Raw genomic sequence first — 144,179 nt, 5'->3', positions numbered from 1 at the left:
TGCACATGTTCCGAATTCTGTTCCTGTACATTTCAAAAGTGCTGAAAAATTGATATATTGACCACGTCCGTCCTAGCTCGCTCATTAATGTCTTAATCAAAATTACTGATTGCCTCTTATCTGCTTGTCGTCCCCTTGTGCCATAGTTTGTACATCTCAATTGACAGTAGAAACCACATTTGTTTAAACAAGTCAGCCATATCAGCTATGTTTTTTTTAAAGGCAGTAAATGTGGCTGAACGAACTGTTTCACTGCCAGACAAGGCTCCGCTGATAGCCAGGAGTATCAGTGGTAAGGTGTTGTGACTGCTGGTGGGACTCTGTTGTTGGGACAGCTTTATGTAGGCCCTAACATTTTGTGGTCACCGGTGCCCACAAAATTAATATATTGTTTAGTGTTTTGTTTTGTTGGCATGTATCTAACAAAAAAAAAGATGTTTTCCCCACCAATATTTACATGCTAAAATCGCTACTGGGTGGGTCAAATTGAGATTTACTTTATAATTTAAATCTAGACTCGATGATGTTGCCATGAGCAGCACCACATACAGTGCATTTGGAAAGCATTCAGACCCCTTCACTTTTCCACATTTTGTTACGTTAGAGCCTTATTCTAAAATTGACTATTTTTTTCTCAATCAATCTACACACAATACCCCATAATAACAAAGTGAAAACAGGTGTAGACATTTTTGCAAATGTATCGAAAATAAAAAAACAACTTATTTACGTAAGTATTCGAACCCTTTGATATGAGACTCGAAATTGAGGTGCATCCTGTTTCCATTGATCATCCTTGAGATCTTGATTGGAGTCCACCTGTTGTAAATTCAATTGATTGGACATGATTTGGAATAGGAAAAAAAAAAAAAAAATCACAGTGCCTCTTTGCTTAACATCATGGGAAAATCAAAAGAAATCAGCCAAGACCTCAGAATAAAATTACAGACCTCCACAAGTCTGGTTCATCCTTGGGAGCAATTTCCAAACACCTGAAGGGACCACGTTCATCTGTACAAACAATAGTACGCAAGTATAAACACCATTGGACCACGCAGCCGTCATACCGCTCAGGAAGGAGACGCGTTCTGTCTCCGAGAGATGAACGTACTTTGTTGTGAAAAGTGCAAATCAATCCCAGAACAACAGCAAAGGACCTTGTGAAGATGCTGGAAGAAACAGGTACAAAAGTATCTATAGCCACAGTAAAACGAGTCCTACGTCGACATAACCTGAAAGGCCGTTCAGCAAGGAAGACGCCAGTGCTCCAAAACCACCATTAAAAAAAGCCAGACTACGGTTTGCAACTGCACATGGGGACAAAGATCTTACTTTTTGGAGAAATGTCCTCTGGTCTGATGAAACAAAAATAGAACTGTTTGGCCATAATGACCATCGTTATGTTTGGAGGAAAAAGGGGGAGGCTTGCAAGCCGAGGAACACCGTCCCAACCGTGAAGCATGGGGGTGGCAGCATCATGTTGTGGGGGTTCTTTGCTGCAGGAGGGACTGGTGCACTTCACAAAATAGATGGCATCATGAGGTAGGAAAATGATGTGGATATATTGAAGCAACATCTCAAGACATCAGTCAGGAAGTTAAAGTTTGGTCGCAAATGAGTCTTCCAAATGAACAATGACCCTAAGCATACTTCCAAAGTTGTGGCAAAATGGCTTAAGGACAACCAAGTCAAGGTATTGGAGTGGCCATCACAAAGTCCTGACCTCAATCCTATAGAACATTTGTGGGCAGAACTGAAAAGCGTGTGCGAGCAAGGAAGCCTACAAACCTGACTCAGTTACACCAGCTCTGTCAGGAGGAATGGGCCAAAATTCACCCAACTTATTGTGGGAAGCTTGTGGAAGGCTACCCGAAATGTTTGACCCAAGTTAAACAATTTAAAGTCAATGCTACCGAATACTAATTGACTTCTGACACACTGGGAAAGTGATGAAAGAAATTAAAGCTGAAATAAATCATCCTCTTGTAACGGATTGGCAGTCGTGGTGAAGGAATGAGGCACAGGAAGCAGCAAGCACAGGGTAGTGGCGTATTTGATGTACACTCACTCATCAAACAAAATACTCCCAAACACAAGGGGAGAAAATACACACGGCGTAAAATAGCGCCAACATGAGCCGTCACAATAGAAATAATCCCGCACAACACGGAAGCGGACCAGCTAACATAAATAGCCCCGCTAATTAACCAAACTAAACACAGGTGCACAAAACCAAAAGGAAGGGGAAACCAAAAAGGGAATCAGTGGTAGCTAATAGGCCGGTGACGACGACCGCCGAGCGCCACCCGAGCAGGAGGGGGCGCCACCGTCGGTGGGAATCGTGACACCTCTCTACTATTATTCTGACATTTCACATTCTTAAAATAAAGTGGTGATCCTAACTGACCTAAAACAGGGAATTTTTACTAGGATTAAATTGTGAAAAACTGAGTTTAAATGTATTTGGCTAAGGCGTATGTAAACTTCCGACTTCAACTGTGTGTGTGTGGGATATATATATATATATATATATATATATATATTTACTGTGTACACTACTGGTCAAAAGTTTTAGAACACCTTTTTATTTGTACTATTTTCTACATTGTAGAATGATAGTGAAGACATCAAAACTATGAAATAACACATGGAATCACGTAGAAACCAAAAAAGTGTTAAACAAATCAAAATATGAACGAGTAGGTGTTATAAAACTTTTGACCGGTAGTGTGTGTATGTATGTATGTGTGTGAACAACAATAACGCGTAAAAATAACATGGCTACATACAGGGAGTTGATGTGCAGGGGCACGAGGCAATTGATCTAGCTATATACATATAGGATGTACAACAGGATAGATAATAGACTGAGCTGTAGCAGCAGCGTATGTGTAGCAGCAGCTTGTGTGTGTGTGTGGGATGTCAGTGTATGTAAGTACTGTGTGTGTAGAGTCCAGTGGATGTGCATAGAGTCAGTGCAAGGGAGTTTGTTCACAAAAGGGGTTTGTCCAATGCAGGTAGTCCGGGTAGCTTGTTTAGCAGTCGTATGGCTTGAGGGTAGAGGCTGTTCAGGGTTGGTTCCAAACTTAGTGCACTGGTACAGCTTGATGTGCGATAGCAGAGAGAACAGTCTATGGCTTGGGTGGCTGGAGTCTTTGAAAAGTTTTTTGGCCTTCCACTGACACCGCCTGGTATAGAGGTCCTGGGTGGCAGGGGGCTTGGCCCCAGTGATGTACTAGGCCATACTCACCACCCTCTGTAGTGCCTTGCAGTTGCCGTTCCAAGCAGTGATGCATCCAGTCAAGATGCTCCCAATGGTGCAGCTGTAGAACTTTTTGAGGATCTGAGGGCCCATGCAAAATCTTTTCAGCCTCCTGAGGGGGAAGAGGTGCTGCTGTGCCCTCTTCACAACTGTTTGGGCATGTGTGGACCATGTTAATTTCTTGGTGATGTGGACAGAGAAGAACTTGAAGCTTTCAACCCGCTCCACTACAGCTCCATCGATGTTTCCTGTAGCCACGATCAGCTCCTTTGTCTTGCTGACGTTGGGCGAGAGGTTGATGTCCTGGCACCACACTGCCAGATTTCTGACCTGTAGTCAACGAACAGCATTCTTACATAGGCATTCCTTTTGTCCAGCTGGGTCAATGGGAAAGGGGATATCTACTCAGAGACAAATGAATGCATTCAATCGAAATGTGTCTTCCGCATTTAACCTAACCCCTCTGAATCAGAGAGGTGCGGGAAGCTGCCTTAATTGACATTCACATCATTGGTGCCTAGGGAACAGTTGTTGTTGGGGGTTAAACTACCTTGCTCAAGTGCAGAACAGCTGATTTTCCCACTTTGCCGGCTCTGGGATTAAACCAGGGTGTCTTCACTGGCCCAACTCTCTTAACCGCTAGCCTACGTGCCACCCCGCTATGGGAGGGCAGTGTGGAGTGCAATAGAGATTGTCATCTGTTGGGGCGGTATGCGAATTGGAGTGGATCCAAGGTCTGGGATGATGGCGTTGATGTGAGCCATGACCAACCTTTCAAAGCATTTCATGGCTATAGATGTGAGTGCTACGGGGTGATAGTCCTTTAGGTAGGTTACCTTAGTGTTCTTGGGCACAGGGACTATGGTGGTCTGCTTGAAATGTCAGTGAAGATGCTTGCCAGCTGGTCAGCGCATGCTCTGTGTATGTGTCCTGGTATTCCGTCTGGCCCCGTGGCCTTGCAAATGTTAACCTGTTTAAAGGTCTTGCTTACAACGCTACGGAGAGCGTGATCACAGAAGTCGTCTGGAACAGCTCGTGCTCTCATACATGGTTCAGTGTTGCTTGCCTCAAAGCGAGCATAGAAGGCATTTAGCACATCTGGTAATCTCGCCTTGCTGGGCAGCTCGCAGCTGGGTTTCCCTTTGCAATCTGTGAAGGTTTGCAAGTCCTGCCACATCCGTTGAGTGTCAGAGCCAGCGTAGTAGGATTCGATCTTAGTCCTGTATTGAAACTTTGCCTGTTTGATGGCTCGTCGGCGCGATTTCCTATAAGCATCTCGATTTAGTGATCCGCTCCTTGAAAGCGGCAGCTCTAACCTTTAGCTCAGTGCGGATGTTGCCTGTAATCCATGGCTTCTGGTTGGGGTATCTACGTACAGTCACTGTGCGGACAACATCGTTGATGCACTTATTAATGAAGCCGGTGACTGATGTGGTAAACTCCTCAACGTTATCGGACGAATCCCGGAACATATTCCAATCTGTGCTAGTGAAACAGTCCTGTAGCTTAGCATCCACTTCAACGGACAACTTCCATATTGAGCGCATCACTGGTACTTCCTGTTTGAGCTTTTGCTTGTAAGCCGGAAGCAGGAGGATAGACGTATGGTTTGATTTGCCAAAGGGAGGGTGAGGGAGGGCCTTGTATGTGGAATAAAGATGATCTAGAGTTTTAGCACCTCTAGTTGCACAGTTGACATGCTGATAAAAATGTGGTTTAAAACCTCTTAAGGATCCGGACCCTTTTTTAATTTTCTTTGCCTAAAATGACATAACAATATCTAACTGCCTGTAGCTCAGGACTGAAGCAAGGACATGCATATTCTTGATACCATTTGAAAGGAAACACTTTGAAGTTTGTGAAAATGTGAAATGAATGTAGTAGAATATAACACATTAGATCTGGTAAAAGACAATACAAAGAAAAAAACATGCATTTTTTGTATTTATTTTTACCATCATCTTTGAAATGCAAGAGAAAGGCCATAATGTATTATTCCAGCCCAAGCGCAATTTAAAATTTGGCCACTAGATGCAACGTGTTAAACTGATCCAATGAACCATTGCATTTCTGTTAAAAATGTTGTATCAAGACTGCCTAAATATGCCCAATTGGTTTATTAATAACTTTTCAAGTTCATAACTGTGCACTCTCCTCAAACAATAGCATGGTATTATTTCACTGTAATAGCTACTGTAATTTCGACAGTGCAGTTAGATTAACAATAATTTAAGCTTTCTGCCAATATCAGATATTTCTGTGTCCTGAGAAATGTTCTTGTTACTTACAACCTCATGGTAATCGCATTAGCCTACGTTAGCTCAACCATCCCACATGGGACCCACCAATCCTGTAGAGGATAACGGATTTCAGTTTCCTTGCATTAAAGTCACCAGCCACGACAAACGCTGCCTCTGAATGTGCCAGGGGCGAAAATCTGATATCAACTTTGGAGGGGACAATTACATGAAATTTTCTCAAGAGCAATTCCTGAGGGGGACACCAAAAGTTGTGCTGTAACACATAGCCTACATTGTAATATGGTAAATGTATATTGAGGAACCAAAGAAATAAGGTGTTTGCCGTACTCCTAACTACCGGTACCCAAAACTACACAACTAATCACAACAGCAATAACATTGCCTTTAACAAATCTTAGTTCAGTCACCAGTTTAAGTTGAGAGTGGGGGTATCCATGGCATTTTCCAATTATGTTCCTATTTTACAAGTCAAAAAAATTGAGAACCTTTCATAATGTTGCCAAACAAAGACTCAACAAACTTACCTGAGACTCCCTGTCTTTGCCAGTCTGTCCCTGCATATCTGTCCCCAACTCTGCTGTCTGTGTGCCATCTGTTGCCTGCTCTGCCTAATGACATCATTCTGAAACATTTCCATTAGAATTTCATTTCTTTGTTATGAACATTTTATCAACTAGTCTTTGAGATATTAGACTACTAGGGTTCTTACTTTGCGTTTTGGTGTACTGAAAAATACTCTGATGTCCGTCTTTTACATTTTTTTCTGCCATTTTTCTACCTGGCTGGCTACACACACACACAGTGTGTAGGTTATTTACAGTAGGAGATGGGCTTCTATCATCTGATCTTCTATCATTCTATTTGGGCTTCGATCTAAAAGGTAGCTAGCAAATGTGAACCGGATTGCAGTGACAAGAGTTGACAGCTGTATGAGTTCACCATTAACACGACATATGCTGCAACCTTTTGTAATTTTAATAGTTTGTTTCATATTGGCTGGCTTCCAACAATGGCTGAATTTGCAAAGCTATCGAGCACCAATTCCATTTCAGTGGTGTTTGCTATAATCTTTGCTACCCGGGTTAAATAAAGGTGAAGTAAAATAAATAAATAAAGTTCCCTTGCGACAATTTAGCTTTTGCAACGAGACCATTAAATATATTTAAGACAATGGTAGAAGAGAGTGTAGTTCTGTTCAGTTTGGACTTCAGTTTATTGCTAACCTTATCACAGAGACTTTGAAGCACTAACTTACATCATCTGCATGCTGATCTTGGAATAAATTGACGATAGCAAAGATTCCATCTTTGACGACGCCACATAAATGGAATAGGTACTAGCTAGCTTAATAGTTAATAGTTGCGCGCTAGCTCTGCAAATTCAGCTAGTGTGTGTGTGGGGGGAACCCTGCCAACATAAAACAAAACATTGCTATGGCGCGATTGACTGGATTAACCTCATGTCAGTTACGTGCATTGAGTGCCTTTCAGACAGTAGATACGAACCCTCTGTTACCTTGCCAAATAAGGAACTGGCAGTGGATCAAACCATTGTGAGGCAAAGGGTGGGGGGTCACAATCTTTTGAAACTTAAAAATGCGCTATTAAGTGTCTATAATCACCACAATTGCTTTCATTGCGTATTATTAATATTATTTAAATTACCTAGTTATGTTTACAGTGATATATTGGGGGGGGGACAAATCATATTTTTCCCAGGATGGGGGGGGGTCGTGTGTCCCCCCCCCCCCCCCCCCGTCCCCCCTGGGATTTCCGCCCCTGGAATGTGCATTTTCTTGTTTGACTCTTTTCAAAGTCCACAAAGAAGTTGGTTTGGCTGACCCATGCTGAGTTGCTCCATTCCACAGCTAAAATAATCACTCATTCAGTGTGGCGATGTGATGTTAATATCCCGAGGACTTCTCAACAATACCTTCTTTCTATTTTGTAATCTCTTCAGGACAGTAATCCCTTCTCCCTTGCAGAGAGGGGGAGGCTGGTGGGGTGGTGTAGGCACAATACCTATGAGCCAAGTGTCAGTGAAGAGAGGTTTGTTCGTCCTGCAGTTTTTATCTCTGGTCAGGTTTCTCTCATAACTGCAGTCTTGTCTCAGCTCCCAACTCTCCCCACTCCATGCCCAATACACACACACACGGTGAGCACAATTCCCCCTCCCTTTCTTTTGTGACCTGCAAGCTGTCACTTCCATTAGCAAGTTCCGGTCTGCGGACTGAAGAGATGTACCCTTACTCACTCTGCTGCAAACCACCTGCACACACACTTTCTCACTGCCATTCAGAGAAGCAGTGAACTCTTCACTGGCCCATGGCCAGCATTTAGATTGCATTCAGTGTTCACCTCAATTACTGCTATGGATTACAATTTGTGTGTGTGTGTGTGTGTGTGTGTGTGTGTGTGTGTGTGTGTGTGTGTGTGTGTGTGTGTGTGTGTGTGTAAAAAAAAAAAAAAAAAAAAAAAAAAAGAGGGGGGTATAGCAGTTCAATGTCTTCTGTATTGTCCACATATAGGAATGTGATAATATGATCCAGAACATCAAGTCTTTCATATCTTGTAGGACTACTTTATTACGCGCAATGCTGGATACTGTTCCATTCCACTCCACATTCTATCCAGATCCAAATGACACTATATTTTAAATGGAGATACACTGAGTGATAAAATATTCTAACGATTGTGTCCACAGTCAGTTTAGAAAAAACATGTTTGCAGGTGGGGAAAACCCTCAAACCTATATCATGTTATCCAAGTACTGTAACATCAAACTGAGAGATACAGGGTCATCACTAAGCTGGGATAATGCTGCCATCTATTGGTCAGCAGTAAAAAACACAATTTTACCCCCCAAACAAATAAAAACATGGATGTTTCCCTCTGAAGAAATACTGTGGTTCACTTACTCCTTTGACCCACTAAAAGGCTCATTGTTGTTTAAAGGGGAATGGAAACACTTTAGGAAGTAAAGCTAAGCAAAGATGTGCATTCAATCCACCAATATTAAACATGAGCTATAGTCAATGAACAGCATTCTTACATAGGTATCCCTCTTGTCCAGATGTGATAGGGCAGTGTGCAGTGTGCATCTATGCAAATCTCTCAGACATCCACAAGGGATACCAACCTTTGTCACAGCTGTTAATGAATCGATTGCAGCTGAGAAGAAGCGAAACAATAAATTGGTGAATTTAGTGGAAACATGCCCATTTGTAACAAGCATTCATTGTTACACATCTGTAATTACAGAGCGCAATTACTACCAGGTACATGTTGTCATTACACTGTAACTACTTGTTACACAACTTCAATACTTGTTACAGAGTAATTACACTGTAATAAGGACAGCTTAATTAAAAGGTAGTGTTACCAAATGGATGGTTTTGACAACTTAAAACTTTTGGAAATGACGCTTCTCCTCCCGCCCGTGCCATTTTCTTACTAAAATGATTACTAACTTTATCCTCATTATGTAAACAATGAAATGATGATTGGGTAAACTATATCTACTTCAAAATGAAGTGGAATCCGCACCCTCCTAAAATGAATTTTTTGAAAGATATGACGATTATTGTTTTAGTTTATGGTTATTGTCCATAATTGTATGTTAAATGATTATTGTGCCAGCCCTTGCACAAATTCACGCTCAATGTTCGAGTAAGGCTGTGCCTCCAAGAACACATTTGTGTAATGAAAAGACTTGACATCAATCTGCTCTTTTTCATCTTATCATGTGCCTTTGGAAAGATATGATGATCATCATGTGATTCTTCTCTATGACAAGCTGAGACCTACATGACCTTTACATCTACAGTTCAGTGTGCTGCATCTGCTATTTTTTTTTACACTGTGATATGGTCTGAGCTGTTTAAATGTAGCCTATTTACATGATTACCACTGTATATGACACAGAATATTTAATTGTATTGTGACCTTAATTGTGACCTTGTTTGAGGTCACATGACCAAGGAGGTATTGAAATTAGAAACATTGAAAACATTGAAAATTCATGTAAAATGCGTGAGATGAAAATGGACAAAAGAAAGGGTGTGCAATGTGTAGGGCCACTGAGTGTATATTCTGAACCTTGTTTGAAGTCAGTAGGTCACATGACCAAGGAGCTGTTGAAATTCTAAAATGTAAATAAAGAATTTAAAATGGTGTGAGATGTAAATCAACAAATAAAAAAATGTGTGCAATGTGTGTCTAAGCCATCGGGTTAGCTAGAACGGTTGGTTTTTTTATTTGTATTTTATTTGTATTATCTTTTACCAGGTATAATGTGATATATTCTCCTACATTCCTTTCACTTTTCCACAAACTTCAAAGTGTTTCCTTTCAAATGGTACCAAGAAAATGCATATCCTTGCTTCAGGGCCTGAGCTACAGGCAGTCCGATTTTGGTATGTCATTTTAGGCGAAAATTGAAAAAAAGGGTCCGATCCTTCAGAGGTTTTAAAGAGCTATTGAAATTTGACATTTGATTTGTCACTATGTTGACGGTCCCTAATTGCTGTTGGTGGACGTAAGGAAAACTACAGGCGAATATCCGTCGAATATCTAATCTGAATCTGTCTTTACATCGTTGCCCAAAACCCTTTGGCTTTTGATGACAGCTCAGCTCATTTTCCAGTTTAAACTTGATAGAGATTTGCCCCAATGAAATTAATGTATTATATTCTATGCACCTGGATCGGAAGTGAGTAAGAGATTACTGTTTAGTCTATACCGGGGGTCGGCAACCCGCGGCTCTAGAGCCGCATGCGGCTCTTTAGCGCCGCCCTAGTGGCTCCCTGGAGCTTCTTCAAAATATGAAAATGGAAAAAGATGGTGTGAATATATTTTTGGTTTTAATATAATTTATTATCCAATGCTGTAAAAATGTGTATAATAAATATTTAATTTCAACATTTCTGTCAACGAAGATTTACGTCATAGCCTGCGACACACGTTTCTTTCAGCTCGGCGTAGTGCCAGACAGGTGGCTGTTGCAAACAAACCGGCGGGTGTGTCATGGGCCATGGATCCCAAAGGGAAAAAGAGAAAGATAGCTGAGGAGAACAGAGGATTCCACAGTTCTTGGACCGAATCATTTGCTTTCATTGCCAATGCGGAAGGATTGCCTGCATGTTTGCTTTGTAATGAGAAGTTGTCAAATAACAAAAAGAGTAACGTGGAAAGACATTTCCATTCTTCCTGACAGTTATAGGAACATGAAGAAATATGCATTTGGAGTATTATCCATCTTTGGATCAACATACCTGTGCGAGCAGATATTCTCAAACATGAACTACATAAAATCCAAATACCGCACCCGCCTCACAGATGAAAGCTTGCAGTCCTGCGTGATTAAAGTTACATCTTACATGCCCGATGTTGAGCAGCTGTCCAGTGATGTCCGAAAACAGAAGTCACATTAAACGGGTAAGAACACAATCCTGTCATAGGCACATATTTAGTAACAAAGTGGCTGTTTTCATAAAGTGATTTCTGATTTTTGTCAGTATATATTTGGAATGACACATAGGGATATTATTGTGTTTTGTTGCTCAGGTCCGAGGATGGCTGCATTGTATTGTGCGTGTCAAAAGAGAAGAGGGTGCTGCTGCATTTTACCCTTGCACATTTGCAGAAAACTAAAGAGAAGAGGATAATGCACCGAAATCGAACTTAAACTGTATTAGTTTAATTTTATATACTTTACCTTTTCAAAAGGCTGCTGTTTTATTGCACTCTGTCTGTTGCCCAGATAATGGGGAAAAGAGAAGAGGATTGTATGGTATTATTGAGGATTGAAAAGCATTTTATTTCCATGGGGAGGTCTGAAATTACAGGAGGCCTATTATGCACGTTGCACATTTTGTTGTTTTTTCGAATCCTAAAATGACATCAAATCTGATTTCTGTATTGTATTTCTATAATTTCATCAATGCAACGAAACATAATACTGTAATGACCCGGCTGGGTCATAAAGGAAAAAGAGACGGACTCTAGGTGTGCAGGTCAGAACACAGGTTTATTCCTAAACTGGGCTATTGTTCAGGCCACAGCCCACGCCGCTAAATGCCGAACGTACACAATTATACCATGTCGAATTAAGGGTTACTCCCATAGGAACAGATCAAGGCCCCGAACAGAAAGAGAGAGAAGATGAGACAGTAATCCCTATTTATGCATTTCCAAATCCCGCGGGATTACCCATCATACCCCCCCAACCTTTCCCTCTGTCCTGACATATTTAACCCCTGCTAGTAGCCATGAGAACCATAACACACCCACAAACACAGAACACAATACCGGGTCGTTACAATACATTAATATTATAATGGAAGTTAAATTTAAAGCACCATCGTACAGCAGAGTAGTCACGTGGTGCGTTATTCTCTCCAGGATGCGCTGCAGGTAAAATAAACGTTTAATCATGAATGCTCATTATGTATTTGTAGCCTACTTATCATTTTGATAGTAGGCTAATATAGACACTTAACAGCATGTTGCCTTCTTTATAAGGCTTGTAATTTTTTTGCGGCTCAGACAGATTTGTTTTTTTGGTCCAATATGGCTCTTTCAACATTTTGGGTTGCCGACCCCTGGTCTAGACCAGCCTTTCTTAAAGTATGGGTCGCGACGACCTGTTTGTTAATGGTGGGTCGCGACGTGTCAGTGTAAATGTATAATTATTTCATTAATTACTGGAATTAATTTGGTGCATCTGCGCTCTCTGTTCAGTGAGCTCTCTGCTTAGCAGCGGTCTCTGCACAGTTTGGCAGCTGCTCGAGTGGGAGATTCCCGTGTGCTTCGCGGTTTACCGGTTATTTTTTTCTGCAGTTTTCTTGAAGATCACTCAGCGACACATGTGATGCAACGCTGTCGTTCAGCAGCAGATGATGCGCTATCTGCCACTGACTTGTCATTTCCACTCGCATTCACTCATCGCTGTAATCAAGTGGACTCATGCTAGCCGCAAATTCTGACTGAGCTCAACTGTTATGAAACGCATATACAGCGATTAGGTTCTCACTCTTTCATACAGACTTATAACGAGGAGCGCCTACAATGTGTTTTGTGCTTAGTAATGAGTCTCTCATAACGAACAAATTAATAAAACGACACGCCCTGACCAAACATCCACAGCATGATGGTAAACGGGGCATAATGCTTCAGGAACAGTGCTTCGACAGTGGGGAAGTAAGTCCTGCTAGCAAGGCATTGTTGTCATATAACCGTTTTTTATAACAGGTCAAGCAGAAAGCAGAAATAAGGGAGTACTAACTAACTCTCATTGTAGTAGATGTGAGTTCCTCTTTCAAACAATCCCCTGGCCTTGAACCCAGCTAATCGCTAACATTCTCCAAAACTAGCTAGATACTGACCCTAGTAACAGTACAGATGAAGATGAATGATCAGGCCTACTGCACATTTTACTGTAGAAATTATTGTTGAAAACTAGTCTAGGTTGGAACTGTTGCTGCTAAAATACAATAATAATTGTTATTCTTAACTAGAATAAACTTGATTGAAGCAAGATGCTTTTTGAGGCAAACACACTCACACAGTTCTGGGTTGTTCATTTTATTCCTGTTCAGAATAAAAAAATATGTATTGTATTTTACCAGCAACAGTTCCAACCTAGACTTTCTTTTAACAATCATTTCTACAGTAAGATGTACAGTAGGCCTGATCATTTTTCATCTGTACTGTTACTTAGGGTTGCGCTATCAAAAAGCCTGTGTGTGTGTTCTGTTACTCATCTGTGTGATGTGATCAATCTGTTTATTCCAATTCAGAATGAAAATGATTTATTGTATTTTAACAGCAACAGTTCCAACCTAGACAGATATGTAAGTGTTTTTAATGGGGGAAAATAAACATTAATAGATATTTAATTTCATTGTTATTTATTTTTGTCTATATTGCATTTGTTTAAGACATAAGGGCAATGAAATGTACTGATATGTATGTATAGCTGCATATATTCCTAAGCTTGGGTCCCAGGAAAACACAGAATTTCTCATTTGGGTCCCAAGCTGAAAAAGTTTAAGAACCCCTGGTCTAGACTAGTCTAGCCTTCTCTGAAAATAGGCTAATATGCGTAGTCTATCAAAAATATGACCGAGTGGAGTCTGTTTCACTACAGAACAATTCAGCTACTTTGAGGCTACTGTACTTGATTGGTCTTTCATCTAGTCTTGTCTTCAATTTTCAGACTGTAGACCCCACCCCTGTGTAGTATGCTAAATCTACGTGCCTACCGTTTTAAGTAATTCATTGCCGAGAGCCTAGACTCTGAAAAGTATGTGTCCGTTCGCGCTCTATGCCGTCTTTTTAGGACAATTCATTTTTTCGGTGAAAGCTTCGACCCTTACCGACAAACCGAGAGTGACATTGACAGACAAAGGTAAAGTAAGCTTTTTCTTTTAAATCAATAGTACAAGTATTGAATGACGACAGCAGGGGTTGAATGATTATGCCTATTAGGAGTCGATTTATATTCAATAGCTACTAAAAGTGTATTGAGTCCACAATAGCCAAAAGGACTCGACTCTCTTTGAGTTCTCTTTCTCTCTCTTGATTTGGAACTGCGTATTCAAAGACCAGACTGTTCTCATAGACTAGATGTAACATAGTAAAAGTAAATCCGGGACACTCAAATTAGTACGTTATATATGTTATGTTTGGTATGATTACACAAGACCAATGGCGATTTTTGCAGTGATGTAAAAATACTTTAAAGTACTACTAGTACTTTTGGGTATCTGTACTTTACTTTACTATTTATATTTTTGACAAATTTAACTTCACTACATTCATAAAGAAAATTATGTACTTTTTACTCCATACATTTTCCCTGACACCCAAAAGCACTCGTTACATTTTGAATGCTTTGCAGGACAGAAAATAGTCAAATTCACACACTTATCAAGAGAACATCCCTGGCCATCCCTACTGCCTCTGATCTGGCGGACTCACTAAACATAAATAAAAATACATATAAAAATTGTGCCGTCTGGTTTGATTAATATAAGGAATTTTTTATTATTCAAACTTTTCCCTTTCCTTTTGATAGTTAAGTATATTTTAGCAACTACATTTACTTTTGATACTTAAGTACAGTACCAGTTAAAAGTTTGGATACACCTACTCATTCCAGGGTTTTTCTTTATTTTTACTTATTTCTACATTATAGAATAATAGTGAAGACATCAAAACTATGAAATAACACATATGGAATCATGTAGTAACCAAAAAAGTGTTAAACAAATCAAAATATATTTTATATTTGAGATTCTTCCAAGTAGCCACCCTTTGCCTTGATGACAGCTTTGCACACTCTTGACATTCTCTCAACCAGCTTCATGAGGAATGCTTTTCCAATAGTCTTGAAGGAGTTCCCACATATGCTGAGCACTTGTTGGCTGCTTTTAAAGTTATCACAAACGGCCGTGTTTGGGAGTCCCATAGGGCGGCGCACAATTGGCCCAGTGTCGTCCGTAGGCATCTTTGTAAATAAGAATGTGTTCTTAACTGACTTGCCTAGTTAAATAAAGGTTACATTTGAGAAAAAAAATACAAAACTTAGTCCACTCTGTTCGTAACATATTGTAGTTTTGGGAACAGAAAATTATATTGAGATCAAATGTTTCATCGATGAGAAAATTAACAGAATGTCGGCCAAAATCCATCTCGTTCCATCTTCTCACACTGCAGGCAACTGGGCTTCGGTAGTGAGTTGAAACGCCAAGCGGAAGCATCACATTTATACATCCAGTGAAATATCTGTCTCATTATTCTATCTGTGATAGTACTGTCTGAAGATAGGCAGGAACTGCTTCTCCAATAGAAATCCCATATCAAACTTGTAGGCGACGTCATGGCGATGTTGGCTAACTAAGCTCATGCAGGGCATCAAATCAAAGGCACTCCTTCGATATAAAGTTGTTTTTGACTGAAATTAAAATGTGTCATTTTGTCACTTTCACAAGGTTGAAATAATAACCTATTCAAATACTTAAAGACATTTCACTTCTCTCATTGACTTCTCAAACACCAAACCCCGGCCTGGTCTGCTTGGTCTGTTTCGCAAACGTTCCCGGAAGTCTCGCAATGTTGGGTCTCTGGGTATAGAAACTCTGTGGTGCTATGCCAGAATGTGAAAACATACCTCAATCCAGGGATGGAATATGTCGTTTTACTCATAATCATCCCGAATCGAGAAGATTTAAATACTGCTTGTTTTTAATTAAACTGACGTTTTCACTAGCATGATAGGCTAGCTAATGCAATAGCAGTCCATTGGATTCCATGAAAGTGCAACGCCTAGAGTTGGGGTGAGTAGCTACCGGAAGTGTTGTTGAATCCAATGGGTTGCTTTAGCATTAGCTTGCCTAGCATGCTAGCGAAAATGGCAGTTTAATAAAAAAATGAACAAGTCTTCTCCATTCACCTTTCATCATTTCGTGATAATTAGAAGTAGAACAATTATATTCCATCCCTGGATTGAGGTATACTGTGACGGGCTCTGGCTGTCCACAGGCTGTCCACATTCTGACATAGTACCATTCCGACTCAAGGGAGAGAAATGAAAGAGAGTAGGATCCTTTTTGCGCTTCTCCAAAAGTACTAGAACATGAACCATATTTCATACCTTTGTCATTAGCCAACTCTGGTAAGGAACACAAACTATTCATACTCATACAAGCCTACATTAATACCGAGCTTGAACATATTTAATGAGGAATGTCCATGAGATATCATACAGCCCTTTACAGTGGTGAGATAAAAGGACAGTAGGCCTATCCTTAATATAATATGGAAATATGCTATGCTACGGTAAAGTTAGAAGGATAAACTCATCTGGAACAATGTGAATCACTAACCCTATTCAAATTCGGTCACTGGGTACCTTCTTTTATTTCACTCTGGTAATACCAGTATACACTCTGTGTACAAAACATTGGGAATGCCTGCTCTTTCCATGACGTAGCTTTCACCTGGTCAGTCAATGATCCCTTATTGATGGGATCAATCATGGTTTCCAAGAAGTTATCCTAGTTCCAGAGTGTAATCTCAATGAGCACAGTTTTTGCATGAACACATATCCAGTCCAGTCATATGTTTGCTTAATGATTTATATCTCTGTGTTCTCAGATGTGAGCTTCCAAAGAATCCACCTGTCTGGGAATAACAGCCATATAGAGCTCCTGCAGGGCCCTCAGGACAACATGGTGTATGCTACAGGCCACATAAACCTGTTCCAGACAAACTTCCACAGTTCTAAGACCTCTAGAATGGTAGTATGACTGAGTTACATACCCTTACTGCAAACCTTACTTGTGTATTGTGTTGCTTTATATTGATTTAGCTCTATTCAAGTTGTTCTCTAAGTAGGATTGTCCAATACAGTTGCTGTAATGTAAATTATGGTAATAACAGAGGGAGCGTTATTGATATTTTTACATTAAATATTTAGCTAAACAGTTCATCCCCTCTTACATGCTGTGGACTAGATTATGTTGAAATGGATGTATTGAACATTTTACTCTACATGTACAGATGTAGGATCTTACTTTGTGTTATGAGAATTTTGTTCCCAAGGTTCATAAACTGAACTTCAATTAAACTACTCAGTCTGCACCCCAGAGTTTGTAAGGTTCTGGTTAAATGACACAGACGGAGGCCCAGCCTACAATAGTAAACCAAGTTTATTCACGAGAGCTCTGAATATCATACAATGTACACAGCCTTTTATACCTAACGTTTGGTCATATCATCAAATCAAATTTATTTATATAGCCCTTCTTACATCAGCTGATATCTCAAAGTGCTGTACAGAAACCCAGCCTAAAACCCCAAACAGCAAGCAATGCAGGTGTAGAAGTACGGTGGCTAGGAAAAACTCCCTAGAAAGGCCAAAACATAGGAAGAAACCTAGAGGGGAACCAGGCTATGAGGGGTGGCCAGTCCTCTCTCTGGCTGTGCCGGGTGGAGATTATAACAGCACATGGCCTAGATGTTCAAATGTTCATAAATGACCAGCATTGTCAAATAATAATAATCATAGTAGTTGTCGAGGGTGCAACAAGTCAGTAACACAAGAGTAAGTGTCAGTTGGCTTTTTCATAGCCGATCTTTGAGAGTATCTCTACCGCTCCTGCTGTCTCTAGAGTTGAAAACAGCAGGTCTGGGACAGGTAGCACATCCAGTGAATAGGTCAGGGTTCCAGCAGGTCTGGGACAACAGGTCTGGGACAGGTAGCACGTCCGGTGAACAGGTCAGGGTTCCATAGCTGCAGGCAGAACAGTTGGAACTGGAGCAGCAGCACGGCCAGGTGAACTGGGGATAGCAAGGAGTCATCAAGCCAGGTAGTCCTGAGGCATGGTCCTAGGGCTCAGGTCCTCCGAGAGAGAAAGAAAGAGAGAGAATTAGAGAGAGCATATTTAAATTCACACAGGACACCGGAAAAGACGAGAAATACTCCAGATGTGACAGACTGACCCTAGCCCCCCGACACATAAACTACTGCAGCATAAATGCTGAGACAGGAGGGGTCAGGAGACACTGTGGCCCCATCCGATGAAACCCCCGGACAGGGCCAAACAGGTAGGATATAACCCCACCCACTTTGCCAAAGCACAGCCTCCACACCACTGGAGGGATATCTCCAACCACCAACATACCATTCCGGGACAAGGCCGAGTATAGCCCACAAAGATCTCCGCCACGGCACAGCCCAAGGGGGGGCGCCAACCCAGACAGGAAGACCACGTCAGTGACACAACCCACTCAAGTGACGCACCCCTCCCAGGGACGGCATGGAAGAACACCAGTAAGCCAGTGACTCAGCCCCCGTAATAGGGGTAGAGGCAGAGAATCCCAGTGGAAAGAGGGGAAACCGGCCAGGCAGAGACAGCAAGGGCGGTTCGTTGCTCCAGCCTTTCCGTTCACCTTCACACCCCTGGGCCAGACTACACTTAATCATAGGACCTACTGAAGAGATGTGTCTTCAGTAAAGACTTAAAGGTTGAGACTGAGTCTGCGTCTCTCACATGGGTAGGCAGACTATTCCATAAAAATGGAGCACTATAGGAGAAAGCCCTGCCTCCAGCTGTTTGCTTAGAAATTCTAGGAACAATTAGGAGGCCCGCGTCTTGTGACCGTAGCGTACGTGTAGGTATGTACGGCAGGACCAAATCGGAAAGATAGGTAGGCGCAAGCCCATGTAATGCTTTGTAGGTTAGCAGTAAAACCTTGAAATCAGCCCTTGCCTTAACAGGAAGCCAGTGTAGGGAGGCTAGCACTGGAGTAATATGACCACATTTTTTTGGTTCTAGTCAGGATTCTAGCAGCCGTATTTAGCACTAACTGAAGTTTATTTAGTGCTTTATCCGGGTAGCCGGAAAGTAGAGCATTGCAGTAGTCCAACCTAGAAGTAACAAAGGCATGGATTAATTTTTCTGCGTGATTTTTGGACAGAAAGTTTCTGATTTTTGCAATGTTACGTAGATGGAAAAAAGCTGTCCTTGAAACAGTCTTGATATGTTCTTCAAAAGAGAGATCAGGGTCCAGAGTAACGCCGAGGTCCTTCAGTTTTATTTGAGACGACTGTACAACCATCCAGATTAATTGTCAGATTCAACAGAAGATCTCTTTGTTTCTTGGGACCTAGAACAAGCATCTCTGTTTTGTCCGAGTTTAAGAGTAGAAAGTTTGCAGCCATCCACTTCCTTATGTCTGAGACACAGGCTTCTAGCGAGGGCAATTTTGGGGCTACACCATGTTTCTTTGAAATGTACAGCTGTGTGTCATCCGCATAGCAGTGAAATTTAACATTATGTTTTCGAATGACATCCCCAAGAGGTAAAATATATAGTGAAAACAATAGTGGTCCTAAAACAGAACCTTGAGGAACACCGAAATTAACAGTTGATTTGTCAGAGGACAAACCATTCACAGAGACAAACTGATATCTTTCCAACAGATAAGACCTAAACCAGGCCAGAACTTGTCCATGTAGACCAATTTGGGTTTCCAATCTCTCCAAAAGAATGTGGTGATCGATGGTATCAAAAGCAGCACTAAGATCTAGGAGCACGAGGACAGACGCAGAACCTCGGTCTGACGTCATTAAAAGGTCATTTACCACCTTCACAAGTGCAGTCTCAGTGCTATGATGGGGTCTAAAACCAGACTGAAGCATTTCGTGTACATTGTTTGTCTTCAGGAAGGCAGTGAGTTGCTGCGCAACAGCTTTTTCTAAAAATGTTGAGAGGAATGAAAGATTCAATATAGGCCGATAGTTTTTTATAATTTCTGGGTCAAGATTTGGCTTTTTCAAGAGATGCTTTATTACTGCCACTTTTAGTGAGTTTGGTACACATCCGGTGGATAGAGAGACGTTTATTATGTTCAACATAGGAGGGCCAAGCACAGAAAGCAGCTCTTTCAGTAGTTTAGTTGGAATAGGGTCCAGTATGCAGCTTGACGGTTTAGAGGCCATGATTATTTTCATCATTGTGTCAAGAGATATAGTACTAAAACACTTTAGTGTCTCCCTTGATCCTAGGTCCTGGCAGGGTTGTGCAGACTCAGGACAACGGAGCTTTGGAGGAATACGCAGATTTAAAGAGGAGTCCGTAATTTGCTTTCTAATGATCATGATCTTTTCCTCAAAGAAGTTCATGAATTCATCACTGCTGAAGTGAGAGCCATCCTCTCTTGGGGAATGCTGCTTTTTAGTTAGCTTTATGACAGTATCAAAAAGGAATTTTGGATTGTTCTTATTTTCCTCAATTAAGTTGGAAAAATAGGATGATCGAGCAGCAGTGAGGGCTCTTCGATACTGCACGGTACTGTCTTTCCAAGCTAGTCGGAAGACTTCCAGTTTGGTGTGGCGCCATTTCCGTTCCAATTTTCTGGAAGCTTGCTTCAGAGCTCGTATTTTCTGAATACCAGGGAGCTAGTTTCTTATGACAAATGTTTTTAGTTTTTAAGGGTGCAACTGCATCTAGGGTATTGCGCAAGGTTAAATTGAGTTCCTCGGTTAGGTGGTTAACTGATTTTTGTCCTCTGACGTCCCTGGGTAGGCAGAGGGAGTCTGGAAGGGCATCAAGGAATCTTTGGGTTGTCTGAGAATTTATAGCACGACTTTTAATGCTTCTTGGTTGGGGTCTGAGCAGATTATTTGTTGCGATTGCGAACGTAATAAAATGGTGGTCCGATAGTCCAGGATTATGAGGAAAAACATTAAGATCCACAACATTTATTCCATGGGACAAAACTAGGTCCAGAGTATGACTGTGGCAGTGAGTAGGTCCAGAGACATGTTGGACAAAACCCACTGAGTCGATGATGGCTCCGAAAGCCTTTTGGAGTGGGTCTGTGGACTTTTCCATGTGAATATTAAAGTCACCAAAAATTTGAATATTATGTGCGATGACTACAAGGTCCGATAGGAATTCAGGGAACTCGGTGAGGAACGCTGCATATGGCCCAGGAGGCCTGTAAACAGTAGCTATAAAAAGTGATTGAGTAGGCTGCATAGATTTCATGACTAGAAGCTCAAAAGACGAAAACGTCTTTGTTGTTTTTTTGGGGGTAAATTTAAATTTGCTAACATAAATGTTAGCAACACCTCCGCCTTTACGGGATGCGCGGGGGATATGATCACTAGTGTAACCAGGGGGTGAGGCCTCATTTAACACAGTAAATTCATCAGGCTTAAGCCATGTTTCAGTCAGGCCAATCACATCAAGATTATGATCAGTGATTAGTTCATTGACTATAACTGCCTTTGAAGTGAGGGATCTAACATTAAGTAGTCCTATTTTGAGATGTATCACAATCTCTTTCAATAATGGCAGGGATGGAGGAGGTCTTTATACTAGTGAGATTGCTAAAGCGAACACCGCCATCTTTAATTTTGCCCAACCTAGATCGAGGCACAGACACGGTCTCAGACACATATGTCATACCCCTTACAAATGCCCCTCTTCTTTAACACTGTCAATGCTTTTTTACAAGTCTTCTCCATCACATACATTGCTTATCATATCCTGCCCCATGTTACATAATCTACTGTAAGCCTAAAGGTTTCTCCCCTCCCTGGGTGGGGAGACCTTCTTCCTGTTATCAATTTTACAGTGGTTACAAGTTGTCTGTTAACAGTTCCCCTTTTTCCTTGAATGTCTCGCTTACATTGCTAAATCCTTAAGCTTAAACTTTTCCTACACACACACATTAGTACCTTCATCTTATAATCACTCGGTTATACATTTTCAGGGTGAAATCATTTAGTCAAACCTTTAATCATAAAATTTTCATTACACTTTGATCACTATTTTGTTGCTGCACAGCAAGAAACGCAAACTTGTAGTATATTCAATGTTTAAAAAGGCTTTTAAAGTTTGTAATATCCACTTTAAAATGTCACTTGATTTACCCTAATGAAAAATGTATCAACGCCGACAAAAAATGTCCATTAATTATAATCCACATGTCCTGTTGTATTAAACTGGCTCAAATGAAGATCCTACATCTGTACCTGTACAATCTTTTTAATGATTGCCTTTGCAGAGTCCTGTGTTTCGAGAGGGATGTAGAAGTAATGATTCCACATCACCAGTGAGTATCTGAAAAGATGAGAGGATGTTGGTTTTATAGCATAGTTCATTACTAAAGCTGCACATATTTTGCATACAACCATGTAACACAGTTCTGTTTTGTCCTTCAGGACTGTCACTATAACATCACTGTTTTACACAAGACTAAAGACCCAAACCAACTGTTCTTGTGTGGAACCAATGGAAAACTCACATTGTGCTGTTACATGGTATGGGAAATACTTTTCATTATATAAGTATACATGACTTTTCATGGTACCATTTTGCCATTGGCGTGTTAACACAAAACGATTCCACTGTAGAACCCATCAGACGACCCGTTAATCTGCACTCAATCCAAGGCCATCGAAGACATTAAACAATACATAAATGAAAGAGAGCCGTCGCTCCTCATTGGTGAGGAAAATGTCTAATTGGAAAACATTACTCTATAATATGACCTAAAGTTCATGAGTGGTTATTGAGCTAATGTGTTGTGTCTCCAGGTTCTTCTGAAGTAGAGGAGTTCTACACCACTCACTCAGGCACAGAGGGTTCCGTGGGGATCAACAGGTTTGGGAAGAACAGACTATGGACACAAAACAGTGGAACAGGTATTGAACAGGGCGAGAGAACAAGACATGGCCTGACATTGTTTTGCGTAGTACTGTGTATCTGATCAGACTGTCCATGGACTGTCATTATTTCTCCTGTTCTTTTCCTTAGAACAGAGATATGTGAGTTTGGTGGCTAGCGGGCAGAGAGAGGATCGTCTGCAGGACAGATTATATGCTTTCTACATAGAGAAGAACCGAGACCTGCATTTGGACTCTGATCTCTGGGTTCCCCGGGTTGCTCAAATCTGCATGGTAAGCGCCACAGGAGGTTGGTGGCACCTTAATTGGGGAGGACAGGCTCGTGGTAATGACTGCAGCGGAATCAGTGGAATGGTATTAAATGCATCAAACACATGGTTTCCAGGTGTTTTAATGCCATTCCATTTGCTCCGTTCCGGCCGTTATTATGAGCCGTTCTCCCCAGCAGCCTCCACTGGTAAGCACTACATACTGTAGAACATGAATCATGTCTGCACTGTATGTAATCACCAGTGTTGCAGTTTAGTTCAGAACATTTTTATAGATCTTTCATATGCAGTACCACTCCATTTCTGCCCATTTAAGCCCTTAATTAAGACTAATTCCATCGGGGGCTCCTTGAGTGGTGTGTGCACTGCCCACTGTGATTATCTTAGCATGTCTGTGGTTGCATGTGTGTTTCAGGCCGATCGTGGAGGACCTAAGGGCTATCTGCAGTTCAGGTGGACCTCCAAGCTGAGTGCCAGGCTCTTCTGTGGAGACTATGACAGCAGGCTGTACTTCACCCAGCTAGTGGATGTGAACACTGTTCTGGCAGAGAGGTGGCAGGATACCAGGGTCTATGCACTCTTCAGGAATGGCTGGTAGGACGACATACTGTAGATAGATCATAATGGACCTTAGTAACATACACAAATCATCAATAACAACACAACAGGCGCTGGTAGCAGGGACCCATAGTACAGTTTATGACATGAAGTTGCAGTGCCGTTAAGAAAATAAATCAAATTTGAAAGAGAAAAAACATAACTGAAAGTGACACAACGATTAAGAAATTAAGAAACCAAAATGTCGTAGTCTTTGTTTTGTTCTTATCACCGTGGAAGTTTGGGTTGGGCTTCCCCTCTCCCCTTTTCTTATCTCGAGAGTCAGCTGTTCCTCTGACCACTGAAAGCAGATGTCGTAAAACATTGTGAAAGAGATCTTTAGTAAGGGGGTCGTTTAAACTTGCTGAGCTCTGTATCTACCCCTAGGGGTATGAGTGCTGTATGTGTCTACCCCTAGGGGTATGAGTGCTGTATGTGTCTACCCCTAGGGGTATGAGTGCTGTATGTGTCTACCCCTAGGGGTATGAGTGCTGTATGTGTCTACCCCTAGCGGTATGAGTGCTGTATGTGTCTACCCCTAGCGGTATGAGTGCTGTATGTGTCTACCCCTAGCGGTATGAGTGCTGTATGTGTCTACCCCTAGCGGTATGAGTGCTGTATGTGTCTACCCCTAGCGGTACGAGTGCTGTATGTGTCTACCCCTAGCGGTACGAGTGCTGTATGTGTCTACCCCTAGGGGTACGAGTGCTGTATGTGTCTACCCCTAGGGGTACGAGTGCTGTATGTGTCTACCCCTAGGGGTACGAGTGCTGTATGTGTCTACCCCTAGGGGTACGAGTGCTGTATGTGTCTACCCCTAGGGGTACGAGTGCTGTATGTGTCTACCCCTAGGGGTACGAGTGCTGTATGTGTCTATCCCCTAGGGGTACGAGTGCTATATGTGTCTATCCCCTAGGGGTACGAGTGCTATATGTGTCTATCCCTAGGGGTATGAGTGCTGTATGTGTCTACACCGTAGAAGATATTGACCACATCTTTAAAACCTCCAACTTCAAGGGACACATGGAGTCCGTTCCAAGCCCACGACCTGGGGAGGTATGCTCAACAATATGACTTTCTAGTCAGCTCTACTCCTTTACTCTGTATGTCTCCTATATTGGACTGTATTCTGTGTATGTCTTCGTATGTTGAAGTATACATAAAAGTGTACATCCTCTTGTAGTGTGTTAAAGACAGTACTAAACTCCCCATGGAAGTCCTGAAGATGGTGGACAAGACTTCAGAGATGGAGAAGTGGGTCACCAGTAGGCCTCTCCTGGTCACTCACCGCTATTACCACCACATCCGCGTGGACAGAGTCCAAGGCAAAGGGAATGTCCTGTTTCTGTCTCTAGGTGAGACGTTTTGATCTCTAGACGACGAATCAGAAATGATCAGTCTGAAAGGAATGACGGGAAACCTTACGCTTGGAGACCTTTAACATAGACCTCGGATGACCCTGGAGCAAGTGATGATAGGGTATACGTACAGTATATTTATAGGAATGTAGATGAGAACGTTTCCATCTTATACTCACACCAGTTTTAAGAGACAGAGGCTTTCAGAAGGTTGAAATACTATTGACCGTACATGGGTGTAAAGTGATACTTTTTTTCATGCTGACTCTCTGACACTGATCTAAGGTGTAAAAAAGGCCTGTATGAACGGTTTATTTTGAAGTCTAAAAAGAGAACTAAGCGGAAGTATACTCTTATCACACTGTGCTGGGAAACCAGAGATACAGTTCATTTCCTGTCATTGGCACACATACTTATTCAAACAACCCTAACTTGAGATTCATGTTTGCACAACAGTTTGTAGGGTGTGCTTAGTGTCAGAGAAGTACAATCCAAACATGAGACTGATGAATGTAATTGAAGTACAGAATCAGAAGCATTACTGTAGCAATAGTCATAGATACTCATAGATATGTGTCCTTAGGGTGAGTCTATGCCCCACCATGCATCAGTACTGTGAGTGTTGTAATGACTGGAGAATGTCTCAACATTATGATGAAACATGAACTATTGTGTGTGTGTTCTGCTTAAATTACTGTGTTGACATTTCTTACACATACCTTTTTTTTGTAATGTTTGACTCTCACTCATATCCTCAATGATCGATAACTGGTGTGTGTGTGTGTGTGTGTGTGTGTGTGTGTGTGTGTGTGTGTGTGTGTGTGTGTGTGTGTGTGTGTGTGTGTGTGTGTGGTGTGTGTGTGTGTGTGTGTGTGTGTGTGTGTGTGTGTGTGTGTGTGTGTGTGTGTGTGTGTGTGTGTGTGTGTGTGTGTGTGTGTCTACACTAGGGAATGGAGGGATTCATAAGGTTCTGGAGAGGGATGGTCATGCCTTCATCATCGCTGAGTTACAACCTTTTAATTACAGAGCTCACATCCTCAGTATGATGTTGCACTCCTCCACGGTAAGTCAAGGAACACAGCCCACACGGAAATCTCCCCACAGATCCAACAGTGGTATTAATGAAACATGGAGTGGAATAGACAATAGTCAAAGAGATCCCTTTCAAACCATGTTTTAACACGTTGATCAGTTATTTGATCATGGCTGAACGTTTGATGATTCAACCACAGATGTTCTTGTCCTTGAAAGGCATTCTATATGCATATCATTTGATGGCATTGTGGATTTAGTTGAATAATAAGTATTGGCCACAGGTTTGAAATCGCATGCCTTATTCAAATACACAGAATGTTGTAGGCTGTTGCTAACGTTATATCCATCTCCAATGCGCCCACATTGGAAGGTGGTTTACAAAATCCGACGACAATATGTCCCAGAGGTCTGAACGGGATGAGAGGGACAATAGACAGGAAGAAATTCAACCATAACTATATTTATATCTCTATAATAATATTGTAAAAGGAGTGGTGTTCTTATTGTAAATCAGTAACTTTCTTCTGCAGTCAACAGTCATTGTTTGAAGTATTTCCTACAATATTAGAAAAAAGGGTTCCAAAATGGTTATTTGGCTGTCCCCATAGGAGAACCCTTTTTGGTTCCATCTAGAACTCTCTGTGTAAAGGAACTCAAAAAGGTTCTACTTGGAACCGAAAATAACCTTTTAGGTTCTAGATAGCACCTTTTTTTCAAAGAGGTGAACTAATGTTCTTGTGGTGTTGTGTTCCAGGGGAAGCTGTATGTGAGCTCCAGCAGAGAGCTGGTTCAGATTGACCTGGGCAGCTGTGAGCAGTATGGAGCCCAGTGTGAAGACTGTGTCCTGGCCAGAGACCCTTACTGTGGCTGGGACGGCCATCACTGCACCACAGCTACAAAGTAAGACCAAACACAGTCTGCTTTCAGCTTATAGCATCCGCTGTACAGATATTTAATAGTAGTGATTCAAAAATAGATTTTTCATTAATGGTTTCCTCTCTGTGGTGTCCTGTCAGCCTTACACGGAACCCAAACCGGCTGTGAGCGTGCGCCATCGTGCATACATTTATTTTGTCCCCCCACACCAAATGTGATCACGACACGCAGGTTAAAATATCAAAACAAACTCTGAACCAATGACATTAATTTGGGGACAGGTCAAAAAGCATTAAACGTGTATGGCAATTTAGCTAGTTAGTTCGCACTTGCTAGCTAATTTATCCTATTTAGCTAGCTTGTTGTTGCTAGCTAATTTTTCCTGGGATATAAACATTGAGTTGTTATTTTACCTGAAATGCACAAGGTCTTCTACTCCGACAATTAATCCACACATAAAACGGCCAACCGAATCGTTTCTAGTCATCTCTCCTCCTTCCAGGCTTTTTCATCTTTGAACTTATATGGTGATTGGCATCTACACTTTCATATTACCACCACAACCGGCAAAACAGTTTGTCTTTCAATCACCCACGTGGGTATAACCAATGAGGAGATGGCACGTGGGTACCTGCTTCTATAAACTAATGAGGAGATGGGAGAGGCAGGACTTGCAGTACGATCTGCGTCAGAAATAGAAAGGAGTTCTATTTTAGCCCTTGGCATCGCAGACGCTCGTTAACGCGTGTGAGCAGTGTGGGTGCAATAATTGAATAACATGGATTTCTACATTTATTTTGCAACACTTGCGCACGCGACATTTCCGGTCTGGTCAGCATGTTATACAGTTAATTTGGAACACTTCATGGTGTTTGTCAAAAATGCTAATATAGAGTGGTGCATTCTTTTGGCCAGACCTTATTTTCCATCAGTACAGCTCAACATGGCCAGAGACAGTTTTTCCAGAATTATTTAAACACACATGGCCCTTGTTCAAACAAATGTGGTGTCAGATGAGACCATGGAATAAACAAAATATACTTAAAACAAATGTGGTGTCAGATAGAGGCCATAAAAGCAAACAAAATATACTTCATTTGATTAAACGTAACATACAAGTCTGTCTGCAGTGTGTGTCAGTGGAAAATGTTAGTTCTCACTTCCTCACTCTGATCCCTACCTGCTGCTAAAAGTATACTACACTTCCTCACTCTGATCCCTACCTGCTGTTAAAAGTATACTACACTTCCTCCTCTACACTCCCCCAGCACATGCACACATGCTACACACACACACACACACACACACGGTACTACACACTACCTGTTGTGTAGTCAAATGCTCTATGCTCTGTTGGTGTGATACCATGTGTTTTCAGTTCCTCTTTGCAGTTTCAAATAACTATCACTGCCAACCACAAGGTAGACAACCTACTGTCCCATAGACAGGAATGAGCAACCTCTGAGAGAAAAGAGACATTCACTATTTGCTGGTTGAGTTGCTGGTTGAGACTCCTTAACTTGTATGTGCTTGTCTTTATACAGTAATACAATTCAGGATGTGGAGAACGGGAACCATCAGGTATGCAGCAACATATCCAGAGGAGTTACTGCAAGTAAAGGTGTGTAGTGTTACAGCCATCCTTGTATAAATAAAAAAACATTTATTTTGACCATGTACTATAGTAAAGGATGGAAACCATCCACAATGGTTGGCTATGGAAGTCTAAAAAGCTATGTTTTGCTCTTAGTTTACTTTCTAAGGTCATCAGGTGGCGCTGCAGATGGAATCAGAGTTTCTCAATCTTCAAAGTACTTCCTCAATTGCCCAACCTTGTCCAGCCATGCTGAGTACAGCTGGAGGCACCATGGCAACACCACAGCAACACCGTGCATCTCCACAGAGTCAGAGAACCAGTGTTTCCTGCTAATAGAGAGCATGGGCCCTGAGCAGCAGGGAACATACAGCTGTGTGTCTGAGGAGAGGGGCTACTACAGGACTCTGGTGCAGTACCAGTTACAGCTGGACAGTGGGGCCACAGGCCTGGCCTCTTACCGCCTGCCCTGTCCTGTTCTGGGTCTGGTACTAACACTGGTCCTGACTTGGCTCTGCTAGCATCAGCTCTATGGACTCTCCCCGCCCTATGACCAAGCTGACTTGACTTGGACATCCCTGCACTTGTACTTTGGTCTTCCTTACACCCACGGTACCTCAAGAATAGTTCATGACAGTCAAGTGACCGAGCCATTTCACTGAGCCGTTTCCTTTGTTACTTTCACAATCAATTGGTAAAAAAAAAAAAACCGCTCTAGAAGTTAAAGCTACTGCACTTGTGCTGAGTTAAGGATGTATTGGCCTTATGTGTTTTATAATCATGCTACGTTATCCAATATGGAACTTTTCAGGGGTTTAAAATATTTTATGTGAAAATCTGAATGTACAGTATATATAGCAAAAACAGACTAAGTTTGTTACATTTTAGAAATCTATTTTTTACTTCTAACTTTCTTGCTAACAGCATGATAGTTGTAAATATATACAGTACCAGTCAAAAGTTAGGACACACCTATTCATTCAAGGGTTTTTCTTTATTTTTACTATTTTCTACATTGTAGAATAATAGTGAAGACATCAAAACTATGAAATAACACATATGGAATCATGTAGTAACCAAAAAAGCGTTAAACAAATAAACTCAACAAAAAAAGAAACGTCCTCTCACTGTCAACTGCATTTATTTTCAGCAAACTTAACATGTGTAAATATTTGTATGAACATAACAAGATTCAACAAGGAAGACATAAACTGAACAAGTTCCACAGACATGTGACTAACAGAAATGGAATAATATGTCCCTGAACAAAGGGGGGGTTAAAATCAAAAGTAACAGTCAGTATCTGGTGTGGCCACCAGCTGCATTAAGTACTGCAGTGCATTTCCTCCTCATGGACTGCACCAGATTTGCCAGTTCTTGCTGTGAGATGTTACCCCACTCTTCCACCAAGGCACCTGCAAGTTCCTGGACATTTCTGGGGGGAATGGCCCTAGCCCTCACCCTCCGATCCAACAGGTCTCAGATGTGCTCAATGGGATTGAGATCCGGGCTCTTCGCTGGCCATGGCAGAACACTGACATTCCTGTCTTGCAGGAAATCACGCAAAGAACGAGCAGTATGGCTGGTGGCATTGTCATGCTGGAGGGTCATGTCAGGATGAGCCTGCAGGAAGGGTACCACATGAGGGAGGAGGATGTCTTCCCTGAAACGCACAGCGTTGAGATTGCTTGCAATGATAACAAGCTCAGTCCGATGGTGCTGTGACACACCGCCCCAGACCATGACGGTCCCTCCACCTCCAAATCGATCCCGCTCCAGAGTACAGGCCTCGGTGTAACGCTCATTCCTTTTGCCTTGATGACAGCTTTGCAAACTCTTGGCATTCTCTCAACCGGCTTCATGAGGTAGTCACCTGGAATGCATTTCAATTAACAGGTGTGTCTTGTTAAAAGTTCATTTGTGGAATTTCTTTCCTTCATAATCAGTTGTGTTGTGACAAGGTATACAGAAGATAGCCCTATTTGGTAAAAGACCAAGTCCATACTATGGTAAGAACAGCTCAAATAAGCAAAGAGAAATGACAGTCCATCATTACTTTAAGACACGAAGGTCAGTCAATCTGGAAAATTTCAATCTTGAAAGTTTCTTCAAATGAAGTTGCAAAAACCATCAAGTGCTATGATGAAACTGGCTCTCATGAGGACCGCCACAGGAAAGGAAGACCCAGAATTACCTCTGCTGCAGAGGATAAGTTCATTAGAGTTACCAGCCTCAGAAATTGCAGCCCAATTAAATGCTTCACAGAGTTCAAGTAACAGACACAACTCAACATCAACTGTTCAGAGGAGACTGCATGAATCAGGCCTTCATTGTCAAATTGCTGCAAAGAAACCACTACTAAAGGACACCAATAAGAAGAAGTGACTTGCTTGGGCCAACAAACACGAACAACGGACATTAGACCGGTGGAAATCTGTCCTTTGGTCTGATGAGTCCAAATTTGAGATTTTGGTTCCAACCTCTGTCTTTCTGAGACACAGAGTAGGTGAACAGATGATCTCTGCATGTGTGGTTCCCACTGTGAAGCATGGGAGGAGGAGGTGTGATGGTGTGGGGGTGCTTTGCTGGTGACACTGTCTGTGATTTATTTAGAATTCAAGGCACACTTAATCAGCATGGCTATCACAGCATTCTGCAGCGATACTCCATCCCATCTGATTTGTGCTTACTGGGACTATCATTTTGTTTTTCAATAGGACAATTACCCAACATATCTCCAGGCTGTGTAAGGGCTATATGATCGAGAAGGAGAGTGATGGAGTGCTGCATCAGATGACCTGCCCTCCACAATCACCCGACCTCAACCCAATTGAGATGGTTTGGGACGAGTTGGACCGCAGAGTTAAGGAAAAGCAGCCAACAAGTGCTCAGCATATGTGGGAACTCCTTCAAGAATGTTGGAAAATCATTCCAGGAGAAGCTGGTTGAGAGTGCCATGGGTGTGCAAAGCTGTCATCAAGGCAAAGAGTGGCTACTTTGAAGAATCTCAAATATAAAATATATTTTGATTTTTAACACTTTTTTGGTTACTACATAATTCCATATGTGTTATTTCATAGTTTTGATGTCTTCACTATTATTCTACATTGTATAATGTAGTACAAATAAAGAAAAACCCTTGAATGATTCAGATTGACGTGTGTCCAAACTTTTGACTGGTACTGTATATTTCTTTATCGATTACCTATTTATATGTACAGTATTATTAAACTCTTGCACTCCTTTCTTATGTCATGATAATTATACATTATTTTCCTTGACCTAAAGTAAGTCTTTATTTCAAATGTTTCAAGTTAAGCCATATTGAAAATGTAGCAAGTTCTAGGATAATTATGTGAAAGCGAAGGGACTTTGTGAAATGTTCTTACTGTTGAAACCCCAGGCTTGCATTACAGTAATGTCAGTGTTGAAAGAGAAAAGTCAAGCTGTAATGATAGTGTTTTAAAAAAAATGTGTGCTATCCCTGCTGCTGACTTAGGGACCGATTCTGACTTAGGAAATTGGGCTCCAGAGTGCCGCAGCGGTCTAAGGCACTGCATCTCAGTGTAAGAGGTGTCACTACAGTCCCTGGTTCGATTCCAGGCTGTATCACATCCGGCTGTGATTGGGAGTCCCATAAGGCGGCACACAATTGGCTCAGCATTGGTCGGGGTAGGCTGTCATTGTAAATAAGAATTTGTTCTTAACTTACTTTTTTTTCTTTTTATAATTTTTTTTATTAGGGGGTGGATCAGCTTTAATATTGCAGATAGATTTTTGCTTCCGTCAATGTAATCGTCTGCATCATTTCCAACCTCCCATATATTTTTTTTATAAATAAAATATATGTAATCGTCTGCATCATTTCCAACCTCCCATATATATTTTTTAATAAATATATATATATATATATTTATTTATTTATTAAAAAGTATATATGGGAGGTTGGAATATATATATATATATACACACACACACACACTGCTCAAAAAATAAAGGGAACACTTAAACAACACAATGTAACTCCAAGTCAATCACACTTCTGTGAAATCAAACTGTCCACTTAGGAAGCAACACTGATTGACAATAAATGTCACATGCTGTTGTGCAAATGGAATAGACAACAGGTGGAAATTATAGGCAATTAGCAAGACACCCCCAATAAAGGAGTGCTTCTGCAGGTGGGGACCACAGACCACTTCTCAGTTCCTATGCTTCCTGGCTGATGTTTGGTCACTTTTGAATGCTGGCGGTGCTTTCACTCTAGTGGTAGCATGAGACGGAGTCTACAACCCACACAAGTGGCTGAGGTAGTGCAGCTCATCCAGGATGGCACATCAATGCGAGCTGTGGCAAGAAGGTTTGCTGTGTCTGTCAGCGTAGTGTCCAGAGCATGGAGGCGCTACCAGGAGACAGGCCAGTACATCAGGAGACGTGGAGGAGGCCGTAGGAGGGCAACAACCCAGCAGCAGGACCGCTACCTCCGCCTTTGTGCAAGGAGGAGCAGGAGAAGCACTGCCAGAGCCCTGCAAAAGGACCTCCAGCAGGCCACAAATGTGCATGTGTCTGTTCAAACGGTCAGAAACAGACTCCATGAGGGTGGTATGAGGGCCCGACGTCCACAGGTGGAGGTTGTGCTTACAGCCCAACACCGTGCAGGACGTTTGGCATTTGCCAGAGAACACCAAGATTGGCAAATTCGCCACTGGCGCCCTGTGCTCTTCACAGATGAAAGCAGGTTCACACTGAGCACGTGACAGAGTCTGGAGACACCGTGGAGAACATTCTGCTGCCTGCAACATCCTCCAGCATGACCGGTTTGGCGGTGGGTCAGTCATGGTGTGGGGTGGCATTTCTTTTAGTCCAGGTCTGGGAGGAGATCCCTCAGGAGACCATCCGCCACCTCATCAGGAGCATGCCCAGGCGTTGTAGGAAGGTCATACAGGCACGTGGAGGCCACACACACTACTGAGCCTCATTTTGACTTGTTTTAAGGACATTACATCAAAGTTGGATCAGCCTGTAGTGTGGTTTTCCACTTTAATTTTGAGTGTGACTCCAAATCCAGACCTCCATGGGTTGATAAATTGGATTTCCATTGATTATTTTTGTGTGATTTTGTTGTCAGCACATTCAACTATGTAAAGAAAAAAGTATTTAATAACATTATTTCTTTCATTCAGATCTAGGATGTGTTGTTTAAGTGTTCCCTTTATTTTTTTGAGCAGTATATATATATATACACACACACACACACACACACAGTTGTGGCCAAAAGTTTTGAGAATGACACAAATATTACTTTTCACAAAGTCTGCTGCCTCAGTTTGTATGATGGCAATTTGCATATACTCCAGAATGTTATGAAGAGTGATTAATTGCAAATGAACTGAATCCCCAAAAAACATTTCCACTGCATTTCAGCCCTGCCTTAAAAGGACCAGCTGACATCATGTCAGAGATTCTCTCGTTAACACAGGTGTGAGTGTTGACGAGGACAAGGCTGGAGATCACTCCGTCATGCTGATTGAGTTTGAATAACAGACTGGAAGCTTCAAATGGAGGGTGGTGCTTGGAATCATTGTTCTTCCTCTGTCAACCATGGTTACCTGGAAGGAAACACGTGCCATCATCATTGCTTTGCACAAAAAGGGCTTCACAGGCAAGGATATTGCTGCCAGTAAGATTGCACCTAAATCAACCATTTGTCGGATCATCAAGAACTTCAAGGAGAGCGGTTCAATTGTTGTGAAGAAGGCTTCAGGGCGCCCAAGAAAGTCCATCAAGCGCCAGGACCGTCTTCTAAAGTTGATTCAGCTGTGGGATCGGGCCACCACCAGTACAAAGCTTGCTCAGGAATGGCAGCAGGCAGGTGTGAGTGCATCTGCACGCACAGTGAGGTGAAGACTTTTGGAGGATGGCCTCGTGTCAAGAAGGGCAGCAAAGAAGCCACTTCTCTCCAGGAAAAACATCAGGGACAGACTGATTTTCTGCAAAAGGTACAATGATTGGACTGCTGAGGACTGGGGTAAAGTCATTTTCTCTGATGAATCTCCTTTCCTATTGTTTGGTGCATCCGGAAAAAAGCTTGTCCGGAGAAGACAAGGTGAGCGCTACCATCAGGCCTGTGTCATGCCAACAGTAAAGCATCCTGAGACCATTCATTTGTGGGGTTTCTTCTCAGCCAAGGGAGTGCGCTCACTCACAATTTTGCCTAAGAACACAGCAATGAATAAAGAATGGTACCAACACATCCTCCGAGAGCAACTTCTCCCAACCATCCAGGAACAGTTTGGTGACAAACAATGCCTTTTCCAGCATGATGACCATGCCATGATGACCATGATGATGGCTTGCCATAAGGAAAAAGTGATAACTAAGTGGATCGGGGAACAAAACATCAATATTTTAGGTCCATGGCCAGGAAACTCCCCAGACCTTAATCTCATTGAGAACTTGTGGTAAATCCTCAAGAGGCGGGTGGACAAATAAAAACCCACAAATTCTGACAAACTCCAAGCATTGATTATGCAAGAATGGGCTGCCATCAGTCAGGATGTCGCCCAGAAGTTAATTGACAGCATGCCAGGGCGGATTGCAGAGGTCTTGAAAAAGAAGGGTCAACACTGCAAATAGACACTTTGCATCAACTTCATGTAATTGTCAATAAAAGCCTTTGACACTTATGAAATGCTTGTAATTATACTTCAGCATTCCATTGTAACATCTGACAAAAATATCTATTGACACTGAAGCAGCAAACTTTGTGAAAATTAATATTTGTGTCATTCTCAAAACCTTTGGCCACGACTGTATATAAACATTCATACATATAAACATGAATTACTTGTTACTTGTATTTCTTATTCTTTTCCGTATTTTTAAATAAAACTGCATTGTTGCTTAGGGGCTCGTAAGTAACGCATTGTGCAGGGGCTCGTAAGGCTCCTGAGGCACACTGTTGTATTCGGAGCATGTGACTAATACAATTTGATTTGATATACATACATACATACATACATATACACATAGGCACTTTTTTTTAATATACCTTCCTCTATTATTCCAAGCAAACCCTACCACCCCTCCCCCAATTGGAGTAAACTAATAAACAATAACACTTAGGCTTCTACTTCCAGCTTATACATACTATACACATTTTACAGACACAATCTATTTTACAATAGTTATATTTTATTTGTTTTTAGTCCTGGCCTTCCTCTATTTCCGATGTCCATCCAGTTTGATTTCTATTTGCCATATATTTGTAACTGTGCTATTTCACAAAAGTTATGAACCTATATACATTTTATAGACCCTGTATGTTTTACATTTGTTATCTTGTTGTTATTAGTCCCACCCTTCGGCTCCATTCAACCCCTCCCATCTATCTCTTAGCACCATCCATATTGGATTTCTATTTGCCATATATATTTCAACTGTGCTGGGCTTCACAAATGCACTGAACCTTTCTATTCTCATAGTTTCTACAGATTGTAAATTAAAGATAAACATTTTTGCTAAAATAATTATTATATTATTGATCAATTGACTATGACTTTTCAAATCACCGAGTATTGCTATCTGCAGCGTTAGTTCCAGGTAAATGTTGCAATTCTTCAGCCATTCCTGGACCTGTGACCAAAAACAAGCTACATATGGACAGTACCAAATAAATGATCTAATGACTCTGCCTCCTCGCAGCAAAATCTGCAGAGCTGGGAAGATTGTATCCCCCATATATATAACATTCTATTGGTTTAAATAATTTTGTATTATAATTTAAATAAAGAAATTCAAAGTTTTGAATCCAGCGTTGTTTTGTGTGTCAATTCATAAACCATATACCATGGAATCGGAACATTGAAAATCTCTTCCCAACTATTTTACAATTTATATGGCACAGCTGTCAATTTTTTGGTCCCTAAATTAAACTGGGATATATTTTTATTCATCACTATTTTCTTTAACCAATTTTGGTCTTTAATGCAGGGCCGACAGACAAGTTCCTTACTTTTTCCCCCTTCCACTTGCCTCTTCCATTTTTGTGGTAATGCTGCAATTAGTTGATTGTAATTTTGGGTAGAACAAACATTTCCATATGTCTGTGTTAGCTGCATGTGTGACATAACTCCACCAGTCCTATTTATGATATAATTTACAAAGATTATACCTTTTTTTCTATCATTTTTTTTTATCAATTAGTATATTTGAGTTTAACCACAATATTTGTTCTGTCTTTTCAGGTGGATTAAACTGAAATTGCAACCAACTTTCTATGGCTTGTATAAAAAATGATATTTTTCAAACTTTTGTATGACTGATGCCTTTAGTGAGAGGTCTAATGCTTTAATATTTAATCATTTCTGCCCTCTGAATTCATATTCATTATATAAATAGGCCCTTTTAATTTTGTCTGGCTTTCCATTCCAAATAAAATTGAATCTTTTTTGGTTATATCATTTAAAAAGCAGGTTGCTAGGTGTAGGCAAAATCATAAGCAAATAGGTAAACTGAGATATGACTAAAGAGTTCATCAGGGTGATTTTTTTCCCACAAATAGACAGGTATTTTAATTTCCATGGTAGCAAGATCTTATCTATTTTTGCTAACTTTCAATTAAAATGTATTTCTTTCTTTTGGGATATGTATACCGAGTATGGCCACATCCCCGTCAGACCATTTTATTGGTAAACTACACGGTAATGTAAAAGTTGCATTTTTTTGTGATCCAATACGTAATATTGGATCACTTATCATAATTTGGTTTCCAGAGAGGTTATAAAAATGATCTAGATCCTCTGAGGCTGTGGAGGGATTCTAATTGTGGATTTAAAAGAAAACATGAATCATCAGCGTACAATGACACCTTTGTTTTTAAACCCTGGATTTCTAATCCATTAATATTATTGTTGGATCTAATTTTAACAATTAACATTTCGATGGTAATAATAAATAGATATGCTGATAGTGGACAACCTTGTTTTACTCCTCTTGACAGTTTAAAACTTTCTGAGATGTAGCCATTATTTACTATTTTACACCTAGGGTTACTATACATAACTTTAATCCATTTTATAAGAGATTCTCCAAAATGTAAATATTCCAAGCATTTATATATAAACTCCAGTCGTACTTTATCAAAAGCCTTTTCAAAATCAGCTATGAAAACCAGGCCTGGTTTCCCCGATATTTCATAGTGTTCTATTGTTTCCAGTACTTGTCTTATATTATCTCCAATGTATCGTCCATGTAAAAAAAACCTGTCTGATTAGGATGAGTAATATCTGACAAGACCTGACTGTCTAATTAAATAAAGGTTAAATAAAAAAAATATATAAAATGTATATTCGTCTCCGTTTCAGCACCAATTGGTAGATTTAAACATACTCTGATCTTGTAGATTATTAAGGGTTAGGAAAGTATTATGGATAATAAAAAACTGGTTTGGAGAGCCTTTATGCACAAAATAAATAAAACAGTGATTTTAGTCTTTCAGAAAATGGTCACATTCAATCCTTTAACCCATGGTAATGTTGGAAGATTAGTGTACATAGAATTATAATAAGGAGAATAGTGTACATTAGTAGGCTATACCCTCCTCTATTGCCTGTAGTGCTGAGGATTAACCAAAAATGTTTAAACAACTAATTGACCAATGTCAGTTCAATTATTTTAATTCAATTTCGTATTTTTTTTTCCTGTGAGCTCGATGTGCAGTTTCTGTAGAGATAAATCAGATCAAGCTTGAACTGTGCAATGTAGTAGGGAGTTGTGGTTTCCAACAGGCCAATATGCTGCATAGTTTAGCGCAGAAAATATGATAATTAACTACAATGACCATAATCAATTGCGCCCGCTTGCCTACTTGTTGGATCTCTGTGTGGCCCAAGACACGGGCGATGTTTCAAAGTCATAAAAGACACACCTTCGTCCACTTACCCTCGCCTTATGCCCTTGAGGGAATCCCCGTGGCCATATTCGTCATCGGTCCAAATGATTAGCTAAACAAGGAAAGTTTGCAACATAAGCCCCTCAGCCTTCGTTTTTAATGGAGTTTGCGAGTGTACAATTATGTTCACTTCGGGGTCTGAAACGCCCCATGATTCAATTCGCGATGATTGTACATCCGCTAAGAAAAGTCTGCCAAAACTTAAAACCTCAACGTCAGTATGGAGTCAACATACAAATGTAAGTAAAAACGAATGTAAATAAGTTAGAAATTGTGCTACTAATGCACAAACACGACTCATAAAAGTCATTATGTTTTTGTTTGGTTAGCTTTTAGAAATTGTAGAAATAAAATATTTGCCTCTTCTGAAGTAGCTAGGCAGGCTAACTATCATACAGTATGCGGATATTAATAATTATATAGTTAATATAAGTAGACATGCAATCATAATTGACTGTAGCGCATATAAAGCACCCACAAGCTTCTGGTGGCTGAAAACACAATCATCGCGGGATGAACGAGTGACGAATTTCCGGACAAGGGCGGTCCATTTAAAAATCATTCCTTCCTCCCTTGCCCCTTGCCCTGCAAGTGTATACCTGTCAGACGTCATGAAACGTCATCAGAAGTGTCCACTTAATTTGAGGGCTGAGGGGATAGGGTGTGTCTTTTAAGTGTTTGGAATGCAGCCTTTGTTTGTTCTGACACCTATTTGCCCAGATCCGGTACCTCTCGCGGCATGATTTATTAATTATTTCACTCTTCGCACTGTAGACATTCTAATAAAAGCGCTCAGCATTAATAAATCAGGTTGTCTTCTCGTTATTTCTCCCACCCCCAGAAAGACCATCATGTAAAAGCGCCGTGATCCTTCTATGTAATCATCCTATCTTGCCACACTGATTCCAGACCTGCTCTCTTATTTGTACATAGAGATTATGGGGAGGGCAATGCTTGGAGTAGGTGCAATTTGCAGTTCAAGAACAAGTAAACGTATAACCCCTGGCATTTCAAGCAGAATTCAAAGTTGGGCTGAACAACATGCAAAAAGGTAGGGAGCTTCGGTCTAGAAATGACTGGAGGGATAAAACTAGCAAAAGAGTGGGTGGAATGTACAGTACATGAACATCCTATGCATCAGATGTAAAAAAACAACAACAACAAAGAGCTCTCAGAAAAAAGGTTTGTGAACGTGGGGTGGCAGATAGTCTAGTGGTTAGAGTGTTGGACTAGTTAACGGAAGGTTGCAAGATCGAATCCCTGAGCTGACAAGGTAAAAATCTGTCGTTCTGAACAAAGCAGTTCCTAGGCTGTCATTGAAAATAAGAATTTGTTCTTAACTGACTTGCCTAGTTAAAAAAAAAAAATGCCTGAACCAAGGTGCATTTGGTGGCAGCAAGACTTGTAGAGGACACCCAGGTTAACACTCAAAAATCTAATAACAAATAGACACTACTGCAAGAGGAGGCTAAACATCACAGCCACATGCCTGCTCATGGCTATGAGCAAGAAGTTAACTGAGTTAAATGGACTTGACGTGGGGAGAGTCATTGTGGGATGTTTTGAAAATAAAGGGAGGAAAAGAAATTCCCTTTACCTTCACAGAACAAGTTTGTAATCTGAATATGAGCTTCATATTATCACATATATATTCTGAAATGTGTGTTCTGCTGTTGCCTAAATTTATTTAAAGTTATATTACGATATTTTGATATTTGTTTTACTTCTACAATGTCTTGAATTTTTTTATGAAATTCGGGTCTTGAAAGGCCCACAGCTGAGTATGTGTGCATATGGCTGGTGTTCTACAGTGTCGTCTAAAAATGTTACTGTACATTGATTAGGCTATAAGAAATTCAGACTTGTGTAAGCCCCACATCTACACTTAAGTATGTGTGCATACTTCAGTGAATTCTAAAATGCTTTGAATTAATTAGCACCTTGGAGAGTGCTGTCCGTTTCACCTCCATAGATAGTAGGCTAGTTGGCTGCTACGTTGTGTTTGACACTTTTTTCTCTATGTGTTCCAGTACCTCAGAGCCCCCCATGATAATGTAGGCTATACCATAGAAATACTATTTTTTATTTAACAGGAAGCAGAGAAAGTCAAGGTTGCCTAGAATTAAGACATTCAAGAGCGCCCATCCCTGCAAGTTAAAAGACTACAATTTAAATTCTGCATAACGGCACAGCATTTCGTCAACTTCACTGTGGGAAACCTTATACTGTGTGGACCAGTTTGCTGCCATATGACTGGTTTCACGTTTGTCTCTAAGGTAAAATATATATTTTTAAATGTAATTTATATTTACAATTCCCTTATCCAAATGGATTTCTTATTTACCTCTCTCTTATTAATAGCTCTTATCATGTTGTAAATTACAGTGCATGGAGAACAGTGTTAATTCTATCGGGAAAAAATGTAATGCTTTATACTCCTGGAACCGGTAGGTTCACTAGACTTTATTTATGGTTTCCTCACAAGTAAAGGTGGTAAAATTAGGAAATTAAGTCGAGATCACACCTTCATTTATTCGGTCTCCACTCCAAACAAATAGTGGATGAATAGCATGCTATTATCATGCTTAACAGAATACTCAGAGAAAAGTGTTTTAACTCGGGTCAGAATTGGGCCCTAATGCTTCGACCTGTAGTGTATCAGATGGAAAGGTTTGTGTGGAGTTTGAGTAAGTGTGAACATGAGTCAATGAGTGAAAAGTGAGTGGTCGGGAGGTGTAGGTAGCTAACAGGAACCCCACACAATGGAAAGTCAGCTCTTCTGGAGGTGGGGGGCTTTTGCATGCTGAATCATTTCCAAAACCTACATTGTGAAAAAATACCACAAAATGTTTTAGGGTTATCCACGATACAAAAAATCTGACACCTCTCATTGTGAGAGCCCCTTATTAGCATGCCTAATCCATGCTTGAGTAACAGGAGGCTTAGGCCACTGTAGCAAAATAGGCCTCAACTTCCCATAAAGACCGTGTGAAAGCTGTCAATATGAAGAGGAAGCGGGGGAAGCGGTTTGTAATCATGAACTTTTTAAAAACTGTGACGAAATGTTATCAACTATTTTCATGCCTCATTACTGCACCTGAGCCACGTTCCCACTCTAATCTCTATGGTGCAGCTGCTGAGACATGGCTCCAAGTCCTGTAATTTCCATGTGCCAATGAAAATCGTGTTAAATGGCTTTCTCGGGAACAGGCCCAGATCCCCATGATTTACGTGAAGAGGAGGCGGGGAAAAAGGGGCCTGAGGGCGGGCTGCCTTCTGAGAATTTGTAGGCGATCGAATAAACCCCCAAGTCCTTCCATTCTGCTAGCAAACTTGCAATCTTTGGAGAATAAAATAGATGACCTACACGGAAGATTAAACTACCAAAGGGACATTCAAAACTGTAATATCTTATGCTTCACAGAGTCGTGGCTGAACAATGACACTATCAACATACAGCCGGCTGGTTATACGCAGCACAGGCAGGATAGAACAGCAGCATCTGGTAAAACAAGGGGCGGCGGACTATGTATTTTTGTAAATAACAGCTGGTGCACGATATCTAAGGAAGTCTCGAGCTATTGCTCGCCTAAGGTAGAGTATCTGCATACAGAGCTTTCCCTCGCCCTCCATTTGGCAAATCTGACAATAATTATATCCTCCTGAAAAATGTAAGCAGGAAGCACCAGTGACTAGATCAATAAAAAAGTAGTCAGATGAAGCAGATGCTAAGCTACAGGACTGTTTTGCTAGGACAGACTGGAATATGTTCCGGGATTCCTCCAACGGCATTGGAGTACACCACATCAGTCATTGGCTTCATCAATAAGTGCATCGATGATGTCGTCCACACAGTGACCGTACATTTAAAAAAAAAAATGTTTAAACCTTTATTTATATTGGTTTTTCTCATTGAGATAACATCTCTTTTCCAAGAGAGACCTGGTCCAATAGCAGCAGGGGGAACAATGTTTCAGACAAAACAACTTACATACACTAACACAGCATTAAACAAAACCATAAACACACATACAGTACAACAAAAACATTTTAGGTAAAAAACACGAAAGAATTTACTAAAAACAGCTGTCCTAAAGACAATTACACTCTTCTATGATATATACATCGATCAAGTGTTTAAACTCCACCAATGAAACTAGATCATCAAATTTTAAAATGTTCAGGAGAGAATTCCAGGACCACGGAGCTAAGTAACTAAAACTATTTCTACCATGACCTGTTCTACTTTTTGGTACTGTTAAAAGGCAAATGATAATGGGACCGTAATTGATATTTATTTACCAACCTGACTAAAAAAAGAACAGAGATAAAATGGCATTTTACGCAATATGGCCTTATAAATCAGTGTATACCAGTGTTTAAGCCCACGCAAGGTCAATGACGACCAGCCAACAGCTCTGTAGAGATCACAATGATGTGCTAGATGTTATTGATCTGTAATGAACCTGAGGGCTGCATGATACACTGAATCAAGTGCTCTCAGGGTAGTGGTTGAGGCCTGCATATATATATATATATATATAACATCACTAAAATCTAAAACCGTCAGTAATGTACATCGTACCAGCTCCTTCCTGGCCTCAAAAGAAGAACAAGCCTTATGCCGGTAATAAAAACCTATTCTCAACTTGAGCTTCCTTATCAAGTTCTCTACATGCATAGGGAAGCTCAGTTTATCATCAAACCATACACCCAAATATTTGTACACTTTAACTTACTCTAGTATGTCCAGCCAATGTAGCAATGACATGATTAGTAACATGCCTGACATTTGAAAATACCATGCATTTTGTTTTACACGAATTTAGAACCAGCTTTAAATCATACAGATTATGTGGTATGATGTTAAATGCTCTTTGGGCATTTTCAAAAGCTAAAGATAAACTACTGCCACTTGAATAAAGAAGAGTACCATTTGCATAAAAATGAACATCTGCTGTTTCAATAAGATCCCTAATGTTGTTGATATACAAAATGAACAACAGTGGGCCCAAAATAGAACCTTGCGGAACACCTGAACACACGTCTATAGACTCAGATTTACAACCATCCGCCATTACACATTGTGTACGATTTGATAGGTAATTTATAAACCAATCTAGAGCATGACCAGTAACTCCACAACATTTTAACCTTTGCACTAACACAGCATGATCCACGGTATCAAAAGCCTTCGACAAATCAATAAAGACAGACACACAATGTAACTTCTTATCAAGAGCACAGTGGATGTAATTTAAAACCTTCAATGTTGCTGAAACAGTGCTGTGTCCAGACCTAAAACCTGATTGCATTCCATTTAAGATGTTGTTTTCTTGGAAGTAGGCCTTTAGCTGCCTACTAACTAAGGACTCCAGTACCTTAGACAGTACAGACAATTTTGATGAGTCGATAGTTGTCCAGTAGCGAAGGATCTCCACCTTTCAGGAGGCAGTACAAAAGCAAATTTCCATAACTTGGGGATTTCCTTAACATCAAGCGTGAGGTTAAAAATACATGTTAAGGGGGGAGCAATGATGTCTGCAGCTAGGTGCAGGAAGCGGGGGTCTAGTTCATCAGGGCCAAGGGATTTTTTTCCATCAATTTCTTTCAGGGCTTGACACACTTCTGAAAGAGAAGGATGAAAAGGAGAACCAGGTGAAGGAGTGCACAGGGGTGTCAGGTAAATTCATAGGGGGCTCAATTATACCTTTGACCTTTTCAAATAAACTGCCTGCATCTAAAAACTGCTGATTCAAGGCTTTCAGAATGGAGGTTCTCTCAGTTACAATCTGTGTGTCTACCAAGAATTGTTTGGAAAGCTGTGTATCTTTTTTGCACTCCAAACCTTTCACTACTTGCCAGAATTTGGATGGATTAAATTATGTGAAGTAGATTTCAGGTAGTGGTCTGCTTTCAATTTACGGATCATAGCCACACCCATATTTCAAAGACGTTTAAAAGCCATCCAATCATCTGCCAAACCAGTCCCTCTTGCTTTAGCCCACATAGCATTTCGTTCCCTTATGATTTTTGCAAATTCCTTAGTAAACCAAGGGTTCTCTCTGCCATTAATCCTGCATTTTTTTTAAAGGGGCATGCCTATTGCATACATCCTGGAATGCGTTGTGGAAGTAAGAAAAGGCTAGTTCAACATCAGGGATTCATTCCATTCAATGCTAGATACATGTAAAAAACCTTGAATATCAAACCGCTTCCAGTTTCTTTTCGTAATGACACGTGGAGATTTCTTAGGAATTTTACCATCTCTCACACAGCCAATAGCACAGTACATACATACCCCAACCAGAAGACATGGATTACAGGCAACATCCGCATTGAGCTAAAGGCTAGAGCTGCCTCTTTCAAGGAGCGGGTCTCTAACCCGGAAGCTTATAAGAAATCCCGCTATGCCCTCCGACGAACCATCAAACAGGCAAAGCGTCAATACAGGACTAAGATTGAATCTAAGACCTACTCTGACGCTCGTCGAATGTGGCAGGACTTACAAACCATTACAGACTACAAAGGGAAGCACAGCCGAGAGCTGCTGAGTGACACGAGCCTACCAGACGAGCTAAACTACTTCTATGCTCGCTTCGAAGAAAATAACACTGAAACATGCATGAGAGTACCAGCTGTTCCAGAAGACTGTGTGATCACACTCTCCGCAGCCGATGTGAGTAAGACCTTTAAACAGATCAACATTCACAAGGCCAGACGGATTACCAGGACGTGTACTGCGAGCATGCGCTGACCAACTGGCAAGTGGAAGGAAATTCAAGCCACTCTTCACAAAAACCACACACACAGATAAGATATAAAGTAAAACTTTATCATGACATACACGTTTAAAGCCCTGAGAACCATATCTTTATATTACTAATGTGAACAAAACTGAATGACAAAATCACTTTGGAAAAGTGCTCCTCTTTTAAATACAATCAGCACAAACCAGTTTTACAAGCATTTACGTTGTCCCAATTTTGTTTTAATCAAAAGAGAAAACTATAATATCATTATCATGTCCATAATAATAATAATAATAATAATAACAGTACAAAAATATGCACAAACCTCACAGATTTATATACGGAGCATTGTACAAGCCAAAAACAACAGAATTGATTAATGAGGTATTCAATAACCACTTGCATATGCACTTGTATTACACAGATCAGGTTAGATTTAAATAATTAAAAATCTAATAAAATCCAAACCATCCAGGGACAAGGTTCTGCAGACTTTCAACTTCACAGTTTCTTGAGTGATGTGACCTTGCCTGTAACTGACGACAAAAATCAAAAAGCGACAAAAACCGAACCAGTCTAAAATAGCATTTAGCAAGTCAGTAGATAGCTTTTGGGTCATCCAAGATTTGCATTTGGATGTGTCCCTCAGTATACATGCCAATTGCATAACTTCAATATCAAATGCAACAATGACTGCAGCCCAATGCCCTGAGGTAGGGGGTCTTCAAGAGCTCTCTCTCTCTCACACACACACACACACACACACACACACACCAACAATTGTAACCCACATAAGCCCGAGCTGTAAACTGAATTCCCAGTAAATGTGGTTCTAACTTGTTGCCCACCCTTGTCATGGTGAGGTCTTAGAGGACAGCACCACCTGCAGTCTCCTACATGGCATTACATGGTTGTTACACACCCTCCTCCAGCATATTCTGAACTTGCTCTCACACTCATACACACGCTCCCTCTCTCATGCAAAGGCTGTAAGGATACACTGGCAGACAGTCATTGACTAGACTGATTGGAAAAAACAGAAATGTCCGTTCCTAAAACAACGAGAGAAACGAAAAAGGGGTTTTGTGACACCACCTAAGTGATCCAGCTAACTCGGTCCATCAGAAGAAAAAAAATCGACACAAATAAATAGCATACCTTGGTTTTGAAACCAATAACATGATTGATGAATGCCTTAATGTCTGATTGAATTCATAAAGATAATGGAAATAGTTTACTCTTCAAAGGATTAAGCTTGAAGATAAAACAGTCATTCCTAGCAGAGAGCTCCTGAAAGGTTCACTGTTCTCTCACAGATGATTTTAAGGCAGCAACTACATCTTTCACCTTTATTAAATGTGGACATAATATTTCATCACGAGGGATTGCAGGTGTCTCTTTAGTCATTGTATATATGTTGTGGTGGTCCTGTAATCCTGGCCTGTGGTCTGCACTGCAAAAAGTCCACAAAAGCCAACAAATAACAGCTAAAACACAGCTTACTAAAAGCAACAAGGCTGCCCACCTCAGAGATTACAGGAGATCAGGGGTGAAAGGTTTAGAAACAGTTAAATGCCTCACAGATAATGGTAGAAATTCATTTCATTCAAATCATGTTCTATTAAAAATGCAGAGTAATTACTTGAACAGTTTGAGAATGGAAATACTGTAACTGTGGATGTGTCTGAGAAATTTGGGAGGCCTGGACTTTGAATTTAGACAGAGAAACCAGCTGTCAAAACAGCTACCCTTTCTGTCTTATTCAATGTAGAGGTCATGCCAAAGGGCCTTGTGTGTCATGCACTGTTCACTGCAGCATAACTCACTGAGGTATATCCCTGGTATGTCAGGCGATGGGTGCCATGCCAGGCAGAACCATACCGGGCCCAAGACTCAATCACAGGTAGGCAAAGGTCTGATTAAGAAGCTAATAAAGCAACATGACCAGAGCTGACAACTTTAACAGCAGGGACTATAGAAGATGGGCTAACATGGAACCCATTCTTTACTCCACTGTATCCTACCTAGTGGTTCAGCTAGCCTATTCAGCTAACCCACAGCAGCTAGCCCATAACAGCCTGGGCAGGGGACAGGGCTAGTCTTTGGTATTCAGCTGTGCAACGGCCAGAGGCTACCACACATGTAGATGATTACGGTGTAAAATACTGGCCACCTGATTGTACACATGCAGAGCAATACTCTTAAATAGATTTCATCTCATAAAACGCAGTATGAAGTAAACCAAACAAATACAGAGAAAACCGGGGGAGAGCAAGCCCATCCCTGTTCAGCTTGGTATAATAATGTGTCCCCAAGAAAACCCAGTAGTCAAGTCTACGTATGTAGTCCAGCATTCCGGAGGAGTCCACTCCTGTGGACCGTTGCTCGTCACAGGGACTCGAACCACCAGGTCAAGTCACGCTGGCTTTGCAGCTATGAGGTATGTAGTGTACGTCTCCTTCTAGAGAGTCTGAGGTATTCTTTGAAGACAGTCTGTTAGACTTGCGCATTCTTTCGGTGGAATCCTTTTTTAAATGACAAAGCGAGTCCATAATAAGAGACTTCACTATGCTTCCTGAGAAAGGGCCCTCTCCCACACGGAGAGGTGAATATGAGGTTTGAAAAGGTATGTGGTTAAAACACTTCAGGTCTGGTCTGCCAGTGTTGGAGGAAAACCATTGATGGATGATTTGTCTCTCCTCTCTGTTGAATTGAACTAGGGACACACACTGATCCCAGAGCAGGGACTAGAACACCTTCACTACCTTTCTGATTATTAGATAGATGAGGGGTGGTGAGCTTGGGGCTTGCTAGTCCTAAATAGATTGGCGGATCAGTCAGTTCTTATAACCTCATACCGTGTGTGAAAAAAATATCTAAAGCTAATTCTGATCCTCAAAGCCCTTTAGACACATTGCCCATCAGTTTCTTGAGTTAGATTGAAGATTAAGTACATCATTCCAAATAGGCTGAATGAGGGGGTGACTCCCTGGTATTGATTGTGGGAGTGACTACTGTATATGAGGTATTACATGGCGATCTGTAGGATCAATAAAGTAGTGCACTCAGAAGTAAAAAGGCTACGGCCCGTCGTCATGGCAACTCGAGCGTTGTGATAGGATTACTGTATGAATGCGTGGGAGGTGTGCTGAGGTGAGTGAGGTTCCGTTGTGAAATTCCCAGAAATTCCCCTGATTTCAACAAGATCAAAAAGGATACAAAAATAAAGTTAATTCAGGTGAAGTATACTACAGCTCCTGAGGTAAAGATACCACTGCAGGTTACTTGATTTGAGGTATGTAAAAAGATAACTAAAAAAATAGTATTAATAATAATAATATTAATTCGAAAAAACAAAAAGCCAACAAACAAACAAAATAAAACTCTTCAAGTTCAGTTGTGAACACCTGTCAGTGGGTTTTGGCTGAGCTCTTTGATTGTGTTTAGCATGTGTTTGGGATAAGGGTGTCTGTGCTGGGTGTCTGAAATGCATGTGTGTATGTGTACATGTGTGTAAAATGCATAGGTGTGTGTGTGTGTTCATGTTCTCTTGAGATGTAATTGGGTGTGTGAATTGTGTATTCATAAATGGGTAGCCAAGGTTGACAGGAGCGATGAGGTATTTGTTGTGCACCAGTTTCTTTTTTTCTTATCGATTTATCAATGTACTGTATTCATGCTAGGCCTCGGTGTTGAGGAAAAGCCTGGAGAGTGGGTGGTAGGGCGGCCTGAGCTAAGGGGAGCCACTGGTGGAGGGCTCGGCTGAGCAAGGCCCCTTGGAAGAAGAGGAGGAGCTGGGACTGTGGGCAGAGGTGGCGAACCCAAACCCAGTGCTGGGTCCAGCAGGGGGCACTGTTGCCGCAGTGGACACGCTAGTCCCTGGTGCGCCTGACTTCTGCGCAAACAGGGTTCCTACAGGACAGAAGGACAAACAGAATATTACTGCAAGATAAACAACACAACCAAATCAGTTTATTTCTTACACGCACGCGCACACACACCTGAATAGAGTGTGCCGTTGACCTCCACAGACACACTGATGCTAGCAGATCCATTGGTGGAGATGCTCAGAGCCATGTCCTGCTGCTTCTCATCTGGAAAGAAAGAGAAAGAGGAAGTGTAAACCACTGTGGGCAGAAAGCAGAATCCGGTACTGTACAATAGCATGCAGTGTGTGAGAATTGGGTGTCACGAACATTTCCTTGTGGGTGTCTTGCAGCATACATCTGCATAACCCACTGAGGAGAGAGAAACACAATCATGTCACAGTGACCCCAGGAAAACCCAGGAAAACATTCTGCACTTCGCCTCTCAAAGCTTTTCTTGTGTAGCAGTCATAATGCGTTGATTGTTGTACTCTCACACACACATTCAACACCCATACAGGCTGAACCTCTACTGCGTGTGTGAGTGAGTGAGTGAGTGAGTGAGTGAGTGAGTGAGTGAGTGAGTGAGTGAGTGAGTGAGTGAGTGAGTGAGTGAGTGAGTGAGTGAGTGAGTGAGTGAGTGAGTGAGAGAGTGAGAGAGTGAGAGAGTGAGAGAGTGAGAGATGGGGAATAACCAGCATGTGATAACATTAAGGCACCAAACAAAGCATGTGTTATGACGTATATACAAACAGCCAGAGGCTGTGCTGAAGAGACACAGGTCAGTGAGTCAGCTAGCAGTGGGCTGAAAGCCTTTATCTCTGTTGTGCAGTGACCGCTGCGTTGCCTTTAGAATGGCTTCTAAATGTCATCCTCCTCTATCTCACGGGAGAGCGGAGGGAATCTGGTGTAGGCTGTGCGTTGTTTCATGGTGCTCAGAGAGTCAGGCATCGAGGGAGCTTCAGTGTACATCACTAGTGTACTTAAATGTATGCGTTTCATTGAGAAAATGATTACTAATGTACTGCATGTGTTGGATACAAACTGACTATAATATGTAACTGTATAGAGTGCCCAGGGGGAGTCAGCCTGGGCACGTACCTCTAGCGGTGGTGCTGTTGCCCAGGCGCAGGTTCATGGGAACCTGGGAGGCCATGGCAAGCAGGTTGTGTTGGAAGGCCTGCTGCATCAGACGCTGCTGCTGCTCCTCTGCCAGGCGTGCCATCTTCCTCTCAGGGCCCTCACCAGTCTCCAGCTTCTCCCTCAGCTGCTCCAGTGTGGCAGCCCGCGCCAGCCCTGCCACCTGCTGCTGCTGCCCCAGCGCCAGGGACATGGAGGAACCACGAGCCGCTGCCATCAAGGAGGGGGTGATCTCTTCTAAAGAGAGGCAGGGTAGGAGAGGTAGAATATGTCACTTTCATGGAAACAAAAATAAGATTAATTTCAGTATTGTAAAATATGAAGAAAAAATTTGATGAAATGACAATTTAACGTAGTAAAATGAGGCCAAAGAAAGGGAGGGAGATCTGTTGAAACAATAACTACCTCTTTTAGAGAAAGAAAAAAAACACAGCAATTATGTGGGCCATTATACATTATTTTCTGTAACTGAGCAGCATTCCAATAACATCAAAGGCAAGATCAGATAAGAAAAACAGGTAATGGTAGTGATCAAGCCAGATCCTATTGATGAGGACAGACAGCTGTAATCCAGGCTGGCCGTAAAGTGTCCTGCTGTCTGTGGGAAACATGTTATTAATCAGTAGTAAATGGTTAAGAGACAGTGAACAGCCCAGGGTCAAACCCTCAGTCACACTCAGAAGCTTTGATCACAAAGGGAGTGCATAGCACATTGACCGTCACACAATCTACAGTACAATACACACTGGAGAACAGTGGAGGCTGTTGAGGGGAGGACGGCTCATAATAATGGCTAGAATTAATGGAATGGCATCAAACACATGGAAACCACATGTTTTGTACTTCTAGCCCTTTTTCTCCCCAATATCGTTCTATCCAATTGGTAGCTACAGTCTGGTCCCATCGCTGCAACTCCCGTACGGACTCGGGAGAGGCGAAGGTCGAGAGCCATGCGTCCTCCGAAACACAACCCTGCCAAGCCGCACTGCTCCTTGACACCTTGCTCGCTTGACCTGGAAGCCAGGCGCACCAATATGTCGGAGGAAACACTTGACCTGGAAGCCAGGCGCACCAATATGTCGGAGGAAACACTTGACCTGGAAGCCAGGCGCACCAATATGTCGGAGGAAACACTTGACCTGGAAGCCAGGCGCACCAATATGTCGGAGGAAACACTTGACCTGGAAGCCAGGCGCACCAATATGTCGGAGGAAACACTTGACCTGGAAGCCAGGCACACCAATATGTCGGAGGAAACACTGTACAACTGGCAACCGTAGTTAGTGTTGAAGCACCCGGCCCGCCACAAGGAGTCGCTAGAGCGCGATGGGACGAGGACATCCCGGCCGGCCAAACCCTCCCCTAACCCGGACGACTCGAGGCCAATAGCGTGCCGGCTCATGGGTCTCCCAGTCACTGCCGGCTGTGACACAGCCTGGGATCGAACCCAGGTCTGTAGTGACTGCAATGCAGTGCCTTAGGCTGCTGCGCCACTCGGGTGGTGGAAACCATGTGTTTGATGTATTTGATACCATTCCACTTATTGCGCTCCAGCCATTTCCACGAGCCTGTCCTCCCCAATTAAGGGGTCACCAACCTCCTGTGCTACAGAGATTACATAACACAAGGCCTGCCAATGAATGTAAAGTACAAAATACTTCTGTAAAGGGCCATTAAGAAATCAGAGCATTTCTTCTTGTAATACTTGTACTGTACATAATGTCTGACTCTCTACAGTCTGTAGGCTGTGGTGTCTAATCCTATCCAGACAATTTAAGAAAATTCTCCTGTAGTTCCTAACCATTGCGACAGAGAGCGCTACGGCACTATGGATATTTGTTGAGGGTTGCGCTCCGATCAGTCCGATGCGCAAACCCGGAGCACAACTCTCACTTCTATCTTATTTGAACCCAATAGAGAGCATGGTCTTTTTCCTTTTGCCAAGATGCCTACTGTGTGTTTAGGCTATATCGTAATTCCAGTATTTATTTGAATTAATACATTTATAATGATTTATTTTCCAATCTTAATCTTTTATTTCCAGTTTTTTATTGAGAAGTTGATGATCCTTTAATACTCACCTTTTTTGAGAGAGTGGACGGGTGAGGCCAGGAGGCCGTTGAGGCTCCCAGCGGACCCGGCCCCCAGTGCAGACAGGTGCATCTTGGGAGGGGAGAGGATGTGAGGGGCTGTGCTGGGGGAGAAGCGGAAGAGGCTGCTGCTGTAGCTGGGGCGACGGCCCTCCCGGCGGTTACTGTCGATGGCCGCCTGAAGCTCGCCTGGCGAACTTAGACCTTTCCTCTCACACTCAAAGGGATACAGGTACTTCATGTACCTGAATGAGACAAACATTGAGATATAAGATAAGATATGCAATTTAGCAGACCAAAGCGACTTACAGTCATGCGTGCATCCATGGGTCTTCAGATCAGAGTACACACACATATTATATATGCAAACGTATGTGGGGACCCCTTCAAGTTAGTGGATTTGGCTATTTCAGCGACACCCGTTGCTGACAGGTCTATAAAATCTAGAACACAGCCATGCAATCTCTATAGACAAACATTGGCAGTAGAATGGCCTTACTGAAGAGCTCAGTGACTTTCAACGTTGCACCGTCATAGGATGCCACCTATCCAACAAGTCAGTTCGTCAAATTTTTGCCCTGCTAGAGCTGCCCCGGTCAACTGAAAGTGCTGTTATTGTGAAGTGGAAACGTCTAGGAGCAACAACGGCTCAGCCGCGAAGTGGTAGGCCGCACAAGCTCACAGAAAGGGTCCGCTAAGTGCTGTAGGGCGTAGTGGGGTTGCAACACTCACTGCCAAGTTCCAAAATGCCTTTGGAAGCAACTTCAGCACAAGAACGTTGGGAGCTTCATTAAACCGATTTCCATAGCCAAGCAGCCGCACACAAGCCTAAGATCACCATGAGCAAAGCAAAGCCTCGGCTGGAGGGGTGTAAAGCTCGCCGCCAATGGACTCTTGAGCACTAGAAACGTGTTCTCTGGAGTGATGAATCACGCTTCACCATCTGGCAGTCTGAAATCTTAATGCTACAGCATACAATAACATTCTAGACGATTCTGTGCTTTCAACTTTGTGGCAACAGATGGGGAAGGCCCTTTCCTGTTCCAGCATGACAATGCCCCTGTGCACAAAACATAAATGGTTTGTCGAGATCAGTGTGGAAGATCTTGACTGGCCTGCACAGAGCCCTGACCTCAACTCCATCGAATACCTCTGGGATGAATTCGAACGCCGACTGCAAGCCAGGCCTAATCATCCGACATCAGTGCCCGAACTCACTAATGCTCGTGGCTGAATGGAAGCAAGTCCCCGCAGCAATGTTCCAACATCTACTGGAAAGCCTTCCCAGAAGAGTGGTGGGGGGGGACCAACTCCATATTAATGCTCATGACTTTGGAATGAGATGTTCGACGAGCAGGTGTCCACATACTTTTGTTCATGTAGTGTAGATGCAGTGGCAGAGAGGTCAAAGTGCTACCTAACAGAGACCATGGTATGTAACAGCCCATGAGCGTGCAATAGCATCAGCAGCATTGCTATTTTTCCACCCCATAAAAATGTATAAAAGCGAAGTGCATAATAGAGAGGGAGAGAACACTGAGGATCAATACGGAGTGAAGAGCACTATCCATTAGATAAGACCAGTGGACCGTTGCTGCTGGAGAGAACAGGCAGGCTGAGTAGGCTAGCATTAAAAATACATAAAAGGTTCATTAAGGCTCTCTGGTATACAGGCAGCAGTGTAGAGAGCTAAAGCCCTACACAAGGGCTTACAGAACGCAGAGCGCTCGCCCCTCAGTGAAAGCCCACCTCAATTGTTGTGAACTCTGATCCAAATCACATCACAAAATCTACTGGATCAATGGGCTCCTCACACGTGTGATGTAATGGCTGGAGGATGAAATGTGGCGAGGGAGAAGGTGAGTAGTTAAAAGAGAGGGATGTACACACACACACACACACACACACACACACACACACACACACACACACACACACACACACACACACACACACACACACACACACACACCTAGGGTCAGGATGAATGGACACATGCAGACAGACACAGACATCACAGAAAGAGACACACATCATAGGGACACAGGATTAAGCAGAATGGGGTAGAGAGAGAGAGAGAGTGAGAGAGAGACACTTACTGTGTGCGGAGGGTGAAGGCAGCAGAGGTGATGGAGGTGGGCAGGCTGAGGCCCTTGGTGATCTCTCTCCAGATCTTCTTGTTGATGACCTCCACCAGGCCACCCTTCTCTGTCACCAGCTTGTAAAGCATGTACAGGTCCAGAACCTGCTTGGCCATGATGGGGATGCGGTTCACTGGAGTCCCTGAAGGCAGAACCACACGCATCAATATGGACCCAAATATCCTGTTGAAGTTACATTGCTGAAGGAGCTGGAATGGTGTGAGTGAGGAGGCTTGTTGCACGTTTTAACAACCTAAAAAAAAATGTTTTTTTTTTACTCAATATGTTCATAGCACTGTAACATGCTTTGAACAGTTAATGGTAACAGAAATGGTCTCTGATCTCTAGAGACAATGAACAGACTCTGAAACAGAAGGTACTTTTGCCAAAATAGCCACTTTCTCATCTATAGTACACTAGTAGTAGTAGTAGTAGTAGTAGTAGTAGTAGTAGTCGTCGTATTAGTAGTCGTCGTCATAGTAGTAGTAATAAATAAAACAAATCTGAAAGGAGAAAGACATTTCACAAAACTAGGGTACAATATACACATAACATAAAATGAACTATAGATTGTACATGGCCACTATGACATAACATCAGTTTCCTGTAAGATTAAGGAAGTGCCAACAGCCCAGTAATGTGTCCGGAGTCCTGTCTCTCTGTGTGGTGGATGAGATGACATCAGGCAGGATGTTTGATTAGCACAGAGAGCAAAGTGTCACTACCACCAGCCACCACACAGCCCAGCACAAAGAGAGAACAGAGAGAGAGAGACAGAGAGAGGGCGAGAGAGAGGCCGGGTAGAGGGGAGATAGATCAGGAGCCAGTAGCCCTGCGCTTCCAGAACATACAGCCTATCAAAAGCAGCAGGAATGTGGTGTAAAAAGGCCTGCCTGAGCCCTGGTCAGGCCACAGTTATTTAATGCAGCGCTGTAAGGACATCAATACTGCATCAAACAATTAGTACAACTGCAGGGGTCAAAGGTTGGCCAGGGGTTATTGATGTCTGAATTAAAGTGCAGGTCAGCAGGAAGCCGTTTTCATACACAGCCAGCCGTATGCCCCCCTGGACAATGAGGCCAGAACAGATAAGCACAATAGACCTGACCTGCACTGACAACCCGGCATTTAGGCTTTAATTCACACCAATGCCTCTATTCCATTCCAGGAGACTAATATCAATGTCAGGAATAGGACCATCAGGAAGCGATGTATAGAAGCGACTCAGTATTTTAAATTTAGACAATAGATTTTTACTCTGAAGTAGATATTCTACCTGCGTAAACAAAATACAAACACTACAATAAACCTAACGCTACAGAATCAAATGAACACGTTTCAACAGGATCTGCTGAAATGTGAGCAAACTGCAACAACCCATTAATGAAAATGATTAAATGATGTAATTAACCAAAGCCCCTTTAGCTGGACTGGGGGAGATAGAGAAACATTAGTGAGAAGTCTTTGGTGAGAAACATCTGTCCTAGCTCTTTTAGGCCTGTGGGCACAATCCCTTTAAACACCTCATGTTTTAATCTGGGAAACCCAACCCCTGAGTCAGTCGATGTAGAAATGAGTAGCAGAGCAGAGTAGCCATGATAGCAGGGCACATATTGAACAGCTGAAGCATTAGCTCATGCTAGCGTTAATGTAGGCCACTATTGGCTGCTTTCCCTCAAAGGGCAGCAGGGATTTGTCCACAGCAGCACCGAAACAATTTGTAATTGGCTACAGGCTTCACCTCCCATCGTCCTTTGCCCTGGACTGATTTTCCCCCTGGGACAGGGCCATCAGGAGGCAAGTGATTAATGGCTGTGGAGGTCAGGGGTCACGGTGGTGGGAAGTGCTGTGGTGGTGAAGGCCCCCTGAGCCACTCCCTAACTCCTTCCTCCATTCGCGGTACTTCCAGTGTTCAGACAGGGCCAGAGCCCAACAGAGAAAGGCCCCCAGGAGGCACCCCACTGGGAGGGATTTACAGTACAGTAATTTAAGTATTATTTTCAGTAGTGAACACAGTCCAGCTTAGAAGACACTGTGCTGGATAGAGAACAAGACCGAAAGAGAGTGAGACCAGCCTACTGCAGTCTGAACCAGTCAAATCAGTGAGTCACAGTTCCAGGATTGAAAAAAAAAACACCAATGAGACTGGTGTTGAAGCATCCCCTTGTCACATGATAGGGTTAACCCCCTGCACCATCCACACTGCTCCCTACAGTTCCAAGGATGCGTTCCATCTCCATGTGATAAAAAACAAGGTCATTACATGATGATCCCTGACCAATTCTTTTGTAAAACAGCTGTCTGCATTAAAGAGTTCTATAATAAATAAATGATATATAGATGGTTACACATTACTGGCACTCCAGCTGACAGGGGCTGGGGAGAAGAGACAGGAAATGCATTTCCCACACAATGTGTTGCCACGAGGTGTGGGGTTTCACTACCATCCTGCTCCACCTCTTCGGAAGTGAGGGAGGAGGAAAAGAGGAAGGAAAAAGAGGATGGAGAGAGATGAGAGACAAGGACAGGCAGGAGCACATTTATAAGCCCATCATTATCTAAAGGATGTATCGCTTTCTGTGGACCCACCCCCCCCCACATGCTCTGAGAGAGGGAAGGAGCGGATGAGGTGGATGGGATAGCCAGCTGGATAAAGCCTGGATTACTGCTATAAAAAAGGTGTCAGCCAAAACACAAATGGCCTCTGCCTCATGTCAGTGTCTGAGTCCTTTCAGAAGATCCCCCCTCCCCCCAAACCCCTTTGGAGCCCCCCCTTCCCAACCCACCACCAGCAATACCCAAGATTAGACCAAACAAGGGCCTGCAGCTTCCCACCACTGTTTTGTTCTGCCTCAAACCCACTACAGTCCACTAGCAGCACTGACTGCTCCTGCTGGATGTTTAGTTTACCCAGGGACCCAGGCCATTTGGTTTACATGTTCATATGTTGAGCCTGGTATTGTCAGGGCCTGCTATGCTGCTGCTGGAGCAGCGTTTGTTTTATTTGTAATGCCGGGCCGAGGGACATAGAAGGTAAAGTCCAACGACGGTATGGAATTCTTCAGCTATCTTTAGTCTGGGGAGAGCCATTCATATGCATCACATGACTGACCAATTCAGATCAAGTGGTACGGAATACGTATGTGGACACACAGCAGCCAAACAGCCCTCCTATCTAGAGAGAGTTAAGATCACCCCCTATATACGTAGGAGGCCAATAACACCAGGCAGGCGGGGATATAAAAGCACAGCTGGTGCCTGCCAGGCCGGGAGGTGGGGGGGGGGGTTAGTGTCTCATGACAAACCATGAAAAATAAACCCCACAACAAGCTTTTGAAGAGTAAATTACAAAGAGACCGTCCATTATATGTTAAACTCAATACACAACATGTAAATCACTAGATTGAGGCCTGGGAACGAGAGCCCTTTTTATTTATAGGACAAATCTTTTGATACGTCAAGTCTCGTCAATGATAAAAGGAACAACAGTAACAACTCACGGAGTAGACCGTGATCTGGCTGCAGTCCAAAATGGGGACAGTAATCTCTATCTCCTTGGGAACAATTAGCTCAGTAAGAAGATCAGCGATAGAGGGGTGAGAGAAGGAGCAAGAGAGAGGGAGAGAGAAAGATTAAAAAGAGAGGGAGAGAGAGGGAAACATGACTCCCTCCTCTCGGGTCATAAAGATGGGTCACAAAGATGGGTCACCTGGTGAATTGGGGGAGGGGGATTGAAAGGGCGGAATGTGGATAGCGTGAAAAGTGAGCCTGTAACCCAGTCCCTCGAGGCCAAGCGGGGTCTGGCTTGGACTACTGGCTGACTGGACTCTAATCAACAGTGCATCAGATAAAGAGGTGATGGGGGGGAAGATTCACCCCCCCCCCCCCATCTCCCCTGAAGGTAAACATGGCCCGGAAGACGGAAGAGATCTAGCCCTGATCTCAAATCCCTCAATCTCAACCAGAGATCAAACCATATCCTACACTTTTACATTTGTATTCAGTTACAGTTTCAGTAGTCTAATGTAACCAAATTGCACTGGCGGCTAAATCTCCATCAAAATTTTAATTTGACATGATGAGCACATTACTAGACGGCTTTTTGATCTCCACTGTGCTTCTAAGTTTACTCTCCCCGACAAAATATGAAACGACATCATTCTCGTCTGAGGTAATAGAGAGAGACACGTCTGAAATCAGCTGCTCCTCAAATAACAAAAGAGCAGTGACCACAGAGGTGGTCAACTAGAACAGGGCTGGTTTAGAGGGCAGGTAGGGGACAGAAACCTCTCCACCGGCAGGTGGACCACTGACAGGGTCTCAGTGGACCGCTGCCCCCCCCCCCCCCTCTCTTTATTTCATAGATAACTGCTCCAATCAATGGACACCCAGATTGACAGATAAAGCCATCAGCTGGCGAGCCTCATTTGGAGCCCAGCAAGAGGTGATCAATACAGGAGCATCAGCTGCTGAGGACTGGGGATAGCATGGGGTCTGGAGGAGAGCAAACCAGGTACCCCTCACAACTCAATACAAAACCTTCTATGGTAACTGCTGATTGGAACCTTGCCCTGGAATGGAACAGCCTATATACGTGGACCATAGTAGCGTGGGCTGACATTGTAACCTAGAGAAAGCAATAAAAAGTAGAAGGTGTAGGATCGATACTGTACCACTGACTGTGTGCGTAAATGAGTACAAAACGCACTAAGGCTCTTTTGAGACATCCTTTATCCCCCGACAGTACAGACATCTGTCATTCCTTGTTTCTCTTGAAAATCCAACGTGTACCAGTACATACTGAGTTGTATGTAACGGTACTATATACACCATACTGTATGTCAGTGCAGGGCTATTGTGCTGGTGAAGATCTCCTTCAGGGGCCGTTAACTACTTCAGTCCATCCATCACTGGATTGCGATGGAGAGGAATCCCAACTCCAGTGCACACAGAACAGGACACATATGGAGAAATGGACAAAGAGAGAACTATAGAGAGAGAGAGAAATACACAGAGAGAAATTAAGATGTTACATTAACTTTACAACGGTCAGGTTGAAACCTTGTCAAATAGAGTAGGGAATCGTCACAGCTCTATTCATTCTGTTTCTGTCTGCAACGTTTACATCACTGAATACACCCCACAACCAAGTAGATTGATTCAGGAAAAGACAGGACGAGGTGGGGGGTGGGGAGAGGAAGAAAGAAAGACACTAAAACATAAAAGAAGGGCGGGCCCCTGATGGTACCGAAACTAAAAACAAATAAGATGGAGTTGATTCCAATCGAGCTGACATCAGGAAAACCCCAATTTCCTTTGGTTTTGAAGTGGGGAAAAACAGAGGACAGATGGGTCTGCCTGTGGATGAGCCTGCATCTAAATACAGCTTTGTAATTTGGGCGGGCGGGGTTTTAAAATTACCCAAGACAATCTCAGACCTCTAACATATAAGCACGCTGACCACATCTTTGATCAAAGAGAGAGAAATGTCTGCAGCTAAGAATACTTGTCCTTTTTGGCATCTGTCTAGATTCTATAAGGCATTTATTATAAAGCAGTGGCTCTGACAGCGCTGGGCTGGGGTTGGCCCTGCGGTTCCCACCCTTTCCTCCCTCAGGGGCCCACTCTACTCTGCCAGCCCATCCCAGCCTGTCTGGACCAGCCCCAGACCCAAATTGCGTCTCAAATAGCACCATATTCCCCATATATTGCACAACTTTTAACCAGGGCACAGGTCAAAAGTAGTGCTCATAGGGCTCGGGTCAAAAGTAGTAAACTATAAGGGAATAGGGTGCTGTTTGGGACGCACCCCCAGTGTCTGCCCCAGTGATGGATCGCCCATTTCCAGGGGAAATGAAAGACTGTGGCCTTGTTTCCACACACGCAGGCCTGATGCCTCCCTTCACTCCACTTCCCCTCTGATGCCTCTGTAGTTGTGGCACCCTCTACCCTCTCTCCTTTCCCTGTTCCTCCTCTGTCTGTCGGTTACCTTTATCCCTCATGCCCTCCTCCCTTGCAGTCCAGACACGTGGCGGTCTTTCCCTAGTCTGCTGTCCGTCAGTGTTCCCCCTATCAAAAAGGCGGGGCATCCCAGTTTTAGGGGCTCATTAATCATTCTCTTCAGGACAGGAGGCCCCTTAATCCAGCTCCTCCCTCCACCGCCTGCCCTGCGCACTACCCTCGGCCCCTATCCCCCACGGTCTTATCAAGTTTCAGTGGCTGTAACTGTAGCACAATAAACAGAGGGAAAAGGGGGTGAGGGGAGAAGAGAGGAGCGGGGGAGGGAGGAGGACAGAGGAGAGATTTTCCAGTACCATTACATTTCTATTCTGGCCCCAGTCACTGTTCTTTACAGCCATGTTTCACACATTTCTCATAAGGAACTGAATCTGTGAGCTAGTCATCTATATAACGTGTTGCTACACTCATGGTTTTGAGTTAGTAGTGTAGTGAAACCAGAATGAAATTCAAATAAATGGTTTCTAAATCAATGCACCATATGAGTAGCCTGACATTTTACCACCTTTCAGACCAGCGGGGGAGGTTAGATTCAACAGGTTTGGATTCAGTTGGAAACCATTTTGCTCGCACAACACTTACTATAATAGTATGGACAGATGTGCTCATATGAAAGAGCTGGTAAAACTCTCAGGCAAGTCATTTCCAGAAACTGTTAAATGAAAATAAAGCCCTATTAAACAGGCCTCAGAATGTTCCCATTGTAGCTCTGCTAAAGTGTGTGTGAGTGTGTACAGCACAGCGAGCCTCCCTGTCCTGTATGGGGGGGTGGGAGCTCTGTAGCGTGAGTGTTAGCCCTGCGCAGAGTGGTAATGTAATGCATACATGGATCCCCTGGAGCCCATTCGTGGTGTAATTGGTGTGGACAGAGCACTCCGTCTCTGGGTTACGGTTAGGGACTTCCTCACGTCCACTGTTCCCACGCCGCTACACTACGCAGCCCTGGCCGCCGACACGTCGCCAAGCCAACGTGGCCGGCCCTCAGTAAACACAGCTGACTGACCGACAGCCTGGTAACATTAAGACGATTAGGGCACAACTACTGTCAGCCTCGAGATTCAGTCACTAGCTAATAGGCCTGGCTGTGCTGAGTCGGCTGGTGGAGCTACTGTAGTTCAAAGAGAAGCCTGCCTTCAACAAATCCAAATCAATTCAGAGTTTATTAGTCACATGCACAGGGTCGCAGATGTAATTTTAGATTTTATTTTATTTCACCTTTATTTAACCAGGTAGGCTAGTTGAGAACAAGTTCTCATTTACAATTGCGACCTGGCCAAGATAAAGCAAGCAGTTTGACACATACAACAACACAGAGTTACACATGGAGTAAAACAAACATACAGTCAATAATATAGTAGAAAAATAAGTCTATATACAATGTGAGCAAATGAGGTGAGATGAGGGAGGTAAAGGCCAAAAAGGCCATGGTGGCAAAGTAAATACAATATAGCAAGTAAAACACTGGAATGGTAGATTTGCAGTGGAAGAAAGTGCAAAGTAGAAATAGAAATAATGGGGTGCAAAGGAGCAAAATAAATAAATAAATACAGTAAGGGAAGCGGTAGTTGTTTGGGCTAAATTATAGATGGGCTATGTACAGGTGCAGTGATCTGTGAGCTGCTCTGACAGCTGGTGCTTAAAGCTAGTGAGGGAGATAAGTGTTTCCATTTTCAGCGATTTTTGTAGTTCGTTCCAGTCATTGGCAGCAGAGAACTGGAAGGAGAAGCGGCCGAAGGAGGAATTGGCTTTGGGGGTGACCAGAGAGATACTTAAGCTCAGAGTTCCAACAATACAGGTTAAAAAGAAGTGAATGAAACAATAAAATAATACTAAGTAAAATAATAGAATAGAAAAAGATCACAAGACGGCATATATACACTGACCGTACAAAACATTTCCATGACAGACTGACCAGCTGAATCTAGGTGAAAGCTATGATCCCTTATTGATGTCACTTCTTAAATCCACTTCAATTCAGTGTAGATGAAAGGGAGGAAACAGGTTAAAGAAGGATTTTTAAGTCTTGAGACAATTAAGACATGTATTGTGTATGTGTGTCATACAGAGCTCTTACTCCAATAGCCAAACAAACCCCCAGCATCTGTTTTTTTGACGCATCAACTTACTACAGTACACTTGACACTAAACCATGTTTGGGTGATATACAGTCGTGGCCAAAAATATTAGCACCCTCACACTTTTTTCAAGTAACTCACAATTTTCCCTAAAAATAAGTTGAAATTGAACAAAGTATTTGGTCTCCACATTTCTTTATTTCACTGTTAATATTGCAGAACCTTTGTTTTTGATTCAGAACCTAATATATCCATCAACAGAAATGACATGGACAAAATTATTGACACTAGACTTAATATTTGGTAGCACAGCCTTTGGTCAAAATAACTGCAATCATGCGCTTCCTATAACCATCGATGAGCTTCCTGCACATCTGTACTGGCACTCCTCTTGTGCAAACTGCTCCTGTTCTCCCAGATTAGCGTTTTGGCAAATTGCAGTCAGGCTAGGCTTTCTTATGTCTTTCTCTCAGCAGTGGGGTCCCCCTGGCTCTACCTATCATATATCCCCCTTTCATTGAGTTGGCGATGGATGGCGCGAGTTGAAACTGTCGTACCTTGTGTCTGAAGGTCAGCTTGAATCTGTGTGGCAGTTGACCGAGGTGCTTTTTCCACCATTCGAATAATCCTTCGCTGCAATCTACCATCAAGTTCTCTCTTGCGGCCACGTCCAGTGAGGTTGGCTACAGTGGCATGGGCCTTAAACGTCTTGATAACATTACGCACGGTGGAAACAGGAACATCAAGGTCTCTGGAGATGGACATGTAGCCTTGAGATTGTCCATGCTTGGCTACAATTGTGCATCTGATCTCCTCAGATAATGATCTGGTTTTCTTTCTTTTGTCCATGCTCATTGCGGTACATACAATGACACAAAACAGGAGAATGAGTCCTTTTCTCTATTCAAACTGGTTGAACACGGGATATTTATACTGCAGCCACCTTCAACTCACCACAGGTGAGTTCAATTCCAAAGTAAATGAGAATCACCTGCTTGACATCTAGTTATTTCTAACTAATTCTAGAAGGTGCCAATAATATTGTGCGGGCCATTTTAGGATTTATTTGTGGAATTAGTTAAGATTTAGTAACTTAATCAGATTTTTTTTTTTGTTCAACTGCACACCGAAGACATACATATGTGGATACCAAAATATGTTTTAATTTCAACAGGTTTCTGGAAGAAATTGTGCATTATTTCAAAAAAGTGCAAGGGTGCCAATATTTTTGGCCAAGACTACCATTTACACTGTATCAAATCAAATCACACGCACCGAATACAACCGGGAAATGCTTACTTACAAGCCCTTGACCATCAATGCAGTTAAGAAAATTGAGTTAAGAAAATATTTACTAAATAAACTAAAGTAAAAAACAAAAACTAAATTGTAACAAAAAAATAACAATGAGGCTATATACAGGGGCTACCGAGTCAATGTGCAGGGGTACAGGTTAGTTGAGGTAATTTATACATGTTGGTAGGGGTAAAGTGACTATGCATAGAAAATAAACTGAGTTGCAGCAGTGTAAAAACAAGAGGGGGGCAGGGGTGGGTCTATGCAAATAGTCTGGGTGGCGGCCATTTGATTAATTGTTCAGCAGTCTTATGGCTTGGAAGTAGAAGCTGTTAAGGAGCCTTTTGGACCTAGATGTGGCTCTCCAGTACCGTTTGCCATAAGGTAGCAGAGAGAACAGTTTATGACTTGAGTGACAGGTGTCGTTGACAATTTTTGGGGACTTCCTCTGACACCGCCACCGTATACTAAGGTATTTAATAATACCAACGGTATGATTTTCAATACAATTTTAGGGAGTTAGGGGCCCAGCTGCAAGGGTGCACGCTACACCACTGATTATAAATATAAGAAATCTAAGATGTGTCAAATGAATGATATCCTGCTCTGGGCTCCAACTATTCATTTGGTTTGCTAGCTAAGTGGCTAGATGTCAAGATCAAGCTTCTTGGTTACAGCAAAGACATTAAATCACCTCACGGATCAAGATTCTTGTTGTCAAAACTGTTTTGTGTGTATTTAAAAAGATATTCATATATATTACATTTCTGGTGTTGTTTTTTTCACCACATTCGGTAATAGCGTATACCCACCCCGGTGTGGTACAGAAACAGTAGGAAAGTCTGGATACCGCCCAACCCTACACTACACTAGAAGCTCTACTACACAAGCTTCCCAATTACTAAACTTTGTTGTTAAAGTATAAAAACATGAGATCCCAAACCCGTTAACACGGTTGCTTAACTCTTGACGTTCCTCGGGTCTCCTCCGAACAAGGTAAATCCGCTTTTAGTTTTAACGCTCCACATTTTTTGGAATCACTTACAAAATGCATTACATTTGGATTCCCTGGTGCCCCTAGCGCAGTTTAAACCCCTGATGATAAATGAGTTGACCAAGGTATGCAACTGTTTTGATATATTGACTTTAATAACTTATTTATAATGGCTGTGATGTTTGTAATGTTCTAATGTAATGCACTTGTTATTCTATCTTGTAGTTTATCTTTTATGTCATCAGGGCACCATTGAAAATGAGATCCTGGTCTCAATTGGTCTCCCCTGAATAAATAAAAGTAAATTATAAAAAAATAAAAATAACTACACGACAAGACAGGACACTGCTTCACAGACAGCAGAGACAACTGGGATGGATCAAACCACTCACTAGTTCGGAGGGGTCTATCTTTTTTGTTGGAGAAGTGGGGGGTGTTAAACACTTGTCTTAACCCCACTCTCTCTCCGTCCCGTGATTCCCTAAACAGAAGTCTCTCACACTCGCTCTGTCCATCAGACCTAGGCACCATTAATCATTTCAAGTGGACAGCGGTGACAGGCATGTGGCTGCTTTGCACTGGGGTTTTTTTTCTTCATAAAGTGCCCGTTTCTCCTACAGTCTCCCTCCCTGCCCCCTCCACCTCCCTTACCCCCTCCCTCCCTCCCAGCCCCCATCCCATCTCAGAGCAAGAGGTGAGGGGGGGAGTGTCAAACAAAAAACAAACAATCACCCATCTGCTTAAATCGAAGCCTTTAAGACAGTTAATAGCAACACGACAGTGTCAAAGTTTTTCTCCACGTTCCCAACGAGAGAGAACGCAGGAAGTGAAACGGATATGATAAACAATAAGGCTACAGGAAAACATGGCAGCTAAACACTCCTGAGTCCTCAGCCACCAATTGAAGAGGAAATGCTGCTGCTGTTGCTGCTACTCTGATGTGGGGCGCGTCAATGGGCCCCTTCACAGGCTCATTGGGTGTATGACAGCTGGTGAAATTCCTCAACAATGAACACAAACACGCCTGTTTTTAGGCACACAAGGCCAAATGGGATTCTCTCGTAAGCTTCCTTTCAGTTATTTCCCACTTCCCAAGGACTTGGTGGGGGCATGAAGTGGGTAATTGCTCCTCCCTTTGGGCCTCTCAACCTTCCCATTTCCTCCTTTCACTCCTCAGAAACTCACACTCTCTTCTCCAACTAACATCTTTGATCAGCTGTCAGCTGTCCAAATATATTCAATATCATTAGCTTAGAGTGTTTTCTCCTACTTCAAAACCTGGTAATATAATGAGAAAAATGTTTGACACTCAAAGAACAAAGAACAACTGAAAATGAAATGCAGTATCCAAGTATAAATCTGTATTTTCATTTGATGGTGCAGCAGAAGCCACAAAAACAAACCAAAAATGGAGTACAGTGCCTCATAACAGGGCCAGACATAATTTTGTCAGAGAGATCACCGGCCTGGTCTGCGAGGCAAGCGGCTGAGGGCTGCATCTCACGGTAGTCCTGGGGAATGTGTGCTGTGGCCCTGTTCTCACAGCCGAGTGGGAAGACAGCCAAGCAATTTGTTCTCCATGATTAAGGCCCCGATTTAGGAGACAGCGGAGGTCAGCCAAGTGCCGCTTATTGAAGTAGAAAAGAGGAGAGGGGGGTTCTTTCTTTCTCAGGCCAGAAAGAGGTATTGACAGGGTAGCCACGTAGGTGAAATTCTTTGCTGCACCATGGTAATGACGGGATAGAGAACATCTCAGCTAAAAGCATTGACCTTCTGGTTCTAGAATGATCCTGTGATATCATCAATAAAGAAGCCTGGGGGTTATCACTCTCTCAGTGAATCTTATTGGAAACGCAACACAGCTATAAATCAGGACTCACCCATCACCACTCACAATTATCTTGAATTACTTTTTAATAACTTCTTTGACTCATCACTGCTGCTACTGTTTACCATCTGTCACTTTATTCCTAGTTATACGTACAGTAACAGTCAAAAGTTTGGACACACCTACTCATTCAAGGGTTTTTCTTTAATCTTACTATTTTCTACATTGTAGAATAATAGTGAAGAAATCAAAAACTATGGAATCATGTAGTAACCCCATTAAAAGAGTTAAATCAAAATAGCTTTTGTATTTGAGACTCTTCAACGTAGCCACCCTTTGCCTTGATGACAGCTTTGCACACTCTTGGCATTCTCTCAACCAGCTTCATGAGGAATGCTTTTCCAATAGTCTTGAAGGAGTTCCCACATATGCTGAGCACTTGTTGGCTGCTTTTCCTTCACTCTGCGGTCCAACTTATCCCAAACCATCTCAAAATGGGTTGAGGTCGGTGATTGTGGAGGCCATGTAATCCAATGCAGCACTCCACCACTCTCCTTGGTTAAATAGCTAATACACAGCCTGGAGGTGTGTTTAAGGTCATTGTCCTGTTGAAAAATAAATGAAAGTGGGACTAAGCGCAAACCAGATGGGATGGCGTATCGCTGCAGAATGCTGTGGTAGCCATGCCGGTTAAGTTTGTCTTGAATTCTAAATAAATCACTGACAGTGTCACCAGCAAAGCACCCCCACACCATCACACCTCCTCCTCCATGCTTCACGGTGGGAACCACATGCTGAGATCATCCGTTCACTTACGCTGCATCTCACAAAGACACAGCGGTTGGAACCAAAAATCTCAAATTTGGACTCATCAGACCAAAGGACAGATTTCCACCAGTCCAATGTCCATTGCTCGTGTTTCTTGGACAAAGCAAGCCACTTCTTCTTATTGGTGTCCTTTAGTAGTGGTTTCTTTGCAGCAATTCGACCATGAAGGCCTGATTCATGCAGTCTCCTCTGAAAAGTTGATGTTGAGATGTGTTACTTGAACTCTGTGAAGCATTTATTTGGGCTGCAATCTGAGGTTCAGTTAACTCTAATGAACGTATCCTCTGCAGCAGAGGTAACTCTAGGTCTTCCTTTCCTGTGGCGGTCCTCATGAGAGCCAGTTTCATCATAGCGCTTGATGGTTTTTGCAACTGCACTTGAAGAAACTTTCACATTTCTTGAAATTTTCCAGATTGACTGACCTTCATCTCTTAAAGTAATGATATACTGTCGTTTCTCTTTGCTCATTTAAGCTGTTCTTGCCATAGTATAGACTTGGTCTTTTACCAAAATAGGGCTATCTTCTGTATACCACCCCTACCTTGTCACAACAAAACTGATTGGCTAAAACGCATTAAGAAAAGAAATTCCACAAATGAACTTTTAACAAGGCACACCTATTAATCGAAATGCATTCCAGGTGACTACCTCATGAAGCTGGTTGAGAAAATACCAAGAATGTGCAAAGCTGTCATCAAGGCAAAGTGGGGCTACTTTGAAGAATCTAAAATCTAAAATATATTCTGATTTATTTAACACTTTTTTGGTTACTACATGATTCCATATGTGTTATTTCATAGTACTGATGTCTTCACTATTATTTTACAATGTAGAAAATAGTAAAAAATAAAAAACCCTTGAATGAGTAGGTGTGTCCAAAATATTGACTGGTACTGTACACCTTTAGCTACCTCAATTACCTTGTACCACTGCATATCGAATTGGTACTGGTACCACTTGTATATAGCCAAGTTATTTACTCATTGTGTATATATTATTACATGTTTAACTTTTCTATTATTTCTCCATTTCTTTCTCGCTGCAGGGCCTTGTAAGTAAGTATTTCACTACTGGTCTACACCTGTAGTTTACGAAGCATGTGACAACAAATTTGATTTTGAAACTCATCCTGGCACCATGTTCTGAACAAAATTAGGCATCATGAATGAAACCAGATTGAACTTGACTGGTTGTGAAAACAACACAGTTGCAGTATGAGTGGATAAAAAAGGAAACCACAAAAAACAACTGATTAAATCATCATCTATCCAGTTTTAGTCGGCTTGATGAAGATTCCCATCTGACCAACATAGTACAAGGGTCAGCCCACCACTCCCCACTGTCAGAGCAGTGACATGCTAATTGACCAATGACAGATCCTCTCCCTCTCTAACTAATACATTATCTCCCAACAAGACATCTAAAACACACGTGCCAGGCCAGGCCAGCCAGGCCAGCCAGGCCCAGGGTGGGGAGTCACTAGCTACCGCTGGTTTCACTGGCCGTGTGAGGACACACATAAGGCTCTCTCTACAGGGACTCAGTCATTTGCCTGTCTTAGGATCGGAGTCGATGGCATCCGCCGTGACAATGTTTTGACAGGATCTTAGTTCACACACACAGTGAAGCTAACATTTTACATTTGGCTCTATACTCCAGCATTTTGGATTTGAGATCAAAATGTTTCATATGAGGTGACAGTACAGAATGTCAACTTTTATTTTAGGGTATTTTCATACATATCTGTTTTACTGTTTAGAAATGCAAGTACTTTATGTATCTAGTCCGCCCATTTGAGGAAGTGAAGTATTTGGACAAAATTCACTTAGTGTATTAAAGTTGTCAAAAGTTTAGTATTTCGGCCCATATTCCTAGTACACAATGACTACATCAAGCATTTGACTCTACAAACTCGGATTTATTTGCAGTTTGTTTTGGTTGTGTTAGGTTTTGCTAAGTGCATAACTTTGTGTTGCATATTATGAGTGGTCAGGGTCAATGGGTTCCGGGTTCAACACCCTTCTTGGGGCAGGATAATAAAACAAGAAGAAATAGCCTTGAAATGTTTCTGGTGTATTTTTAAGGGAAAATACATCCAAAAATGTCCTGATAATTTGGTCAATATATCCCAACCATTTCTGTATTACTTTAAACTGTTGGTCTAACTCTAACAATTAAGAAAGAAACCATGCTTGACAATTTCCTGGTAGAACGACTGAGAAAGTCAGTTCTGGGGTTTGATTGAATGTTTGCTACGTTGCGTAACGGCTTGTACTGAATGACGCTTCCCCAAAACGTTCTTCAACTTTCTTGAACAGACTTTAAGGTAGCCTACATTTGCTCCGTTTGGTAGGTGTGCTGAGGTGTGACTTGAAGCAATGAGTGACATATTTGAAGGGAAGCGGTGCATTTTGAACCCACAACAGAATCCCTCACCGTTTTCAACCGGTCATTCTGAACACCCACGTTTCCATTTAATTTTATGTTGTATTACGGGTTTTTTTGTACTGAATGCAGCCCTGGTGACTTTTCTACTACAAAATGAATGAAAGTAAAATGGTGACACCTTTAAAATATAATTTCTCCTTGAAAAAATGTGCCTAACAAAATATTGGTCCGTACTCAGATTATTATCAGGCTGGTGTGTTATTTAGCAATACGCATTATCACCTGTAGCCCAAATGATGCAGCATAGTGGCTATAAATAAATAGACTGAAACATGGTATTTGTACTAATCATTAGCTAGATCAGGGCTTCACAAACCTTTTCAGTCATGGCTCCCTTTCATCTTGGGTGAACATCATTTTGGCCTTCAAAATTGTTTTCTAAACATAAATAAGGAGGATAGGTTGCTGCTGCTGGTCAGAGTCTATGAGACAAGCAGGCTGCCTTTGACTGGGGAGAGAAACAGGCTTGTTTGAGTCTACTGCCTGAGGTACAGAGAAACAACGTTTCTCTAATTCTGTAGCCTACTACAAACCAGTTGTTTCAAAGTTATAATACTACCAAAGTTGTCTTTGAACTCTCAAAAATGAGCTCAATATAACCATTACCAATTATCACTGGCTTTGAAAAATAACACTCACATGCGAGATGCTCATCTCGTCAATTTGCAATATAAACTTTTCCATTTGAAAAATTGAATTTTATATACAATTCTTATTCGTGTTTATATATTTGTTTTATTTATTTAAATAATTTCCAATTCATTAAATTCATCATGGTACAGTGCCTTGAGAAAGTATTCACCCAGTCACTACAAAGATACAGGCTCCCTTCCTAACTCAGTTGCCAGAGAAGAAGGAAAGCACTCAGGGATTTCACCATGAGGCCAATGGTGATTTTAAAACCGTTACAGAGTTTAATGGCTGTGATAGGAGATAACTGTGGATGGATCAACAACATTGTAATTACTCCACAATACTAAAAATATCATAAGGTGAATGCACCAATCTGTAAGTCGCTCTGGATAAGAGCATCTGCTAAATAATGTAAATGTAAACATAAATTAAAGAGTGAAAAGAAGGAAGTAACGTTCTTTGTGCCTCAATTTCTCACTGAACCCCTTTGACAATTAATTCACGATTATCCATAATCATGGTAGTATCCACATGAATGTAGAAGTGTTCAGAAACATATTCTATTCTTACTCACAATAAAAGTGACTCCAAAATGACAAATCATTGGTCACCATTCAGTTCCTATTGCGCAAAATATAACCAGAAACAACCAAAACAAATTGCAAAAGCATCCGAGTTTGGAGAGTCACAAGCTTGATGTAGTCATTGAGTGCAAGGAATATGGGACCAAATACTAAACTTTTGACTACTTTAATACACTTTTAGTGAATTTGTCTAAATGCGTGACTTCCTAAAATAGGGGGACTAGATACATGAAGTGCTTTCATTTCTAAATACCCTCCAATAAAAGGTGACATTCTGTACTGTTGCCTTATATGAAACACTTGATCTCAAATCCAAAATGGTGGAGTATAGAGACAATTTTAAAAATGTAGCTTCACTGTCCAAATACATATAGAGAGGAGTGTGCCTGGGAATTGAACATGACCTAAAAGCATTCTGAAAATGTGATATGACCACAGGGAAAAAGCTATATTTATAAGATACTGGGAAAATACTGCAAATTACAGGTTGGATTGAACTGAGCCTTTTATCCCTTAGCAGTTCTGTAGTCTGAGGTGGTCTCTCTCATTTGAGGGGCGATGTTTAGAAAGCAGACTGATTGTGGAGCCTTCCAGGCTGTTTGCTTAGTGAATTAGTCACAGCCTAAACAGGTCCTCTCAGGTCTGAGACTTGTGTGTGTGTGTGTGTGTGTGTGTGTGTGTGTGTGTGTGTGTGTGTGTGTCAGAGGGGACAGCAGGAGACTGATCTCACCTGACAAGCCCTCGAACACCTTTAACACAGCGAAACAGGATTTACAGTGTTCTATAGTTTAAGTCTATTTTCTAGTTGACTACTCTTTTCTCTGTGAAAGGGCTTGTTTCGTGTGTGTGTGTGCTTGCATGCGACTGAAAGTGGAAGAGAAACTATGGTGTTGTGAATCATACAGGCAAGACACAATCTTTGTGAGAATTTCAGTATCTCTACAAGTGAACTATAGCACATAGAAGAGGATATGAATAAAGTCTAAATGGAAGTAGTAGGGGAAAGTTGCTTTCTAAATGTCAGCCTTCTTACCTCTTTTCTGCATGTAGGTGAACAGGTCATCCAGGAATTCCTTTCTGTTGGGGTCACTGTCAAGCTCATACAGCTGAAGGTAAAAACCATTGAGTTCCAGTCAGTCTTATCTTTTGATACTTTTAAATAAAGGATTCAAGTCCAACATGCATTTGTATTTATTGAATTGCTTCTAATCAATTGGCTAACTAAAGGAAAGCAGGAAGTATCATCAAGCAAACAATACTAATAAATAGTAAGGGTTCATTATATAAAATCTGACCTGTGACCTTATCTATGAGATTATATTTGATGACCTGTTGGAGCTGTGTTCTGAGTGCTAACCAAAGCCTGGTTCAGCCATAATGTGCTCCAGACCAGATACGTACCTTAGCAAAGTCTCTGGAGGCCTCTCCTCTTCCTCCTCTTCCACTGTCATTCTCATCTGCCCATGCACCACTCCCATTCTGCGGAGAGATGACGCAGAGAATTAACATCCAGTACATCCAAACATACACACGCATAGGGCTGTGGCGGTCATGAAATTTTGTCCACCGGCTATTATCATGCAAATGACTGCCAGTGTCACAGTAATAGACTGACAATAAAAAAATAAAAAACAGGTTTAGCATTTCAAAGACTCCACGCATACAAGCCGCTGATGCGCGCCTTTGGAACATCTACATTGAAAAAAAGGATAATAAATCCATTTAAAGGCACAGTCAACTTAGTGTATGTAAACTTCTGACCCACTGGAATTGTGATACAGTGAATTATAAATGAAATAATCTGTCTGTAAACAATTGTTAGAAAAATTACTTGTGTCATGCACAAAGTAGATGTCCTAACTGACTTGCCAAAACTATAGTTTGTTAACAAGAAATTTGTGGTGGTTGAAAAATGAGTTTTAATGACTCCAACTAAAGTGTATGTAAAATTCTGACCTCAATTGTATGTAGCACAACGGTTTACAGATTCAACACTTCAACTATTGCTTATTTTTTTTGAATGTTGAAAGTAAAAGATTGCAAAGGTGACCCTCTGCAATTTAGGCTAACAGGTTTAAAGCAATTCTTAATATATTTCTATGGTCGTAGTTAGCTGGTTGTCTTTGTAGGGAGGGAGTGAGATGACCAAGTGACGGCGTCGCAAGCAAAGCACAAGGTTGACACTTCGCGTACGCAGCCCAAATTTACCGACACATGCAACTTTTCTTGCCTAACAGGCTAGATAGCGAGACACAGATATTTGTGTAGAAAAAAAAGGCAGTTTGAGGGCGCTATATTTATTTAAAGAAAGGCCGTTGACAGCCGATATGGGTTCTAAAGGGTTAAACAGCTTGGAAAATTCCAGAAAATTATGTCATGGCTTTAGAAGCTTCTGATAGGCTAATTGACATTGTTTCAGTCAATTGGAGGTGTACCTGTGGATGTATTTCAAGGCCTACCATCAAACTCAGTGCCTCCTTGCTTGACATCATGGGAAAATCAAAAGAAATCAGCCAAGACCTCAGAAAATAAATTGTAGACCTCCACAAGTCTGGTTCATCCTTGGGAACAATTTCCAAATGCCTGAAGATACCACGTTCATCTGTAAAAACAATAGTACGCAAGAATAAACACCATGGGACCACGCAGCCGTCATACCGCTCAGGAAGGAGACGCGTTCTGTCTCCTAGAGATGAACGTACTTTGGTGCGAAAAGTGCAAATCAATCCCAGAACAGCAGCAAAGGATTTGTGAAGACGCTGGAGGAAACAGGTACAAAAGTATCTATATCCACAGTAAAACGAGTCCTATAGACATAACCTGAAAGGCCGCTCAGCAAGGAAAAAGCCACATTTCCAAAACCACCATCAAAAAAGCCAAACTACGGTTTGCAACTGCACATGGGGACAAAGATCGTACTTTTTGGAGAAATGTCCTCTGGTCTGATGAAACAAAAATAGAACTGTTTGGCCATAATGACCATCGATATGTTTGGAGGAAAAAGGGGGAGGCTTGCAAGCCGAAGAACACCATCCCAACCGTGAGGCACGGAGGTGGCAGCATCATGTTGTGGGGGTGCTTTGCTGCAGGAGGGACTGGTGCACTTCACAAAATAGATGGCATCATGAGGTAGGAAAATTATGTGGATATATTGAAGCAACATCTCAAGACATCAGTCAGGAAGCTAAAGCTTGGTCGCAAATGTATCTTCCAAATGGACAATGATCACTTAAAGACAACAAAGTCAAGGTATTGGAGTGGCCATCACAAAGCTCTGACCTCCAGCCTATAGAAAATTTGTGGGAAGAACTAAAAAAGCATGTGCGAGCAAGGAGGCCTACAAACCTGACTCAGTTACACCAGCTCTGTCAGGAGGAATGGGCCAAAATTCACCCAACTTATTATGGGAAGCTTGTGGAAGTCTACCCAAAACGTTTGACACAAGTTAAACAATTTAAAGGCAATGCTACCAAATACTAATTGAGTGTATGTAAACTTCTGACCCACTGGGAATGTGATGAAAGAAATAAAAGCTGAAATAAATCATCCTCTCTACTATTATTCTGACATTTCACATTCTTAAAATAAAGTGGTGATCCTAACTGACCTAGAACAGGGAATTTTTACATCAGGAATTGTGAAAAACTGAGTTTAACTTCTCTAGGGTATGTGGGACGCTACCATCCCACCTGGCCAACATCCAGTGAAATTGCAGAGCGCCAAATTGAAAAATAGAAATACTCATAAAAATTTATGAAACATACAAGTGTTATACATGGGTTTAAAGAAACTTCTTGTTAATCCAACCACGGTGTCAGATTTCAAAAAGACTTTACGGCGAAAGCAAACCATGCGATTATCTGAGAACAGCGCCCAGCAGACAAATCATTACAAACAGTAACCAGCCAAGTAGACGAGTAACAAAAGTCAGAAATAGCGATAAAATGAATCACTTACCTTTGATGATCTTCATATGGTTACACTCACAAAACTCCCAGTTACCCAATAAATGTTAGTTTTGTTTGATCAAGTTCTTCTTTATATCTTATTTATATCAAAAGTCCTCCATTTTGTTAGCTCGTTTTGTTCAGTAAAACACTGTCTCAAACAACAGCCGGTAAAATTGCAGAGCGTGAAACTCAACAAAACAGAAATTCTCATAATAAACATACAAATGTTATACACCAGCTTAAAGATACATTTATTGTTAATCCAGATTTCAAAAAGGCTTTACGGCGAAAGAAAACCATGCAATTATCTGAGAACAGCGCCCAGCAGACAAATCATTACAAACAGTTAGCAGCCAAGTAGACGAGTAACAAAAGTCAGAAATAGCATTAAAATGTGTCACTTTTTGATGATCTTCATATGGTTGCACTCCGAAGACTCCATGTTACCCAATAAATGTTTGTTTTGTTCGATAATGTCCCTCTTTTTGTCCAAAAACCTCCGTTTTGTTGGTGCGTTTTGTTCAGTATTCCATTGGAACGAAGCGCGGTCACAAAAGACAGACGAAATATCAAAAAAGTACCATAAAGGTTCGTAGAAACATGCCAAACGATGTTTATAATCAATCCTCAAGTTGTTTTTGTCATAAATAATTGATAATATTTCAACTGGACAAAAGCTTCGTCAATAGAAAAGGAAAAACAAGAAAGGTGCGCTCCCATCGTGCACTGGCTTCATGTCTGGAAATTTCCACTGTCCACTCATTGAATGTGCTGTTTCTCCCTCATTTTTCAGAGTAAAAGCCTGAAACAATGCCTAAAGACTGGCCACATGTTGTAGAAGGCATAGAGATCGATAAGTCTTTGTATGGTGGATAGGCTTTCAATGGAAAAACAGGCATTTCAAAATAAAGGCACTTCTTGGATGGATTTTCCTCAGGTTTTCACCTGCCATATCAGTTCTGTTATACTCACAGATATTATTTTAACAGTTTTGGAAACTTTAGAGTGTTTTCTATCCAAATCTACCAATTATATGCATATCCTAGCTTCTGAACCTGAGTAGCAGGCAGTTTACTTTGGACACGCTTTTCATCCAAAATTCCAAATGCTGCCCCCTACCCTAGTGAGGTTAAATGTATTTTGCGAAGGTGTAAGTGTAACCGATGTGAAATGTCTAGTTAGTTAGCGGTGGTGCGCGCTAATAGCGTTTCAATCGGGTGACGTCACTCACTTTGAGACCTGAAGTAGTTGTTCCCCTTGCTCTGCAAGGGCCGCTGCTTTTGTGGCGTGATGGGTAACGATGCTTCGAGGGTGACTGTTGTCTGTGTGCAGAGGGTCCCTGGTTCAAGTCCAGGTTGGGGCGAGGAGATGGACGGAAGCTATACTGTTACATATGTAAACTTCTGACTTCAACTGTACTTTGACTTCTTACCATCTATGAAAAGTAATCTGACCATGGGTCTTGAATTGCCGTATATAGTCTTTATGGTTATAATCTGACCTATCTATAAACATTCATCAACGTCTTCGTGTACTCATATTCATGAACGTCTCTGTACTCCTGTCTGGTTATCCATCAGCCTGACATACAGTTCCAGTCTAAAGTTTGGACACACCTACTCATTCAAACTTACAAATTTTTTTAATAAAAAAAAACAACTATTTATACATTGTAGATTAAGAGTGAAGCCATTAAAACTATGAAATAACACATATGGAATCATGTAGTAACCAAAAAAGGTGTTAAACAAATCCATATATATTTAATAATTATTTAATATTTCAGATTCTTCAAATAGCCACCCTTTGCCTTGATGACAGCTTATAAATAAAAATATATTTTGGTTTAAAAAAAATGTTGGTTACAACATGATTCCATGTGTGTTATTTCATAGTTTTGATGTCTTCACTATTATTCTACAATGTAGAAAATAGTAAAAATAAAGAAAAACCCTGCAATGAGTAGTGTCCAAAACTTTTGACTGGTACTGTACATATGCACACCATGAACTGAGAAACAATCTGGCCACTAAGGGCTTCATAAAATAATTTTGATTGATTGATTTAAAGTGCTGTACAGCATCATGATGATACTGTTCACGGTGTGTGTGTGTGTGTGTGTGTGTGTGTAAGTAAAATGGGAGGCATGTAACTACCACACAATTTATTATGGAAACCCCTAAGAGGTGATTATTAGGAAGAGAGTATGTGTATGGTTGAGAAAAAGTGAGGAAGGAAGAGAGAGACAGTGTGAGAGGGAGAGAGATTATGTTCCTGACCACAATTGTTTCCCATTTGTTGCTTCCCTCCCTCCAGGTCAGTGAAAGTGAGGGAAGTGATGTGGAGAGTCAGGGCTTTGCAGCAGAAGGCAGGGAGGAAGAGGAGTTAGAGATGATTGGAGAGATAGAGATGTGGAACGAGGAGGAAGAGGGAGGTCTGGAGGGAGAGGAGCGTGATGAGGGAGGGAGGGAGAGGAGCGTGATGAGGGAGGGAGGGAGAGGAGCGTGATGAGGGAGGGAGGGAGAGGAGCGTGATGAGGGAGGGAGGGAGAGGAGCGTGATGAGGGAGGGAGGGAGAGGAGCGTGATGAGGGAGGGAGGGAGAGGAGCGTGATGAGGGAGGGAGGGAGAGGGAGCGTGATGAGGGAGGGAGGGAGAGGAGCGTGATGAGGGAGGGAGGGAGAGGAGCGTGATGAGGGAGGGAGGGAGAGGAGCGTGATGAGGGAGGGAGGGAGAGGAGCATGATGAGGGAGGGAGAGAGGAGTGATGAGGGAAGGCAGAGGAGAGGGAAGGTAGAGGAGAGGGAAGGTAGAGGAATATGGAGAAGAGGAAGCAGAGGGAGAGCACACCCGAGAGGGGAGCCTACATTTCCATGGAGTGTTTCTGCCCCAAGTCCCACCACTCACCATTGTACCACACCACCTTTTATTCAATGTTATTTCTATTTCACCTTTATTTAACCAGGTAGGCTAGTTGAGAACAAGTTCTCATTTGCAACCGCAACCTGGCCAAGATAAAGCAAAGCAGTTCGACACATACAACACAGAGTTACACATGGAATAAACAAACATACAATCAATAATAAGTAAAGTAATTACAATATAGCAATTAAACACTGGAATGGTAGGATGTGCAGAGGATGAATGTGCAAGTTGAGATACTGGGGTGCAAAGGAGCAAGATAAATAAATAAATAAATAAATACAGTATGGGGATGAGGTAGATTGGATGGGCTATTTACAGATGAGCTATGTACAGGTGCAGTGATCTGTGAGCTGCTCTGACAGCTGGTGCTTAAAGCTAGTGAGGGAGATATGAGTCTCCAGCTTCAGAGATTTTTGTAGTTCGTTCCAGTCATTGGCAGCTGAGAACTGGAAGGAGAGGCGGCCAAAGGAAGAATTGGCTTTGGGGGTGACCAGTGAGATATTCCTGTTGGAGCGCACGCTACGGGTGGGTGCTGCTATGGTGACCAGTGAGCTGAGATAAGGCGGGGCTTTACCAAGCAGAGACTTGTAGATGACCTGGAGCCAGTGGGTTTGGCGACGAGTATGAAGCGAGGGCCAGCCAACGAGAGCATACAGGTCGCAGTGGTGGGTAGTATATGGGGCTTTGGTGACAAAACGGATGGCACTGTGATAGACTGCATCCAATTTGTTGAGTAGTGTTGGAGGCTATTTTGTAAATGACATCGCCGAAGTCGAGGATCGGTAGGATGGTCAGTTTTACGAGGGTATGTTTGGCAGCATGAGTGAAGGTTGCTTTGTTGCGAAATAGGAAGCCGATTCTAGATTTAATTTTGGAGATGTTTAATGTGAGTCTGGAAGGAGAGTTTACAGTCTAACCAGACACCTAGGTATTTGTAGTTGTCCACATATTCTAAGTCAGAACCGTCCAGAGTAGTGATGCTGGACGGACGGGCTGCGGGCAGCAATCGGTTGAAGAGCATGCATTTAGTTTTACTTGCATTTAAAAGCAGTTGGAGCCCACGGAAGGAGAGTTGCATGGCATTGAAGCTCATCTGGAGCTTAGTTAACACAGTGTTAGTTAACACAGTGTCCAGAGGTATACAGAATGGTGTCGTCTGCATAGAGGTGGATCAAAGAATCACAAGCAGCGAGAGCGACATCATTGATGTATACAGAGAAGAGTCGGCCCGAGAATTGAACCCTGTGGCAACCTGGGCCTAAAGTGACAGTGGAGGGGGTATTTGAGTTGTAGGAGACTTTCTTCACATCTGCTGTTTAACACCAGCCTGTCTGCCACCACATCCAATTCACTGAATTGTTGTCAAAGTAGGCTACTATTTCTACATTTTGTGTCAGGCCTAGTCTGTACTAAATCTTATTGAGAGAGGTTACCAACATTTTGAAATAGTCTCCGAATAGTTGTTTGCATTTTGACATTTTTACAGAAGAAAAAATCGTAGTAAATCAAATAGCTTACTTTGTGTGGATTTTGAAATACTTTCTGAATATTGTTCTCTGGTCACATTTCTGATTATTTTTTAAATATTCAAATGTAAATAATATTTATAAGTATAATATATTATACTTGGTACATTTAGTGAGTAACGTACTACAATTTAAATACTCTAGGGTTTGTTGAGTGTTTTTTTGATAGTGATTGTAGACAAAATGAGTGTTATTCCTACTGACATGAATGTACATCTTTAAAACTAAGTTAACTTCTAATTGTCATTTGTTCTTTGTTTAAGAGATATTTCTGTTTGAAATGTTTGAGAAAATTTGCTTCATCTTGAAAATTCTCAATAATCTCAGCAGCATTCTAGAATTCTATTGGGGTCTAAAGGGTTATTATAAACTAGGTGGTTTATATTGTATAGCTCGGGTATGGCAAAATACACTGCTCAAAAAAATAAAGGGAACACTTAAACAACACAATGTAACTCCAAGTCAATCACACTTCTGTGAAATCAAACTGTCCACTTAGGAAGCAACACTGATTGACAATAAATTTCACATGCTGTTGTGCAAATGGAATAGACAACAGGTGGAAATTATAGGCAATTAGCAAGACACCCCCAATAAAGGAGTAGTTCTGCAGGTGGGGACCACAGACCACTTCTCAGTTCCTATGCTTCCTGGCTGATGTTTTGGTCACTTTTGAATGCTGGCGGTGCTTTCACTCTAGTGGTAGCATGAGACGGAGTCTACAACCCACACAAGTGGCTCAAGTAGTGCAGCTCATCCAGGATGGCACATCAATGCGAGCTGTGGTAAGAAGGTTTGCTGTGTCTGTCAGCGTAGTGTCCAGAGCATGGAGGCGCTACCAGGAGACAGGCCAGTACATCAGGAGACGTGGAGGAGGCCGTAGGAGGGCAACAACCCAGCAGCAGGACCGCTACCTCCGCCTTTGTGCAAGGAGGAGCAGGAGGAGCACTGCCAGAGCCCTGCAAAATGACCTCCAGCAGGCCACAAATGTGCATGTGTCTGCTCAAACGGTCAGAAACAGACTCCATGAGGGTGGTATGAGGGCCCGGCGTCCACAGGTGGGGGTTGTGCTTACAGCCCAACACCGTGCAGGACGTTTGGCATTTGCCAGAGAACACCAAGATTGGCAAATTCGCCACTGGCGCCCTGTGCTCTTCACAGATGAAAGCAGGTTCACACTGAGCACATGTGACAGACGTGACAGAGTCTGGAGACGCCGTGGAGAATGTTCTGCTGCCTGCAACATCCTCCAGCATGACCGGTTTGGCGGTGGGTCAGTCATGGTGTGGGGTGGCATTTCTTTGGGGGGCCGCACAGCCCTCCATGTGCTCGCCAGAGGTAGCCTGACTGCCATTAGGTACCAAGATGAGATCCTCAGACCCCTTGTGAGACCATATGCTGGTGCGGTTGGCCCTGGGTTCCTCCTAATGCAAGACAATGCTAGACCTCATGTGGCTGGAGTGTGTCAGCAGTTCCTGCAAGAGGAAGGCATTGATGCTATGGACTGGCCCGCCCGTTCCCCAGACCTGAATCCAATTGAGCACATCTGAGACAACTCAAAGGCGAAATCGATTGAATAACGGAATTCATTACCCTTGACAATCAACCGTTCTCTGTCGTGCGTGATGTTGGCTTTCGCCGACTGGTCAAGCACCGGGACACACTACCAAGTGCGCTATTTTTCAGATGTTGCCCTACCGGAGTTACACAGTAATACCGTCACTGCTATTAGCTTCACGACATACATACAATTGAATGCCGTTTGGGTCTTTGCGTGTCAAAAAGTTATAGTAGCACTGTCAAAGGTGTACAAAAAAAATCTGCAAACAAGCAAAGACCTGCCATGAACGATGTGTCTACAATACCGCATTGATAATAAAGCATCATTTGTTCGACCGCAACTTCTGGGGTAGCTAGCTTTAGCTTGGTACCTAGATAGCACCAATACAACCAGCCTGGAAACAATGACCAGTAGAAACTGCAGTCATTTTCATTATTCTTAGCAATGATTTAGGAATCCTTGTGAGTAAGTATTAGCTAGGGTGCCACTTTTTGTTCCCCTATTGAAATTGAACTTCAGTTCATGAAAATAAATAGCTAGCCAGCTACTCAACCCTGTTGCCCAAAGCTAATGTTATAAGCAGCCAGCTAGTTTCATCTGGCTTCACCAGACCGGGTTATGTGTTGTGAAGCTCACGGCCACAATAAGGATTAGGCACAATAGTGGAATTTGCGGTTTGCCTTCAAAATAAAAGTATGCCATTGACAGTGATGCAAATTAATACAAATAGTAGAATTATGCCATCATTTTATTTTGAAGGCTAACTGCAAAGTCCACTAGTGTGGTTAATCCTTATCGTGGCTAGCTTCACATAGATGGTCCGACCACCATTAATCAAAAAATAACTGTTTTATAAATTAGGGTTATTTTAGATGATGACACCTAGCAATATAGTTAGCTAGCTAACTATAGCTACTGAAACAGATGTCGTTTTGCTATGTTTTGGGGGAAGAACATTGTTTGCATCCATCAGCTAGCTAGCTTTTTTTATGACCAGCACTGTAGGTGCCTCGAGACAACTTTACCAGCATCAGAACATACGTATCGATGAATCATTGTGACATGAAATACGAGTGATTGATTACACTATGTGTAATAACTACATAAAAATGTATGAACGTGTTAAATTATTATGTGACGTGCAGTCACATTCAGGTCCTGATTGGTCAACAAGCTTATTTGACACGTCAAAGTGTGTTATTTGACATGTATCTTTTTTGACACATGCAAACACCCAAACGGTGTTCCATAGAAATCCTGGTTGAGAATGAAACGACTGAACAAATGAACAACGAAACAGCACAGCATGTAAGTGAAAAAGATAGGTTTTGATTATGTTTTACTGGTAATGGGGACATACGTGAATGCCAACAAAATATATTTTTGGTCAGTTTGCTGTGTATATGTGTAACCCTTATTTAACTAGGCAAGTCAGTTAAGGACAAATTCTGATTTACAATGACGGCCCGGACGACACTGGGCCAATTGTGCGCCGCCCTATGGGACTCCCAATCACGGCCGGATGTGATACAGCCTGGATTCGAACCAGGGACTGTTGTGACGTCTCTTGCACTGAGATGCAGTGCCTTAGACTGCTGCGTCCATGTGTGTGTGTTAACTATTTAACTGTACTAGAATGCTTAAAAGGCCGCAAAAATGTTAAATATTGGTTATCGGTATCGGTTTTTTTGGCAAGAAAAATATTGTATATCGGTATTGGCCAAAAATGTAATATCGGTGCATCACTACCTATTACTAGGCTATTTAAAATAAAATACAAATTCACTATAATTGTAGGCAAACTCTGTAAGCCGCCCTGCACAACTCAGTGAACCAACAGTATTGACTAGGCCTATACGTTCTCTCCCAGACTCATAGACATAAAGTTTGGAGCGTTTCATAAGGTAACTAGTCCATCCAGTAGGATATGCATAATAATACAGTCCACACTCAAAGGCGATTACAATTTATTTTTTTTACATTTTGGAGCATAGGATAGACCAATTATGTACCAAAGACATCTTAAATCTTTTTCTTTTTAATGTTTTTCTTCTGTGGGTAATATGCAGTGATGTGATTTTGGATTTGCATTTGCATTTATGTCAGAGTGATTAGAGGGACAATAGAGCCCTGAGTACCAGCCATTAGGACCTGATGGTCGTTAGCAAGTTAGATACTACCAATACATGTTCAGAGTGCATAAGAGGAGATTACCGTGACTCAACGGTCACGTGGAATTTGACTGTGGTCATGACTCATGACTGCCAGTGTGGCGGTAATACGGTCACCGCGACAGCCCTACAAACACTCACAAAGCAAAGCATTTCTTTGGAATCTGTGAGTGAAGCCTGAGGAGTTGTGTTCCTCAGAAGCTCCTGTGCCCTTCCCTTCCCCCATTAGCTAACATCTCAATTTCACCTAAACCATCTACATCTGGGCCCAGACCCAGACCTGCCCCCACCAGGCCTTCCAACCCAGCTGGATACCTTGGGCCACCCCCACCCCTCAACCCAAAAGCAGCTGCAGCAGGCGGCCAGGTTAATGGGGTGTAGCAGGGCTGACAGACAGGCTGGTCAGTAGCCCTCACCAGAGGCGGATTGGTCAGAAGGGGGGGGGGGGGGTCACTCAGTGGCCCCACAGGACTGAAGATAAAGGAACATAGGGGTAGAAGGTAAAACAGGATGTGCAGAACAGGAATTTCTCCTTTAAGACAAACCCAATAAAAGTATCAGGAATCAAAACAAGATCCGGACAGGAGAGAGAAGAGAGGGGCTGTTAATAGCCCCAAGCCCATTGGTCAGTGTGGAAGAAAACTCCTGAAAACGAGAGGCAGGAGGCCAAAGGTTGTCAAGGCCCCAGAGAGTAAGTTATTTTCACCCGCTCACTCACTGGGCATGTGAACATCTATATCTTAATGGTTGCCAATGGTCATGCAGTTGAAATAAATATTGATATCAGCTTACGACACATATAGATTTCAATCCAGTTATGATCCAAATATGACTCTTCGTGTTTCTAAGTAACTGGTCAAACAAATATCTTTTTACAATAAAAATCTTGCATAGTTTTCCTTATCAAACACTTTAGGTGTAAATTTCCACTAAGGGCTCAGACACACCAATAGCATTGGCTGGTTGAGAGTACTTTGCACCTCTGGACAGAGCGACGGCTGTGATTTGCACACCAATTTAACAAGTAGAATCTGTGAAAATGTCAGCAGTCAGACACCCACCAACGGGTGGTCCATAAAACACAGCGCGCTTAACAATCGGCAGATGGACGCTAGACCCACATTCGGTGCAATGTGTGCGATCCTTAAGTAACAGAGATTACAACAGGACCATCAAGAAAGTACACATGCAAAATAGTACATTTATAAATCTTTATTGACCCCCCCGTGCACACTATTTGGTTGCTTTTGTTCAAGTTGGACCGTTAGAAATGATAAGATAATTCATATTATGGCCATGCAGAATCCCACATAGTGTATTTACTTTTTCATTCAAAATGTTGCGATCTGTATCTCATAAACAACATTGTTGTTATCTTTTCCATTGTGATGTAAAAAGCCATAAACCTTTATCTGTCACACTCAATCATTTCACTAGTCTGGCTAACACCGAACTCTCAAAGTCCTTCTGACTTCAGAGTCTGGAATGGCTCTTTGATGTTATCGGCACAATGCTTTGATAAAGAAGGGGGCTGTGCTTTTACTGGTTGTCTCTCCTCTGTCTTTCTCACTCAAACACCCAGACGCACAGCTCCCCCCCCCGAGAGCCGCCCCCTTCCATTACAACGGCTGGATTTTCAAATCCAAACATAGCGAGTTCTCAAACCGAGGGGGAAAAAAATAACATTTGAGTGAACCAAATCTGAATGTGTGAGTGACTCATCACTGAAGATCTAACTACCAGTAGCCCCCTCCCTCCATAGGGTGAATATATAATATGATAACTATTGACAGTGAGCAGTGACAGTTGGGATCTCGGCCGCCATTTGTTAGAGTACACACGTGCACACATCTCCCCAAGGGACACTCCGTGCTGCACTGCGCTGTGAGAGCGGGGGTCAAGGTGTGTGTGGCATCACAGGGAACAAAGGTCTGTGTGATAGAATGTCGCGGCTAAATGACAGACTTCCAGCATCTGGGCCAGCCCACCTGTCCACTGACCCACACCCCTGTCTAGGGTACTGCCTACCTGTCTGACCGACTGTCTGCTCCAGGGGCCAGAGGATTTCTGGACTTCCCCTCCTAATGGACAGCTAATGTGTATACAGGCTTGTAAATTCCTTGGTCTATATTCTGTCTGTATATTGTCTATTGCTAGCAGCACCACTTCACCAAGTCAAATTCTGGATGAAGGTGATTGTGATAATGCTCCGGGCCTACAAACACACCTGACTCAGTTAACTATTCAAAACGATTAGTATAAATCAGATTGAGGCTGGAACAAAACCCTGCACAAGGGCAGCTTTCCAGAAGGAGGGTTGGTCACCCCAGTTGTAGGGCTATATCCCAAATAGACATCTAATATGGGCCAATACAAAAGGAACCTCCTACTCTTGGGCAGACATGTTGGCTCTTGTAGGGAAATGGTCAGCCCAGGAATGTTAAAACTATGTTGTTAGTGTTTAGTGTGGAGCACAGCCTTTTGGACCACTTTGTATAAATTGCCCATCTCTGCCCGTTCATCAACAAGTACACACTCCACCCCAAGTTCCACATTTATCATGAGGCTCCCACATCCTAAAAACATATAACTACTACCTCTAATGTGGTCTGGTGTATGTGTGTGTGCACACGCATGTATGAGACATGAGTGTGTGTTGCAGAGGCCCTCTCCCTCTCTAGTCTTCCAGCGTAATGCTGTTAGCAGGTTTACTGGCCAGGCGGTGGGAGGGATAATCACATTATGGCCATACGTGTCTGACTGGCCCAGCACCAAATAAGGGATGAGAATCATCCAGATGAACATCCATGTGTTAGTGAGTCACCAGGAGGGAACAAACAAGCAGTCTGTCTGCCACAGCTAGAACTACACCTCAGAGAGGAGAGAACTGGACTGATGACAAAAGAGCATTACGCCCAGGGACGATCACACACACACACACGGACACTTGATGAGCAGCTCAAAGAGCCACACTTATGTTGAGAAGGAGGAACCATGCCAGAAATGCAAATCATTTGAAAAAAAAAGCATATTTCTGGCAAAACAAATGCAGTGTGTTTTATTTTGAGTGGTAAACATAATACTTGAAATGGACTTGACTGTAAATGGATAATACATCTCTGGGAAATAAGCAGTGTGTATTGCAGTGTGTAATGTGTTTATATTCTTTACATAGGCTTCAATCAACATCTCACACACACAAACAGGTTTACAATCCCTCCTCCTAGTTGAATGTCGACACATACCTGAGGGGGGAACACAAAACAGCCATTAAAAACAAATGTTTGGAGTCACGCCTCCATTTTGGTGGAGGAAGCCAGGCGAGTTGGAACAGGAGGGGTTAATGGCAGGCGCTAGGCAGCTTGAAAGGGGGGAGGGGACAGAATTGATTGCTCAGGATGTTGACAGCAGTTCTCCAATTTGATAAGCAGCTGTTATTAGATGAAGAGGCTAGTTTGCAATAAAAGCACTTTGTGATTTTCCTTCATTTCTCCAGAGGGGCTTCGAGGGACAGCGCTAGTTCACAACGTGACGTGGTGTGGCTCTGAGGTGTGGTGCTTACAAGGGGAAATACATGGGCAAATCCACTCTACAGCAAAACTGCACAAGCACACTAAAGCAAGTCAACCTGCAGCACATACTGCAAGAGAACATCCTATTAAACTAGGTCATTGTCATGTTGTAGATATCCTCTAAGTTAACACTGAACATGCTTGTGGGACGGGGTGGAGTGCAGGGAAGATCATTTTCTCATTGGTTGGTTTAAACGTGTCTGGCTGGGTGGCTTGCAGTTCTGGTTTCCAGAGTTGCATTATGCTCATATGGAGCTAGGCTAGGGTTAATCAACAAAGGCACGCGTGTCGATGACATATCATAGTCGTATTTAACCGGAGGCAGGCCGGAGCTGCTGCAGCCCCCTAACCCCACCGCGCCGCTGGACCTAGCTGCCACAGTCCCTCCTACAGCTTCATGCTACAGGCCCTGGCTCCGTCCCCGGGGGCCTGGCCAGCGATCGAACAGAGGCCCGATCAATAGCTCTGGATGTGCAAACATGGTGAAGTTCCCAACCCCCTCCGGACACAATCTCACAGCACGGGTCAATACTCATCATCCTCATACTACTGCTATGACCAGGGAAATTGAGATTGGGGAAAACATCATTGCGACGACGACTGGTGTGACTTCAACCAATCACCTTGAGCAAGAGCCTAAAGTTTGGGACTGGGGGATTTCCATTGGAAAAACTCCTGTCCCCTATCTGGCTGAATTAATAATAAAACCCATAATCATCTACAAGCTGGAGCAAAGAGCCACAACCATCCTTTGCAAAAGACACACACACACACACACACATCAAAATCAAACTTCATTAGTCACATGCGCCAAATATAACAGGTGTAGGTAGACCTTACAGTGAAATCCTTACTTACGAGCCCCTAACCAACAATGCAGTAAAAAAATACAAATATGAATAAGAAATAAAAGTAACAAGTAATTAAAGAGCAGCAGTAAAACAACAATAGCGAGACTATATACAGGGGGGTACAGAGTCAATGTGCGGGGGCACCGGTTAGTTGAGGTAGTATGTAGAGTTATGGTGACTATGCATAGATGATAACACAGAGTAGCAATGGTGTAAAAGAGGGGGAGGAGGGGGGCAAAGCAAATAGTCTGAACACCTAATCAAATGGCTACCCAAACAATATCGCTATGGTAACCGCAGGTTGTAAATCATGGCTAGAGAAATGCCATTGTACTCCCAGCTTGACCTAGTCAACAATGGCAGGCAGACTTCACTAAAATACAGCAACAGGTTCACATCCCACTGTAAATCTACACACAGTCATGGGACCTCACAATATTGGGGGAGCAGAGCAGTCACCATCTCACAGCCTTCTCTAGATCACACTCCCCTTACTAATCTTTTCCCTTCAAATTACTAGCTGTCAAACTGAAAGATTGAGGGAAATCTCTAAAACAGACATGGGAAGGCGAGGTAATTGAATCATATTCAAGGTTGTGTCTGGGCTAAGCATACCACAAGACTTCTGAGACAGTTCTGGAACCCAGCCAAAAGCTGGAGATAAATGACAAGAAACATGCAAATGTACATCTCCATAAAGTGAACTCTATACACCAGATTTATAGAATTATGCTAAGTCTGGTTCTTTCTATGAGGTCAAAAGACCCTGTGCTAAAATAAACATGCAGTGGTTAAATTTTCCTTATGTTGTGTCTCACATTAACAGTAAATGCCTATAAAATTAAGTTATCAAAATGAAATTACAGCTAGTCAAACAGAATGTTTCCCAGTCTTTCTATAATATAACTTGGTTCCACCATTGTGATTTTTTGTTGTTGTTGAAACTCCAATGACTTGCTTTGTACATTACTCAATTACTGGTTGGGAAGTGAAGCCTTGGATTAAAGCAGATTATGTGTACAGCAAGCACCTTCTGTGTTACTGAACTCATACTGCGTTGTCACTCTCCTTGGTATTCCCTACAGCTGCAAATCCCCTTCCCTATGTTGGACAGTGATACCGCTCTCTCAGCACACTTAAAAAAATAAATAAAAAAAAACTGGCATTGCAGTGGGCTGCCATCTTTAATCCAAATCAAATAATTGGGCTTTATCCCTATGCGGGACTCATATAATTATTTATAGAGCCTCTTGCTGTGGTGGGGGAGGGGGGGGGTGCTGAGTGGATAGGGCTGTAAAGGATCTCATGGTGAGCTGGCCATACGCTATGCTAGCACAAAGGTTCTCAGTAATCACAATTCCATGTGCACAGGGAGTAAATCTCACTGCCAACGCTGGAACATATGGTGGAATTCCTCCACACACACACACACACACCCACGACCGGATTCTCTCTGTTCCCATTTAGAACTACCACAACACATTCAAAAGCTCATACATCACCACATGAAACGCAGCAGGGTTCTGAATCAGATCGGAGCCTGCCTGCCTCTGGATGTCCAGTCATGTTGGAGGGAGATGTATTTCTTTGGGGAGCAGCAGACAGAATGGCGGGGCGCCGGGGACATGGGGCCAAACGTCCAGAGGGGAGAGCATGTCGCTACCTGCCCATCCTGCACTTTGTCTTGCACCTCTAAAGAGAAGAGGCATGTGAAAGGCAGGTAGGCCCCAGGACAGACCACCATCCTCCATTAAAAATCACTCCAATTACAGAGCAAAGAGAGAGACAGAGGACAAACCAGACACTGACTGACCAACTTTTTCACCTTCTCCTACTTTGCTTCTTCAGACCCACATAGTCACTAGAAATACGGGTTTGAAACTCAGAGGACAAAGGCAGCGTCTTAGAGAAAGCCAGGGTGTATCAACATTCTGGATAAACATTTCTACTGCTGGTGACCAGTAAGTCTGGTTCATCAAATAAACAGGCTGCATTTGTTCAGCTCCAACCCTTTCACCAAGACACCACATTCCTCAGGCAGAGAGATCCCCTCCCCCACTGCCTCACTCTCTCTCACCCGCTGCCCCCTTCCCCCGCAAATGCAAAGTTTACAGGCTGGCGTGGCCAGAAGTTCACAATCATTGGTTCAAAGACCCTTTCAGAGCCAGAGTAAACTTACCAAATCCCATCTGTGGTTCAACATGCACCATACCACTTCCACTTTATGAGTGAATGTCTGAGAACCTTGAAACTGGAAATGTGTTGACTTTTCCAAACCTAACTACTGTACGCACAGATTTGCGTGAGACCCCCTTTAATATAATTGGATTTGGAGCTATTACCTTTGTTCTCTGAAGTGTAGTGATCATTTTATATGAAGTGCTCTCAGAGGTGGGGCAGCGCGATAAGAGACGATAGTGCTAAAGCAGATCCAGTGAACAAACAAGTGGGAGCTTTTAAGACTAAAATCATTATACGTAGAATAAAACTACATTTATTTGATGCCATTAAAGTCAAGACTGCTCCGAGCAAACACTGCTCTATTCAAGTCAAAAGAGCCATCAGCCTTTTTTCTTGGGTTAAAAGCTTTGGCTAAAAATATGTTGCATTCTCACATCAATCATCCACCTCACCCCAGTGCTAATGGTAGCTGTAGACATCACATGTCACTGGTTGGCTTTTATAGCCAGTCTCATTACACTGCAGAGCCAAAGGAATTCAATACATTCAGAAATAAACAAAGGCCTTTCTGCTATTAAGCCACATCACATCTAATTACATATGAAATGGGGCCAGGGCCACAAACCCTGCTGTTAAATGAGAAAATTACTTCTTTGTCTGGTGGGGATATAAAAAAAACGGAGTGCCTCATTCAGAGCAGAGGCTTTCCTTCTTAACTCCTAATGTCACATAGCAGCTAGCAAGAAGAATTTTCCCCATTCTGAAGTATCAGATGGCGCAAGTAATTTTCCCAATTCAAACACAGCCCTTTTGCAGAGCAGAACATGGCAAGGTCTAATCGATAGGGACTGATTTCCCTTTTCAGTGGCTGTGGGTATCGGTTTTGTCTCAGCTCGTGTTAAGTGTGCGGGGGTGTTCCACCTCTGACAGTCTGGTCGGCTCCCTAGAGGACCCAGGCTGGTGTTCCACTGTGGCCCGTTGCCGGTGTTGAGTTGAGAGGAGCTGCGGCCCCGCGGCTCCTGCATCGTTCACCCAGGCCTCGGCCTGGCCGCCACGCATCTGGAGCCCATCTCCAGGCCCCAGGGAGGCAGCTGAGGGGAGTCCAGCTACTGCAGCTCTATTGTACATTCTTACAAAGTCACTTCATGTGGCGGGATAATACAGTATGCAAAGGGAAGTGTGTTACATCAAGCTAAAGTCTCACATAATAATTAAAGTTTGATAACAGCCATCCATATGTCAAGTGAAATGTCATACTTTCCTATAGCCTGCGGTATAATATTAGTTACAACACTGAGTAACAGAAGTCACAATGCGGCACGTGGAAACAACATTCTAAAGATTTATTTAGGTCCAATGTGAAGCATTTAACTTGTACATGCCCTTTAGGTTTCATGTTTCAGGTTTTTATTGTCACATGCACAAGTACAGTTAAATGCCTTTCTTGCTCTTTCCCAACAATGCAGTAATCAATATCAGCAGTACTATACATTTTATGAAAAAGTCAAGTACAACAAAAACACACAAGAAATATAAATAAGACCACGAGAAAATAAGTAAGCTATATACAGGGTCAGTTCCAGTAGCATATTTACAATGTGCAGGGATACTGGAATGATAGAGGTAGATATGTATAGGGGTAAGATGACTAGGCATCAGGATATATTATAAACAGAGTAGCAGCAGCATATTTGGTGATTGTATGCGTGAGATATATATATATATATATATATATATATATATATATATATAGAGAGAGAGTGAGTATGAATGTGTGTGCGTGTTATGTACACCCTACCCACCGACCCAACAGATCCACATATAATGCAATCTCTATTGCACTCCACATTGGCCTCTCACACATGGACAAGAGGAACACCTATGTGAGAATGCTGTTTAAAGACTACAGCTCAGAATTCAACACCATAGTGCCCTCCAAGCTCATCCCTAAGCTGAGGACCCTGGTACTGAACACCTTCTGCAACTGGATCCTGGACTTCCTGACGGGCCACCCCCAGGTGGTAAGGGTAGGCAACAACACATCCGCCACACTGACCCTCAACACGGGGGCCCCTCAGGGGTGCATGCTCAGTCTCCTCCTGTACTCCCTGTTCAACCACAACTGTGGCATGGACATGGGCCCTCAGATTCTCACATTTCTACAGCGGCACCATTGAGAGCATCTTGACTGGCTGCATCACCGCTTGGTATGGCAACTGCTTGGCATTTAACGGCAAGGCGATAAAGAGAGTAGTGCGTACGGCCAAGTAAATTACTTGGGCCAAGCTCCCCGTCATCCAGGACCTCTGTACCAGGCCGTGTCAGAGGAAAGCCCTACCAATTGTCAAAGAGTCCAGCCATCCAAGTAAGGCTGGCGAAATGGCATAAAAATCTGGTCTCTATTTTTTTCTAAAAGTTATGGGCAATTCACGATATAGATCTTGATTTCGTAAAATGTTCTCGAAATAAGCTTTGATGTAAAATACACTGCATTTCAAAAACAGTCAGCAACAATTGAACGAATTCAGGGGTTGTGAAATTATACATAGCATAGGCTAAATACAAGACTTCCACAATAAGACCAAATAATTATTTATTTACTCAAAATAGTTTAACAAAATATGCATTGAAGGTCCCTAAGAGCACAGTGGCCTCCATCATACTTAAAATGAAAGAAGTTTGGAAACCCCAAGACTCTTCCTAGAGCTGGTCGTCCGGCCAAACTGAGCAATCAGGGGAGAAGGGCCTTGGTCAGGAGGTGACCAAGAACCCGATGGTCACTCTGACAGAGCTCTAAAGTTCCTCTGTGGAGACCAGAGAACCTTCCAGAAGGACAATCATCTCCGCAGCACTCCACCAATTAGGCCTTTATGGTAAAGTGGCCAGACGGAAGCCACTCCTTAGTAAAAGGCATGACAGCCCGCTATGAGTTTGCCAAATGGCACCTAAAGACAATCAGACCATGAGAAACAAGATTCTCTGGTCTGATGAAACCAAGATTGAACTCTGCGGCATAAATGCCAAGCGTCACGTCTGGAGGAAACCTGCCACCATCCCTACGGTGAAGCATGGTGGTGGCAGCATCATGCTGTGGGGACGTTTTTCAGGGACTGGGAGGCTTGTCAGGATCGAGGCAAAGATGAACGGAGCAAAGTACAGAGAGATCCTGGATGAAAACCTGCTCCAGAGCGCTCAGAACCTCAGACTGGGGCGAAGGTTCACCTTCCAACATGACAACAACCCTAAGCACACAGCCAAGACAACGCAGGAGTGGCTTCGGGACAAGTCTCTGAATGTCCTTGAGTGGCACAGCCAGAGCCCGATTGAACATCTCTGGAGAGACCTGAAAATAGCTGCGCAGTGACGCTCCCCATCCAACCTAACAGAGCTTGAGAGGATCTGCAGAGAAGAATGCGAGAAACTCCCCAACTACAGGTGTGCCAAGCTTGTAGCATCATACCCAAGAAGACTCGAGCTGTAATCCAGGGGTGGGCAATTCCAGTCCTCGAGGGCCTGATTGGTGTCACAGTTTTGCTCCAGCTAACACACCTGACTCCAATAATCACCTAATCATGATCTTCAGTTTAGAATGTAATTTGAATAATCAGTTGTATTTGCTAGGGGTGGAGAAAAAGTTTACACCAATCAGGCCCTCGAGGACTGGAGTTGCCCACCCCTGCTGTAATCGCTACCAAAGGTGCTTCTACAAAGTACTAAGTAAAAGGTCTGAATACTTACGTAAATATGACGTGTTCTTTTTATAAATGTGTTAATTTATAAAAAACATTTCGCTTTGTCATTATGCGGTATTATTTGTAGATTGATGAGGGCGGAAAAAAACAATCAATTTTAGAATAAGACAAACTACAAAATGTGGAAAAAGTCAAGGGGTTTGAAAACTTTCCGTAGGCACTGTATACATCTACCAACCTCAATTACCTAGTACCCCTGAAAATCGACTCGGTACTGGTATCCCGTGTTCCACTGTGTATTTATTCCTTGTGTTATTATTTTTCTATTTATTTCTCTCTAGATTCTTGGGAAGGGCTTGTAAGTAAGCATTGGAGTGTGTTGGAGTGTCCGTGTGAATGAGTGTGTAGAGTGTGCATAGAGGGTCAAAGCAGATAGCCGGTGAAACCACTTTGTTAGCTATTTAGCAGTCTTAAGGCTGGAGGATATAGATGCTGTTCAGGAGCCGTTGGTGTCAGACTTGTTGCTTCGGTAGCGCTTGCCGTGAAGAAGCAGAGAACACTATGGCTTGGGTGGCAGGAATCATTTTCCGGGCCTTCCTTTCACATACTCTACTGGGTGGTTCAAAAATAGAGTTCCTGCTAAATAAGGAAATAACTATTTATTTAGCAGTTAAATCATAAGAGTAAACAACCCACTGACATTTACTATATTGATGCTATAAAGTCTGCAGAATGATAAACTGACACTTTCAACATTTGAGTAATACAGTTAAACAAGTTTGACAAAAATGCTCCTGAAATGTTGTACTTTCTTCATATTAAGCAAATAAAAACCAATCGTCCAAACCTAATCTCTCTATCACAATTCATTATTGGTTTTTACCCTTGTAGGATGGCCAACATTAGGGTGACAAAATCAATGTAGGCCGGAGAAAATTCTGGAAAATAGCATTGTGTAAACTAGGCTAGATGCTGTGCGATAATTAAGGCTAACTGTTGTTGAACTTGTCATTTTTCTTCTCGAATCCAGAGGACATGAAAAAATTGAGGTAAGATAGAGATACATTTTGGTATACACATTTCATAATGTGAAATTCCTGTTATTTTTCAGACTTCTCACAAAAACAAGCGCATCTCTAAAATGTCAACGGTGCACTGAGTGTACCGCAACCTTTTCAAAGCCTTTTCCATTTCATTCCATTCGTGTCATGTTGTTTCTCCTCCTTTCCAGACCAGTGCGGTCACAGCTCTCCCTGCGCTGTGAGTCACGATAGTCGCGTCAACCATTCTAGGTTAATGGTTCGTGGAGGATTAAATCACATTTATTTGAGTCAGGCTGGTCTGACTGGATGTCTTTTGTTTGACCAGACGGTGGACCAATCTAGGTTTAATTCAGGTGGGAGAAGAAAACAGCCTCCACAGTCCTCACATTTAGATCCATGCAAATGTCTGATTTCTGAAATCTGCATGGATCCAAAACTTGCTATGGCGCGTTTCTTCAGTTTATGTTCTTATCATCCTACTTCATCAGGTATACCACAGTATCCTCTATTTTATACTGAACATAATCTTTACCATTCAATGCAGTCCCAACTCTTTCTCTTCAAAGGCTTGAGGTTAATAATTAACATTTTTGTACCAACCTTTTGAAATCATTTACCAACACGGCTTTTGAAATTGACTCCAGTTGACATGGTTCATAGTTCTATTGAGAATGTGATCGTCTACTAACTAGATCAGCAAAAAAATTAATCACAGGTTGTATTTCCTAATCTATCAAACCCCCATTTCTATATATCACATTTAATATAATCTGAATCTCTAGAGAAAAGGAACTGTTCACCATATTCTGACTGATATGGACATCAGACGAAAGTAGTTTGCTTGATTTCCAAACTAGGAGTAGGGTTGTTTTAGTTGAGAAACGTAAGCTCAGAAAGATGAGCCTCAAGAAAGACCTTTGCAAGTTGAGTTTCACTGCTTCACAACAGCACTGAGACCGCAATATTGAACTCTTTTAGTTTAGAAACAGGGTGAAACACGACTCATGTTGAAAATTCTCAGATTTCCGAATGTGTGAAAACATCAGCTGGCACAGCAAAGCAGACATCGGTTTTGCTGCGAAATATTACGTTTACCACTATAAACGAGTGGCCAATTCTCTCTCTTTCCCTCCTCTGCAAGAGACTGGTGCTGACAAGCGGGGGCGATTACACGGAGGCCTGTATTGTGAAGACTTGGCAGATTAACAACCTGGCCACACGCTTCTGTGCTGTAATGTACTGTACGCTACACAGGAGGTTGGCAGGCAGGTCGTCCGCACATGCCGTTAGAGCAGGGGGTGGGCTGCGGTGAGGTAGGCGGAGAGAAAGGCAGCAGTGAAAGGAAAGCCTCCCTCCTACACACCTCCTGCTCCTCTGCCTGGCTGGGTGCCAGGCTCCAGTCAGCTGCGCTACTGCTGCAGTGTTGTTTACCCAGGGCCTCTGACACAGTGGGTCATTTAGCAACTCAGGGCCCGCCTGCCACTGGCCTGGACCTGAGCCAAACCACCGCCAGGGTTCGGAGACGGCCAAGACTGCCACTAACAATAGCGAAACGCCTTTCACTCCTCACCTCCACGCCAGCACTGTGCTTTCAATAGGGAGCGCAGCCCGGTGTCGACACGCCAGGATTAAACTGAAGACAGACCCGACCCAGACCACCCTCCACTCCGGTCTGTTCTAAAGACAGGCTACGGATACTAAATAATCAGTGGTGTTAGTGAGAATTCACTCACTTTTAGATGGAAATAGAAATGTTAACTTTAATGACGAGGCTCTGCTGTGACATAGGAGCTCTGCTTGGCTCTGCTCCCTGGCTGCAGCTGGTGGAGGGCTTTGTTTCATTCCGCCATTTCCTCTCATCTGTCTGTGCGTAGGGGGCTTCATTAAAGACCAGGTGTTGAGATATGTCAAAGTGGGAAGGATATGGTCGTTGAGGATGAAGAGAGAGGGAGGGAGGGAGAGAGAGAAAGAGGGAGATGGGGAGCGGGGCTTGCGGTTGCTGCTGACTGATCAGATTACACCAGCCATCAGTAGCTCCCTTTCCATTAAGGGCCGGGGGGGGGGGGGGGGGGGGGGGGGGTATAGCCAAACAGGCATGCGCCATTTGCATTTAAAATGTGAGAACCTTTGCCTGGGTAAACTTTGTGCTCAGCATTGCAACCGATAAGAAATTGAGATCAGATTTAAGCAAGCCATACTCTTATTGTCATTATCAAGAACATACATTTCAAACATCACTAAGGCTAGGGCGGCAGGTAGTCTAGTGGTTTGAGCGATGGGCCACTAACTGAAAGGTCGCTAGTTCGAATCCCTGACAAGGTGGAAAATCAGCCGAGGTGCCCGTGAGCAAGGCACTTAACACTAATTGCTCTGGGGTCACTGTTGATCATGGCAGGTTGTGACCCAACTCTCAGAGGGTGACTCAGGGAGAGTTGGGATATGCGAAAAACACATTTCCAATTCACACATGCATATTAATACACACTAGGCTGGGCGATATATCGAATTAATTTGAATGTATGTTTTTACGCAATATTCCAAATACCTGTATCGCAAGAATCTAGGTCATTTTTTTATTTTTATTATGAGCGTTTATGGCCATGTTGTCTTCCCATTTACAAACACATCAAGCTCCTCCCCCTGCCACACACCTTTAACAAAGATGAGATCACTTCTTCCTCTATGACAAGCGGTTTCAACTCGCTATTTGCATTTGAGGTTTGGTCCAATAGAATCACTCATACGGACACCGAAACACATTGAGACAATATTTTACCGTAATAAAGGGGAAGTTACCCTTTTTCATGTCGCAACTCCTCAAATGGTGGTTGTATCAATGAACATTGACTCTGGAAATGTAATGCTCAGTTTGTCACGTGTGGCATTGCGTTACCACGTACCACTAGGAGCATTTTAGCCAAAGACTGTTATACTAGCTGTCTAGTTGCTGTTTTATAAATGTGCAATATGGCAACTTGTTCTCATTCTGAGAAAAAAAAGAAGGTAGGCCACTTGACTTCAACATCTGAACAAAATGCACAGGCTGTTGAAACAGAGACGGACAGAAGGGTGTGTTCATAACTTAAATGAACAATAATTAAATGATTAGTGGGTCTTATGGTTGTGGAAAGCCTAGGTGGAATTTCACAAGCGGTGAATTCAATAGATTATTGCTGACTGTTTGAAATGCAGCGTATTTTACCTTTAAATTGTACAATAAAGCTTATTTAGAGAAAAGAAATGTATTGTAATCGAGATATATAATTAAATCACCCATAAGTTACAAATAATTAAAATTGGGATACACTACATGTATGTGGACCCTTCCAACTAGTGGATTCGGTTATTTCAGCAACACACGGTGACAGGTGTATAAAATCAGGCACACAGCCATGCAATCTCCACAGATTGACATTGGCAGTAGAATGGCCCGTACTGAAGAGCTCAGTGACTTCAACATGGCACCGTCATAGGTTGCCACCTTTCCAGTTGGTCAAATTTCTGCCCTGCTTGACCTGCCCGGGTCAACTGTAAATGCTGTTATTGTGAAGTGGAAACGTCTAGGTGCAACAACGGCTCAGCCGTTATGTGGTAGGCCACAGAAGCTCACAGAACGGGACCACCAAGGGCTGAAGCACGTAGCACTTAAAAATCATCTGTCCTTGGTTGCAGCACTCACTACCGAGTTCCAAACTGCCTCTGGAAGTAACGTCAACACAAGAACTGTTCGTTGGGAGCTTCATGAAATGGGTGTCCGTGTCCAAGCAGCCCCACACAAGCCTTAAATCACCATGTGCAATACAAAGCATCGGCTGAAGTGGTGTAAAGCTCGCCGCCTTCGGACTCTGGAGCAGTTGAAACGCGTTCTCTAGAGTAATGAATCACACTTCCCCATCTGGCAGTCCGACGGTCAAATCTGTGTTTGGCGGATGCTAGAAGAATGCTACCTGCCCCAATGCATAGTGCCAACTGTAATGTTTGGTGGAGGAGGAATAATGTCTGTGGCTGTTTTTAATGGTTTGGGCTAGGTTGGGGAAGGCCCTTTCCTGTTTCAGCATGACAATGCCCCCATGCACAAAGCAAGGTTCACACAGAAATGGTTTGTGAGATCGGTGAGGAAGAACTTGAGTGGCCTGTACAGAGCCCTGACCTCAACCCCATCAAACACCTTTGGGATGAATTGGAACGCGGACTGCGAGCCAGGCCTAATTGCCCAACATCAGTGTCCAACCTCACTAATGCTCATGGCTGAATGGAAGTAAGTCCCTGCAGCAATGTTCAAAAACCTAGTGGAAAGCCTTCCCATATTAATGCACATGATTTTGGAATGAGACGTTAAACAAATAATTTTGGCCATGTGTATGATTTTAAGGTCATATCGCCCCGCACCCTACTTGTACATGTATAAAATAAGACATATATAGCAACACCCACCAAATTATTATTATCACATATGGTGGCAGAAAACACCATCTTTAATAATATTTGGCCTCTTTTTGGTTCATGTGGCCATAGTGCTGGAGCTGCAATCAAGAGCACGGATCTTGAAATTGAACAACTCCTTTCTTCCCTGTAGCCTCAGACAAAAATCACTATGCCAATCCATGGTCGGTAGACTCATCACTGCCAATAAATTGGAGGTTGAGTGGGCCAAGCTCTGGTCAGGTCAGCTGGTGCACATCTTTAGCACAGCATTGTCTGTCTGTCTGTCTGAGAGAGAAGTGGAGAGGAGCCATGAGGGTTCCCCCAGACCAGACTGGCCTCCCCGGGAGGGCTCTCTCCCAACAGCAGGTGTGCCCTTTGAGACGGATAAATAAAATAAGTGTCTTTCCCTGCACCAGCCCAGCAGCCCTCCCCTCACGCTCCTTTTTCTTTTACAGCCCCTGTGACAATGACTGAAATAAATTAAAAGATCACCAATCACGGCCCTGACAGAACAGCACAGATACGCTACCCCCCCCAGCCTCTTGTAGGAGCCACGGTGGGAATGCTCACTGTTTGAAGAGTTAACTCTTTAATTCCGTCTGGAATGTTTCCTTTGGGTGGGGCAGTGCAATGTTGAGACAGACCAATATCCCCCTGACCCCACCCCTCCACCTTCTACAACATCTCCCCCTCCTCCTTCATCTCTCTACCTCTATTTCTAGGTTAGCGGAATATTCCACACTTGACTGTTAGGAGCAGGATACCGCAAGCAAACTCCCACAAAGGAGCCTTCCTATAGCGCCATGGTTAGATCATCTCACGAGATTAGTCAGGCTCAAGTCTCCTTTCTAAATCTCTGTATATCTGACACCTAAAACAGGTTCTGTATTGGTTTCTATACCAAGACAAACTAACACAGTTACATTGAGTACAGACTATTCTCTGATGGAAAGAATGCTATTAGAATGGTGGAGTCGGTGCTAATCGCGTGTTGCCTCCTACACCCAAACCACCCAGCCGGGGCCCTGTGTTAATGAGGCACAACGAAGGCCGACAAAGCACTGAGCCACAAACATAGACAGAAAATCCCACTACAGAAGCAAGGCACCAAGTGAAGCAAACGTACAAACACAGCGCCCGAGTCTGTTTAAAGAGTTAGAAATGCTACATCACTGAAACCCAGGTTATGAAAATAAAGACTCTGGATTAAAATACTAAAGAAAAACATCAACATACATAATTCATTAATGTGAACTGCCTGAAGCATGAAAATAGAAATGTATACAAAGCCAGTTAGTTCAAACACACTGTTAAAGCCACATCTTAAATCAGCCTAACACAAGAGCAACATAAACTATTGATATCCTAATTTAAATAATCATAAACTTATCAAACTGTATTATCAGAAATCCTGGCTCCAGCCACAATCTCACCGGGTAGTTGTCCACCACAAACTAAAAATAAAGCTGGAATCATGGAGGCCCTGAGCAGTCTAATCTGTTTTGAGACAAGCTCTGAAATTAACAGGCCAAATTAGGCAATGTTAACCCCTTAGCGCTCAGCCTATCAATCACATGAATCACATTAGGACACGTCAAGAAAGCCCAGATCATAGGATGCGTGTTCGTGATCCGTTTTTATTCTGTTAGTTCCTGTATTCTGAATTGAAAAGAAACTCCAGCACATTGGTGATCTTGATGCTCCACAAAACAGTAATGGATCTTATGTAACCAACAATTCAGTCTCAATAGAACACCAGAAAAAAAAAGTAAAGTTAGTTCCTGTATTGCCAGCTCCACAAGAGACATCCATCTGAGTGGACAGAAGACTGTACACTAACATTCTACAACAGGACTAGGCTATACTTATTCAACCAGTCTTTAAACACAACCATTAGAAAACCTATGTAGAACTAATTAGACACCATTCAGCTGTACAACAAATAGGTGTGGCACAATGGTTCTATAAATAGACGTGAAGAATTATCTAGGCTAGGAAATTCTGTTGTTTGAAAAATGCTTGTGAGAAGAACTCTAGCCTGCGGCAGGTAAGAAAATAAACTAAAAGCCGAATGTGTTCACTGAAATAAACACGGCAAGAATCTGGCTTGTAATAGCTACAGATCCCTAGCAGTAGCCGTCTATAGGAGAAAACAAACAGGATGTTGCTAAACAAAGGAGATGGGAGGGTTCAAACTGAACAAGTATACAACATCATTGAAAAACAGGTAGTAAGTGGCATTGGATAGTGAATACAAACAAGGCAACATTGTGAAGCCTTTAACAAGGTCATACTGATGCCGTACACCTGTACTGTAGACTAGGCAAGGAGGGAGAGAGGCCCCATGATTCCAACCACAGCCTCTATCTCTGAGAACTGAAGCCATGTCACAGTGCAAAGGAACCATCTCACACACATTTCCAGTTGCTTTCCCAGCACTCTGCTGGACAGATGCATCAGGCTGCATTTGATTCACATCTCACTGTCAAAATGCATAGTGGAATACGTCGGCTAAATATGTCATCCTCATTCATCATCCATGAGCCATAAATGAGACCTAACATTCACCCCCTCCTCCCTGCTCTAAAAGCAGCTCCCATAACCTCCATCGATCGCATCGCAGGCAGCTGCAGCTGTGCAGCCAGCTCCCCATTTCCTGACTGATGCGTTGCTGGGGCGACAGCTGAATTATGCAACAGCATGCATTCAACAAACATGTTTTAATGCCTGGCCAGTAACTAGCAGCAGCCAGCTGTAGAAACCAGCAGCGCTTGGAGTTTAATGATGCGATGAGAGAGGGGCTTATACTTCCTCCTGGACCCAGCTTAGCACTCCCTGACTCGGTCATCACTACAATGCAAATGAAGCCCTGGTTACAGTCTCCATTTTGTTGAATAGGTCTCCCTTGACACCAGAAAAAAAAAGGAACATCTAAGATGTAAACATGAAGAATCGGCAGATAAACCAGCGAAACCAAAACTACCACAAGTATGCTCAGCTCAACCCCTCCAGTATGGAGCTGCTAGAGAGGGAGTTCACTATCACTGCCCGACACCCAGGGCACGGTCCACAGGCGTGATTATTACTCTACTAATCACTGGGAGATTACCACGAGGAGAGGGATATGAGAGGTCAATTAGTGGGCCTACAGCGGAGCCCAGACTGGGGGGGGGGCAGTGAGAGCGAGAGCGAGCGAGCGAGCGTGCTGCCCAGGCCCAATAACACTCCGGCCAACACTCCACACAATGCTTTTGTCCATCCTCTCGTTTGACAATTATTTACTCTGCTGTTTAGGGCAAGGTCACAACACATGCATCAATGACAGAAAAGACAGAAACTCTCCACCCCCGATCTTTACGCCATGCTCCTTTGACACTCCTTCTGCTGTTGTAGAGCAGTGTTTCCCAACTCCAGTTCCCCCAACGGCACACATGTTTGTTGGGGCCCCAGACAAACTCACCTAATTCAACTCACTGAGGGCCTGATGATTAGCTGACAAGTTGAACCAGGTGTGCTTGTCCAGAGAAACAACAAAAATGTGTGCTGTTGGAGGAACTGGAGGACTGGAGTTGGGAAACACTGTTAGAAGACATTCAGTTGAATGCATTATGTTGTACAACTAACTAGGTATCCCCTTTCCCATTCTTGGCTAATATAACAATTGCATAATATCAAATCAGTGGTAGGTTGTTCTATTTGGTTTTTATAACCTTATTAATTTATATTATAATAGGCTACTTCTAACTTCTAACACTCAGGTTATGGTGTGCCATTGCTTTTGAAAATATTATCAACACTATCAGAGAATGGTATTTGTTGAGGCTTCTCTCCAGCCTCTTGAAGACAATACCATCAAAAAAGTCACCCTTCAGCAGTGCAACCTAAAACTGCCACAAGAGATGAGCCGTCATTAAATACTGCAGAGCTGACATAATGACAGGAAAGACAAAAGAGAGGAAACAAAAAAAAGCGCAGACCAATTCTAGTTTGACAATGCCTCTCCAACCCCCCAGGCTCAACCCCCTCTCCTAATAAAAGAACCACGCCACAGATAGCCAGGCCAGGGCTATGCGACACCTCTCCTGCTCTGATCACTGGTGGCTGTCTGACAGCTGGCCTAAACAGAGACATGTCGACCACCTCTAACCTATCGCCACCAATGACGCATTTTTTTTGTTCACAGTCACATAACAATGTGGTCAAACTTCTTTTCATTCAGGTCGTTTCCACTGTGATCTAGTAATGTGGAAGCTAGAAGTCTACTCCACCCTCTATCCTGTCTGTCTGTTCTCTGTGATAACTCTAACCATAGCACTGCTGCCTGCCTCTAATCCAGGGCTCAGTCTGCTGTCATTTATTTACTTCCCATTCCACCATCCCTCCTGTGGAGCTAAATTTGGAAATAGACAGAGTGACAGTCCCAAAGCTATTTCCCCTTTAAATAGACAGTAATGACATCCTTGGAAAATGATAGTGCAGCACACGCAATGCAACAGTCAGTCACAGCAACAGATCTGTTCTGCCTCCTACATCTGTCAACTCCACTGCAACATGGCTTTTTATATCAACCACTGGTGGGCTGTTACACAACACATGCTACTTCCCTAGAGCTGACTCAACCATGAAGGATAGCTTGGCTTCCACTCTGCATTCTGTCGCGCCGTGAGGAAATATTTACCTTCAATGGAAAAAGTACACTTGGCACAGTGCTGAAACCCTTCAGATGGGTAGCACCACTACTGTGCCTTAGGATACCTCTACCTTCTCACCCCGTGTGCTGCATGTCTGCCAGGAGAGCGCAAGAGAGAAATCACTGAGCGCGAGAGAGAGAGCGCAGAGTGAGTGAGAGCGACACACGTGCCTGGCCCTCTGCCAGTGCACACTTCTAGGATTTTTGGCCACAAAAGCCAAAGAGCGGCTCAGCCCTCCCCAGTGATTGTAAGTGTCTCACAAAGATACTGGCTGAGAGGTCTGTGTCGAAGCTAAGATTAACCCACCCGCTCACAGCAGGAGAGGGCAGAAACAAATCAGACAAAACACAACAGGAGACTGAAAAATAGTGAAAGGCTTTCCCACTATATGACGCTTACTTACCAAGGGGGACATTTGTGTTTTCATTATACAGCTTTGTGTTGACTCACTGTGTTTGGGGAAGAGATAGCACAACTTTGATACCAGATTAGCTGCCGAGGAGAAATATTCAGAGAAATGTGGCAATCTTTCTTCATGTGGACAAGTCTATTCTTTAATGTCAAGGGCAGACATAAAATTCAGTTGGGGATTGGATTTTGAGAATATAGCTAAGAAAGGAGAACTGACATACATTAATAAGGAGAGTAGATTGGCGGTAAGCCAAGGTGGCCTTACCTGTTTGAACTGATCCTCAAAGCTATTCCAGTCAGCCTGCCCGTTGGGGGAGGTGGCAGAATGGGGCCCTGCAGGAGAGCGGCTCTCGTCAGGCTCCTGCTTCACCCTGACAGGTGGCAATGGCACCTGCTGGGGGCCCGAGGTAGAGTAACTGCCAAATGGATGCGCTGGGAGGCGGGAGGCACCCTGTTGTAGAGCCAGTGTCTGCTTGCGGAGGTACTCAAGACCACTAGCCCCTCCCTCTTCCTCCTCGCTCCCCTCGTCTCCATCCATCATCTCCTCATCATCCCCTGAATCCCGGCCTCTGTCCTCCTCATCCTCCCTCTCTGAGTCCACACTGCTCTGGTTGGAGACCCGGGACAGTGGGCCTCCTCTGGGTATCCCAGAACCTCCACCTCCAACCAGTGCCTTGCCCATGAAGCCAGCTCCAGAGGCCCGGGCCGCGGCCAGGATGGCCTGCTGCGCTGCTACCTGCTGGGCGTACATGATGTGGGCCTCGCGGAGCCGCCTCTCTTTGCACTCCATCTCCAGCCTGGCCTGCTGCTGGCGCTGCAGCTGCTCCATGACAGCCTCCAGCTTCATTCCTCCTGCTGTGCCTCCCTGAGGATAGACACCCCCCAGACCACTCTCCTGTGACATGCTGGGCTGGGAGAGGAAGTGAGAAAGACATCAATAGCCAACCATAAACCAACAACTCAAATTACCACTGGATGTCTGGCTTTACAGGTTCTAATAAAAACATGCATTACACAAAGTGGACTATTTAGACATAAAAAACAGGGAAGTCCCATCTGTCAGGATTTGAGTGAAGTCACCACCAGACTTAGTACAGTAGGCTACAACAAACCATCCACTTCATGAGGATAACATGGGTAAGTTTCAACATGAGCACAATAGATGAGGGAAAGGCTAATTGACATTGGGGAAAGGGGAGAAGACAGGCAAAATACCGTTAATAAACAAACAGAGAAAAAAAAGTACAAAACAAATGTAATGCATGGAAAGGATTGTATGGTATGCAATATCTGGTGCTACACGTTTAAAAGTACAGTAGTAAAATGCAGGACATATTTATACGTAGGTGTAGTATAGGCAAATTATACAATGTTCAGCACAGCTGCACATAATACAGAAGTTACAGGACCACGTTTTGTCCTGTAGACATATCTACAGCATATTGCATTTATGCTTCTTATTTTAAAAAATTAATTCGAGTTAACGCACAACACTCAATTGAAATAGATATGCACCACTTTAAGAATGAGCTAAAACAATGTAAACCATTCGATTTTGACAGAAACATCTGTAACAATAACAACTTTGAAACAATGGTGAACCATGTAGCCTCGTACAGTTGTTTCTTATCATCAAAAGGTGTCCATTTAGCTTAAATCCGAAACAATAAATCAACCCAGATGTATCCTACATTCAAAATTAGATGACTGATAAAATTATATTCGAACTTTATCCAAAACACAGGCATACAGCCTCTTCTCTTCTATTCGTGCAGTCAGTCAAAATTAGCTTTCCGGATGTATATGGCGAGGTTCCAGAAAACGTACATGAGTAAACAGCGTATAGTATCGTAGCTGGCTAGTTTGTAGGCTACGCACATATATATATATATATATACTTTCCCCCCTATCATATTAGGGGCGCAGATTACAGTGCATAATAATATGCATGCATTTGATCTATTTTATTGAGTTACGCATTATACATTATTTGCAGTCGGATTTACCACTGTAATTAAAACATGAAATTGGCAATGACGTACGCTGAACTATCAAAACCAAATATTAATAAGGATTTCAATTTTTAAAAAGCGTTACTTTTGATAGTCTCGTGCTTTTAGCCTATATTGTTCTGCAAATAAATGTTCGCTACCTCGCTCCTATAGGCTATGACACAGCCGAGACCTAGCCAGGGCACAGCGCCAAACAGGGGGAAACAACTCACCATTTGTGCCTTGCTGCTACCGGAATTGTCCACCATCCCTCCTTCCTAGGTTATCCTTTTCCCTCTTCGCTGGCACGGTTTCTATCACTTGTAAACACTGAGAAATTGTGCATGCACGGGGGGGGGGGGGTAAATTTGTCCACCAGCTGATAGGCAGAATGTTGGCTGTGTAACTCTCAATTGTATCTTTCTCCACTTCTTTTTTTAATTTAGAGAAAGACGAACATGAAATATGACCCGATCTCATATCTCGAAAAACTAGCGGTTGAGGTAACTCCCTTGACTCGATTTTCCTTCACTTGAATTACATCCCCCCCGTCTAGGCGTACAACATCATTAGGGCCCGCCCAGTGACAGCAACAAGTTCCAGAGTTCCAGCGCTACATTGGCTGAATAGTTACTATGGGTATGCAAATCTCATGAGAATGGCAATTTTATGAGAATGGCAACATTGTCAGTCCATGCAAACTAGAGCCTATTAAATAGTACATAATAGACCGCGTGTGGCCGTTATGCTGACAGGCGGTTTCCATCAATACCATTCCATTTAACATGTGGATAACTTGCCTGTTGAATAATTGGCCGGCCCTACATTTTTGGCAAACATTGATAATGCAAAGGTAAAATGACATAACTATTGAGGTACAGTACTAATGCAATTTATAATCCCAGATAAAAACTACTCTGCTGAGCGGTGAACTATAAAATTACCTACAAAGACACATTTATACAGTGATGCATGTACGTAACGCAAGTAATGACAGCCTGTTAGCTACTTCCCTCGCCATTAAATAATATTGTGACAACTCAATACTGCCCCCAAATGGATGTGAATGGAAATGCTCTGGTCTGGTATTATGGCCCCACTGTCTGTGTGGTCTCTACGTTCAGTTAACGATCTATTTATTCCACATGTGTCCAACTCATTCCACGGAGCGCGGAATGGCTGTGGGTTTTCGCTCCTCCCTTGTACTTGATTGTGGAATTAAGGTAACTGATTAGTAAGGAACTCCCCTCACCTGGTTGTCTAGGTCTTAATTGAAAGGTTAAAACAAAAACCGGCAGCCCAGTTTGACACCCCTGATCTAACATAACCAACCTGCTTTATCAAGATGTCTTTCCAATATACTCATCATAAACATATTCTGCTTCCTCAATGCTGTACATCCATGCTCTTTTACATAACAAATATTTGACAGAGATTAGATTGATAATTCTGTGAGAACAACTTTCAATGGTGTAACATCACCTCCAGCAAACCAGAAGAAAATTACAAAAGGACGTGTGTTTTCAATATAATTAATATAGCAAAACGATCTTTATAATCAAATAAAAATAGTTTCCTATACATAATATTTCACGCTTTTTTTTTTTACATTTAGCACTCAGTAACACTTGGTATATTGTTTTAACTAGGATACAGAAGCAGATTGGCCCATTAGTTGCATAGTACAGGCGATTGCAGGGTACTGGCTACTGACGCACCGGTTGGTGTTGAGTGCAATATTTATCTATCTAGCACTCAATGGCTGCGTTTAAACAGGAAGCACAATTCTGATATTCTTTCTACTAATTGGTCTTTTGACCAATCATGCCAGAACTTTCTCTTTTTCAAAGCTGACGTGATTGGTGAAAAGACCAATTAGTGAACAAAAATATCAGAATTGGGTCGCTTGTGTAAACTCAGCCAGATTGACACACACACTTCCACATTAAGTCTGCACTGATAAACAGCAACTAGCAAACACAAACACACTTCTCATCTTTAGCCACACATGTAAGGGCTCGAGTGATGAGAATCACTCATTCTAATGCCTGACAACACAGACAGAATTCTTCAAAGTGTTTAGTGTACTGACGACATGCACTGCTTGCTTTAAAAATCAGAAGATACCAAAACACTAACATAAGGGTGGGAAAATTGACAATTTGCTGAGAGACATGCGAGTGAGAGTGATCAAAATGTAACAACAGGTAGGAGGTGACTTGTCTGTTCAGATCGCCTTCTGATATCGTATGCATGTCCCTGTGAGTATCTAGTAACTACTATATGTAGTAGACAGAGAGGATCAAGTGGGTTATTGTGTTGGTACAGCATTGCCAGGAGGTAGTGGTTAACCTCTGGCAGTGGTTAACCTCAGTGATACCATGGGCTGTAATGTTACCTCTAACACGCAAGACAAGATTAACCAGTTCTCATTGCTGTAACATTACAGTAAAAACAGTGCCATTTTGTAACCCTTTAACATATAACCCTTTTTTGGGAAAAAGCATTGAAAGGCAGCTTGACATGAGTAAGTGCTAGTGTCCCTATATAATTTAAAGCATTAATTCACATACAAGTAAACCATGTAGTGTCAAAGCCATAGACAAGGGTTTGAGGTTAGACCCAAGATTAATACCAAGGATTTGCAACAAAAACAGGGAATTTTAGGAAGATGTATTAAAAATGCCAATCTAAAGTTAGGGAATGTTCAGGTTTGTTTTCAAAGGGCTTACTTTGAAAAAAGGCAATTGGAGCAAGACAAGCTTGCGGAAAAAGCTTTAGCGTTCAAACCGCTCTAGGACATTTGCTGTATGCATATTACCTTGCATATCAATTTTCTGTGTTTAAATAGACCTGGGAGAGATATGCTAAAGAGGACAAGACAGTGACCTTCTCCATCAGGTGAATGAGTGTAGTGCATGTCCAGAGATTAATCACCCGGCACCTGTCTATTCAGAGGGGCTGCAGCATGGTTAGCATTTCATCTAGATCCAAAATAACACAGAGGTCAACATTTGGGGTGACAGAGAGCCCTGCTTCGACAGTGGCTAAGGCTTAGGATGACTTCAGTCCATGCTTAAGGTTAGTTAGGGTATAGAGAGCACTGCATAAACAGTGGCTAGGCGTTTAAAGTGCTAGGGGAGTTCCATGCTTAGACAGTGGTAGGGTTTGGGTAACAGGAGGCCTTCCTTGACTTAAACAGTGGCTAAGGTCAGGGTAACAGAGGTCCAGTCTTTAAACACAGAGCTGCAGGGTCAGCCAGGTCACAGCACTAAGTGCCCTCCTCACTGCACGGAGCACGACCAGGCCTCAGCGCAGCAGCAGGCTGAGGAACCCATGGCTTTAGGGGGAATGAGGTCCAGGTCCTCGTCGTCAGGGATCTCATCCAGCCGGTATCCATCCTGCAGCAGCTGCCTGCTCAGGTCTGGGTGTACCTGCACAGAGAGGTCAACAGGTCAGCTGTGGAATGACAATTCAAGAGGTATGCGGACAGGAGGTGCAAGAAAAAGGTGTGAGGAGAATATAAATTGTAGGTGGATTTCAGATTTTTTTTACATTGTGTATACTTGCATTGAATCTTGTTTAAATATGAATAGATGTGCAGTTGACTATAAAGGGCAACTATTTTATATGGAAACTGAACCCTGTTTCTGACAGAGAGCACTGCTGCTCAACGAACGAGCCTTTCTATGTAGAAGCATGGTCTGAGTATAGTATACACTGTTTCACACTGGGCACACTCACCTCGGCTGAAGAATATCCTGAGGAATACTGCTCGACATCTAGCTCATCATTACTGCAAGGTCAAGACAAGATAATGTCATTAGGAAAACTCTTAGGCTGGGATTCAATCCGATCACGGATTTGGACAATGTGCCACTTAAAGGTAATTTACGATTGAGTCAACATATGCAGCGTTTACCGTAAATGTGATCTATGCAAACATGGGAACATTGCCTTTTAAAATGTGCATTGCTGACCAGGCGCACTTGGATTGAATTCCAGCCCTATACGGGCTCCCGAGTGGCGCAGCGGTCGGCACTGCTCGAGTGTAGAGGCATCACTACAGACCCTGGTTCGATTCCAGGCTGAATCACTACCAGTTCTGTGTTGGGAGTCCCATAGGGCGGCGCACAACTGGCCCAGCGTTGTCCGGGTTTGGCCGAGGTAGGTCGTTATTGTTAATAAGATTTTGTTCTGACTTGCCTGGTTAAATAAAGGTTAAATAAAAAACTTCCTAAAAAAACATAGGGTCTTTAGAGATTCTGTCTGCAGTCAGTAGTGCCTTGCCAATAGTTTTTGCCAGAGAGAGTACTTAGCACCTCTAAACAGAGTGCCAGCCATAATTTGCGCACTGTCAGACATCCACCAGCGTGTGGTCCCTAAATCACAGCGCGCCGAACGATTGGAAAATCAACATTCGGTGCTATGTGTGTAGTCCTTTACCTGTCTGATTCCAATGCTACCAGTGTCTCTTCAGCGTGCTGACTCAAAGCGGCATAGCCTTTGTTGAACTTCACACTTCTACAAAGAGGAACAAGAGAAACTTGAATTGTAACAGCTCGAATACCTCAAATTCCATGTTTGTAGGCGTCCAATGATACACGCCTACAAACATACATCTCCCCCCTCTTACCGCTTTCCTCCTTGCCTGGGTTGTTGCATCACTGGACCCCCTGAGGTAAGTCCTTTTTTCTTCATTGCTTTGCGGGCCAACTCACGGTGTTTCTCTAAAGTCAGGATTCAGTCACATGCAGAAGAACAACACTTTAAATAAAAACATAGGCTATGACAACACTGAAACATCAGAAGGCTTTAAACAGGAATTGTGTCAATCTAGGGCCAGGAATGCGCTTACGTAGTTTCATGTGAATGGCTGGGGCTTTGGACATGATGTAGGGTCCCCTCTTCTCCAAAGGTCTGATGCCCCCATCTGTAGCCCTTGGTCTTGAGCTGCTGCCAGTGCCAGGACCCTTGACATGTGAAAATCAAGAATGTATGAAATGTCATGGCGGATTCTGTTACAAATAGAGAATCCCTGGAAGACCACTTCAGGAAAACAGCCTTGCCCTAATGCTGCTACACAACTACAAATTAGCCCTGCCATTAGCCTCTCATTTGACTCAAAAAGATAACTAGCCAAGTATATTGCCACCAATTTAGAAAATGATCCATTTTTTTTAAATAAATGAATTCTTTGCTCCATTTAGTAATCCAACAATGTTTATGCCGCCATTGTGTCTATTTAAAATCTTCTCACATTGATTGTCACAGCTGAGTGCCATCATGATCATGACACTTCCCAAAGTGCTGCATGTCATGTCATGACGGGACTCACCAGTGTCGCTCAATGAGAGAAGATTTTAAATAGACAAGATGGCAGCATAAACATTGTTGGATTACTTCATGGAGAAAAACATTTATTTTAATAACTGAGGATTTTCTAAATTCAAACGAATCACCTGCAACTGGTCACGCCCAAATCGAGACCATAAAAAGTATTGTCAAATACAGGTTAGTTCAAATCTATGCTGGCGGTTTGTATAGGGCTGTCCAGTAACGGACACCCAAAATCTTTGGTTATATCATAAAATTACCAGTGTAATGTTTGGATTCAGTCGTGTTCTTAACTTTGTGAAACTCTTCCGTTTCAATTCCTACCATAGCTATGCTTATGCAAATGATTTTCATATTTCTTGTGCAAGAAACATTTCATTTCAGCTGTTTCCATATAGCAGTGGAGGCTGTTGAGTGGAGGACGGCTCATAATAACGCTTGGAATCTGCCCGCTTTTATCCGCTCAGAGACTAAGTCCCCAACCTCCACAGCCCGAGTGATGCCCCCAGCCCAAGTCCGGCCGCCCCTGCTCGGACTCTGAGTGCCCCCCGCCTTGGGGGAGGCCTCCTCGTGCACCTGGTGACCTTTTGACTTCTACAGCGAGCCCCAACCTGACTCACAATCCCACCAGAAGACGGGCCTGGCGGATGGGCGACCACCACCTAGCCCCCACCTATCCAGAGCACAATGTCTTATGCCTTCTACCTGCCTGCCTGGGCTCTCTCACACTGTCTGGCCTCTGGCCCTTCTCCGTGCACCTGGTAACCGGTAAGTAAAGAAGGAGGATGGTCCCCGACAAAAGCTTGGATCGAGGGCTGACTATCAATAGATCGCAGCAAGTGAGCTGCTCTGCTACGTACAAAACCCTGACCCAGAATCAGGTCGTCTATGGAGTGATTTAGCACCAGGTTCCCCACAAACATGCGGTGCGCATCAGGAGAGGGGCAGCAACTTATCCAGCCGCACCCCAACCTCGTCACAAACGGCTCTATTCACCTGTCAAAAAGAGGGAGGCTATCCCAGGCCAACCGAAGATCCACGGCGCTACGATATCGTTACGTTTAGGGGGGATTCTGACTTAGAGGCGTTCAGTCATAATCCCACAGATGGTAGCTTCGCACCACTAGCTCCTCAGCCAAGCACATACACCAAATGTCTGAACCTGCGGTTCCTCTCGTATTGAGCAGGATTACTATTTCAACAACACATCATCAGTAGGGTAAAACTAAACTGTCTCACGATGGTCCAAACCCTGCTCATGTTCCCTATTAGTGGGTGAACAATCCAACGCTTGGTGAATTCTGATTCACAATGATAGGAAGAGCTGACATCGAAAGATCAAAAAGCAACGTAGCTATGAACGCTTGGCCGCCACAAGCCAGCTATCGCTGTGGTAACTTCTGACACCTCCTGCTTAAAAGCCAAAAATTCAGAAGGATCGTGAGGTCCCACTTTTCATACTGAAAATCAAGATCAAGCGAGCTTTTGCCCTTCTGCTCGACGGGAAGTTTCTGTACTCCATAAGCTCACCTGTGTTACCGTTTGACAGGTGTACCGCCCCAGTCAAACTCCCCACCTGCCACTGTCCCCGGAGCGGGTCGCACCCGGCGTGAGCACCCAGGGCTCACCTCCCCAAGTAAGTGAAAAAACGACAAGAGTAGTGGTATTTCACCCGCAACAAAGGCCTCGCACTTATTCTACACCTCTCATGTCTCTTCACAGTGCTAGCCTAGAGTCATGCTCAACAGGGTCTTCTTTCCCCGCTGATTCCATCAAGCCCGTTACCTTGACTGTGGTTTTGCTACAGTAGGTAGGGACAGTGGGAATCTCGTTCCTACATTCATGCGCGTCACTAATTAGATGACGAGGCATTTGACTACCTCAAGAGACTCAATTATGTCCCGCCATTTATCCCTGCTTCATCGAATTTCCTCACTTTGACATGAGGGGGGCACAGCCACCCTGAAGGTAGTTTGAGAGCGACCGCGAAGGCTAGCATGCTACGGTCAGATATCATAAAATTGACATCCATTTGAGTAACGCCCGGTGGCATCATCAGAGGCTTTTCTATCTTACAAACTGGACATCAGTTGCCGCTACTAAGCTTCAGCGGACTTTAACTGGGTTTTTACACCCAATCGACTTCAAGTGCCAGCACAATACTTATAGGCTTGAAAACCAAATAACCCTCGTAGTATCTAGCGGCACCATCGACCGGGTGTCGGAAGAAGCAACAGAAAAGAATCATACCCTTTCAATTATTTGCTTGCCCAGTCAGCCCTCCGGGACAGAGACATAGGAACCACCTTAACCAGCGCTTCATTGATATTCCTCACTGACATGAGGGGGTCACAGTCACTCCACGGTTGATTTGAGTGTTACCGCGACATGTGGGTACGCTCCTTTGAATTTCATCAAGTTGACATTCAGTGATCCGTGACCAGTGGGAACCTAAGCTTCTTCCGTCCGTTTTATTGTTCTGCAGCAAATCAATGGGTGTGGATGGTACTACACACATCAAATGTAGCCCTCCTTCCCCAGACAAGCTGGAGATACCTCTCCCCACTTCATAGGGCATGAGCCAGATCCATGCAATGCCCTATCATTGCAGGGCCAATGGGTTTAGTCTCCGCCTCAAGTCTAGTGAGCGTAGAGGAGACCTCCCCACCTACAATGTATGGGGCCGGCGAGCTCCGTAGCTGGCGAGATCTGCGAGAAGGGCCAGGAGCGCGTCCAGAGTTTCCGCCGCCAACCGCCTTCGCCCGGCCAACAGACACCACCCCGACGAACCCCCACACGCAGCCCCTTGCGAGACCACGCACGAGAGACCATGAGATGGGCCGCAAAACGAACTTCCAATGGTGGCGAGAGGAGGGCCTCCCTAATCTTCTACATTTGCAGACACTGTACATAGAGTTTTCTATTGTGTTATTGACTGTATGTTTATGTGTAACTCTGTGCTGTTGTTTTTGTCGCACTGCTTTGCTTTATCTTGGCCAGGTCGCAGTTGGAAATGAGAACTTGTTCTCAACTGGCCTACCTGGATAAATAAAGGTGAAATAAAAAAAATATTAAATAAAAAAGGGCGACAGAGCAACTGCTCCCCCAGCCGCAGCTCGAGCCCAGCCCCGCTTCGCACCCCAGCCAGCCCGACCGACCCAGCCCTTAGAGCCAATCCTTACCCCGAAGTTGCGGATCTTTTTTGCCAACTTTCCTTACCTACATTGTTATAACATGCCAGCGGCTGTTCACCTTGGAGACCTGCTGTGGATATGGGTACGGCCCGGCGTGAGATGTACACCCTCGCCCCCAGATTTTCAAGGGCCAGGGAGAGCTCACCGGACGCCGCCGAAACCGCAAAGCTTTCCAGGGCTTGGGCCCCTCTCCCGGGGCGAACCCATTCCAGGCCGCTCTGCCCTTCACAAAGAAAATAACTCTCCCCGGGGCTCCCGCCAGTTTCTCCGGGGTCAGTCGCGTTACCGCACTGGATGCCTAGCGGCACCTGTCTCCGCCAGTCCATGGACAAGTAGTTTGCGGTCAGTGGGTCACATTACCAAGGTGCTATTGAAATTATAAAGTTTGAAAAACTAATGTAAAAACGTGAGGTGATAATGGACAAACTAAAGGGTGTGCTGAGAGTAAATTTTGAACCTTGTTTGAAGTCAGTAGGTCACATGACCAAGGAGCTATTGAAATAAAAACATGTAAATAAATCATTTTAAATAGTGCGAGATGTAAAATAAATGTGTTTTTTTAAAGTGTGTGCAATGTGTGTCTATGCCATCGGGTTAGCTAGAACCAGTTAACGTTTTAGGAGTAATGGTTAGTATTGAAATTTGAAAAATTTGATTTGTCACTATGTTGACTGCTAACTGCTGTTGGTGGAGGTAAGGAAAACTACAGGCGAATATCCAACCTGAATCTGGCTTTACTTCGGTTGCAATATAGGCATATTCCCACGAGTGTAAAGGGTTAACGGAATAGTTAAGATTATAGAAGACGTTTTGAAATATCAAAAGAACATATTGGTGTGTATTCTACGCAGTTTAACATACCCTCTATTTGTCAGTGAACCTAAACAAGTTGCTGGATAGGGCAAGTAGCTTAGTGGTTAAGAGCGTTGGGCCAGTAACAAAAAGGTCGCTTGTTCGAATGCCCGAGGCGACCAGGTGGAAAATATGTCGATGTGCCCTTCAGCAAGGCACTTATCCAGAGCGATTTGCAGGAGCAATTAGGGTTAAGAGCGTCTTCTAAATGACAAATGTAAATAACGTTCTCAGTATCTGGTGTACAATCTGTAGCTAACATGGTTAGCTTGCTAACGTTAGCAGTAAACAACAAGCCGAGTAACGTTATACGCTGAGAGAATGGTATCATTTGGCTGTCATTTGAAAACAGAGTTGCCAGAAATCAGATTGCGTGTGTTATTGGTTAGCTAGCTAGCCAAAACATAGTTACCGGCGTCAAAACTTGGGACTCAGGGACTGCAGCAAGGAGAGTATCCCTCTCCTCCTGTTCCTCCATAATGTTGTTCATGTTGGTGGGAATGTTCACGCTTTACACGCTAAAACAGGCATGTTGACTGTATTTCCAACCATCCATGAAAGGATGTGTTGTTATCACTGCTGTTTTTTACTCCTGCTAGATAGTCTAAGTATCACTTCCGCTTCCTGTCAACAGAAGCCTTGGACTACTTTCACCGTCCTTCCTTCATCCCTACCCCAAGTCATCAGAAACCACAAGGTCGGAGAACTTCAGTGGTAGCAAAGAGGTAAGAAACTTTCTGGTGACAGTATTACCAATAACAAATTCTGTCTGATCATTGCAATATTCAACAAAAGAAGGCGCCACCTAACAGGGCTAGTGCAAAATTACAATTTGGCTAGCACCTAATGATGAAGGAAACTTCTTCCCGGGGACCTTTTGACACGGATCGCTTGCGGTAAGGTTCTGGAATTAAGGAACGTATGTTCATTCATAATCAGCGTGAAATGTTGAGAAAACAAAATGTTAAATTACTACACACCTTTAGGGTTAGTGTTCCCTCACGGCCATATCACCATGTTACAGCACTTAATGAAGACGACCGCCAGTGCTAATTAGCAATCTAGCACGTGTAACGTTAACTGGGAGGAGGCACGCAACATATGGATATTTTCAAATCTGCTAGTTGATAGGGTTTTAAGAATATTTCTCGCTAAAATGAGAGAAGGGACATATTTTGAAAACCGGTCCACAAGCAATCATTGACGTTTAACAGCCAGCCGTGGGCGAAGCTAACCGATGAACACACACTACGCTACGGGGAGAAGGGTTTGAGAGCTAGTGCAAAACCTGACAGAATTACAGGACCCCTCTGCATTGAATCAAGGTGAATTCTGACCAAACCCATTGTTGGAATTAATCCCTTTGTCCTCAACTTTCTTGAACTACCATCTTACATCAGTTTCGACCCAGCAGTGTTATGAGATGCATCAAAGTACATACTACTAGTTAGGTTAAATGTTTGGGTCTGCCATATGTTCATGTAAACATAAGATTATGTTGTGCATGTGTATGTCAGTGGTCTGAAGCCCATAATTGATTTAATTGAGCAAAAGTTTGTTTGGAAATTGAACATTGACACCTTTTGAATTAATGGGTTACACGCCAGTAAATCAACCTTACCATTGAGACAGCTGCGTCAATAGATATTGCTTTATTAAATCCATAATTTTGTACACAACAGGAGAGAGTGGATTAAATCAACATCATACAGACACCAGGACAAGGCAGAGACTTGAAGAGAAATGTTTCATCTCGTTGGCCACCAGATGACCTGAGGGGAAATGAAAAGGAAACATTTCATTAGTTGATTAAAAATGAAGAACTGTAAAGGGCCCGAAGATGCAACATGCGTTTCCCAAAAGACCATGCAGAGAGAACGTTCGCTTATCGTGTCGTTGAGGCATGTGTCAATACTGATAGGATCGAAAGAAAGGCAGCGCTGCTCTCGGGCCAGCTTTCTCCATTGTAATCTTACCTTAAAGCTGCAGTATGTAACTTTCTGGGCAACCAGACCAAGTTCACATAGAAATGGGTTATGGATCTGTCACTCATTGAAAGCAAGCCTAAGAAGCGGTAGATCTGTTATGTGCGCTATATCTATGCTTCCAGTTCTCAAGTTTAGTTTTAGGGTCTTGGTTTTGTACACCAGCTTCACATTGATATAGACAATATTTTTGGTTATGGAAAAGTTATTTCAGAGCAGTACAATGATTCTCTACACAATGACTGCTTGTTTTATCAAATTGAAATTAGGCAAACTATTTGAATTTTAGCAACCAGGAAATGGTGGAGCGATTTTCTGCACATTGCACCTTTAACATTAGAATTATTCCACAATACTGACGCTGTATCAGCTCCTAGAGATATTATCACCTATGGCTGCTAATATTGAGGCAGCTTATTCTAATGCTTACCCTATAATGCACTAAATAAAACTCAATTGAATAAACATAACTGATTTCAATATCATTTAAATATAGGCCTATGTAGCCTATACTGTTGGTAGGCTATTTGTCTTTTAATGCAGTCATCTCAGGTTTCATGTGAAGATCTTTATCCTTTGCTTGTTTAATATTTGCAGAGACATTGGCAACTTTATTTGTATTCAACTTCGTTGTGAAGTTATGGGGTCACAGACTGAAACATCTTGATTCTATGTTTAGTGGAGATCTGTATAACATATTTAACGATGCACTTCGCTGTTCTACGAATGGTCTGAGGAAGTTTGTAAATAACATGCGTTTAAGTGCAACTTTATGAACACACGTTTTGGGACACAGCTCAGAGATTTAACAATGCTCCTACGAAGGTTGTAACAATGAACTTAGCCTTAAGATGCTTTTGAGAAACCGGCCCCAGAGCATTCACTTTTCAATGTGTAAGCACTCACCCAGAGGATGTCTATAATTTGTCCATGCCCAGATCCTCAGGTGTGGAGATACCCAGCTCAATCAGAGTGGGCTGCAGTTCTTGAATCAGGTATGGGTAGATATCTTTGTGGGGGCCAGATTTGTCCTGTTACAGAGAGAGGATGATGAAGTTCACCATAGGGAATATTACAAAAAAGGCATACAGGTTGAATATTGTGTACCATTCTATACGTTTCCTAAAATACTAATATATTATGTGAATAAATTCAAAGGAGATTAAATCCAAATTATTTTACATGTTAAACCCTTTTTCACAAGAAAGTGACATATACGGAACAAAAATAAACGCAATATGTGAAGTGTTGGTCCCATGAGCTGAAATAAGATCCCAGAAATGTTCCATATGCACAAAAAGCATCTTTTTCTAAAATGTTTACATTCTGTTAGTGAGCATTTCTCCTTTGCCAAGATAATCCATCCACCGGACAGTTGTGGCATATCAAGAAACTGATTAACAGCATGATCGTTACACAGGTGCACCTTGTGCTGGGGACAATAAAAGGCCATTCAAATGTGCAGTTTTGTCACACAACACAATGCCACCGATGTCTCAAGTTGAGGGAGCATGATATTGGCATGCTGAATGTAGGAATGTCAACCAGAGCTGTTGCCAGAGAATTTAATGTTAATTTCTCTACCATAAGCTCCAACATTTCAGAGAATTTGGCAGTACGTCCAACCGGCCTCACAACCACGTCAGCCAAGGACCTGCATATCTAGCGTCTTCACCTGCGGGATTGTCTGAGACCAGCCACCCGATGAGTATTTCTGGCTGTAATAATGCCCTTTTGTATGAGAAAGAAAAGGAAAAAAAAGTCTGATTGGATGGGCCCATGTCCAGTCATGTGAAATCCATAGATTAGGGTCTAATTTCATTTTAAATTGACTGATTTCCTTAGTATAGAATAAAAATAGATTATGCGGTGAACCTTCCAGCTAGTCTAGTTAAATAAAAGGTAACAAAAAATAGTTGGCTACGTTGAAAGGGTGAGGAATTGGTACACCTACTAATTAAGGAGTTTGACTGTTATTTTTGTACAGCTAGGTGGCTCATGTGAGGATTAAAGTCTGCTTCCACCAAATACAAGAAATAGCTCAAACCCTAAAAGTCAATAGTATGCATATTTCAGGGGAACCAGTTATTTTCAAAGCTACTGGAATGTTACAAAGTGTGCTTTTGGTGGATTTGTCTGAATGGAATTCATTTTAATTTATGCTCAGCCATCTGTACAATTTTCTAATTTAACTATCTGGAACAAAAACACCTACTGAATATGATAAAGGTGCTACAACATGTAGAATGTCTCACCCATGTGGAAGCTAGGTGAATTGCAATAGGCCCACCTAATCAGAATGAGTTTTCCCCCACAAAAGGGAATGTTGCATTTAAATTTTTGATCAGTATATTATGGACATTTTCAGAAATTACAATGCAAAAATTCTACATGTAGCTCCTTTAACCAAATGGCATAAATTGAAATGGAAAGAGATTTTCCGTTTTGACATGGATAAAAGCAGCGAGTATATCCACACTTATGTAGTTCTGTCCTTGAGCGTTTTTTGTCTATTAATGTTCTGTATTGTGTCATGTTGTGTGGACCCCCCCAGGTAGAGTAGCTGCTGCTTTCACAACAGCTAATGGGGATCCTAATACAGTGCAGTCGGAAAGTACGCAGAACCCTTGACTTTTTTGGCCTGACATGCACTGTCAACTGTGGGACCTTATATAGACCGGTGTGTGTGCTTTTCCAAATCATGTCCAATCAATTGAATTTACCACAGGTGGACTCCAATCAATTTATAGAAACATCAAGGATGATCATTGGAAACATGAGCTCAATTTCAAGTCTCATAGCAAAGGGTCTGAATACTTATGTAAATAAGGTATGTTATTTTTAATACATTTGCAAAAACGTTTAAACCCATTTTCGCTTTGTCACTTATGTGTAGATTGGGGGGGGGGAAATCATTTAATCAATTTTAGAACAAGGCTAACGTAACAATGTATGAAAAGTCAAGGGGTCTGAACACTTCCCGACTGCGCTGTAAAATACATACGTTTATTTTATTGAGATATGACTTCACTAGAAGTCGGTAGGGGAAGCTGTGTAGCTCACCTTGACTGCCTCGAGGATGCGGATGGCACTGGCTAAGTCATTCAACCTTCGGCAAGCACGAAGAGCTGAGTCGAGGATTTTGGGTTCAGGTACCAGGTCGTAGCCAATTAATGTGTTCATGCCTATGGGATGTGGAATGGGATTCAAGCATACTCCATTATACATTTTTTTTCTCCAAATTTTATCGTTTTTTTTATCCGTTAGTCTCCAACTCAAGGACTGAAAAAAACGACAGACCTTTGGCAAAAGTGCAAACTTATTTTCAATAATCATTAGAAGATCACCTTTCTTCAGCTCCCAGGCATCAATGTCTGGCTTGCTGAAATAAGTGACCCAACGGGCATCAAACTCCTCATCTGTCTCCACCTTGGCATGGGAGTAGCATCGGGAGGCCAAAGGAGCTGCAACATAGAAAACAAACTAATTCTAGATTATATAGGAGGTCAAGGACTATTCGTAGATGCTTGACTGAAAAAAACATATACACCCTTCCATTCTCATGAAGAAGCAGCTGAGCCATAACCTACACCTTGTGTCACATGTCATCTCATTACCAGCTGATTTCAAATGTGATTTTTGTGTGTTTGCAGCCCAGTATGTTTTGAGTACTTTGCCTGTGTACTCCACTAAGATCTATTCTATGGGAAACTGACCTGTATATGTCAAATGCATAATTGCAATATCCCCTTAGCTTTGCAGGGAAGGAATGTCTATTTACAGCAATCTGGCTAACTGGGCCAGAGGTCAATGCCAAGACACTCAGTTTATTTTCACAGCACAAATCTAGCCATAACTGAGTGTACAGATCTCAAGAGCAGTCGATGGTGTAGGACATGACCATAAACTGGTTTGACCGCAAGGTCTAGAATTGCTGCGCATTGTTGTGCACTTGTGACTCCCTCGAAAAACTGAAGCGTGGGTCATCACAAGGACACATGCTAAAGTTCACTAGCTGTCTCATGGATCTATACATTTACACTGGATATGACCAATTTATGAACGTGATGACACTACACTAAGGGCACCAATAAATGTTACTTTGAATCAAATGAAAATCAATGTCACCCTGACGCAAACATTAGTCCCATTGACTTAGCTTTAAGCTAGCTACATACATAGCGAATGTCATCTATGTGTAGGACCACAATACACAACTTACAGTATGTGACTTCATATACTTGCAGCAATGCATTGAATGAGCCTAATAGTGTAAACTGTCGAGTTTGTGAGACTACCTTAACGTTACATACCATTTACGACTAACGTTAGCTAGCTTGATGGCTATTTGCGATGAACAACTGGCTAACACGAAAGGCAAACAGTTGTATGAATAAATATACAATTTAATAGGCTTTGCCGTCAGTCTTACCCGAGTAACATGGTCGTATCCGCGCTAAACTCCGTACCCCAGAGGTTGAAAGTCGAACAACGGCTCTGAACATCTTGCCGACCGGTAAGAATCAGTGGCTAATGGTGTCGTATGCTAAGGAACCGATTCAGAGGGACATCGAAAAGGGAAGCACTTGCGTCTGCGCAAAACCGCAGTGGCTACGTGCTAGGAGACAACCGCGCGACTGAGAGTGAGGTAGGTTGTTAGCCTCACCTTGGAGGTCTATCAACAACTGCCATTTGGAAATAAATGCATACAATGCACATATACCTTAAGGTAATGCATTCATATAATTACACACTACTATAGTGGTGTTAACCTGCCTAACGCAGTAAATAAACGGGTACACTTCTCTCTTTTTAGCTAGGCTACATTACCCACTGATAATTGGGGCATTCGAACGCAGCTAGGCTGGGTTTGCCAAAAGCATCGTAACACATCTTAATTCCATAGAAACTAAATGGACGAAAGATTATTTTAGGGCTAGGATGCTTTTGGGAAACACATCCCAGGTTCACACACTGCCTCCCTGAACAGAGACCATAAAACTTGAACAGACAGAATAACCATTTCACCCCTTAAACTACAGTACGTTTTAACCCATTACTTATCACATAAATATAGATCTTATTGTCAAAACATGTGCACTGTGTAACATTAATACACAAAAAACATGACTAATAGAGTGAAACTAGCGGCAACAAACAAATGGTTGGCATGCCAAAAATCGGTAGATTGTTCATGGGCCCTATTAGCCCTTGGTTCCATTACATTACACACATTGGATGAAGGGGGAGTTTTGTTAAGAGCTGTGAAGCTAGGTCTGAACATTAAAGGAAAATTCCACCAAAACAACTATTGGTATTTGTGTAATTAGTCCATTGTTGAGAGTCCCAACGTGCTTTGCTTGTCAACAACGGACTAATCAAATCAAATGTATTTATATAGCCCTTCTTACATCAGCTGATATCTCAAAGTGCTGTACAGAAACCCAGCCTAAAACCCCAAACAGCAAGTAATGCAGGTGTAGAAGCACGGTGGCTAGGAAAAACTCCCTAGAAATGCCAAAACCTAGGAAGAAACCTAGAGAGGAACCAGGCTATGAGGAGTGGCCAGTCCTCTTCTGGCTGTGCCGGGTGGAGATTATAACAGAACATGGCCAAGATGTTCAAATGTTCATAAATGACCAGCATGGTCAAATAATAATAATCACAGTAGTTGTCGAGGGTGCAACGAGTCAGCACCTCAAGAGTAAATGTCAGTTGGCTTTTCATAGCCGATCATTGAGAGTATCTCTACCTAATGAAACAAATGCCAAAATATAGTTTTTGGGTGGAGTTTTCTGTTTAACAAGGAAAACCCTATGGGGCTCCCGAGTGGCGCAACGATCTAAAGCTCTGCATCTCAGTGCTAGAGGCGTGCGTCACTATAGACCCTGGTTCAATTCCAGGCTGTATCACAGCTGGCCGTGATTGGGAGTCCATAGGGCGGCGCACAATTGGCCCAGCGTCGTTACTGTTTGGCCGGGGTAGGCTGTCATTGTAAATAAGAATTGGTTAACTGACTTGCTTAGTTAAATAAAAACATTTAAACAATGCATTGCTTGCAGTATGGTTTTGGAAGCATACAAACTATCTTAACGATCAGTGAGAAATAATTTTCGAAAAACAAAGGTTCAATTGATACACACCTTTTATAGGGTTAGTGTTCCCAGATGGCCATATGTCCATGTTACTGCGCTTGTGTACAGAAACAGAGAAGAAATATTGAACGACCTTTGCTAATTAGCCATCTGCCTCTCTGAACACCTGTGTGTAAACGGACAGCCTGGTCTCATTGCCTAGAGGTAAAATGGTACATAAAATCCGGGACACTCTAATTAGTATATGTTACGTTTGGTATGTTTACATGAGACAGACGGTTACTTAAGGCAAACGAAAGGAGGATGGCGAACATCTAGCAACCTAAATGTTGTGTGTTTAATCTCAACATGGATAATTGTAGGATTTGAGCTAATTAGCAACTTTGCAACTACTTAGCATGTTAGCTAACCTTAACTCTAACCCTAACTCCTAGCCTAGCAAACATTACTGTTAACTACCAAGCTAAAGTTAGCCACAACAAATTGGAATTCGTAACATATCATACACATTGCAATTTGTAACATATCATACGAAATGTAAGGAAGGTCCTTGGACTAAGGAGAAACGTTAGAGTCCAATATTGGGCTAGGGCCTGTCATGCCAAATAGTGTCTCTCCTCCCCCTCACAATAGGATTCGATGAGTTCTAGCTTCTGTTTCTAGAACTTGCAACATTCTGACCGGATTACGTAATGAACCAAAGCGTCCTTGTTATGCTGGTTGCTTGGTTCTATTTGACCTCGTAGGAGGATGCGGGCAGTTCTAGTTCTATTCAGTGTTGCCAATTTAGCGACTTTGTCGCTATATTTAGCGAGTATTCAGACCCCTTTAGCGACACATTTTTTTTAAATCGACTAGCGACAAATCTAGCGACTTTTTCTGGTGTTATTGGAGACTCTGACGTGAAAGCACGTATCGTTCTTACTCTTCTCAACGAGCAGCGGGTGCTGCCGTGGACCCCACCCCTGTCCCAAAGCACACACAGGCGGCCCAGTCCTCGCGCAGCAGTCCGTCAGAGCAGGAGATGTTCAGTCCTCCACGTCCGGACTGAAAATGAATTGCGCATGCGGGAAGCCGCCGCTGGCTGATCCCGACCTGGCTTACATTAAGGGCGGGATGTAAAATGTTCTTTGTCTAAAATAAATCACTGCACAAAAATAAGTCACTGCATTTGACTCACACAGCCTCAGTCACTTGCTCATCTTGTCCACTGTGTGTGTGCCTCTCTGTGACATAAGCTAAACATCTAGCTGGCTAGCTCATCATGTCTCAGTCTAAACTGTACACTCAAAAATACAGACAGGAGTGGGAATCAAACCCTGAATTCAAAGGCTGGTTGAAGCCGTTTATTGGAGATGATACACAGGCATACTGCCTGTATTGTAAGGCTGATTTCTACGCCAGACTTGTATGTAAAAAAAACACACAAAAAACACGACAACTCAAAAACATACTCAAAAGGCAAAGCTATAACAGTTCCACCCAAAACAAGCTGCCATTTATGGTAAAAAAAAATTCACTCTGCAAAAAGGCTGAGGCCACCATGACATTAGCTATCGCTGAACACTGTTCCATGCTGGCATGTGATCACATTGAAGAAGCATGTAGAGCTGCTTTCTCAAGACTCCACTGCTGCTACCCACTTCAAAATGCACAGGACAAAGTGCACAGAAATGATTAATGGTGTTCTAGTGCCATACTTTCTGAAAAAGTTGGTCGCAGATGTGGGTGACCAGCGTTTCAGCCTCCTCCTCGATGAGTCCACGAATGTAAGTGTTTTCTAAGTACCTGGGGGTTGTGATAAGGTACTTTAGTGACACCAAGCAGACAATTGTATCAACAATTCTGGGGCTTGTTGAGTTGGAGGGAGGAGATGCCTATAGCCCGTGCTGTTGTGGCTTTCCTCGAAGTGTTGTCTTAAAAAAGAAACTCCTGGGGATAGGGACTGACAATGCCTCTGTTATGATGGGGATTAACAATGGGTCCATAAAGTACTGAAGGAGGAGTATGGCCTCAAATCTGGTTCTTAGTCGCTGTGTGTGCCACTCTCTGCAGCTTGCTGTAAGTCATGCTTCCAATGACACCATCCCCCGTAGGGTGGAGTACTTGGTACGAGAGACTTATAACTGGTTTTCGGTGTCTCCAAAGCGCAGGGAGGCCTACAAGGCCATATATGAGACCATCAACTGTGGGGAGAAACCTTTACAGATAACCAAGGTGTGTGCCACACGTTGGCTCTCCATTGAACCCGCGGTTTCATGTATTTTGGACCAGTGGGAGGAGCTTAGGCTGCATTTCGCAGTCACCAAGTCCAGTGAACACTGCTACATGGCTGAGGTTTTATACTCCATGTACAGTGATCCTCAAAACATATTGTATCTGACTTTTTTGAAGTCAGTGCTGGGTGAGGTACAGTTGGCCATCAAAGCTTTTGAGGGGGAGCAAGTAGATCCTCTTAAGCTACTTGACAGCTTGGTTAGCCTGATCAGGTCTGTGAGCAGCAGGGTGCTGAATCCACTGGCAAATGTTGATGTACTCAAAGGGCCAATAGATGCATACATCAGTCCCAAACCGTACCTTGGTTACCTTTTTGAGTCAAAGGCAGCTGAGCTTCACCTTGCACCTGAGGATGAAAACAATGTCCGAAAGTGGTGTGTAGCCTTCACCATCTCCCTCACTAATGAGTTGAGGGTGAGACTGCCGGACAACATTGAAGCATTGCAGTACATGTCAGTTTTCAATGTGGAGGAAACTAAAGCACAATAAGAGCCCTGGAGAAATAGAAAAAATAGCCAAGCTCCTTGGCTACTCCCCTGCAGAGATAGACAAGATTGTCCAGCAATGGCGTGCCATCCATCTTAGTAAATGGAATGAGACAAAAAACACACTGGGCTTCTGGAGTGAGATTTGGAAGTTCAGGGATGCAGCTAATATCAACCCGTTTCAAGAACTTGCCATGGCTGCTGTGTCTGTGTTGGCCTTGCCACACTCAAATGCTGAAGTCGAGAGAGCATTCAACCAGATGAGTGTGGTAAAAAGCAAACTTAGAAATCGAATGTCCTTGCAGACCCGTAACTCCATCCTGTACATTCGATATGGACTGAAGCTGTCTGGTGAGGCTTGCTATGAGCACCAGCTGCCTGATAATGTTTTGCAGCTTTTTGGCATATCAGCTGCTTACTCATTTAAGTCAGCTCCCTCAGTTGCTGAACCTGCCATAGAGAGCCTTGACCAAAATGACGATGACCCACTCTTTCTGTGAGCCAGCACACCCTGTGTGTCTGGGGGGGAAAAAAACAATTAACCTGAATTAGGGCCAGACTAGTTGCCATAATTTTCTCACATTGCCATTGACAGTTTTTTCTATTGTCTCTTTTTGGTCCATTTAGATTGTATACAAAAAATGTTATGGTTAAATATGTTCATATTTTACTGTGACTTGTTGTAGGCTCCTAAGTGGACCATAAGGTTAAAAACAAAACCAAATTAAGAAAACTAAATAAAAAATTCAATAAAAAACGAAGTAACACCGCCAGAGTGTCTCTTTTGGGTCATTTTTGCTGGTCCCAAGCCCGGATAAAGGAGGAGGGTTGGAATTGTGACATTAAAAAAACCAAGAATCGACAGAAGAAATTTCATTTTTAGTTCTAAACATACACTGCTCAAAAAAATAAAGGGAACACTTAAACAACACAATGTAACTCCAAGTCAATCACACTTCTGTGAAATCAAACTGTCCACTTAGGAAGCAACACTGATTGACAATACATTTCACATGCTGTTGTGCGAATGGAATAGACAACAGGTGGAAATTATAGGGAATTAGCAAGACACCCCCAATAAAGGAGTGGTTCTGCAGGTGGGGACCACAGACCACTTCTCAGTTCCTATGCTTCCTGGCTGATGTTTTGGTCACTTTTGAATGCTGCCGGTGCTTTCACTCTAGTGGTAGCATGAGACGGAGTCTACAACCCACACAAGTGGCTCAGGTAGTGCAGCTCATCCAGGATGGCACATCAATGCGAGCTGTGGCAAGAAGCTTTGCTGTGTCTGTCAGCGTAGTGTCCAGAGCATGGAGGCGCTACCAGGAGACAGGCCAGTACATCAGGAGATGTGGAGGAGGCCGTAGGAGGGCAACAACCCAGCAGCAGGACCGCTACCTCCGCCTTTGTGCAAGGAGGAGCAGGAGGAGCACTGCCAGAGCCCTGCAAAATGACCTCCAGCAGGCCACAAATGTGCATGTGTCTGCTCAAATGGTCAGAAACAGACTCCATGAGGGTGGTATGAGGGCCCGACGTCCACAGGTGGGGGTTGTGCTTACAGCCCAACACCGTGCAGGACGTTTGGCATTTGCCAGAGAACACCAAGACTGGCAAATTCGCCACTTGCACCCTGTGCTCTTCACAGATGAAAGCAGGTTCACACTGAGCACATGTGACAGTCTGGAGACGCCGTGGAGAACGTTCTGCTGCCTGCAACATCCTCCAGCATGACCGGTTTGGTGGTGAGTCAGTCATGGTGTGGGGTGGCATTTCTTTGGGGGGCCGCACAGCCCTCCATGTGCTCGCCAGAGGTAGCCTGACTGCCATTAGGTACCGAGATGAGATCCTCAGACCCCTTGTGAGACCATATGCTGGTGCGGTTGGCCCTGGGTTCCTCCTAATGCAAGAATGCTAGACCTCATGTGGCTGGAGTGTGTCAGCAGTTCCTGCAAGAGGAAGGAATTGATGCTATGGACTGGCCCGCCCGTTCCCCAGACCTGAATCCAATTGAGCACATCTGGGACATCATGTCTCGCTCCATCCACCAACGCCACGTTGCACCACAGACTGTCCAGGAGTTGGCGGATGCTTTAGTCCAGGTCTGGGAGGAGATCCCTCAGGAGACCATCCGCCACCTCATCAGGAGCATGCCCAGGCATTGTAGGGAGGTCATACAGGCATGTGGAGGCCACACACACTACTGAGCCTCATTTTGACTTGTTTTAAGGACATTACATCAAAGTTGGATCAGCCTGTAGTGTGGTTTTCCACTTTAATTTTGAGTGTGACTCCAAATCCAGACCTCCATGGGTTGATAAATTGGATTTCCATTGATTATTTTTGTGTGATTTTGTTGTCAGCACATTCAACTATGTAAAGAAAAAAGTATTTAATAAGATTATTTCTTTCATTCAGATCTAGGATGTGTTTTTTTAAGTGTTCCCTTTATTTTTTTGAGCAGTATATTTAGGGTGGTTTTTTTACTCACTTTTTGTCTCTCCCACGACGTTATTCCTCTCTCCTACAGCATCCATCACAATTACATGCACACGGCCAATTATGCAAATTAGGCGATGACGTCATTTAGCGTCTTTTCGGACAGCCAATAGCTACTTTCCTTACTGACGAGTTGGCAATACTGGTTCTATTTCACCGCATAAACACTCGCTCAGTCCGCGCAAAATTACTACCTCAGAATTGCTCTCCAAGGATGGTGTATTTGACAGTGACTACCTGCTGCTTCAGAGGACTGGAAAGAGAACACTTTCTTTAGCATGTATTTCTACATATTGTTAAATAGGAATAAATAATTTAAGCTGTTTTTATAGATTGACGTTGCTAGCTACTGTATTTATATACCTCAGCCTGCCTAGCCAGCAAGCCAGACAGTTTTATTTAGCTAACGTTAGCTAGCTAACTAGCAAGAAAGCTACTGTAACTGTTATTGCAGCTTTCTGTTTGTATGTAGCTTGCACTTCAATAGCATCCCTCAGGGATTTTCTTTTAACTTTCCAACCTGACGAAGTACTATGAAGACACCACTGATCTCGACAAGAGGCGCAACATTAAAATTCACAATTCAGCAGTTAACTTCAATTAGATAACTCATTTTTCAACAACCATTTTCCATCTAACGTTAGCTATAGTAGTTGTTAGCTATACATATAGTTCAGTGGAGGCTGCTGAGGGGAGGATGGCTCATAATAATGTCTGGAATGGAGTCAATGGAATGGTATCAACCACATCAACGACGTGATTTCCATGTGGTTCATACCATTCAATTGACTCCATTCCAGCCATTATTATGAGCCGTCCTCCCCTTAGCAGCCTCCACTGATATAATTATATGTCTGTCATATTGAGGTGTCTAGCTATAAGTTAAACCTGATCAATCAAATGGATAGGTTTAAACTAGGTGTCTTCGCTAGATAGACACAGAGAGGGGGAGAAAGAAAGTGAGAAAGAAAGGCTGAAAGTGAGAGAGGGAGTGAGAGGTGGGAAGAGTGTGGAAGATGGAGAAAGAGAAAAAGACAGCAGTGCAAATATTCTTAGACTTGAGTATTTCAACAACTCTTCTCTTCCAACATGTTAGGCAATAATTTCTACCTACGGGGGAAGGGTGGCCAGCCACACAGGAGGGGGATTTTTACTAAGGAGGAGAAGGAGGCCGTGCTGACAGAGATGCATGCTGGACATTTTGGAGTGAAGCGCATGAATTCCAAAATCAACCTACGCTTCTTCTGACAGGGAATTGTCAAGGAGGTGGACAGCTGGGCAAGTGAAATAACCTTTTATTTATCAATCACATTCTATTATATCTGAAATTATTATGATTTCAATTGTCAAATCAGAGAGCACAACAAGGTCAGTACCCTGTCTAGCATGCCAGAAGTTTGAGAAGGCAAAGACTGGCACCGGAGTTGAAGCCCGTCAAAGTTGTTTCACCATGGCACATGATCGGTAAGTGTTCAAATTAAAATGTTGCCCTGATAAGTTGTTTTGTAATGGTTTCTTTAGTTTACAGTTCAATATTATAGAATGTGTGTGTCAGTATCCTTACAATCACAAACATCTGCACACTGTATGACAGATACGGGTAAGAAAAAGGTCATCTTCTCTCTAACATTTTAAATGTTAGGGGTGGACCTCATCAGATCCTTCACGAAATCCAGGAGTGGCAACAGCCACTGGTGTCTGACGGTAACCGATCACTTTACCAAGTCGGTGGAAGCAATACCCATTACGGTCAGTAAAGGAAGAGTACGTGCTTAACTCTAAATTCTGTAACCCATTTAAAAATGGTGCTTGGAACCAAAAATAAATGTTTGTTTTGTATGATACCCATCAAGGATGAGACTAGCGAGGCCACCTCCAAGGCGATGGTGGACTATCTTCAACACCCACGGTTCTCCTGAGGTCATGACCTTGTTCATGAACGGTGGAACAAGGTACGGATGTTATAGGTTATCTTCTGCCACCAATGGTTTGTTTTATTTCTTTTTTACAATTTGTTTTTCCATGGTACATAATCAGACATATTTCAATATCTTACATTGTCAATAGATATCGCTTTCCTACCCCCTCCTCCAGGTTTGGTAAATGGACCAACCAGACCCTCAAGACTGCCATGGGCAAGTCCCTTGATACCAGGAAGGGTGGGAGAACAACCTGAAGGTAATTCTCTTTGCACACAACAGCAGACGGGAGCCGCAGCAGTTGTCTGAGGTAAACAATGCAATTCTATATACAATTATTGCATACACTGTAGTATTTCAAATTTGTGATTGACTTAGTGTTGTTGTTTGTCTATTGCTATTTTTTTATAACGTACTTTCAGATCACTGAACCCCACCTGATGTGGTGGAAGTTGTGGAACCAGATCAGAACGCCTTTGAGGGCCACCTTCAAGCACGGACTGAGAAGGATGTGGAGGTTTTTGACCAGGTAAATATGATTACCCGCTGTTAATTTATTTTTTAACACTGCACTAATCCATCAAAATTTCTCACAGTAAAGTGTAACCTGTGTGTTTGCTTGTTTACGTCTGTTTCCTACCTTTTTCCTTTTAACTCTGCTCCTGTTCTCCAGCAGCTAGAGGTTCTGCCCAACACCCAGATGTGGATCCACCTGATGTCCTCCATTACCAACCATCTTCCAACTTTTCATTACATCATCTACACTGTTGTTGTCATTATCTGCTAAGAAAATGTCCTTGCTCTATCATACTGGACACATAATATGTGAGATACACAGATGAACTAAAAACACTAGCACTGTAAACACTCAACAAAGAGAGCAGCAGTGCCTGGACTTTGCAGTCTCCCTCTTCAAGTCCCCCTTCTGAGACTGGCTGCCTGTTGAGAACAAGTGACAGGCAGATTTCCACAAACCAGAATTCAGTATTTTAGTCTATGATTGCTATGTAAGTGTACAGAAAATCAGTGAAAATAAATTGACACAACTGTACCAAAAACGATCAAAGTTTGTATTCAAATCTTAAATCTTATCAGGTTGGTTTTCACAGCTGTTTCACAAGGTGTTCATTATTGTAAGTTGTAAGGTATCCTTTGATGGTATTTATTTGTTCTACATTATTCATTGTTGTATCCTAGGACAATACAATAGAAGGAGAAAAAAAGGATCATAATAGAGGACTACGGAAATTATATTATTTCAGCGTAGATAGGGGAAGTGCAGGTTAAAATAAAAGCATGCCAGCCAGACAAACCAGTGTATGAATCAAACAGATTTGCATATGAATGGAGTTGAAATTAGCTGATTTCGTGATCTGTAAGGTAAGTAACTATCATGTGTCAAGCAGATTACACGTTTTCTTTGCCATATTCAAAACGTAGCAACGTTTAAGACATGGATTTCATGTTGTAATGTTAACAAGGTACCCAAAAGTAGTTCAAATGAATGTTTTCATTTTATTAGCTAAACAAAACTTGTTTAAACGGCGAAATTGTTGAGGAAATCAGCCTTGTTTGCATAGCGATGATGAAAATAAAGTAATTTAGTCTGTAACGATCTCCACAATTCTAATCATTAGGTCAACACACCGTTGATATAGCAACGGACGCTAATAGTTTGTCGAATTCCATTGTGGTTTAGAGGGGGACACTATTTGGCATGACAAGCCCTATAAGTTAGACTAAGTGCGATAACTTGAGGATCATCAATCAATAAATGTACTGAACAATAATAAAAAAAATTTGCCAAAACAAACATGTCCCTTTAACGGCCTGAACATGAAGCATATAGAACTGTTATTTACTGATGTCCTCTCAAAATGTAGGCCTCTATAATATTTCACCTCCACCAGAGGGCAGCAACAGCCAGATCAAGTAACCAAATTGACAGCTTTCACAATTTTACAATAACCCATGTAACACAATGAGAGGCGGTTTCCCGGACACAGATTAATTTAGTCCTGGACTAAACTATTTCAATGGAGAATCTCTGAGAATTTTGAGAAAGCTTCAGAAGACAGGCAAATAATTAAAACCACCATTTAGGCCCCCCAAAAAATGTCTTCTCAATTGTCAATTTTATCATTCAATCATCAGCTTGCACATCAGAAATGGAATTTTGGGGTATAGATTAATTTGTTCTATACCAATTCTGTGTGCCCTTGCAACTCTTGCATCAATATAAAACAAACTAAAATCCCATCATTTTGTATTGTGGCCTTCTACAATTTTAGAGCATATATATCAGGGGCACAATGGTCGCTCAAATTCTCATAATTTTTTTACTTTGAATTCTGGAAGCCATTTATTCAGTCTTCATTATCTGCACTTACAGCTTTGACTTCAGCACTGCAATTACATCCTCAACTGCACTGATTAATCCAACATGGAGGAATTTCAGAAAAGTGTTTTTTGCACAGACATTTCGAGACACCAGGGAGGAGCTGTGACCTGGTTTGTTCATGCAGATAGACCCCAGCCAGCCAGTTACATTGCAATAAGACGTTTTCAATTGCTGTTTGAGTGTGCCTCTTAATCCGTGGTGTACAAAGTGAAGAAGGAAATAAGAGTGTGGGGAAAAAAGTGATTAACTCCATCTATTCTTGACACAAGATGGAGGAGGTATTCCCCCCTGTCATAATCCATACTTTTCTCTATTGTTGAACATATTCCCTGTATGGTCATTCATTAATACCTCCGTGCTGCTCCCAGCTTAACCTTACGTTCTTTTCTGGCATAATCACATAATCAATCACTGTCCCATTCCCCAACTAGGGAGATTGAGAGTGTGCATGAAGGGGGGGAGAAAAACCCTTTGGCCTGTCTTCCCAAGCAAGAGGAATAGTGTGTTCAGTCGGGCTAACACAGACCGAAAGCAACATAGGCCCAGTAAATATTCAATTGAAAGGATTCCCAGATAAGGGAATGGAGGCAGCACCCATTCTTCTAGATAAGAAAAGATGGAACCATCTGGAGGCAGGGTGATTGCAAACTCCCACGCCATCCGAGAGACCTCGCTCTCATCTGCTGCGGGGGGAGAAGGGAAGAAATAGAGTGCACACTTTTATCACAAGTTCAAAATGAATTTATTCTCATTCTTTATGCAGTGGGAAAGGAAAAGGAAACGAGGATACCTGGTCAGTTCAACTGAAATGTGCATTCAACTGAAATGTATCTTCCACATTTAATCCAAACGCTCTGAATCAGAGAGGTGTGGGGGGCTGCCTTAATCCACGTCATTGGTAGGTTTTGGCAAACAGAAAAGGCTTATTATTAATCAATATTAAAATGTATTTATTATTAGTAGTAGTAGTAGTATACTGAACAAAAATATAAACGCAACATGCAACAATTTCAAAGATTTTACTGCGTTACAGTTCATATAAGGAAATCAGTCAATTTAAATAAATAAATTAGGCCCTAATCTATGGATTTCACATGACTCGGAATACAGATATGCATCTGTTGGTCACAGATACCTTAAAAAAAATGGGGCTTGGATCAGAAAACCAGTGAGTATCTGGTGTGACCACCATTTCCCTCATGCAGCGCGACACATCTCCTTCGCATAGAGTTGATCAGGCTGTTGATTGTGGCCTGTGGAATGTTGTCCCACTCCTCTTCAATGGCTGTGTGAAGTTGCTGCATATTGGCGGGAACTGGATGACGCTGTCGATCCTGAACTGGGACATTTTCAGCTTCCAGGAATTGTGTACAGATCCTTGCGTCATGGGGCCGTGTATTATCATGCTGAAACAGTCAGCATGCCAATTGCACACTCCCTCAAAACTTGAGACATCTGTGGCATTGTGTTGTGTGACAAAACGGCACATTTTAAAGTGGCGTTTTATTTTCCCCAGCACAAGGTGTACCTGTGTAATGATCATGCTGTTTAATCAGCTTCTTGATATTCCACACCTGTCAGGTGGATTGGTTACCTTGGCAAAGGATAAATGCTCACTAACAGGGATGTAAACACATTTGTGCACAACATTTGAGAGAAATAAGCTTTTTGTGCATATGGAACATTTCTGGGATCTTTTATTTCAGCTCATGAAACATGTGACAATTTACATGTTGCGTTTATATTTTGGTTCAGTGTAATTGTAGGCCTATATGTTTTAGGAGAATACCATTTGATGTGTTCCATACAAAAAGCTGTGGTACTTCATAGAAAACCAATGTCATTGGGGAAATAGACTTCCAGCTTGTGTATTCTTGTCCACCACACACTCATATGGTACCTTGTTGTCTCATCTGATATGCTATTTCTCACCAGCCACATGTGATTTAGCTCTAGGGTAATGCTTTTGTCACAGGGTTTTATCTGTCCTCTCACTCAGGTATACACTATCCAGTTCTCCCTAATTACCCTCTCTGGATTTTACACTTGGCCCAGAATTTGTCATGCTTGATAACGGATTGAGCAGGTCGATAGGAGATTTACTTATAGAGCCTCTATCTATGTGACCTGCATCACTGACTGGCCGTCCCTCAGGCACCTCACTGAAAGCTGTTAACTGTATGATAACAGCGACCTGAAGTGATAACCTTCTCCAGTCTTGAGGACACACGTGCTGTTCCATATGGGCTTTATTGCAGTCGCAGCATTTTTTTAATTCAACCTTGGGTTCTCTGCTTTGCTCAGATTGATTTAATGGGTTTGAGAAGGAGGTTAATGGCTGTGTCCGCTCTAGACAGTGAAACGCAGGCAGACATTTGCTCAAAAGCACTGTTTGGTATTTCATGATTAAAAAATATATATATTTTGAAAGATGTCATCTCAGCCAAAATATTAGGAGTGCATGGGATCACACTTCTTGACAAATTGCACTATGATCGTAATTGTTCAAATCTATTTCCAGAGCTCTAAAGCCATTTTGATAAATGGATTGTATTAGGCCAATTGTTGTCCTTGCAGATTTTCATTATGATGAAGAGAAAGGACACTTAATTCCATTTGTAAAAGGTTATCATACTCAGCAGGCATGGCTGATTTAGAACTAATACCTCTGGGGAAGTGTGATCTTGGTTTGGGACAGAATCTAATTGTTTTTGATAAAGGAAAACCTTCTTACACTTATCAGTATTTTAATGAGTCATCCAAAACGGATCGAGCAAGGACTACTTGACTCCTTTTCAAGTCAGATGTACAATATCCCATAAGATATAGGGAAGGGGAAGTTACTCTGAAAATATAGTTTACCAAGCTACCAATTACTTCACACTGGAAGAAGTTTAGCCACACTAAAGCTACCCTTAAGAAACATATAGTTTACCTAACTAAAGGGTCATTTCAGCAAGCCATGACACCCATCATCTCAGATTGTTCTGAAATCATTTATGTAGGTGGAAACAGATACGATTAGCATTCCTGAAATATTATTTGGTAGAAATAAAGCTAATTGATTGCGCCCAAATTCGCCATTTGAATTTATAGGATGTACATATTCTTCAATAAATATAGTACCTAATATCCGACTTGGACCATAATTCTACCTAACAATGATTAGACATGAAGAATCCAATAAAATGATCAAAAGCCACCCACGGACCCACACACCCCAACTCAACAACCAGTATACAATATCAGTTCTCTGTCTGACAGGTAGTATGGAGCTGCTGCTTGGAGTATTGCTTCTTCATCCTTATTAATGTGTTCCATGTGAATCTGGTGATGGTCTTTTCCCCCTGTTAAGAGAAATTAGCCATTGAAGTCGCTTGTATTATTTACCGTAAGTTAGTGTGAAAGTACCACGTTTTGCCCACTAGATGCCACTGTTCCTGCTACTGTCACCACACCCTTTAATCCATTTTGCTTGTCTCTTGTATTTATTAAATAGATCACAAAATTTTCTTTGGAACTTTGGGTAGAAAACCAATAACTTTTGCTCATGATGAAAATAAATTGTCAATCGTGTTTGTTGTGCTTTTTTAAGCTGGAATGACTCTAATGTTAGTTTAAAAAACATCCAAACTACTTCATGATAAATTATCATATCTAAATCTGAAATGTCATATACTACAAATTGCAATAACATATCACTCTGGAGTCAGATTTAAAGGAAAATACCTCTCAAAAACGAACTTTTGGTATTTGTTTCATTAGCCCACTGTTGATACAGTCCCAAAATGTTTAGCAAATAGCAAAATATGGTATTTTCCTTAAACAGAATGTGTAATTTAGCCTATTCAACACAAAAACTGTTACAAGTTAGAATTAGGCACGTCTGATGCCGTGAAAGAAAGGAAATTCTTGCCTACTTCACCAATATTTTATTTGTGTGTAGTTCCAGTTAGCTACACATCTAAAAAGTAATTAACTACTGAAAATACTGCCAAGATTTGAATTGAGTTCAACTAACAAATGTAATTAAATTACCCCCCAGGGTACCCGCAATGCAGTCGGGGGTGCGCCAAATAAAAATGTGATTCATTTATTGTTTTTTTTTTTTTTTAACTATTTTTTTCACATTTTCAAACAGTCCATTTATATTTTCCAACGGGGCTATACATTTGGGTGAGGTTTTCTTCTCACCTGAGTAACCTAGTTTCACTACCAAAAATAAAATGAGACCACCTAGTGTTCAGCGAAATAACAACACACTGTCAAATACAGGTAGCCTAGTCAAATAATTAACATCCAATCACATTAACTGTTACTCTCTCGCAGGAATTCCACTAATGGTCCGAATGTAGCCAAACGTAGCTGCTGCTCATTCCATTTGCTCTAAAATTGATAAATACTGCAGAAACCTTACTTTTTTAACCATGTCCATCGAGACACATACCAGCTCTACTGGTAGCACTGCTACTACAACTGCACCTGTCGACGGCGCAATTTGTTCTGCTTCCATGAGCATATCCAATGCTAGCATCAGTAATTCTACATTTGTTGTTAGACCAGCTAGCATGGACACTGACAGTTGTGAATCTGATGCAGCCAAAGAGCTACTGCCCCCTTACCCGGGAAAGCACCGAACAACAGACAGGGACGTCGGACCATCGAAGAGGCGCAAACATGATGAGAACTACATTGATTTGGGGTTCACTTATATTGGGAGTAGTACCTTTCCTCAGCCACAGTGTGTTATACGTGCAAAAGTACTATCTCACAACTCGATGAAACCTTCACTCTTGCGCAGACATTGAGAAAGAAAAAAATGCCAATTTAAAAATAAGCCACGGGAGTTTTTTGATCGAGAATTAAGACAACTTTCGAGTAGTAAGACATGTATAAAAGCAACATATACCATTAATAAGAAGGGGCTAGAAGAGTCTTAAATGGTGAGCTACCGAGTGGCAAGACAGGCAAGCCCCATACAATTGTGGAGGACTTAATTCTTCCTGCTGCCTCGGATATGGCTGGGACAATGCTGGGGAAAAGGCCCCAAAAAAACTATACAGACCATAACTTCATCAAACAACACTGTTTCATGACGCATCAGTGACATGGCAGGAGATGTTTTGAAACAATTACTGCTTTGCATACAAGCCAGTGAATTCTATGCGTTACAGCTGGATGAGTCAACAGACGTGGCGGGCCTGGCACAGCTCCTGGTATATGTCCGTTACGTTTATCTGGGGTCAATTAAGGAAGACATCCTCTTCTGCAAACCACTGGAAACCAGGACAACAGGAGAGGATATTTTTAAAGTACTGGACAGCTTTGTGACATCAAATGGACTTTGGTAGTCAAGATGTGTTGGTATCTGTACTGATGACGCAAAAGCCATGACAGGGAGACATAGTCGAGTGATAACGTGCATGCAAGCAGTTGCTCCAGACACATGTGTACACTGATGCATCCACCGAGAGGCTCTTGCTACCAAAGGAATGCCTGACAGCTTGAAAGACGTTTTGGACACTACCATGAAAATTGTTAACTTTGTTAAAGCAAGGCCCCTGAACTCTTGTGTATTTTCTGCACTATGCAATGATATGGGCAGCGACCATGTAACACTTTTACAACACACAGAAGTGCACTGGTTATCAAGGAGCAAAGTATTGACACATTTTTTTGAATTGAGAGACGAGCTTAAAGTTTTCTTTACTGACCATCATTTTCACTTGTCTGACCGCTTGCATGATCACGAGTTTCTCACACGATAGCCTATCTGGGTGATGTTTTTTCTCGCCTGAATGATCTGAATCTAGGATTACAGTGACTCTCCGCAACTATATTCAATGTGCGGGACAAAATTGGAGGGACTCTTTCCCAATACAGATGACACAAACAACTGGATTCGTTATCCCTAATCAGAAGCCACTGCCAGATTTCTGGATTGGGCTGAGCTCAGAGTATCCTGCCTTGGCAAATCGCGCTGTTAAGACACTGATGCCCTTTGCAACCACGTTCCTATGTGAGAGTGGATATTTGGCCGTCACTAGCATGACAACTAAATACAGGCACAGACTGTGTGTGGAAAATGATTTAAGACTGAGACTCTCTCCAATGCAACCCAACATTGCAGAGTTATGTGCATCCTTTCAAGCACACACTTCTCATTAACCTGTGGTGAGTTATTCAACATTTTCGATGAACAAATAAAGTTTTATATGTAAGATGGTTAAATTAAGAGCAAAATGATTGATTATTATTATTTGTGCCCTGGTCCTATAAGAGCTCTTTGTCACTTCCTACGAGCCGGGTTGTGACAAACTCACACTCATTCTTATGTTTAATAAATGTATCGCATAGTGTGTGTGTGTGGCAGGCTTACAATGATGGCAAAAAACAACATTTGAGAGTGCGCTGACCCTGGTGCTAGAGGGGGTGCACAGCTGGAGGTTGAATGTTTGAAGGGGTACGGGACTATAAAAAGTTTGGGAACCACTGCTCTACGTGAACCCTAGCACTGTAGTAATGGTATGGAGTTGAGTCTGCTGCTATGGTTTCATATTCTGGAGGGACACTGACTGTGTGAATTTATATCAACCTTAGTTTTGATCCTTTTCTCTAGTGTGCTGCAATGTAGTGTTGCAATCTTAACGATAATCTGTCCCTGTATTTCAGCCCCCAGCATCTGTCAGGCTGCTTGGTTCTGGAGCTGCGTCTTATCAGTGGCCATGTCATTAAATCAGCTGTCTCTTAGACAAATTTCTCTCCCGTTACTCTTATCAACACATCAGCACGCTGTGATTTCCTTTTCAATCAGGACTTTGTACAGTACTATAGGCTGAGGGATAAAAATACACAAAAAGGCTTTTCCTGCATATAGTTTATTTGTTTGGATATTTGAAAACATGATACATTTGCCATATTATGGATAGTTTAGAAAATGAATGCGCTTTATGTATAATGTCCCCCCCGTTTGAAGGTGCCATAAGTATTTGGACAAATTCACTCATAGTGTAATAATAGTCTACATTTTATACACGATAAGTGCTTTTAGCTTCCCATTTTAGCTTCCCTGTCCAAGTAAATACGTAGGGGAGTGTAGATATTCTGTGTATTCATTACAATATCGTGGACCTACCTTGTGCATTTGAGCAGATTTGCAGTTGTAGGATATAATTAGGAAAACAGAACTACAATGTTCAAAAGGTATTGTCAGTCTACTGAAAGCAGAAATCTGGGATCTTGGGTGATTGGTCACTCTGGGTTTTGTTGTGTTGATGTTTTAAAATGTGATACGTGTGCTGTCATGTCTAAGCTCTTACAGTGTGACATACAGTATGATGACATTAAGTATCTCCGGGCACAAAGGTGAACGATTGATTGTGCTGAGAAATGGGTTCAATAAATGCTGTATCTACAGAGACAAGCTTTCAGGTCCTATTTTGACTGACCTCTGGAGGATGGGGTGGACAGGGTGCTCAGTTGTCCTCAGAAAGCACGGTTCTGTCTGAGTGAATGTTCTGATTGTTTCAGCACTGTGCTTCAGTGGAGGGCAGTGCAGAATGAACTCCTCTGATCCTTCCCACTCGACTGTTTGATACCAGTTCAGTCAGTCAGTTAGCCAGGGGGGAGGACAGAGCCAGAGTCCCCTCATCCAGACCCAGACACACTCTCTTAGATTCAGGGAAACTGCTGTATGGGGACAGACCAAGAGGTCTCTTGCTGGCTGTCTGTGGGGCATCCACACTGTCTCTGTCCTCCCAGAGAGCACTGAGAGTCTCAGGGGGCTGGTAGCCGGGCTCCTGGGGGTCCAGGGGGTCTTTGGACAAAAGGATGCTGATGGAGGGGACGGTCCTGTGAACGGTCATCTCCGATGCCCCCCCTTCATGGCTCTCCCACACCTCCCTCACACCCTTGTAGCGCAGCTTGGTCAGTTGGTGCAGAGACCCCACTTTTCTCTTCATGATCTCAGCGCATGTGATGGTCTTGGTGACGGCACGACCTGACCCAGAGAAAACAACCTGCCTCAGGCCACCGCCTCCACTAACCCCAACACCACTGACATCCCCCTGCATGCGAGCCATGGCAAAACCCATGAGGTTACGGATCTTACTGCCCTCCTTGACACGCATCTCCAGCACTCCTGAGGCCAATCCTGGGAAGGGGCACGGGCTGTCCTCCTCTGTGCGACACACCTTCTTGAACCCACCCTGGCCCGGTTTGAGTGCGGCTGGAGGTGGAGGTAGAGGTGTAGGCACTGGGGTGGGCTGGGTGTTGGAAACACTGTTCACAGTGCAGGAGGGCTGCCCACTGTAAGGCTGAACCTGATATACTGGGCACCTAGCTGTGGTCACACCGGTTTCCATTGGGACCTGTGTATTCCCTCCAGGTCCAGTGTACGGTCTGACAGAGTCCCTGACCTGATACTGGCTTTGAATGCTGGCCACTCCAACTCCACAGCCGGAATACATCTCTTCACTCCTGTATCTTCTCCAATCATATAAGTCCAGTCAGAGACTCTTAGTCATATGGGATCCAGCACAGCGTCGTTTTCTGTAGACGTCTGCGAAAGTTTCAAGGCTTCAGACAGGAATATTATCCGGCTCGCAGAAAGTGCTTTCAATGGAGTCTTTCATGCTGCTTTACAGACAGCTGAAAAAATAAGATAAACGCTGGGTGGTGAATTGAGAATACAAATGGGGCAATTCAAAACGTAAAAAAAAAATACTTGAATGCATAAATTCTCAGCTGAAGTGTCCTTTCTCTTGTTTTCTCTCGATGAGCCTTTATCCTTGTAACCTGGATACTTCGATGCTTCAGTCTAACTTTTCAAGAGAAAACGGTTACTTTACACAACACACTCAATACACCTCTCACTTAGGATTCAGATCCAGCATTTATCAGTTGGATTCATATCATTCATATCATCTCACTTTCTGGGATGGTCCAGTTGATTAGCATCTCTTCTCCTTTCGTGGACCTCTTGGCCAAAGTGCTCTGGGGGAGCTGTCCCCTGCAGGGCTGGGCCAGGGGTGGCTGTAGGCTGGAACCCTGGGCGTCCTGCCTGGAACTCTGTGTCTCTGTCTCCAGTTATGCTCTAGAAAGTGTGCCCTCTGTTTCCCCACAAAGAGACGTAAGGGACAGGAGCTGCTTCACAAATGCTCGCAGGAGGAGTGTCTACTCTCTGTGGTTGGGGGGGAGCATGAGGAAAAGGGGGGACAGCCCTCTTAAAGGCACAGGCCTTTCATATCTCAGATGAACACTTTCCCCCCACAATAGAAACCTGCCATGGAGGGGAGGGGGGTTATGTCCCTTTTAAGAGCCGTAGCGAGCACAGATCCCGGGCAACTTTGTCAATCTCTTTAGAGGACGTTCCAGTGCATGTGTTCAATGTACATGACTGATTAAACCTGATTTCTGAAATGGAGACTCAGTGAAGCTTTAAAAATGCATTTTCGGCTGTGAAACAATGAATTACATTAGCATGGTTATAATTGAAAACATCATTCAAAGAGCTAGTTAAAGTCAGCGGCATATTATTGCACTGTACTTAGCCTTTATCCTATTAAATGTTTTTGTCCATTATTATTTACATAATGTGGTGTTAATGGCTTCATTGTTCACGCAATCATGAGTCCACTGAAGTGCATGTCTCTCATGGATGAGTTGTTATACTGTTACAAGGTTGGAAACAACCTCATGATGATCAAGGACATGTGGATCACAGAAGCATAGAGCCATTACTTATATCACCAAAGTATTGTTGTGATGGGGCTAGGGTAGGTCTGCACATTAGTGTGCTGGAGGCACCTCCAGGTGAGATGGTGTCGTAGTGGTGACAAGTGGGCTAATAAGCAGACTAATGGACCCTCCATCACCAGAGGAGGGCGCTGTCACACTCCTGTCCCGGCCCAGACAGCTGCAGTGTCTCTGAGCCCAGCCTCCTGGAAGACAGGTGGATTTGTTTAGGCCTGTGACTGACAGATGGGAAAATTGGTAAAGACAGCCCACTGAGGCTGAACCTATGAGGCTAGGAGAGAGGCACAGAACTCCTAACTGTTCTCTAATCACTCCTCTGAGGGCACACACTGGGAATAAGAACCACGCTATATCTGGGAATAGTCCATGAAGGTAATTCACATTGGCGTGGGTATTATTCTGGATCCCCAAAGGAAAATCTCAGAAAATAAGGAGGTTTGCTGTTTTCACACGCCATAAATCAGTATTAAATGTCTAGTCCAAGTTTCTATGATTGAGAAGCACAATTTTGTTTATTTTTCTCACCAGCAGCTTTATTATAGCCAATGTGTGCGTATCTCAAATGCATGGGACTGGAGAGCTATTCATCATCTGAACCCATTCTACCCACTGCTGGAGACCTAGCAACAAACGTCTCTGTTTTCTTTCTACTCGGATATAGAGAAGGAGGAGGGAGTTGGGGGACCAAACCAAAGTGATCATTCTGCTGTTTGGGAGAAATTACCCTCATCAGTCATAAGGAGATGCACAGCTGCCTAAGGAGATCTGGTGATGTTACTGCATAATAAACTAAGAGAGAGAGAGAGAGAGAAAGCGGGAGAGAGAAAAGGGCTGATTTAAGTGCACAGAGGTTAAACTACATGATAAAAAGCTGCCAGTAATCACTCCCACTTCACAACCTGTTTTTAGCACATTTCACCGTGCATTTGAAAAATAATTATCTATCGTCTATTTTCTAAATAACTACACGAAAACATCATACATTTCCATCAGACTGTATTTGTACCTTCTCGAGAGAGAGAGGAGCTTTTAGAACGGTGGTGGTGTTTAATGACAGCGAGAGCAGTTGCAGCTCACGCTTGGTCACTCACCCTCTCACGCCTCCTCCACGGCTGCCCTCTGCTCCCACACCTCTCCAAACACTCCTACCTTTATCTGTCTTCCTCTGACACCTCTGCTCTGACTGCAGGCAGGCAGGCATCTCTCCCAAATACTGTTCTCTTTACTCCACCTACAGTTTCTCTTAGCCTTCTCTTCTGCATGTATACCAGCATTTATTCACGCACAAAAACA

General features: G+C 42.7%; 5 protein-coding genes, 1 long non-coding RNA gene and 1 pseudogene across 13 annotated transcripts; 2 read left to right on the top strand and 5 right to left on the bottom strand.

Moving 5' to 3' along the window:
• The first annotated feature begins 10,444 nt into the window (after positions 1-10,444).
• On the top strand, positions 10,445-31,788 carry LOC106562116 (semaphorin-7A). Of its 2 annotated transcripts, XM_082957780.1 has the most exons (15): positions 10,445-10,958; positions 11,088-11,936; positions 16,683-16,825; positions 22,107-22,154; positions 22,264-22,362; positions 22,456-22,549; positions 22,639-22,746; positions 22,859-23,001; positions 23,413-23,591; positions 24,542-24,650; positions 24,778-24,949; positions 25,900-26,015; positions 26,742-26,887; positions 28,408-28,484; positions 28,614-31,788. In XM_082957780.1, the coding sequence occupies exons 3-15, from the start codon at positions 16,757-16,759 to the stop codon at positions 28,976-28,978; spliced, it is 1,725 nt and encodes a 574-aa protein (XP_082813906.1). In that variant the 5' UTR covers positions 10,445-10,958; positions 11,088-11,936; positions 16,683-16,756; the 3' UTR covers positions 28,979-31,788. The 2 variants fall into 2 exon arrangements, with proteins under 2 accessions (XP_082813906.1, XP_013982191.1); XM_014126716.3 differs by lacking the exons at positions 10,445-10,958; positions 11,088-11,936 and adding an exon at positions 13,677-13,932.
• A 13,435-nt stretch (positions 31,789-45,223) lies between these two features.
• Positions 45,224-106,815, bottom strand: LOC106562117 (AT-rich interactive domain-containing protein 3B). Of its 4 annotated transcripts, none has more exons than XM_014126721.3 (10): positions 106,323-106,815; positions 104,364-105,008; positions 72,504-72,581; positions 72,136-72,208; positions 54,357-54,540; positions 52,249-52,502; positions 50,129-50,401; positions 49,358-49,399; positions 49,163-49,255; positions 45,224-49,073 (listed from the first exon to the last, which is right to left on the bottom strand). In XM_014126721.3, the coding sequence occupies exons 1-10, from the start codon at positions 106,356-106,358 to the stop codon at positions 48,895-48,897; spliced, it is 1,857 nt and encodes a 618-aa protein (XP_013982196.3). In that variant the 5' UTR covers positions 106,359-106,815; the 3' UTR covers positions 45,224-48,894. The 4 variants fall into 4 exon arrangements, with proteins under 4 accessions (XP_013982196.3, XP_013982195.3, XP_013982198.3 ...); XM_014126720.3 differs by having other exon boundaries at positions 50,129-50,404; positions 106,323-106,798; XM_014126723.3 differs by lacking the exon at positions 106,323-106,815 and adding an exon at positions 105,716-105,905 and having other exon boundaries at positions 50,129-50,404.
• Positions 106,816-107,604: 789 nt separating this feature from the next.
• LOC106562118 (protein FAM219B) lies at positions 107,605-116,100 on the bottom strand. The gene is made up of 6 exons (XM_014126724.3): positions 115,885-116,100; positions 110,948-111,062; positions 110,726-110,819; positions 110,536-110,613; positions 109,834-109,885; positions 107,605-109,523 (listed from the first exon to the last, which is right to left on the bottom strand). The coding sequence occupies exons 1-6, from the start codon at positions 115,960-115,962 to the stop codon at positions 109,374-109,376; spliced, it is 567 nt and encodes a 188-aa protein (XP_013982199.1). The 5' UTR covers positions 115,963-116,100; the 3' UTR covers positions 107,605-109,373.
• Positions 112,224-114,658, bottom strand: LOC145859282 (uncharacterized; annotated as a pseudogene).
• On the top strand, positions 116,071-131,788 carry LOC106562121 (uncharacterized). 4 transcript variants are annotated; one of them, XR_001318982.3, is made up of 7 exons: positions 116,071-116,197; positions 129,907-130,274; positions 130,453-130,559; positions 130,664-130,762; positions 130,905-131,039; positions 131,152-131,258; positions 131,403-131,788. It is a non-coding gene; the product is annotated as an uncharacterized LOC106562121 (long non-coding RNA). The 4 variants fall into 4 exon arrangements; XR_001318977.3 differs by having other exon boundaries at positions 129,907-130,559; positions 130,905-130,988; XR_014379350.1 differs by having other exon boundaries at positions 129,907-130,559; positions 131,406-131,788.
• On the bottom strand, positions 117,106-122,109 carry LOC106562120 (cytochrome c oxidase subunit 5A, mitochondrial). The gene is made up of 5 exons (XM_014126725.3): positions 121,890-122,109; positions 120,805-120,921; positions 120,521-120,642; positions 118,364-118,488; positions 117,106-117,244 (listed from the first exon to the last, which is right to left on the bottom strand). The coding sequence occupies exons 1-4, from the start codon at positions 121,960-121,962 to the stop codon at positions 118,375-118,377; spliced, it is 426 nt and encodes a 141-aa protein (XP_013982200.1). The 5' UTR covers positions 121,963-122,109; the 3' UTR covers positions 117,106-117,244; positions 118,364-118,374.
• Positions 131,789-139,989: 8,201 nt separating the features above from the next.
• LOC106562122 (ribonuclease P protein subunit p25-like) lies at positions 139,990-142,284 on the bottom strand. Its single transcript, XM_014126727.3, has one exon. The coding sequence runs from the start codon at positions 141,596-141,598 to the stop codon at positions 140,741-140,743; it is 858 nt and encodes a 285-aa protein (XP_013982202.1). The 5' UTR covers positions 141,599-142,284; the 3' UTR covers positions 139,990-140,740.
• Positions 142,285-144,179: the final 1,895 nt, after the last annotated feature.

This window comes from Salmo salar, chromosome 11, assembly GCF_965601325.2.
Source record: "Salmo salar chromosome 11, fSalSal1, whole genome shotgun sequence".
Lineage (NCBI taxonomy): Eukaryota > Metazoa > Chordata > Actinopteri > Salmoniformes > Salmonidae > Salmo > Salmo salar.
This window is presented reverse-complemented; position numbering and strand designations above follow the sequence as displayed.

Excerpts from the sequence above, each read along its gene's own strand:
- LOC106562116 (XM_014126716.3), top strand. The coding sequence starts at position 13,830 with ATGTGTCCGTTCGCGCTCTATGCCGTCTTTTTAGGACAATTCATTTTT. Across the intron at positions 22,155-22,263 it reads GTAATGATTCCACATCACCA|GACTGTCACTATAACATCAC; the intron begins GTGAGTATCTGA and ends TTTGTCCTTCAG. Across the intron at positions 24,950-25,899 it reads TGTCCTGTTTCTGTCTCTAG|GGAATGGAGGGATTCATAAG; the intron begins GTGAGACGTTTT and ends TGTCTACACTAG.
- LOC106562118 (XM_014126724.3), bottom strand. The coding sequence starts at position 115,962 with ATGAACAACATTATGGAGGAACAGGAGGAGAGGGATACTCTCCTTGCT. Across the intron at positions 110,614-110,725 it reads CCCAGGCAAGGAGGAAAGCG|AAGTGTGAAGTTCAACAAAG; the intron begins GTAAGAGGGGGG and ends TCCTCTTTGTAG. Across the intron at positions 109,524-109,833 it reads CAGGATATTCTTCAGCCGAG|GTACACCCAGACCTGAGCAG; the intron begins GTGAGTGTGCCC and ends CTCTCTGTGCAG.
- LOC106562117 (XM_014126720.3), bottom strand. The coding sequence starts at position 106,358 with ATGGTGGACAATTCCGGTAGCAGCAAGGCACAAATG. Across the intron at positions 50,405-52,248 it reads CGTCCACTCTCTCAAAAAAG|AAGAGATCACCCCCTCCTTG; the intron begins GTGAGTATTAAA and ends GCCTCTCTTTAG. Across the intron at positions 49,256-49,357 it reads CAAGACACCCACAAGGAAAT|ATGAGAAGCAGCAGGACATG; the intron begins GTTCGTGACACC and ends CTTTCTTTCCAG.
- LOC106562122 (XM_014126727.3), bottom strand. The coding sequence starts at position 141,598 with ATGTATTCCGGCTGTGGAGTTGGAGTGGCCAGCATTCAAAGCCAGTAT.
- LOC106562120 (XM_014126725.3), bottom strand. The coding sequence starts at position 121,962 with ATGTTCAGAGCCGTTGTTCGACTTTCAACCTCTGGGGTACGGAGTTTA. Across the intron at positions 120,922-121,889 it reads GATACGACCATGTTACTCGG|CTCCTTTGGCCTCCCGATGC; the intron begins GTAAGACTGACG and ends TCTATGTTGCAG. Across the intron at positions 118,489-120,520 it reads GCATCCTCGAGGCAGTCAAG|GACAAATCTGGCCCCCACAA; the intron begins GTGAGCTACACA and ends TCTCTGTAACAG.